Consider the following 121,896-nt stretch of genomic DNA (forward strand, 5'->3'; position numbering starts at 1 on the left):
GTTTGATTAAAATATATTCTAAAGATTATTCCAAAAAAAAAACTGCTGAAAAGAACACAAAGTTATTTAATTAACATGATTAAAAATATAAAATTTGCTCCCCAAAGGTCCAGCCAGTAAAGACACCATCTCATGGAATACTGAGCCAAATAGACCAGGCCACAAGGCCGCTGATTCACTGCCTGAGTTTTCTGATCTCAGACTTGCAGCACTTGGGCTGTCGAGACACACATGTGAAGAATGGGCAGTTCCGCACGGTGCCTGTAGAACTATACCACAGCACGTTTGCTTCTTCGGGATTGGAGGGGAGAAAAAAGGCAAAAAATAAATGACATCAAAGCTGAAAAACATCAATTGTCGCTGTGGGAATAAGAAAAAAGAAAAAAGCTTCCAGTGAGATAATTAGTCACGTGAATAAAAAATATTAAATCAGTAAACATTAACATGTTGTCTGTAGTACAGAAAATATAGAATAGTAGTGAACAATTGTTTTTTCAGACTGGAGGGAGGTGCACAGTGATGTTCCCTCAGAGCTCAGTATTAGGACCACTGCTCTTTTTGATATATATAATGACCTGGAGTTGGGTATACAGGGCACAATTTCAAAGTTTGCACAGAGCTTGGAAATGTAGTAAACAGTTAGGAGGTAATAACAGACTTCAGGAGGGCAGAGACAGACTGGAGAAATGGGCAGACACATGACAGATGAAATTTAATTCAGAGAAGTATGAAGTGATGCATTTTGGAAGGAAAAATAACCAGAGGCAGTATAAACTAAATAGTACAATTTTAAAGGGGCTGCAGGAGCAGAGAGATCTGGGGTATATGTGCACAAATCTTTGAATGTGCCAGGACAAGCTGAGAAGGCTATTAAAAACATATATGGGATCCTTTGCTTTATAAATAGAAGCATAGGGTACAAAAGCAAGGAAGTTATGCTAAACTTTTATTTAACACTGGTTAGCCCTCAGCTAGACACTGCACTTTACATAGAAACATAGAAAATAGGTGCAGGAGTAGGCCATTCGATCCTTCGAGCCTGCACCACCATTCAATAAGATCATGGCTGATCATTCACCTCAGTACCCTTTTCCTGCTTTCTCTCCATACTCCTTGATCCCTTTAGCCGTAACGGCCATATCTAAGTCCCTCTTGAATATATCCAATGAACTGGCATCAACAACTCTCTGCGGTAGGGAATTCCACAGCTTAACAATTCTCTGAGTGAAGAAGTTTCTCCTCATCTCAGTCCTAAATGGCTTACCCCTTATCCTTAGACTATGTCCCCTGGTTCTGGACTTCCCCAACATCGGGAACATTCTTCCTGCATCTAACCTGTCCAGTCCCGTCAGAATTTTATATGTTTCTATGAGATCCCTTCTCATCCTTCTAAACGCCAGTGAATACAGGCCCAGTCGATCCAGTCTCTCCTCATATGTCAGTCCTGCCATCCCGGGAATCAGTCTGGTGAACCTTCGCTGCACTCCCTCAATAGCAAGAATGTCCTTCCTCAGATTAGGAGACCAAAACTGAACACAATATTCCAGGTGAGGCCTCACTAAGGCCCTGTGCAACTGCAGTAAGACCTTCCTGCTCCTATACTCAAATCCTCTAGCTATGAAGGCTAACATACCATTTGCCTTCTTCACCGCCTGCTGTACCTGCATGCCAACTTTCAATGACTGATGTATCATGAACCGCAGGTCTCGTTGCACCTCCCCTTTTCCTAATCTGCCGCCATTCAGATAATATTCTGCCTTCGCGTTCTTGCCACCAAAGTGGATAACCTCACATTTATCCACATTATACTGCATCTGCCATGCATTTGCCCACTCACCTAACCTGTCCAAGTCACCCTGCAGCCTTTTAGCATCCTCCTCACAGCTCACACAGCCACCCAGCTTAGTGTCATCTGCAATCTTGGAGATATTGCACTCAATTCCCTCATCCAAATCATAATGTATCTTGTAAATAGCTGGGGTCCTAGCACTGAGCCCTGCGGCACCCCATTAGTCACTGCCTGCCATTCTGAAAAGGACCCGTTTATCGCGACTCTCTGCTTCCTGTCTGCCAACTAGTTCTCTATCCACATCAGTACATTACTCCCAATACCATGTACTTTAATTTTGCACAACAATCTCTTGTGTGGGACCTTGTCAAAAGCCTTTTAAAAGTCCAAATACACCACATCCACTGGTTCTCCCTTGTCCACTCTACCAGTTACATACTCAAAAAATTCTAGAAGATTTGTCAAGCAGGATTTCCCTTTCATAAATCCATGCTGACTTGGACCGATCCCATCACTGCTTTCTAAATGTGTTGCTATTTCATCTTTAATAATTGATTCCAACAATTTCCCCACTACTGATGTCAGGCTCACCGGTCTATAATTACCCATTTTCTCTCTCTCTCCTTTCTTAAAAAGTGGTGTTACATTAGCTACCCTCCAGTCCTTATGAACTGATCCAGAGCCGATAGACTGTTGGAAAATGATCACCAATGCATCCATTATTTCTCGGGCCACTTCTTTAAGTACTCTGGGATGCAGACTATCAGGCCCTAGGGATTTATTGGCCTTCAATCCCATCAATTTCCCGAACATAATTTCCTGACTAATAATGATTTCCTTCAGTTCCTCCTTCTCGCTCGACCCTCGGTCCCCTAGTATTTCCGGAAGGTTATTTGTGTCTTCCTTCGTGAAGACAGAACCAAAGTATTTGTTTAACTGGTCTGCCATTTCTTTGTTCCCCATTATAAATTCACCTGAATCTGACTGTAAGGGACCTACGTTTGTTTTCACTAATCTTTTTCTCTTCACATATCTATAGAAGCTTTTGCAGCAAGCTTCCTCTCATACTCTATTTTTCCCCTCCTAATTACATCCTTTGTCCTCCTCTGCTGTATTACAAAATTCTCCCAGTCCTCAGGTTTGCTGCTTTTTCTGGCTAATTTATATGCCCCTTCCTTGGATTTAACACTATCCTTAATTTCCCTTGTTAGCCACGGTTGAGCCACCTTCCCTATTTTATTTTTACTCCAGACAGAGATGTACAATTGTTGAAGTTCATCCATGTGAACTTTAAATGTTTGCCATTGCCTATCCACTGTCAACCCTTTAAGTATCACTCGCCAGTCTATTCTAGCCAATTCACGTCTCATACCATCGAAGTTACCTTTCCTTAAGTTCAGGACCCTAGTCTCTGAATTATCTGTGTCACTCTCCATCTTAATAAAGAATTCGACCATATTATGGTCACTCTTCCCCAAGGGGCCTCGCACAACAATATTGTTAATTAGTCCTTTCTCATTACAATCACCCAACCTAGGATGGCCAGCTCTCTAGTTGGTTCCTCGACATATTGGTCTAGGAAACCATCCCTAATACACTCCAGGAAATCCTCATCCACCGCATTGCTACCAGTTTGGTTAGCCCAATCAATTGTAGATTAAAGTCGCCCATGATAACTGCTGTACCTTTATTGCACGCATCCCTAATTTCTTGTTTGATGCTGTCCCCAACCTCACTACTACTGTTTGGTGGTCTGTACACAACTGCCCTTTGGTATTCCGTAGCTCCACCCATACCGATTCCACATCATCCAAGCTAATGTCCTTCCTTACTATTGCATTAATTTCCTCTTTAACCAGCAACGCCACCCCACCTCCTTTTTCTTTCTGTCTGTCCTTCCTAACTATTGAATACCCCTGTATGTTGAGTTTTCAGCCTTGGTCACCTTGGAGCCATGTCTCCGTGATGCCAATTACATCATATCCGTTAATTCATCTACCTTATTCCGAAAACTCCTCGCATCGAGGCACAGAGCCTTCAGCCTTGTCTTATTAACACCCTTTGCTCCTTTAAAATTTTGCTATAATGTGGCTCTTTTTGCTTTTTTCCTTGGGTTTCTCTACCCTCCACTTTTACTTTTCTTCTTTCTATCTTTTGCTTCTGCCCCCATTCTACTTCCCTCTGTCTTCCTGCATAGGTTCCCATCCCCCTGCCACTTTAGGAAGGATGTTGAGATTTACCAGCATGGTAGCAGGGATAAAGGGGCCAATTTTCCACATAGCGGATTTTTGGCAGTTGTAGAGGTACGTCTAATTTTTTAGTGGCCAACTGCGGCAAAAAAAGTTGCAAGTTTTGCATAATAAATTTTGAATTTGACGCTGCGCTGATTGTCCTTAAGCTCTGTGGGTGGAGCTTAAGGGCTGCGCCAAAAACTGAGGTTACCAGGGTAACAAGGGACACACTAAAGGGCTGAGGCTGGAAAGTGAAATAAATGGCCCCCCCCTATCCCAGGCCGAATGGGCCCCGGTGCCGCTCCTATCCCGGGCCGAATGGGCCCCGGTGCCGCTCCTATCCCGGGTCGAATGGTCCTGGTGCCGCTCCTATCCCAGGCCGAATGGGTCCCGGTGCCGCTCCTATCCCGGGTCGAATGGTCCTGGTGCCGCTCCTATTCCGGGCCGAATGGGCCCCGGTGCCGCTCCTATCCTGGGCCGAATGGGCCCCGGTGCCGCTCCTATCCCGGGTCGAATGGTCCTGGTGCCGCTCCTATTCCGGGCCGAATGGGCCCCGGTGCCGCTCCTATCCCAGGCCGAATGGGTCCCGGTGCCGCTCCTATCCCGGGTCGAATGGTCCTGGTGCCGCTCCTATTCCGGGTCAAATGGGCCCCGGTGCCGCTCCTATTCCGGGCCGAATGGGTCCCGGTGCTGCTCCTATTCCGGGCCGAATGGGCCCCGGTGCCGCTCCTATTCCGGGCCGAATGGTCCTGGTGCTGCTCCTATTCCGGGCCGAATGGGTCCCGGTGCTGCTCCTATTCCGGGCCGAATGGGCCCCGGTGCCGCTCCTATTCTGGGCCGAATGGTCCTGGTGCTGCTCCTATTCCGGGCCGAATGGGTCCCGGTGCTGCTCCTATTCCGGGCCGAATGGGCCCCGGTGCCGCTCCTATTCCGGGCCGAATGGTCCTGGTGCCGCTATTATTCCGGGCCGAATGGGCCCCGGTGCCGCTCCTATCCCGGGTCGAATGGTCCTGGTGCCGCTCCTATTCCGGGCCGAATGGGCCCCGGTGCCGCTCCTATTCCGGGCCGAATGGGTCCCGGTGCCGCTCCTATTCCGGGCCGAATGGGCCCCGGTGCCGCTCCTATCCCGGGCCGAATGGGCCCCGGTGCCGCTCCTATTCCGGGCCGAATGGGTCCCGGTGCCGCTCCTATCCCAGGCCGAATGGTCCTGGTGCCAGTCCTATCCCGGGCCGAATGGCACCTCACCCCCACCGGTGCCGCTGCTGTGGGCCGAGAGTGGAGAGCACCAGTTCCCACTGTCACAGGACAGAGAGTGGAGAGCACCAGTTCCCACTGTCACAGGACAGAGAGTGGAGAGCACCAGTTCCCACTGTCACAGGACAGAGAGTGGAGAGCACCAGTTCCCACTGTCACAGGACAGAGAGTGGAGAGCACCAGTTCCCACTGTCACAGGACAGAGAGTGGAGAGCACCAGTTCCCACTGTCACAGGACAGAGAGTGGAGAGCACCAGTTCCCACTGTCACAGGACAGAGAGTGGAGAGCACCAGTTCCCACTGTCACAGGACAGAGAGTGGAGAGCACCAGTTCCCACTGTCACAGGACAGAGAGTGGAGAGCACCAGTTCCCACTGTCACAGGACAGAGAGTGGAGAGCACCAGTTCCCACTGTCACAGGACAGAGAGTGGAGAGCACCAGTTCCCACTGTCACAGGACAGAGAGTGGAGAGCACCAGTTCCCACTGTCACAGGACAGAGAGTGGAGAGCACCAGTTCCCACTGTCACAGGACAGCGAGTGGAGAGCACCAGTTCCCACTGTCACAGGACGGGAGAGTGGAGAGCACCAGTTCCCACTGTCACAGGACAGAGAGTGGAGAGCACCAGTTCCAACTGTCACAGGACAGAGAGTGGAGAGCACCAGTTCCAACTGTCACAGGACAGAGAGTGGAGAGCACCAGTTCCCACTGTCACAGGACAGAGAGTGGAGAGCACCAGTTCCCACTGTCACAGGACAGAGAGTGGAGAGCACCAGTTCCAACTGTCACAGGACAGAGAGTGGAGAGCACCAGTTCCCACTGTCACAGGACAGAGAGTGGAGAGCACCAGTTCCAACTGTCACAGGACAGAGAGTGGAGAGCACCAGTTCCCACTATCACAGGACAGAGAGTGGAAAGCACCAGTTCCAACTGTCACAGGACAAAGAGAGGAGAGCACCAGTTCCCACTGTCACAGGACAGAGAGTGGAGAGCACCAGTTCCCACTGTCACAGGACAGAGAGTGGAGAGCACCAGTTCCGACTGTCACAGGACAGAGAGTGGAGAGCACCAGTTCCAACTGTCACAGGACAGAGAGTGGAGAGCACCAGTTCCCACTGTCACAGGACAGAGAGTGGAGAGCACCAGTTCCCACTGTCACAGGACAGAGAGTGGAGAGCACCAGTTCAAACTGTCACAGGACAGAGAGTGGAGAGCACCAGTTCCCACTGTCACAGGACAGAGAGTGGAGAGCACCAGTTCCCACTGTCACAGGACAGAGAGTGGAGAGCACCAGTTCCAACTGTCACAGGACAGAGAGTGGAGAGCACCAGTTCCCACTGTCACAGGACAGAGAGTGGAGAGCACCAGTTCCCACTGTCACAGGACAGAGAGTGGAGAGCACCAGTTCCAACTGTCACAGGACAAAGAGAGGAGAGCACCAGTTCCCACTGTCACAGGACAGAGAGTGGAGAGCACCAGTTCCCACTGTCACAGGACAGAGAGTGGAGAGCACCAGTTCCCACTGTCACAGGACAGAGAGTGGAGAGCACCAGTTCCCACTGTCACAGGACAGAGAGTAGAGAGCACCAGTTCCAACTGTCACAGGACAGAGAGTGGAGAGCACCAGTTCCCACTGTCACAGGACAGAGAGTGGAGAGCACCAGTTCCAACTGTCACAGGACAGAGAGTGGAGAGCACCAGTTCCCACTGTCACAGGACAGAGAGTGGAGAGCACCAGTTCAAACTGTCACAGGACAGAGAGTGGAGAGCACCAGTTCCCACTGTCACAGGACAGAGAGTGGAGAGCACCAGTTCCAACTGTCACAGGACAGAGAGTGGAGAGCACCAGTTCCCACTGTCACAGGACAGAGAGTGGAGAGCACCAGTTCAAACTGTCACAGGACAGAGAGTGGAGAGCACCAGTTCCAACTGTCACAGGACAGAGAGTGGAGAGCACCAGTTCCCACTGTCACAGGACAGAGAGTGGAGAGCACCAGTTCCAACTGTCACAGGACAAGAGAGTGGAGAGCACCAGTTCCCACTGTCACAGGACAGAGAGTGGAGAGCACCAGTTCCAACTGTCACAGGACAGAGAGTGGAGAGCACCAGTTCCCACTGTCACAGGACAGAGAGTGGAGAGCACCAGTTCCCACTGTCACAGGACAGAAAGTGGAGAGCACCAGTTCCCACTGTCACAGGATGGGAGAGTGGAGAGCACCAGTTCCCACTGTCACAGGACAGAAAGTGGAGAGCACCAGTTCCAACTGTCACAGGACAGAGAGTGGAGAGCACCAGTTCCCACTGTCACAGGACAGAGAGTGGAGAGCACCAGTTCCCACTGCCACAGGACAGAGAGTGGAGAGCACCAGTTCCCACTGTCACAGGACAGAGAGTGGAGAGCACCAGTTCCCACTGTCACAGGACAGAGAGTGGAGAGCACCAGTTCCCACTGTCACAGGACAGAGAGTAGAGAGCACCAGTTCCAACTGTCACAGGACAGAGAGTGGAGAGCACCAGTTCCCACTGTCACAGGACAGAGAGTGGAGAGCACCAGTTCAAACTGTCACAGGACAGAGAGTGGAGAGCACCAATTCCAACTGTCACAGGACAGAGAGTGGAGAGCACCAGTTCCCACTGTCACAGGACAGAGAGTGGAGAGCACCAGTTCCAACTGTCACAGGACAAGAGAGTGGAGAGCACCAGTTCCCACTGTCACAGGACAGAGAGTGGAGAGCACCAGTTCCAACTGTCACAGGACAGAGAGTGGAGAGCACCAGTTCCCACTGTCACAGGACAGAAAGTGGAGAGCACCAGTTCCCACTGTCACAGGATGGGAGAGTGGAGAGCACCAGTTCCCACTGTCACAGGACAGAAAGTGGAGAGCACCAGTTCCAACTGTCACAGGACAGAGAGTGGAGAGCACCAGTTCCCACTGTCACAGGACAGAGAGTGGAGAGCACCAGTTCCAACTGTCACAGTAGCATCCAGTCGTGCCCCGGTAACTGCCCCCAAAGGAAGTGGAGTGTGGGAAATTGCACTCCGCTTCCATTGAGGGGTGGTAAGGCCAATTCTGCGGCAGGAGCAGGACTTCCACGCTGGGGGCTAAAATTCCCTGCTCCAGAAGGTTGCCGCCTCCAAGATGGGAGCCTGTGCGGGGAGGCAGAGGGAAGTGGAGGGGAGACGGGGGCGGGGGATGGAGGGGAGAGTGGTGGAGGTGGTGGGCGGAGAAACCCGGGGCGGGGGACAGGAGGGGCCACATTGCAGCGGAGGTCTGGTGGGGGGCGAAGTGTGTTGGAGGGGCGGGCCTGGGGGCTCTGTGCCTCGGTGCGGGGAGTGTTCAGAGTGGGGTGGACGGGTTGACTGCACAGATGGCGGTTGGTGGATGTGGTGTGGTTGGCGTCGCGGGGGCGTGGCTCCGGGGCTGGGGGCTCGACATCCGGGGGTGTTCGGCATTTGGGAAGGATTCTGACAGGACGGGGGCGGGGGGAGTGTTCCCGGTGTTGGGTGGGTCCGGAGCTGGAGAGGGGGGGGGGTGGGGCACGCTGTTGGGATGGGGGGTGGGCTGTTTGGACTGGGATTGGGAGAGACTTCTTCACTCGGGGAGTTGTTGGCCTGTGGGGTTCCCTGCCACGGGGGGTTGTTGATGCCAGCTCGTTGGATGTGTTCGGGAGTTGGATGTGGTCCTTGCGGCTGGGGGGGTCGGGGGGTGTGGGGGGGAGGTGCTGGGGTGGGTGATCAGCCACGAACTCATTGAATGGCGGTGCAGGCTCGAAGGGCCGAGTGGCCTACTCCTGCACCTATTTTCTATGTTTCTATGTTTTTTATTTCAGAAAAAAGGAAAGTCAGGCATGCCCTCCTGAGATCAAACTAGCACCACGTTCATCATCAAAGACTAATTACATTCTGATTAACCTCGCTCTGTGTTTAGACTAGTAATTAGATTTTGGGGCTTTCAAAGAACACAGCTTTACCTTAGCAGCACAATACATTGTGCATCACAAAGCATAACAGGCTATGTTACAAAAACTGGCTGTGTGGTTGATAGTGAGGATGAAAGCTGTAGACTGCAGGAAGATATCAATGGACTGGTCAGGTAGGCAAAAAAGAGGCAAATGGAAGTCAATCCGGAAAAGTGTGAGGTAATGCATTTGGGGAGGGCTAACAGGGCAAGGGAATACACATTAAATGGTAGGATACTGAGAAGTCAAGAGGAACAGAGGAATCTTGGAGTGCACGTCCACAGATCCCTGAAGGTAGCAGGCAGATAAGGTGGTTAAGAAGACATGCAGGGTACTTTCTTTATCAGCCGAGGCATAAAATATGTGAACAGGGAGGTTATGCTTCAACTGTATAAAACAGTATTTAGGCCACAGCTAGAGTACTGCATTCAATTCTGGTCATCATATTACAGGAAAGATGTGATTGCACGAGAGAGGATACAGAGGAGATTTACGAGGCTATTGCTTGGACTGTAGAATTTTAGTTATGTGGAAAGATTGGTTAGGGCCTATTCCCCTTAGCAGAGGGTTCAATAATCAGGGAGTATAGATTTAAATTAATTGGTAGAAGGATTAGAGGGAAGTTGAGGAGAACATTACTCACCCAAAGGGTGGTAAGGGTTGTTTAAGGCTCAGAAATGCCCTGCGCTTGCGATCTATTAGCTCTTGGATCTCCTGATCATTCTCCTCAAACCAGTCCTGGCGTTTCCTGGTTGAGTAACCGAGCGTCTCTTTGCAGGCACTGGTTATGGAGGCCTGGAGGGCAGACCAAACACTGTGAGCATTCTGCATCTCGGGGCCATCAAAGTACGCCGGGTTAGCTGTGAGGCGCTGGCTGTATAGAACTCTCTTAGCTGGGTCCTTAAGTGCTCCAGCATTGACTTTTTTGTGGCACTGCTTCTGCTGCCCCCTCCGCTTTGGGGCTATGTTGATGTCGATGATGGGTCGGATTAGGCGGTGGTCCGTCCAGCAGTCATCGGCTCCTGTCATGGTGCAGGTGATGCACACGTCCTTGCGATCCCTGGCTTGGATGATGACATAGTCGAGCAGGTGCCAGCGTTTGGAGCGAGGGTGTTGCTACAACGCCTTGTATTTATCCTTCTGGTGGAACAAGGTGTTGGTGATGACAAGTTCATGTTCTAGACATTTTGTCAGGAGTAGGGTACCACTGGAGTTGGCTTTCCCTACCCCCTCTCTGCCAATCACGCCCTCCCCTCCCCCCCAGAGGTCTGTGTCCTTGCCAACCCTGGCGTTGAAGTCACCGAGGAGGATCAGTTTGTCACCTGCGAGGACGCAGGACAGGGATTTTTCGAGGTTGGAGTAAAAACCCTCTTTGGTCTCATCAGTTGCATCGAGTGTTGGGGTGTACACACTGAAGACTGTGATGCACTGGTTCCGGGATAGGGTGAGTCGAAGAGTCATGAGGCGTTCGTTAGCTCCGCAGGGGGAGTCTTTGAGGCGTTCAACCAGCTCGTTTTTGATGGCAAAGTCAACTCCGTGGAGGCGGCGTTCTGCCTCCGGTTTCCCTTTCCAGAAGAAGGTGTAACCTCCACCTTGTTCTTGAGCTGGCCTTCCCCTGCCCGCCGGGTCTCGCTTAGGGCGCGGGAGCGGCAAAGCAGCATTACAGACGGCTCAAGGCTGAGATCCAACAAAAAGCCCAGGACCTAAAGAACAGATGGTGGATGGAGAAAGCACAGGAGATACAGCAGCTGGCCGACAACCATGATGTGCGAGGATTCTTCATCGCAATCAAACATAGAAACATAGAAAATAGGTGCAGGAGTAGGCCATTCGGCCCTTCTAGCCTGCACCGCCATTCAATGAGTTCATGGCTGAACATTCAACTTCAGTACCCCATTCCTGCTTTCTCGCCATACCCCTTGATCCCCCTAGCAGTAAGGACCTCATCTAACTCCTTTTTGAATATATTTAGTGAATTGGCCTCAACAACTTTCTGTGGTAGAGAATTCCACAGGTTCACCACTCTCTGGGTGAAGAAGTTCCTCCGCATCTCGGTCCTAAATGGCTTACCCCTTATCCTTAGACTGTGACCCCTGGTTCTGGACTTCCCCAACATTGGGAACATTCTTCCTGCATCTAACCTGTCTAACCCCGTCAGAATTTTATATGTTTCTATGAGGTCCCCTCTCATTCTTCTGAACTCCAGTGAATACAAGCCCAGTTGATCCAGTCTTTCTTGATAGGTCAGTCCCGCCATCCCGGGAATCAGTCTGGTGAACCTTCGCTGCACTCCCTCAATAGCAAGAATGTCCTTCCTCAGGTTAGGAGACCAAAACTGTACACAATACTCCAGGTGTGGCCTCACCAATGCCCTGTACAACTGTAGCAACACCTCCCTGCCCCTGTACTCAAATCCCCTTGCTATGAAGGCCAACATGCCATTTGCTTTCTTAACCGCCTGCTGCACCTGCATGCCAACCTTCAATGACTGATGTACCATGACACCCAGGTCTCTTTGCACCTCCCCTTTTCCTAATCTGTCACCATTCAGATAATAGTCTGTCTCTCTGTTTTTACCACCAAAGTGGATAACCTCACATTTATCCACATTATACTTCATCTGCCATGCATTTGCCCACTCACCTAACCTATCCAAGTCGCTCTGCAGCCTCACAGCATCCTCCTCGCAGCTCACACTGCCACCCAACTTAGTGTCATCCGCAAATTTGGAGATACTACATTTAATCCCCTCATCTAAATCATTAATGTACAGTGTAAACAGCTGGGGCCCCAGCACAGAACCTTGCGGTACCCCACTAGTCACTGCCTGCCATTCTGAAAAGTACCCATTTACTCCTACTCTTTGCTTCCTGTCTGACAACCAGTTCTCAATCCATGTCAGTACACTACCCCCAATCCCATGTGCTCTAACTTTGCACATCAATCTCTTGTGTGGGACCTTGTCGAACGCCTTCTGAAAGTCCAAATATACCACATCAACTGGTTCTCCCTTATCCACTCTACTGGAAACATCCTCAAAAAATTCCAGAAGATTTGTCAAGCATGATTTCCCTTTCACAAATCCATGCTGACTTGGACCTATCATGTCACCTCTTTCCAAATGCACTGCTATGACATCCTTAATAATTGATTCCATCATTTTACCCACTACCGATGTCAGGCTGACCGGTCTATAATTCCCTGTTTTCTCTCTCCCTCCTTTTTTAAAAAGTGGGGTTACATTGGCTACCCTCCACTCCATAGGAACTGATCCAGAGTCAATGGAATGTTGGAAAATGACTGTCAACGCATCCACTATTTCCAAGGCCACCTCCTTAAGTACTCTGGGATGCAGTCCATCAGGCCCTGGGGATTTATCGGCCTTCAATCCCATCAATTTCCCCAACACAATTTCCCGGCTAATAAGGATTTCCCTCAGTTCCTCCTCCTTACTAGACCCCCCGACCCCTTTTATAACCGGAAGGTTGTTCGTGTCCTCCTTCGTGAATACCGAACCAAAGTACTTGTTCAATTGGTCCGCCATTTCTTTGTTCCCCGTTATGACTTCCCCTGATTCTGACTGCAGGGGACCTACATTTGTCTTTACTAACCTTTTTCTCTTTACATATCTATAGAAACTTTTGCAATCCGTCTTAATGTTCCCTGCAAGCTTCTTCTCATACTCCATTTTCCCTGCCCTAATCAAACCCTTTGTCCTCCTCTGCTGAGTTCTAAATTTCTCCCAGTCCCCAGGTTCGCTGCTATTTCTGGCCAATTTGTATGCCACTTCCTTGGCTTTAATACTATCCCTGATTTCCCTTGATAGCCACGGTTGAGCCACCTTCCCTTTTTTATTTCTATGCCAGACAGGAATGTACAATTGTTGTAGTTCATCCATGCGGTCTCTAAATGTCTGCCATTGCCCATCCACAGTCAACCCCTTAAGTATCATTCGCCAATCCATCTCAGCCAATTCACGCCTCATACCTTCAAAGTTAGCCTTCTTTAAGTTCTGGACCATGGTCTCTGAATTAACTGTTTCATTCTCCATCCTCATGCAGAATTCCACCATATTATGGTCACTCTTCCCCAAGGGGCCTCGCACAACGAGATTGCTAATTAATCCTTTCTCATTACATAACACCCAGTCTAAGATGGCCTCCCCCCTAGTTGGTTCCTCGACATATTGGTCTAAAAAACCATCCCTTATGCACTCCAGAAAATCCTCCTCCACCGTATTGCTTCCAGTTTGGTTAGCCCAATCTATGTGCATATTAAAGTCACCCATTATAACTGCTGCACCTTTATTGCACGCACCCCTAATTTCCTGTTTGATGCCCTCCCCAACATCACTACTACTGTTTGGAGGTCTGTACACAACTCCCACTAACGTTTTTTGCCCTTTGGTGTTCTGCAGCTCTACCCATATAGATTCCACATCATCCAAGCTAATGTCCTTCCTAACTATTGCCTTAATCTCCTCCTTAACCAGCAATGCTACCCCACCTCCTTTTCCTTTTATTCTATCCTTCCTGAATGTTGAATACCCCTGGATGTTGAGTTCCCAGCCCTGCTCATCCTGGAGCCACGTCTCCGTAATCCCAATCACATCATATTTGTTAACATCTATTTGCACAGTTAATTCATCCACCTTATTGCGGATACTCCTTGCATTAAGACACAAAGCCTTTAGGCTTGTTTTTTTAACACCCTCTGTCCTTTTAGAATTTTGCTGTACAATGGCCCTTTTTGTTCTTTGCCTTGGGTTTCTCTGCCCTCCACTTTTCCTCATCTCCTTTCTGTCTTTTGTTTTTGCCTCCTTTTTGTTTCCCTCTATCTCCCTGCATTGGTTCCCATCCCCCTGCCATATTAGTTTAACTCCTCCCCAACAGCACTAGCAAACACTCCCCCGAGGACATTGGTTCCGATTCTGCCCAGGTGCAGACCGTCCGGATTGTACTGGTCCCACCTCCCCCAGAACCGGTTCCAATGCCCCAGGAATTTGAATCCCTCCCTGCTGCACCATTGCTCAAGCCACGTATTCATCTGAGCTATCCTGCGATTCCTACTCTGACTAGCACGTGGCACTGGTAGCAATCCCGAGATTACTACTTTTGAGGTCCTACTTTTTAATTTAGCTCCTAGCTCCTTAAATTCATTTCGTAGGAACTCATCCCTTTTTTTACCTATGTCATTGGTACCAACGTGCACCACGACAACTGGCTGTTCTCCCTCCCTTTTTAGAATGTCCTGCACCCGCTCCGAGACATCCTTGACCCTTGCACCAGGGAGGCAACATACCATCCTGGAGTCTCGGTTGCGGCCGCAGAAACGCCTATCTATTCCCCTTACAATTGAATCCCCTATCACTATCGCTCGCCCACTCTTTTTCCTGCCCTCCTGTGCAACAGAGCCAGCCACGGTGCCATGAACTTGGCTGCTGCTGCCCACTCCTGATGAGTCATCCCCCTCAACAGCACTCAAAGCAGTGTATCTGTTTTGCAGTGGGATGACCACAGGGGACCCCTGCACTACCTTCCTTGCACTACTCTTCCTGCTGGTCTTCCATTCCCTCGCTGGCTGTGGACCCTTCTCCTGCGGTAAGACCAACTCGCTACACGTGATACTCACGTCATTCTCAGCATCGTGGATGCTCCAGAGTGAATCCACCTTCAGCTCCAACTCCGCAACGCCTATGGGCCAAACACCCAAGGCCCCACCCCACTGCTGGCCAAGAACGGGGAAACACTCATCAAGGACACCGAGGCAGTCAGGGCCCGCTGGAAAGACTACTTCGAAGATCTCCTCAATCGAGACTCTGCCTTTGACTCGAGTGTTCTCGACTCCATCCCGCAGCATGCTACCCGCCACCACCTCAGTGAGACCCCAATGCTGCACGAGGTAGAAAAAGCCATAAGACAGCTTAAAAACAACAAGTCTACGGGTGCGGACAGAATCCCTGCTGAGGCACTGAAGTATGGCGAGAGGCACTGCTGGCGTGAATACACGACCTCATCTCTCTCATCTGGAGGGAGGAGAGCATGCCGGGGGATCCCAGAGATGCAGTGATTGTGACCATCTTTAAAAAAGGGGACAAGTCTGACTGCGGCAACTACAGGGGAATCTCCCTGCTATCAGCCACTGGGAAAGTCGTCGCAAAAGTCCTCCTCGACCATCTTCTTCCCGTGGCCGAGGAGCTCCTCCCGGAGTCACAGTGTGGATTTCGTCCCCTACGGGACACAATGGACATGATTTTTGCAGTGCAACAGCTACAGGAAAAATGCAGGGAACAGCGCTAGCCCTTATACATGGCCTTCTTTGACCTCACAAAGGCCTTTGACACTGTCAACTGCGAGGATCTATGGAGTGTTCTCCTCCGTTTCAGATGCCCCGAAAAGTTCATCACCATCCTCCACCTGCTCCACAACGACATGCAGGCCATGATCCTTACCAACAGATCCACCACAGACCCAATCAATGTCCGGACCAGGGTCAAACGGGGTCCCAACTCTCTTCTCAATCTTCCTCGCCGCCATGCTCCACCTCACAGTCAACAAGCTCCCCGCTGGAGTGGAACTAAACTACAGAAGCAGTGGGAACCTGTTCACCCTGCGGTGTCTCCAGGCGAGATCCAAGACCACACCAACCTCTGTCGTCGAGCTACAGTGCGTGGACGACGCCTGCGTCTGCACACATACAGAGGTTGAACTCCAGGACATGATCGACCTATTTACTGAGACGTACGAAAACATGGGCCTTACGCTAAACATCTGTAAGACAAAGGTCCTCCACCAACCCGTCCTCACCGCACAGCACTGCCCTCCAGTCATCAAGATCCATGGAGGCGCTGGACACCGTGGACCACTTCCCATATCTTGGGAGTCTCCAAGAGCAGGCATCGACGATGAGATCCAACACCGTCTCCAGTGCGCCAGTGCAGTCTTCAGCTGCCTGAGGAAAAGAGTGTTTGAAGACAGGCCCTCAAAACCAAGCTCATGGTCTACAGGGCTGTAGTAATATCCACCCTCCTGTATGGCTCAGAGACATGGACCATGTACAGTAGACACCTCAAGTTGTTGCAAGATCCTACAAATCTCCTGGGAGGATAGGCGCATCAACATCAGCGTCCTCATTCAGCCTAACATCCCCAGCATTGAAGCACTGACCACGCTCGATCAGCTCCGCTGACCAGGCCACATAGTCCACATGCCAGACACGAGACACCCAAAGCAAGTGCTCTACTTGCAGCTCCTTCACGGCAAACGAGCCAAAGGTGGGCAGCGGAAATGCTACAAGGACACCCTCAAAGCCTTCCTGATAAAGTGCAACATCCCCACTGACACCTGGGAGTCCCTGGCCAAAGACCAGCCTAAGTGGAGGAAGTGCATCCGAGATGGCGCTGAGCACCTCGAGTCTCATCGCTGAGATCATGCAGAAATCAAGCGCAGGCAGCGGAAAGAGCATGCGGCAAACCAGTCCCAACCATCCCTTCCCTCAACGACTATCTGTCCCACCTGTGACAGAGTCTGTGGCTCTCGTATTGGACTGTTCAGCCACCAAAGAACTCACTTCAGGAATCGAAGCAAGTCTTCCTCGATTCTGAAGGACTGCCTATGATGATGATATGGTAAGGGTGGTAGCGACAGTTAGTAAATTTCTGTGCCCTAAATTTCTATGATTCTAACATTCCTAAGAATATCAGCCGAATTACTGTGACCAACGCCTCGGGTGGTTGCTAGGATTAAAAAACAAAACCATTAATACATCCAAAAACTGTTTACAAATACACAAAGGATGTGGCAGTGAGTTAAGTGAAGGCAATTTTTCAGAATGATACAATCACACTCTCCTGCAGTTTGAACTCAGCTTCAATTCTTCCGCCACTGTGGCTCTCAATGTGTCTCCACTTTGGAGTTCAGTCTGATATGTTGCATTCAATCACTGCTGGCTCCTGCACTCAAATTTAGCTAAATTCTAATCCTCTGAACACAGCAGAGTCGAAAGAAATAGGATCAGCTTTCACTGGTGTAAAGTCCTGACCCTGCAGTACAGACTTACACGAGGCACATGCTGAAGTCTAGGTCACTCTGGACCTGCACCTTTATTTCACAGCTCGCGAATGCCACACTTGCCTGAGACCTGCCTTTATATACCTGTGTGGAACAGGTATGCAGTGTCTCCTGGTGGTAAAGTATGCTTGTGGTTACAGGTCATATCTAGTTACAGTCATGTATAGCATGGTAAGATACAGTTATATACAGTAGTGTGAGATACATGACAACTGGATTACAGGATGTTACATAGATTTACAGAGTACAGCACAAAAACAGGTCGTTCAGCTCAACTGGTCCACGCCGGTGTTTATGCTCCACTCGAGCCTCCTCCCATCCTTCATCTAATTCTATCAGCATAACCTCTATTCTCTTCTCCCTCATATGCTTATCTAACCACCCCTTAAATGCATTTAGAATATTTGCCTCAACCACTCCCTGTGGTAGCGAGTTCCACATTCTCACCTCTCTTTGTGTAAAGAAGTTTATTTTATTTTTTGATGACTGTCTTATATTGATGGCCTCTAGCTTTGTTCTTCCCCACAAGTGGAAACAACATCTCTGTATCTACTCTATCAAAACCTTTCTTAATTTTAAAGACCTCTATTAGATCACTCCTCAGTCTTCCCTTTTCAAGAGAAATTCCTGATAGCTATAACCTCATATTTCTGGTAAAACTGTTTTTGCGCCCTCTCCAGTGCTTCTATATCCTTTTAATAATATGGTGACCAGAACTGCACACAGCCCTCCAAGTGTGGCCTAACCAAGGTTTGATACAAATTTAGCATAATTCTCTACTTCTCAATTCTATCCCTGCAGAAATAAACCCTAGTTCTTGGTTTGCTTTTTTATGGCCTTATTAACCTGCAGTGATTTAGTGATTTGTACTCCCGGATCCCTTTGCTCCTCTACCCCATTTAGATTCTTCAGGTCAGAACTTGGTCAAAGCTAAGGCCCGCCCATTTCTCGGTGGTCCCTGGGCGGAACGTACCTTTCTGCCGCCCGTTGCCGCTGGGGCCAGTCGGGAGCAAGTTTCGCCACAGGGTTGTGTCGGCGGCAGCGGGAGTCGGCAGACGGGAGCGGGCAGCGGCAGCAGTGGGTGCTAGGTGCAGGCCTCTCGACTCAGCAAACGTCGGAGGCTGTGCACCGCACATACGTGAGATTTGTTTTTTTTTGTCGTTTCCTCTGGGCGATGACATCACTTTTGCCACGACTGGGGCTGATGGCACCGCTGCACATGCTCATAAAAGCTGTACACTGACTTGCACCTGCCATTTGGAGAGAGGTCAGTTTTGGAGAGAGAGAGATAAAAATTCATCATCAGCCATCCATCAAGAAAAGTGATAATGAGTGCAAAAAAAGCTTCCAAGAAGTGTGATGGAGCCAAGCCCAGAGCTCCCTGGTTTAATGATGACGAGCTGGAGGAGCTTGTATCTGAGGTGGAGCACCAGTATAAAGACCTCACCTGGGATGATCGTGGCAAGCCTCCACCACCCCAATATAGATGCATTTGGAGGGAGATTGGTGAGGCCGTGTCAGTGGGCAACACTGTGCGGAATGGAGACCAATGTTGGAAACGATGGAATGATGTGGTGGCGTCAGCAAGAGTGAGTAAATATTTATTGGACCATTCTCATGCATCTCCAAAAGGTTCTGTGCCAATTGTGTCTGTGTGTGTGAGTGCTGCATGTGCAAAAGGGGCAAAGGCTGCAACGTTTCCTTCTGCAGAAGAAAAGAGCATCCAAGGCATCAAACCTGAGTGCCATGGGAGGGGGCCCAGCAGATGTCATCGAGTTGAGCAGCCTAGAGGAGCATGCCTTGGTATTAGTGGGTGACCACCACCATGCCACCACAAAGGGTGATGCAGATCACATGCTAGAGCATGGTAAGCTTATACTAAGCTCCGATCTGCATCACGCTCATGTCATGAAAGGTCATGCAATGTTAAGTAAAATGCCTTTTAACGCACAATGTGTCAGCCATTAATGGTGTGCTCATGTAGCAATGGAACTCCTTGAGGTAAGAATGTGAAATGTTACGGTTCACATGTCAGCTTGACCAACCCCACTCCCCAGCTATACACTGAAATGTTGTCCTCTACTTGCAGATGTTGATTCAAACAGCACCGACCAATGCACCCCATCCACATCTGGCACACAAAGGCCCAGTGTGACACCAACGTCTCCCACGCCGACATTGTCACCAGCCCAACACAACAGCTCCTTCATAGATAGAAACATAGAAAATAGGAGCAGTAGTAGGCCATTCGGCCCTTCGAGTCTGCACCGCCATTCAACATGATCATGGCTGATCCTCTATCTCAACACCATATTCCTGCTTTTTCCCCATACCCCTTGATGCCTTTTGTTTCTAGAAATCTATCTATCTCCCTCTTAAGTATATTCAGTGACTTGGCCTCCACAGCCTTCTGTGGTAGAGAATTCCACAGGTTCACCACTCTCTGAGTGAAAAAGTTTCTCCTCATCTTGGTCCTAAATTTCCTACCCTGTATCCTGAGATTGTGACCCTTTGTTCTAGACTTCCCAGCGAGGGGAAACATAGAAACATAGAAACATAGAAAATAGGTGCAGGAGTAGGCCATTCGGCCCTTCTAGCCTGCACCGCCATTCAATGAGTTCATGGCTGAACATGCAACTTCAGTACCCCATTCCTGTTTTCTCGTCATACTCCTTGATCCCCCTAGTAGTAAGGACTTCATCTAACTCCTTTTTGAATATATTTAGTGAATTGGCCTCAACAACTTTCTGTGGTAGAGAATTCCACAGGTTCACCACTCTCTGGGTGAAGAAATTCCTCCTCATCTCAGTCCTAAATGGCTTCCCCCTTATCCTTAGACTGTGTCCCCTGGTTCTGGACTTCCCCAACATTGGGAACATTCTTCCTGCATCTAACCTGTCTAACCCCGTCAGAATTTTAAACGTTTCTATGAGGTCCCCTCTCATTCTTCTGAACTCCAGTGAATACAAGCCCAGTTGATCCAGTCTTTCTTGATAGGTCAGTCCCGCCATCCCGGGAATCAGTCTGGTGAACCTTCGCTGCACTCCCTCAATAGCAAGAATGTCCTTCCTCAGGTTAGGAGACCAAAACTGTACACAATACTCCAGGTGTGGCCTCACCAAGGCCCTGTACAATTGTAGCAACACCTCCCTGCCCTTGTACTCAAATCCCCTCGCTATGAAGGCCAACATGCCATTTGCTTTCTTAACCGCCTGCTGTACCTGCATGCCAACCTTCAATGACTGATGTACCATGACACCCAGGTCTCGTTGCACCTCTCCTTTTCCTAATCTGTCACCATTCAGATAATAGTCTGTCTCTCTGTTTTTACCACCAAAGTGGATAACCTCACATTTATCCACATTATACTTCATCTGCCATGCATTTGCCCACTCACCTAACCTATCCAAGTCGCTCTGCAGCCTCATAGAATCCTCCTTGCAGCTCACACTGCCACCCAACTTAGTGTCATCCGCAAATTTGGAGATACTACATTTAATCCCCTCGTCTAAATCATTAATGTACAGTGTAAACAGCTGGGGCCCCAGCACAGAACCTTGCGGTACCCCACTAGTCACTGCCTGCCATTCTGAAAAGTCCCCATTTACTCCTACTCTTTGCTTCCTGTCTGACAACCAGTTCTCAATCCATGTCAGCACACTACCCCCAATCCCATGTGCTTTAACTTTGCACATTAATCTCTTGTGTGGGACCTTGTCGAAAGCCTTCTGAAAGTCCAAATATACCACATCGACTGGTTCTCCCTTGTCCACTCTACTGGAAACATCCTCAAAAAATTCCAGAAGATTTGTCAAGCATGATTTTCCTTTCACAAATCCATGCTGACTTGGACCTATCATATTACCTCTTTCCAAATGCACTGCGATGACATCCTTAATAATTGATTCCATCATTTTACCCACTACCGATGTCAGGCTGACCGGTCTGTAATTCCCTGTTTTCTCTCTCCCTCCTTTTTTAAAAAGTGGGGTTACATTGGCTACCCTCCACTCCATAGGAACTGATCCAGAGTCAATGGAATGTTGGAAAATGACTGTCAATGCATCCACTATTTCCAAGGCCACCTCCTTAAGTACTCTGGGATGCAGTCCATCAGGCCCTGGGGATTTATCGGCCTTCAATCCCATCAATTTCCCCAACACAATTTCCCGACTAATAAGGATTTCCCTCAGTTCCTCCTCCTTATTAGACCCTCCGACCCCTTTTATATCCGGAAGGTTGTTTGTGTCCTCCTCAGTGAATACCGAACCAAAGTACTTGTTCAATTGGTCCGCCATTTCTTTGTTCCCCGTTATGACTTCCCCTGATTCTGACTGCAGGGGACCTACGTTTGTCTTTACTAACCTTTTTCTCTTTACATATCTATAGAAACTTTTGCAATCCGTCTTAATGTTCCCTGCAAGCTTCTTCTCGTACTCCATTTTCCCTGCCCTAATCAAACCCTTTGTCCTCCTCTGCTGAGTTCTAAATTTCTCCCAGTCCCCGGGTTCTCTGCTATTTCTGGCCAATTTGTATGCCACTTCCTTGGCTTTAATGCTATCCCTGATTTCCCTTGATAGCCACGGTTGAGCCACCTTCCCTTTTTTATTTTTGCGACAGACAGGAATGTACAATTGTTGTAGTTCATCCATGCGGTCTCTAAATGTCTGCCATTGCCCATCCACAGTCAACCCCTTCAGTATCATTCGCCAATCTATCCTAGCCAATTCACGCCTCATACCTTCAAAGTTACCCTTCTTTAAGTTCTGGACCATGGTCTCTGAATTAACTGTTTCATTCTCCATCCTAATGCAGAATTCCACCATATTATGGTCACTCTTCCCCAAGGGGCCTCGCACAACGAGATTGCTAATTAATCCTCTCTCATTACACAACACCCAGTCTAAGATGGCCTCCCCCCTAGTTGGTTCCTCGACATATTGGTCTAAAAAACTATCCCTTATACACTCCAGGAAATCCTCCTCTACCGTATTGCTTCCAGTTTGGTTAACCCAATCTATGTGCATATTAAAGTCACCCATTATAACTGCTGCACCTTTATTGCACGCACCCCTAATTTCATATTTGATGCCCTCCCCAACATCACTACTACTGTTTGGAGGTCTGTACACAACTCCCACTAACGTTTTTTGTCCTTTGGTATTCTGCAGCTCTACCCATATAGATTCCACATCATCCAAGCTAATGTCCTTCCGAACTATTGCCTTAATTTGCTCCTTAACCAGCAATGCTACCCCACCTCCTTTTCCTTTTATTCTATCTTTCCTGAATGTTGAATACCCCTGGATGTTGAGTTCCCAGCCCTGATCATCCTGGAGCCACGTCTCCGTAATCCCAATCACATCATATTTGTTAACATCTATTTGCACAGTTAATTCATCCACTTTATTGCGGATACTCCTTGCATTAAGACACAAAGCCTTCAGGCTTGTTCTTTTAACACCCTTTGTCCTTTTAGAATTTTGCTGTACAGTGGCCCTTTTTGTTCTTTGCCTTGGGTTTCTCTGCCCTCCACTTTTCCTCATCTCCTTTCTGTCTTTTGCTTTTGCCTCCTTTTTGTTTCCCTCTGTCTCCCTGCATTGGTTCCCATCCCCCTGCCATATCAGTTTAAATCCTCCCCAACAGCACTAGCAAACACTCCCCCTAGGACATTGGTTCCGGTCCTGCCCAGGTGCAGACCGTCCGGTTTGTACTGGTCCCACCTCCCCCAGAACCGGTTCCAATGCCCCAGGAATTTGAATCCCTCCCTGTTGCACCACTGCTCAAGCCACGTATTCATCTGCGCTATTCTGCGATTCCGACTCTGACTATCACGTGGCACTGGCAGCAATCCCGAGATTACTACTTTTGAGGTCCTACTTTTTAATTTAGCTCCTCCTCGCATCCAGTCTATCCAACCCCATCAGAATTTTATATGTTTCAATGAGATCCCCTCTCATTCTTCTAAACTCTCGTGAATATAGGCCTAGTCGACCCAATCTCTCCTCATACGACAGTCCTGCCATCCCAGGAATCAGTCTGGTGAAGCTTCGCTGCACTCCCTCTATGGCAAGTATATTCTTTCTTAGGTAAAGAGACCAAAACTGCACACAATACTCCAGGTGCAGTCTCACCAAGGCCCTGTATAACTGTAGTAAGGCATCCTTGCTCCTGTACTCAAATCCTCTTGCAATGAAGGCCAACATACCATTTGCCTTCCTAACTGCTTGCTGTACCTACATGCTAGCTTTTTGTGTTTCATGTACAAGGACCACCAGATCCCGCTGTATCGCAGCATTTTGTAGTCTCTCTCCACTTAAATAATAATTTGCTTTTTTATTCCTCCTACCAAAGTGGATAGCCTCACATTTTCCCACATTATACTCCATCTGCCAAATTTTTGCCCTCTCACTTAACCTATCTATATCCCTTTACAGATTCTTTGTGTCCTCTTCACAATTTGCTTTCACAGCTATCTTTGTATCATTAGCAAATTTGGTTACATTACGCTCGGTCCCTTCATCCAAATCATTAATATAAATTGTAAATAGTTGATTCCTCTGGCATCCCGCTAGTTAAAGTTTGCCAACCTGAAAATGACCCATTTATCCCGACTCTCTGTTTTCTGTTAGTTAACCAATCCTCTATCTGTGCTAATGTATTACTCACAACCCTGTGAACTCTTCTCTTGTGCAGTAACCTTTTATGTGGCACCTTATCGAATGCCATCTGGAAGTCTAAAGAAACTACATCAATTGGTTCCTCTTTATCCACCCTGCTCGTTACATCCTCAAAGAATTTGTCAAACATGATTGCCCTTTCATAAAACCAAGCTGACTCTGCTTGATTGTATTTTGATTTTCTAAATATCCAGCGACTACTTCCTTTTAATAATGGGCTCCAGCATTGTCCCAATGACAGATGTTAGGCTAACTGATCTATAGTCTCTTGCTTTCTGTCTCCCTTCTTTCTTGAATAGGGAGGGGCATTTCATTTGCGGTTTTCCAATCTGCTGGGACCACTCCAGAATCCATGGAATTTTGGTAGATTACAACCAATGTATCCACTATCTTTGCAGCCACCTCTTTTAAGACCATTGGATGCAAGCCAACAGATCCAGGGGACTTGTCCACCTTTAGTCCCATTAGCTTGCCTGGTACATTTTCTCTAGTAATAGTGATTGTTTTAAGTTCCCCCCTTGCTATAGCCCCTTGATTATCTATTATTAATGGGATGCTTTTAGTGTCTTCTACCGTGAAGACTAATACAAAATATTTGTTCAAAGTCTCTGCCATTTCCCTGTATCTCATTATTAATTCCCCAATCTCATCCTCTGAGGGATCAATGTTTACTTTAGCTACTCTCTTCCTTTGTATACTGTCTGTTTTTATATTTTTTGCTAGTTTACTCTCATAATCTATCTTCTCTCTCTTTATTATTTTTTTAGTTATCCTTTGCTGGTTTCTAAAAATTTCCCAATCCTCTGGCCTACTACTAATCTTTGCAACATTGCATGTCTTTTCTTTCAATTTGATACCATCCTTAACTTCCTTAGTTAACCTTGGTTCATCCTTCTCTTAGTGTCTTTCGTTCTCACTGGAATATAGCTTTGCTGAGAATTATGAACTATCTCCTTAAATGTCTGCCACTGCTTTTTACCGTCTTACCCATTAACTTCTTTTCCCAGTCCACTTTAGCCAACTCTGTCTTCATACCTTATTTAAGTTCAGGATACTAGTTGAGACCCCAGTTTCTCACCCTCAAACTGAATTTGAAATTCCAATATACTATGATCACTCTTTCCTAGAGGATGCTTTACTATAAGATCATTAATTAATCCTATCTCATTATACATTACCAGATCTAAAATAGCCTACTTCCTGGGTGGTTCCACACTGTATTGTTCTAAGAAACAATCACGAATACACTCTATGAATTCGTCCTCAAGGCTACCTTTACCAATTTGATTTGTTCAATCTATATGAGGATTAAAATCGCCCCTGATTATTGCTGTACCTTCCTTACAAGCCTCCATTATTTCTTGATTTATACAGTGTAGCTACTGTTAGGGGGCCTATGGATTGCTCCCACCAGTGACTTCTTTCCTTTATTATTTCTTATTCCACCCAAACTGATTCTACATCTTAATCTTCTGAGCCAATATAATTTCTCATTACGGCACTGATTTCATTCTTTATTAACAGAACTACCCACCTCCTTTTCCTTTCTGCCTATTCTTCCCAAATGTCAAATACCCCTGAATATTCAGTTCCCAGCCTTGGTCACCTTGCAACCATGTCTCTGTAATGGCTTTCAGATCATACCCATGTATTTCTATTTGTGGCGTCGACTCATCTATCTTGATACAAATGCTGCATGCACTCAGATAAAGAGCTTTTAATTTTGTCTTTTTACCATTTTTCCCTACTCTAACTCTATTTTCTGGTGCACACGTGTATATATATATGCTCTGTCCCTTCCTGTCTCACTCTGGTTATCATTGCCCCTATCACTACTGTTATATATGTGGACTTGTATTTACTCTGTACAGCCACCAGAGGGCTCATCCCCTGGAGTCCCAAGGGATCCCATAATCCCTTGGGAGCACAGGTATTTAAGGAGGCTTCACAGGTTGGAGAGGCACTCTGGAGACCTGCAATAAAAGACTAAGGTCACACTTTACTTTGAGCTCAGTGTTCAGTCTGACTCTTTCTCCATACACAACAGCTTCCCTGCACTATTGCCTTCTCCTTTCTATTTGACCGTCGAATTTACCTTCACCTGAATCCTTCCCCCCACTATTTAGGACGGGCTAATCGAATAGCCCCAGTTATTCGATTAGCCTGGACACTGGTCCCCGCATGGTTCAAGTGAAGCCCGTCCCAATGGAACAGCTCCCTCTTTCCCCAGTACTGGTGCCAGTGCCCCATGAATCGAAACCCAAACCAATCTGAGCCACGCATTCATCTCTCTGACCTTATTTGCCCTATGACCTGTTGAGATGATGCAGTGGAGCAGGGCGAGAGTGCTGCAATGTTCTTGTAACCATCTCATGCAGTGCCATCTCCACTTCTACACCCATCAACCTGGGAGTCGGGTGCTGGGCTGCTCCGTGCTTTCCTGCAAACTTATGCCTGCATCTTGGGTTTATTTTGCTAGCATTTTTTGCCTGTCACATGTCTTTGCCCCTTTCCCCTTCAGACATGGGAAAGGCTGCCAGTGGGCTGAAGTGCCTTCTGAGCCTTTCCCATGTCAGTAAGGATTTTGTCACCTTATTCTATCCTTTCCCTTTAACTGTCTGTATTGCTTTCAATTTCACCACCCTGCAATGTTCCATTCCCATCTTCTGATGCACTCTCTGTACATGTCCAAAACTGTATCTGAAGCTGTGTATAATTATGATAATGAAGTAACTTCCTCCACACCCCACCTCCATGATCACCCATATCCACCACACCCACCTCCGCCACCCAGAGTCACGAACACCAGGAGGGAGAAGTGCCAGTCTTTGAACCACTTGAGGTCGAGGAGGACTCCAACCTCCTGACATGTGTGCCACCTGTCCGGCCAACATTGGTGTCAGGGTCCGACTTCTTAGAATTCGAGTCAGACAAAGCAGGAACAAGTGCTGGGAGGCGCAGAGGCCGTGCCAGAAAATCCACCAAGCCGCAAGCACCCAGGATGATGCAACAATCCGATGAGGATGGAGGATGGCTCGCAGCAATTCAGGAAATAGTCCAGTTGTCGAGGACGAGCGTCGAACTAGGTCGAGATGTGCTGCAGACCATGGCTGGGATAGCTGCCAGCATCGCCACCTTTGCTCAGCAGCACACTGCCAGTATGGAGCGGTTCATTACTGCGGTGGAGCGTAACACCGACTCTGTTGAGGCGATGAGGCAAGTGATGGCTTCTGGCCATGTCATAAAACACTCCGAGCCCACACCATGCCCCCTACGTTCTCTCCAAAACGAACACGTCAGCAGCAATCCAGTTGCCCTCCTACACGTGATGGAGCAGAGGCGGTGAGGGGCAGGGGTGCGGCTCACAGTGGTGAAGGCAGACCCATGAAGAGGATGATAGGCCTCACATCGAGGGGGTGAAAGAGAGGTGGCGGTAGTGGGTAGAGGGTTGGGTGTTGCTGGTGGATATGTTCTCATTAAGTTGTGGCTGTTGTTTCACATGGGTCGTTGTTAATGTCACTTGACTGGTCTCGGAGTAACTGTATATATGTTGGATTCAATTGTTTGCATGTTCTGTCACTTTGGCATGCTGCACTATTCAATAGTCACATTGTTCAACCACTCTTGGTCAGTGTCTAATTTTTACATTATCTGGGATACGTTCAGAGAAAAAGACAAATCTCCTTCAGGTGAACTGCTGTATGAGGAATATCTTGCCCTCCACATATGATGCGACTGTTTAATGAGTTCTGTCATCAGGTGATTGTGATAAGACAAGGGTCACAAATGCAGGAAGGCTGCCGTTTAAATGAGAGATAGTTGCACTATTTGCAAGGCACACATTAAGGCTTGAGCTTCAGTCCACTTTTTCTTAGGTCCACCATCGCGGTATCCCACCCCTGATATGACATGTTCCTCAGTGACCTTGCAGTCCATTATATATCTTTTTCTGTCTTCTATACTTGAGGTCATGCTGTTCTCACTATCACATGCTGCGACCTGCCAGAGCAATACATGTTCTCATTTTCACCTATTTACTCTGACAGAAGCTCATACCATCTGTGTACTCACATTCTCTCAATAATTCTGTTCTGCCTGCAATGGTCCAAAAACTCTTGTAGGGCATCTCCATTAAGCCTTTACCATCTTTCGAAACTCATTGCCACTTCCTCTACCACACCTTTCCTTCAATGGAGTACTTTTCATTTACATGTCTGAACTTATTGGCCCAGAAATTCCTCTGGGGGTCTTCCCGTGGGCAATTGCATCCTCGCTGGATATTTTTTACGAATTTACCTGGTGGTCTAGGAGACGCTCTGATTTCCGATGGGGAGGCCTTCTCCTCCCGCGCTGCGAAGCGCGCTCCCGTACAGAGGGTCCCAACGCAGAAGATGATGTCATGTTTGTAACTACAATGTAACACCACTGTTTTACTGTATACACTCAACTCAGATGCACACCTTGACCACAGGGGGTGAACTTGTGGGAGACTCTCCTGACCTGATCACACAGGTATATAAAGGGAGGTCCCACGTAGGGTCATATAGGCTGAAGTGAGGTCCAACTTGGTGAACAGCTTGCCGCCTGCCAGTGTGACGAAGAGGTCCTCTGCTCTTGGGAGCAGGTATTGGTCTCGTAGGGACACCCGATTGATGGTGGCCTTGTAGTCGCCACAGATCCTGACAGAGCCATCCGCTTTTAGAACGGGAACGATGGGGCTCGCCCAGTCGCTGAATTCAACAGGCGAGATGATGCCCTCTCGCAACAGCCGGTCCAATTCGCTCTCAATTTTTTCCCACATTACATACGGCACCGCTCTGGCTTTGTGGTGCACTGGCCTGGCGTCCGGGGTGATGTGTATCACTACGTTGGTGCCTTTGAAAGTCCCGACGCCCGGTTGGAATAGTGACTCGAATTGTTGTAGGACTTGTGAGCACGAACTTCGCTCCACCGAGGACATTGCATGAACAGCCCCCCATTTCCAGTTCATCTCAGCTAACCAGCTCCTCCTCAACAGTGCGGGACCATTGCCCGGGACAATCCAGCCGGTTCGCTGACCCATTGTGTGTGACAGCCATCATTGCACCGGAATGATTTCTTTGGTGTAAGTCCGTAATTGTGTCTCAATACGTTCTAATTTGGGTCTACTGGCTTTAAGTGGCCATAGCTTCTCGAATTGCTGAACGTCCTTGAGTGACTGGCTGTGCCCAGTGTCCAGTTCCATGCGCACTGGGATACCGTTCAACAAAACCCTCATCATAATTGGTGGCGTTTTGGTGAATATTCGCCGCATGGACCCGCTGAACCTTGGCGTCCATCGATTTGCCCCAAAAGTCATCCTGCCTCACAGAACCCTCTTCTGGTCCATCTGCCTCACATATTAGTCTGGTTGCAGATTTTCTGCACATTCGAGCTAATTGGCCACTGAGATTGCAGTTTCTGCAGACAAACTGTTGGAATCTGCAAGATCTGGCTGAGTGTTTTCCCCCACACCTCCAGCATGAGTTAAAGTTTCCATTGTTGAGGACAAAGGGACTATGGCCAGGAATTCCACGCTGACTGTCCCTTTGACTGCTCTTAAGTACCCTATTAGTGGGTGTCAATGGCCCCATCCTGGGCCGCATTGTCCACTGTGATGGCGTGAACGTCCGTTCAGCCTGCCATTGTCTCTGTTGAGGTCCTGCTCTGGGTCCTATTGCTGCCTGGTAAATGTCGGACTGCCCCTGCCTGCCTGCCAGGCTCTGAGTAGCATTGATGGTGTTGACTCCCAGATCCATCGCCATGTTAGAGGTAGAATTGCACGCGTAAATCATTCTCGTCTCTTCCTCCCCCGCCATGAAAGTTTGAGCTAACAACGCTGCCGCCTCCTTGGTCTCAATTAATTTGCGAAAAATTCCCGCATGACCGATACCCTCGATAAAGAAGTCCCTTAGCATCTCCCCCCTGCAGGCGTCTGTGAACTTACAGAGGCTGGCCAAACGCCGGAGGTCCGCTACAAAGTCCGGTATGCTCTGTCCTTCACGACGTCAGTGGGTGCAGAATCGTGCCGAGCCATGTGTATGCTGCTCGCCGGTTTGAGGTGCTCCCCGATTAATTTGCTAAGCTCTTCAAAGGTTTCGTCCGATGGCTTTTCGGGTGCCAGTAAGTCCTTCATGAGCACATAAGTCTTTGGCCCGCAGCTGGTGAGGAGATGAGCCCGTCGCTTGTCGGCCGCTGCATCCCCCAGCCAGTCTTTAGTAACGAAGCTTTGCTGAAGCCTCTCGACAAAATCGTCCCAGTCTTCCCCAACACAATACCGTTCCTCTGTGCTACCGGTGGCCATTCTCGTGGATCGTGAATTCCTGTTTTCCGTCGCCAATGTAAAGTCCTTACTCTGCAGCATGAAACCACACGAGGCACATTCCAGGGACAAGGCCACTCTGTGACCTTAACTCTTTATTTACAGGACTCCAAAGACGATGACCCTGTGTGGGATCTCCCTTTATATACCTGTGTGATCAGGTAAGGAGTGTCTCCCACAAGTTCACCCACTGTGGTCAAGGTGTGCATTTGAGTTGAGTGTATACAGTAATACAGTGGTGTTACATTGTAGTTACAAACACTGGGAGTTTATGTCGGACAGTGGCATCAGCCACGTCAGGACTGCGCCGTTCAAGCCGGCCTCCAATGGCCAGGCGGAACGAGCAGTCCAAATCATTAAGCAAGGTATGCTCAGGATTCAAGGACTCTCCCTACAATGCTGCCTATCGCGCCTCCTGCTGGCCTATAGATCCTGCCCGCACTCGCTCACGGGAGTCCTGCCCGTAGAGCTACTCATGAAACGGACACTCAAAACCTGGTTGTCCCTCATCCACCCAGTCCTGACCGACATAGTTGAGGGCAAGCGCAAGTCACAAAATGAGTACCATGACCGTAATTCAAGGGGGAGATGTATAGAAATAAATGATCCTGTATTCGTCCTCAATCACGCCATGGGGCCCAAATGGCTTGAGGGTACTGTAATTGGCAAAGAGGGGAATAGGGTCATTGTGGTAAAACTCAACAATGGCCAGATATGCCGCAAGCATCTGGACCAAGTAAAAAAAAGTTCAGATGGACACGGAGGAACCTAAAGAAGACCATGAGATGGAGCTCACACTACCACCAGCGAACGTGCAACAAGAGCAATCAGAAGAATGCACAGTCCCTGAGGTCAGCCCGGAATCACCACAGGTGACAGACACTCACGTCAGTGTCCAACAACCAGAGTCCCAACTGCGGCGCTCCACGAGGGAGCGTAGACCATCTGAAAGACTAAACCTATGATCCCAGTAAGAGTTTGGGAGGGGAAAGGTGATGTCATGTTTGTAACTACAATGTAACACCACTGTATTACTGTATACACTCAACTCAGATGCACACCTTGACCACAGGGGGTGAACTTGTGGGAGATACTCTTTACCTGATCACACAGGTATATAAGGGGAGGTCTCACGCAGGGGCATCACTTCTGGAGTCATGTAAATAAAGAGTTAAGGTCACAGAGTGGCCTTGTTCCTGGAATGTGCCTCGTATGGTTTCATGCTGCAGAGTAAGGACTTTACATTTTAATTTACATGTCTGAACTTATTGGCCCAGAAATTCCTCTGGGGGTCTTCCGCGGGCACTTGCCTCCTCGCTGGATATTTTTTATGAATTTACCTGGTGGTCTAGGAGATGCTCTGATTTCCGATGGGGAGGCCTTCTCCTCCCGCGCTGCGAAGTGCGCTCCCGTATGCAGAAGATGCAGTCATGTGTGTCTGCTCAGCCAATCAAGTAAGTACTTCACAGGTTCCCATTAATTGCACTGAGACACGAGTAACTACAAGTTCTCAGTGCTATTAATGGGAACAAAAGCAATCACATAAAATAATAAAAAATAAAAAACAGACCACACATATTTAAAATGAATTGAAATTAAAGTTATTATGTCTTATAAAAATAAAATATTTTCCTGATTTTTAAAATTTTTTTTTAAATTATGGTTAAAAATAAACTTACCGTAGTGGGGTGGGTTTTTAACAATAGACTATGTGTTTATAATTTTATTTTACAATTGTTTTAGTGTGTTTCAAAACACTTGTACCTGTAAAAGTAAGCTATGCGCCTGCTTTTTCAGGCGCAAGATTTTTGAGGACATTTGCTGGGAAAGATATGGGTAAATAGCCCAATCTTGCCCGTACAAATGTCCTCGCTCCTGATCTGGCATCCTCGCTCCCGATCTGGCTACGATCTGTTAAGCTCCAGCTTGACAGATTGGAAAAGCCGGTTTTTAGCGCATTGCAGGCCTGGGGCGTTGGAAATTCTGCCCCATTCTGTGCAGGCTAAGGTCGATCAGATAACTATTTCTGAGCCTCTGATAATGTTGCAGCATATGGACGCTACCCGGGATGTGCAGTACTACAGCAGTCTGAGCTATTCTCTCTGCTGCCCGATTCACAGCAAGCTCAGACCACCTTTTTATCAGTGGTCCTTCTGGCAGGCGGGAGCACGATCTTAGAGGATCGTGCACGAGGAAAATCCCTGCTTTTGAGGCATTGGCATGGGCGGGCGGCAGGAAGTTGCGCCGGCGGTACGTCACCAAGAAATCTCCTGCCGGACGGGACCTGGGTGCCAGATGGGCGGTATGTGAGGAATCTGTGAAAAAAAAAATTTAGAGGGCGGAACCTTGGCGGCTGTGGGCAGAACTCTGGCCAAGTTGGGGCCCTTATTTCCCTCCTGATTTTTCTTACCAAAATGCAATACCTCAAATTTATCTGCATTGAAATTAATTTGCCAGTTTTACAATTGCCGCTTTTAAAATAGAATGGCTAGTTTTTAATGAAGCTGTAACAGCTGGGAAATCTGCACAACTGTACAGTTTTCAAGTCCTCACCTAATGTTTAGGGAGTCAATACTGGGAAAGAGTGGGATTGGAGACCGGGAAGCCAAACTTCAAGGCCTGTATTCAGATGGTTTCTGCAGTGTAGGAGTGGAAATGCCTTTCTTTAATACTGTCATAGTTTTTCAACTACTTAATGACAACACTTTAATATCTTTCAATAAACACGTGGAAGGAAATCTCGATATGCGCTGACGACTTGGTATCACAGTCAGGATCGGTGATGGAAAGAGTTCATCCCTAGCAAGTGAACCATACACATCACAGGTTCCGGCTTCAATCACTGAACTGTACACTCAGTGGGTAGCACTTTCGCCTCTGAGTCAAGTCCCACCCGAGACTTGAGCACAAGAAATCTAAGCTGACACTCCAGTGCAGTACTAAGGGCGTGCCATCTTTGGATGGGATGTTAAACCAAGGCCCCCCTCTCAGGTGGACGTTAATAATCGCACGCCACTATTTTAAAAAAGAGCAGGGGAGTTATCTTCGGTGTCCTGCCCAATATTTATCCCTCAATCAACATAACAAAAACAGATTATCTGATCGTTATTGTCATGTATCTTACATTATTATATATAACTGTATCCTAACATGCTATACATGACTGTAATAAGATATGACCTGTAACCACCAGCATACCTTACCACCAGGGGTGCACTTGCAAGAGACAGGTATATAAGGACAGGTCTCAGGCAAGTGCAGCATTCCAGAGCTGTGAAATAAAGGTGCAGGTCCAGAGTGACCTTGACTTCACTACATGCCTCGTGTGAATCTGTACTGAGGGGACAGGACTTTACAGTGGCGACGAGTTACGGGATTACAGAATCCACAGAATGGCGAACAACGGATCAGATGAAAAGTACAATGCGGGAGACAATTGGGAGGACTTCATAGAAAGGCTCCAGCAAAGCTTTGTAACCAAAGACTGGTTAGGTGACGATAAGGCAGACAAGAGAAGAGCCCATCTCTTGACCAGCTGTGGCTCGAAAACATACGTTTTAATGAAGGATCTGTTGACACCCGAGAAACCAACAAGCAAGTCGTTTGAAGAATTGAGCACACTGGTAAGAGACCACCTGAAGCCAGCGAGCAGCCTACACATGGCCAGACACAGGTTCTACAACTACAGACACTGTGTGGGCCAGAGCATACCCGACTTCGTGGCGGAACTTCGGAGGTTGCCTAGTTTATGTGAGTTCTCCGATGAACTGAGGAGAGAAATGCTGAGAGACTTTTTCATTGAAGGAATAGACCACGCAGGCATATTCCGAAAGTTGATAGAGACCAAGAACCTGACCTTAGAGGCAGCAGCACTGGTTGCTTGGTAGGGGAAGAAGAAACGAGGTTGATTTACAATGCAGGTACGACAACTAACGAAATATCGGAACAAGAAGTTCACAGCATTAAACAAGCTGCTACCCCCACACACAGACAAAACCGGGAGAACAGGCTCTCCACAGCAGGCAGAAGCCATCAAGGGCCACAGGAATGGCCGTTCACACCTCATCAACCCACAATGCGAGCAATCAACTACAAACTGAGAGAAGCTCAAGAGAGATCAGCCAGACGCAGCTCATTTTTTGGGAACACTTTGAACAATGGAACAGGTCTGTGCTGGAGGTGTGGCGGTGGGCACTCGTCAAGGGGATGTCGATTTCAGCAGGCTGTTTGCAGAAATTGTGAATATACAGGGCATTTGGCCCGCAAGTGAAAAAAAATGGCAGCTCGGCTTGTATACGAATCAGATGGGTCGAAAAGCGGACCAGAAGATGGTGGGGACAGTACCCGGGACACCGATGTACAGCGGGTCAACACGATCAATGGTCACTGCTCCTACAACAGGACGCCTCCTATAATGATGAGGGTCCTACTCAACGGGATATCTGTCAACATGGAGCTGGATACGGGAGCGAGTCAATCTCTCATGGACGCTCAACAATTTGAACAACTGTGGCCGCATAAAAGAGACAGACCAAAACTCACAAGGGTCAACACCAAACTAAGGACCTATACCAAAGAAATCGTACCAGTCCTCGGCAGCGCCATGCTCTCTGTCACACACAAAGGGATAGTGAACCGATTTCCCCTGTGGATTGTCCCCAGAGACCTCCCAGCACTGCTGGGGAGAAGCTGGCTGGCAAAACTAAACTGGAAATGGGATGATGTCCATGCCATGTCATTAGAGTAACGGACCTCCTGCTCAACAGTTATAAAGCCATTTGAACATCTCTTTCAGCTAGGTGTGGGCACTTTCAAAGGGGCCAAAGTCAAAATCTACATCACACAGGATGCTAGACCGGTCCATCACAAGGCCAGAGCTGTACCCTATGTGATGAGGGAAAAGATTGAACACAAACTAGACAGGCTTCTGCGGGAAGGCATTATATCACCTGTGGAATTTAGCGACTGGGCAAGTCCCATCGTCCCAGTCATGAAGCCTGATGGATCCGTACAAATCTGTGGGGACTACAAATCTACCATAAACAGAGTCTCCCTACAGGACCAGTACCCGCTGCCCAGAGCGGAGGACTTATTTGCCACATTGGCTGGAGGTAAGCTTTTCTCAAAATTAGACCTCACATCTGCGTATATGATGCAAGAATTGACCGAGGAATCCAAGCTACTCACCACCATCAACACACATCGAGGCCTTTTCATGTACAATCGATGCCCATTCGGCATCATGTCGGCAGCTGCCATATTCCAGAGCAACATGGAGAGTCTGCCAAGTTCATCCCGGGAACAGTTGTATTTCAAGACGACATACTTATCACGGGCAGGGACACCGACTCCCATCTCCGTAATTTGGAGGAAGTACTAAAGCAGTTGGATCGGGTAGGCCTACGAGTCAAGAAATCCAAGTGCCTGTTTCTCGTACCCGAGGTTGAATTTTTGGGCAGAAGGATTGCCGCTGATGGAATCCGCCCAACAGAGTCCAAAACAGAAGCAATTCGCCTGGCACCCAGGCCCCGGAATGTCTCAGAACTGCGCGCCTTTCTCGGGCTACTCAATTACTTTGGGAACTTTATGCAGAACTTAAGCACGTGCTACTGGAGCCTCTCCACGTGCTACTCAGGAAGGGGTGCGATTGGTTTTGGGGGGACGCCCAGGAACGCGCCTTCAATAAGGCATGCAACCTTCTGTGTTCCAACAGTGTTTTGACTTTTTTTGACCCAGATAAAAAGATAGTTCTCACATGCAATTCGTCAGCGTGTGGGGTCGGGTGCGTTTTGCAACATGTCAATAGTGCGGGCAAATTACAACCCATAGCTTATGCCTCCAGGTCACTTTCGTGGGCGGAGCGCGGGTACGGAATGGTAGAGAAGGAGGCGCTCGCATGCGTGTACGATGTCAAAAAGATGCACCAATACCTTTTCGGGGCCAAGTTCGCGTTAGAAACCGACCACAAGCCCCTCACGTCCCTCCTATCCGAGAGCAAGGCAATAAACGCCAATGCCTTGGCGTGAATTTAACGGTGGGCACTCATGCTGGCGTCCTACGACTATACCATAAGGCACAGACAATTGTGCCGATGCTCAGCAGGCTAGCCCTGGCGACCACGGAAGGGTCTGACGAACAGGACTGTGAGATAGTCATGGCAATCAATGCCTTTGAGTCCACAGGTTCGCCCATGACGGCTCGCCAAATTAGAGCCTGGACGGCCAGCGACCCCACGTTATCCATAGTAAAAAGATGTGTCCTAACCGGTGACTGGGCAGAGGCTCGCGATGCCTGCCCCGAGGAATTAAAACCCTTTCACAGGCGCATGCATGAGCTATCACAACAAGCAGACTGCCTGATGTGGGGCAGCCGAGTAGTCATGCCTCTGCGAGGCAGAGAAACATTTGTCCGGGAGCTCCACCGCGAGCACCCGGGGATCATTCTCATGAAGGCCATAGCCAGATCCCACGTCTGGTGGCCTGGTATTGACGCGGACTTGGAGCTCTGCGTCCGAAGGTGCATCATTTGTGCCCAACTCAGCAATTCCCCTAGGGAGGCTCCACTGAGCTCCCTTGCCTACCAAACCGTGGGCGCGGGTGCACGTAGACTATGCGGGCCCATTCATGGGCAAAATGTTCTTCGTAGTTGTAGATGCATTTTCAAAGTGGATCGAATGCACCATTTTAAACTCGAGCACAACCTCCACCACTGTGGAGAGCCTCGCAACCATGTTTGCAACGCACGGAATCCCTGACATATTGGTCAGTGACAATGGTCTGTGCTTCACCAGCGCAGAATTCCAACACTTTATAATTGACCACGGCATAAATAACGTCAAGACGGCACCATTCAAGCCGGCCTCCAACGGCCAGGCGGAGAGAGCAGTGCAAATCATTAAACAAGGCATGCTTAAAATCCTAGGTCCCACACTGCAGGGTCGCCTGTCGTGACTGCTGCTGGCGTACAGATCTCGTCCGCACTCACTGACTGTGATCCCCCCCCGCGCAACTGTTGATAAAAAGGACATTAAAAACAAGGCTCTCATTAATCCTCCCAGACATGCACAAAATCGTTGAGGCAAAGCGCCGTAAGCTGACTGAGTACCAGACAGTGACTAGTGGGGTACCGCAAGGTTCTGTGCTGGGGCCCCAGCTGTTTACATTGTACATTAATGATTTAGACGAGGGGATTAAATGTAGTATCTCCAAATTTGCGGATGACACTAAGTTGGGTGGCAGTGTGAGCTGCGAGGAGGATGCTATGAGGCTGCAGAGTGACTTGGATAGGTTCGGTGAGTGGGCAAATGCATGGCAGATGAAGTATAATGTGGATAAATGTGAGGTTATCCACTTTGGTGGTAAAAACAGAGAGACAGATTATTATCTGAATGGTGACAGATTAGGAAAAGGGGAGGTGCAATGAGACCTGGGTGTCATGGTACATCAGTCATTGAAGGTTGGCATGCAGGTACAGCAGGCGGTTAAGAAAGCAAATGGCATGTTGGCCTTCATAGCGAGGGGATTTGAGTACAGGGGCAGGGAGGTGTTGCTACAGTTGTACAGGGCCTTGGTGAGGCCACATCTGGAGTATTGTGTACAATTTTGGTCTCCTAACTTGAGGAAGGACATTCTTGCTATTGAGGGAGTGCAGCGAAGATTCACCAGACTGATTCCCGGGATGGTGGGACTGATCTATCAAGAAAGACTGGATCAACTGGGCTTGTATTCACTGGAGTTCAGAAGAATGAGAGGGGACTTCATAGAAACGTTTAAAATTCTGACGGGTTTAGACAGGTTAGATGCAGGAAGAATGTTCCCAATGTTGGGGAAGTCCAGAACCAGGGGTCACAGTCTAAGGATAAGGGGTAAGCCATTTAGGACCGAGATGAGGAGAAACTTCTTCACCCAGAGAGTGGTGAACCTGTGGAATTCTCTACCACAGAAAGTAGTTGAGGCCAATTCACTAAATGTATTCAAAAGGGAGTTAGATGAAGTCCTTACTACTCGGGGGATCAAGGGGTATGGCGAGAAAGCAGGAAGGGGGTACTGAAGTTGCATGTTCAGCCATGAACTCATTGAATGGCGGTGCAGGCTAGAAGGGCTGAATGGCCTACTCCTGCACCTATTTTCTATGTCTATGACATAAATTCGAGGGGGAGATGGAATGAGATAGGGGACAAAGTGTTTGTACTAAACTATGGCAGGGGTCCCAAATGGCTTGCAGGGACAGTAACGGGCAAGAAAGGAAACAGGCTACTGGTAGTACAAATGGACAATGGCAAAACCTGCCGGAGGCATGTAGACCATGTCAAAAGCAGATTTACCAACAACACTGCGGAACCAGAGGCAGACTACAATGTGGAACTCGCACCACACCTGGTGGACAGACAGAGGGAACAACCTGAGGAAAGGGCAATCCCAACAGACAGCCCAGGTGAGTCAACAACAATCACACCAATTGAAACAGACAGCCCAGGCGAGATACCAGCAATCACACCCAAAGAAAAACAAACACCAAGGCAAACAACTGAACCACAACTCAGACACTCCACGCGAGAGCGTAGACCACCTGAGAGACTGAACCTATAAAGACAATAAGACCTTGGGGGAGGGTGATGTCATGTATCTTACATTATTATATATAACTGTATCCTAACATGCTATACATGACTGTAATAAGATATGACCTGTAACCACCAGCATACCTTACCACCAGGGGTGCACTTGCAAGAGACAGGTATATAAGGACAGGTCTTAGGCAAGTGCAGCATTCCAGAGCTGTGAAATAAAGGTGCAGGTCCAGAGTGACCTTGACTTCACTACATGCCTCGTGTGAATCTGTACTGAGGGGACAGGACTTTACAGTTATTACATTGCTGTTTGTGAGAGCTTGATGTGCACAACTTAGCTGCTGTGTTTCCTACATTACAACAGTGACTACACTTCAAAAAGTACTTAATTGGTTGTATAGCACTTTGAGACGTCCGGTGAAAGGCGCTATATAAATGCAAGTCTTTCTTTTTATATATGAAAAGGACGAGAAAAGCCCATCAGGCCTGACCCACCCAATAGATGGTGGAACCTCACAGACCACCTTCCCAACCCTAATAGTCCCTCTCCTAGAAGAGGTTAAATAATCTATGGCCAATTCAGAAAAAAACTTTGGGAAATTAGAATAATCCTCAAAGGGGAAGGAATTGAAGATATTTTTGACAGTTAAAAGTACATTACCTTTACTTTGAACAGAGAGTGCTCCCTCAATGTCCGTATCCAAAGAAAATATGGTAATTGGGGGGACAATTGCGGTTGGAGGCTTCCTTCAGACGAATGCCTCCGACCCGAACATATTTTGTGAAAATACCTGGTGTCCCGGAGGTGCCTTCGATTCTGGTTGGAGGCCTTCATTCGATGCACAGTGTACGGGGAAATGACTTCCCTGTATGTACGCAAATGCTGGAGTCATGTGGGCCAGACCACCAATCACTAGGCAGCATTCTCATTGATAAAAATGGAACTATGTTCTTACAAGTTCCCATTACTATCAATGAGAATAACCCCCAAAACAAGAAACACAACATAATATTTAAAAAATATTTAAAATGAATTGAAATTCAAGTGAATTAAAAGTTTTAGAAAAAATATTTATTTTTGGCATTGTTTTAATGTGTTTTAATAGGGTTTAAAATAAACTTACCTTAATGGACAGGGTTTTTAATGATTAAAATTATGATTACATTTAATTTTTATATGTTTTAAAACTCTTACGCTGGCAAAAGAGCGTTCTTAAAGGGAGTGGACTTAAATAGAGTGGTTTATTTTGGAATTTGGAAAGAGTGGGAATTCGGAGAAGAGGGGGAAGGAGTTACAGTTTTTTGTCCACACTATTTGTTGTGTTTTGTTTTACAACAGAGGCAAAAATCGAAAGTGTGACGTCGGCTCAAGGGAAGCAGCACAGGCAGTCCCTTGAAATCGAGGAAGACTTGCTCCCACTCTAAAAGTGAGTTCTCAGGTGGCTGTACAGTCCAATGCGGGAATCTTGTCAGATCGGAAAAGCTGGTTTTCGGCGCATGCACATCACGCCCAGAAAACCGGCTTTTGCGAGGCCTCGCCAGATCCGTATGCACTTCGTACAGACCCGGCGAGGCTGGAATTTCAAGCCAATGGTAATATGTTTTACTATCTAAAAATATCTTCAAATTGCTTACCTTAAGGAGACCTGCCTTTGTGGGATGTATTATGGAGAAGGAAGTCTTTGTAATAGAGCGGATATGGGGTCAGAATCTCATCTCAAGGTCAAATAGGACGCCGAGATTACAAACAGACTGGTTCAGCCTCAGTCAGTGGCCAGGGAGGGGGATGGAATTGGTACCCGGAGCTGAGTTTGTGGCGGGGACCGAAGATAATGGCTTCAGTCTTCACAATGTTTAATTGGAGGAAATTGTAGCTCATCCAGGACTGGATGTCAGACAAATAGCCTGACAACATGGAGGCAGTCGAGGGATGGTGCGGTAGACCTGGGTGTCGTCAGCATACACGCAGATGAGAAAAGGAGGAAGCCAAAGATAGATCTTAGGGCGACTCGTGAGTTAACAGTACAGGGGCGGAAAGTGAAGCCATTGCAGGAGATTCTCTGGCTTTGATTGGCTAGATAATAGTGGAACCAGGCAAGGACATTCCACTCAGCTGAAACAAAATGAAATATTTAAAAAATGATGTAACAATTTATACTGCACTTTTTTTGACAGACAGGCATATGTCAAGCCCCGCCCCTGTCAGGCCCCATACCCTGTCAATCTCCACCCACCCCCCACCCCCCCTCCCGGCCCGAATCATTCCATCCATGTGGCCCCGGGAGCGGCGGTCCTGGGGGCCAAGAGCGGCAGGTCTGGGGCTGAGAGCGGCCAGCATGAGGCCAAGAGCAGCAGGTCTGGGGCTGAGAGAGGCCACATGAGGCCAAGAGCGGCAGCGGAGAGCAGAGAAGTGTCGGAGGGCCAAGTGGAAAAGAGAGGCTGGGGGAGAGTGAGTGAGGCTGGGGGGAGAGTGAGACTGGCTGGGGGGAGAGTGAGTGAGGCTGGGGGGAGATTGAGAGAGGCTGGGGGAAGAGAGAGTGAGGCTGGGGGGAGAGTGAGAGAGGCTGGGGGGAGAGTGAGAGAGGCTGGGGTAGAGTGAGTGAGGCTGGGGGGAGAAAGAGTGAGGCTGGGGGGAGTATGAGAAAGAAGCTGTGAGGAGAGAGAGTGAGGCTGGAGGGAGAGTGAGCCTGGGGTTGAGAGTGAGAGAGGCTGGGGGGAGAGAGTGAGGCTGGGGGGAGAGTGAGAGAGGCTGGGGGGAGAGTGAGAGAGGCTGGGGGGAGAGAGTGAGGCTGGGGGGAGAGTGAGAGAGGCTGGGGGGAGAGGGGCTGGGGGAAAGAGAGGCTGGGGGAAAGAGAGACATGGATGGGAGGAGGGGTAGAGACACGGGTGGGTGGGTGGATGGATTGGAGAGGAGGGAATTCACGGAAGACGGATCACGTTCTTACAACCCCCTACAAGGGACATCGTTGGAGTGGATGATATCCAGAAGTCACAACACTGTCACTATTCACTTCATACCCAATACATCTGTTAACAATCCGTACACAATGCCTGCCCCATCTATAGTGGGGTGGTTGGGAGGGGGAGGGGGGTAGGGGAGGGGAAGGATGCACTTGCGCTGGGGTAAGGCACTTTGGCTGGGGAAGGGATGGACTTGGACTGGGGTAAGGCACTTTGGCAGGGGGAGGCATGCACTTGGACTGGGGTAAGGCACTTTGGCTGGCCTTTGCTGTCTTCTGGGGAGCTCTGTCCTGTTGCTTCAGGAAGTCAAAGTGGATCGAGTTACAATTTGCAGTCAGTGAGACCTTGAGATGGGCGGATCCAGTTACACATTCCAGTGAAATTTCAGGGTGTGGCTTATCCTCCAAGGGGACCAATCATAGACAAAGGGTGGAGCATGGTGGCCATTTTGGCAGTACAAATAAGTACGTCCTTAAAAAAATTGAGTGCAGTATTTTTTCCTGTTTCTCCGTATAACTAGTGTACTTTGTGAATAGATTCAAGTGTGTTAACTTCTGGTAAGGCATCTAGAACCAATGTCCTCGGGGGAGTGTTTGCTAGTGCTGTTGGGGAGGAGTTAAACTAATATGGCAGGGGGATGGGAACCAATGCAGGGAGATAGAGGGAAACAAAAAGGAGGCAAAAACAAAAGACAGAAAGGAGATGAGGAAAAGTGGAGGGCAGAGAAACCCAAGGCAAAGAACAAAAAGGGCCATTGTACAGCAAAATTCTAAAAGGACAGAGGGTGTTAAAAAAACAAGCCTAAAGGCTTTGTGTCTTAATACAAGGAGTATCCGCAATAAGGTGGATGAATTAACTGTGCAAATAGATGTTAACAAATATGATGTGATTGGGATTACGGAGACGTGGCTCCAGGATGAGCAGGGCTGGGAACTCAACATCCAGGGGTATTCAACATTCAGGAAGGATAGAATAAAAGGAAAAGGAGGTGGGGTAGCATTGCTGGTTAAGGAGGAGATTAATGCAATAGTTAGGAAGGACATTAGCTTGGATGATGTGGAATCTATATGGGTAGAGCTACAGAACACCAAAGGGCAAAAAACGTTAGTGGGAGTTGTGTACAGACCTCCAAACAGTAGTAGTGATGTTGGGGAGGGCATCAAACAGGAAATTAGGGGTGCGTGCAATAAAGGTGCAGCAGTTATAATGGGTGACTTTAATATGCACATAGATTGGGCTAACCAAACTGGAAGCAATACGGTGGAGGAGGATTTTCTGGAGTGCATAAGGGATGGTTTTTTAGACCAATATGTCGAGGAACCAACTAGGGGGGAGGCCATCTTAGACTGGGTGTTATGTAATGAGAGAGGATTAATTAGCAATCTCGTTGTGCGAGGCCCCTTGGGGAAGAGTGACCATAATATGGTGGAATTCTGCATTGGGATGGAGAATGAAACAGTTAATTCAGAGACCATGGTCCAGAACTTAAAGAAGGCTAACTTTGAAGGTATGAGGCGTGAATTGGCTAGGATAGATTGGCGAATGATACTGAAGGGGTTGACTGTGGATGGGCAATGGCAGACATTTAGAGACCGCATGGATGAACTACAACAATTGTACATTCCTGTCTGGCATAGAAATAAAAAAGGAAAGGTGGCTCAACCGTGGCTATCAAGGGAAATCAGGGATAGTATTAAAGCCAAGGAAGTGGCATACAAATTGGCCAGAAATAGCAGCGAACCTGGGGACTGGGAGAAATTTAGAACTCAGCAGAGGAGGACAAAGGGTTTGATTAGGGCAGGGAAAATGGAGTATGAGAAGAAGCTTGCAGGGAACATTAAGACGGATTGCAAAAGTTTCTATAGATATGTAAAGAGAAAAAGGTTAGTAAAGACAAACGTAGGTCCCCTGCAGTCAGAATCAGGGGAAGTCATAACGGGGAACAAAGGAATGGCGGACCAATTGAACAAGTACTTTGGTTCGGTATTCACGAAGGAGGACACGAACAACCTTCCGGTTATAAAAGGGGTCGGGGGGTCTAGTAAGGAGGAGGAACTGAGGGAAATCCTTATTAGCCGGGAAATTGTGTTGGGGAAATTGATGGGATTGAAGGCCGATAAATCCCCAGGGCCTGATGGACTGCATCCCAGAGTACTTAAGGAGGTGGCCTTGGAAATAGTGGATGCGTTGACAGTCATTTTCCAACATTCCATTGACTCTGGATCAGTTCCTATGGAGTGGAGGGTAGCCAATGTAACCCCACTTTTTAAAAAAGGAGGGAGAGAGAAAACAGGGAATTATAGACCGGTCAGCCTGACATCGGTAGTGGGTAAAATGATGGAATCAATTATTAAGGATGTCATAGCAGTGCATTTGGAAAGAGGTGACATGATAGGTCCAAGTCAGCATGGATTTGTGAAAGGGAAATCATGCTTGACAAATCTTCTGGAATTTTTTGAGGATGTTTCCAGTAGAGTGGATAAGGGAGAACCAGTTGATGTGGTATATTTGGACTTTCAGAAGGCGTTCGACAAGGTCCCACACAAGAGATTGATGTGCAAAGTTAGAGCACATGGGATTGGGGGTAGTGTACTGACATGGATTGAGAACTGGTTGTCAGACAGGAAGCAAAGAGTAGGAGTAAATGGGGACTTTTCGGAATGGCAGGCAGTGACTAGTGGGGTACCGCAAGGTTCTGTGCTGGGGCCCCAGCTGTTTACACTGTACATTAATGATTTAGATGAGGGGATTAAATGTAGTATCTCCAAATTTGCGGATGACACTAAGTTGGGTGGCAGTGTGAGCTGCGAGGAGGATGCTGTGAGGCTGCAGAGCGACTTGGATAGGTTAGGTGAGTGGGCAAATGCATGGCAGATGAAGTATAATGTGGATAAATGTGAGGTTATCCACTTTGGTGGTAAAAACAGAGAGACAGACTATTATCTGAATGGTGACAGATTAGGAAAAGGGGAGGTGCAAAGAGACCTGGGTGTCATGGTACATCAGTCATTGAAGGTTGGCATGCAGGTGCAGCAGGCGGTTAAGAAAGCAAATGGCATGTTGGCCTTCATAGCAAGGGGATTTGAGTACAGGGGCAGGGAGGTGTTGCTACAGTTGTACAGGGCATTGGTGAGGCCACACCTGGAGTATTGTGTACAGTTTTGGTCTCCTAACCTGAGGAAGGACATTCTTGCTATTGAGGGAGTGCAGCGAAGGTTCACCAGACTGATTCCCGGGATGGCGGGACTGACCTATCAAGAAAGACTGGATCAACTGGGCTTGTATTCACTGGAGTTCAGAAGAATGAGAGGGGACCTCATAGAAACATTTAAAATTCTGACGGGGTTAGACAGGTTAGATGCAGGAAGAATGTTCCCAATGTTGGGGAAGTCCAGAACCAGAGGTCACAGTGTAAGGATAAGGGGTAAGCCATTTATGACCGAGATGCGGAGGAACTTCTTCACCCAGAGAGTGGTGAACCTGTGGAATTCTCTACCACAGAAAGTTGTTGAGGCCAATTCACTAAATATATTCAAAAAGGAGTTAGATGAGGTCCTTACTACTAGGGGGATCAAGGGGTATGGCGAGAAAGCAGGAATGGGGTACTGAAGTTGAATGTTCAGCCATGAACTCATTGAATGGCGGTGCAGGCTAGAAGGGCCGAATGGCCTACTCCTGCACCTATTTTCTATGTTTCTATTCCAACGCACTCCTGGCTGGCCTCCCACATTCTACCCTCCATAAACTTGAAGTCATCTAAAAATCTTTTGCCCGTGTCCTAACTCGCACCCAGTCCCACTCGCCCATCATCCCTGCGCTCGCGTTCGATTTTAAAGTCATCATCCTAGTTTGCAAATCCCTCCATTGCCTCGCCCCATCCCATCCCTGTAGTTTCCTCCAGCCCACAACCCTCCGAGATATTTGAGCTCCTCAAATTCTGGCCTCTTGATAATCCCTGATATTAATCGTTCAACCATTGGTGGCCGTGCCTTCAGCTGCCAAAGCCCTAAGTTCAGGAATTTCCTCCCGAAACCTCTGCCTCTCTTTCCTCCATTAAGACTTCCTTATCTGCCCTAATATCTCATGTGGCTTGGTGTCAACTTTTATTTGAAAATGCTGAGAAGCACCATGGTATACTTTACGTTAAAGGTGCTATATAAATACAACTTGTTGTTGTAGTAGTAGTTCACAGCATTAGGGGCTACCTTTGTCAGGAGATTCAGGTCACACCGGGTGAGATAAGGAAAGTGAAGGGGGTCTTGGTCATTGGGTTTGGATTGGTCCAAGTTCCTGTTAAAGGTAAGGGGTCAACAAGGGTAAGGAATTTGTCCTATTTTTAACCTATCTTTGCCATTTGTGGAGAACCTCAAATGCATTGCTTTGCTTGTTATTAACAATGTCCTGCTTTGTTTACTTGCTTTTTCTGTATTCTCCAAATAGATCTTTCCTTTGTTCATTTTGTTTGCTTTAATCTCTTGTGCTCTTCCTACTATGATTCCCGTGTTCTTCCTTTTGATCTGACACTGACAATCATTGCTATTGTAAGAATAAAAGTGCACATTAATGATAAAATTGATTCAGAGTGTATGTATAAATGTTAAAAGTGCAGATTACACTCAGTTTGTGGTTTGAAGAGACAAAATGGATACCTCCAAGTTCATGCCTTCTCTGGCTGGGCGGAGCTGAAAAGGAGCATGGCTTCGAAACTCACTAAACTAGAAAAGGTGTTAATTGGAAAACAATTAACCTAATCAAGAAATGGCTCCAATTCTTCCAGTCACATGTGTGAGGAAAGCCAATAAAGAACTGCCCTGGAACCAAGACCCAATCCTGGGGCTCTCTAAGAAACAATGGACTTAAGAATATAAAAACGCAAGTCTGTTCATTCTCTTTTTAATGACTATGCAGCAAAGCAGGAAACCTCCCTCTACAGAACAAGAAAGAAGACCGCGTGCTTTGCCTTGACTCAGAGGGATGTATATGTCTCTGTAAATCATTACCTTACCTGTTGTAATTAAGTAGAGTCCATAGGATACTAGTCGACTGTTGTTTGTCCGATCGGCTATGTGCATGTGTGTGTGCTTAATAAACTTATTCCAAATTGTTTTAAAAGAATTGGTCTTGCTGTCAATTTAATGCCAGGGAGATTTAGAAATCTTAGTGTTTATTTTCTCTCGCTTCCTTTTCCTTTGATTCATTTGCTTTTCATTTATCTTGCACATCTCTCACATTGCTTTCTCTTTAGAATCACCTATGCTTTCATTCCCTCTCATCAATAATCATGGTTACTAGTTTAATGGAAAAGAGGCAGAATTGCAGAATAATCTCCTCCAAAAAATTCCTTGAAATAAAATGGAATTTGACTTATTCCACCACCATAAACCAATGGCACTGAGCATGACCTGAAAACAGTGAAGAGTCTCCACTATATCTCCATATAACAAAAGTAAAATCGGCCACATCTGATGAAAGATCATTGATGTGAAATGTTATCTCTGTTCCTCTCCTGACTGGAGTAATTCCCGTTTTTATTTGAAGTGTGCCTTTCTGGGTCACTGAAAACCATTAGCGCGGGAATAATCTCGCCTTTCTGTTACACTAGTCATCTTGGGAGGGTGGGCCTTTTATCCTGTTCTTGCTTAAAAGCTGTTCATCTCTAACATCTTCCAGTACTGATGAAAGGGTGTGGAACTGAAAAATGTATTGTTTCTCTCTCTCTCTCTCTCCCCCCGCAGATGCTGTCTGACCTTGAATGTAGAGTTAAGAGGCAGAGCGGCCATAATCTCACGAAAGGGCTGAATGGCCGGCTCCTGTGCTCTGCGGGTGTCTCCCCTCACATTCCCGTGAGACCGGAAGAGTCCTCCCACTGAGTCCTCCCAGGGTGGAGCTGCCGAGCCGCACCTCACGGGGACGCCGCTCTTGACCCTTCCTCCGGCTCCTTTGTAGGAGCGAAGCTCCCCATCGCCAATGGTCACCAGAAAGCGTCGCGGGGAGCGTCACCTAAACAGGGGGATAACGGCAAGGCCACAACATCATCTGGCATCAGCGGCCGCATCGGATGCTTCCCCCATTTCCTTTCTATATTTATTTATGGTTTTTCTTTTGGCAGCGGCGACTGACGCTGACAGTTGCGACCGTTTGTTTTTGACAGGCGCGAGACCGCGGCGGCGCGCGGTTGATTTTATGATTTAATTTCCAGACTTTTATTTATATACATCTTCTTCTTCTTCGTTTTTCGGTTGTTCTTTGCGGATTGCCGCTCTGCTGAAGGTGTCGGCGATGCAGGCCGTGCCCGAGCCCGAGCCACCGCCGCCGCCGCTCCCCCGCCCGCCGAGGCCTCACCTCCACCTGTACAACTTCGAGTGCCCGGAGGCCGCGCTCAGCAGCCGTTACGTGCTGACCAGCCCGCGCTCGCTCGAGGCGTGCGCGCGCCGCCGCCTGCAGCCCGTGCAGCTGCTGCACCGGCCGCTCGAGGACTGGGCGCGCGAGCGGCCGCGCCAACCGCTGCGCCGCCTCAAGCGCTGCTACCAGGAGCACGAGAGGGAGCGCAGGAGCAGGCTGCGAGGTGAGAGCTGGGGGCGGGGCTGAGGGAAGGTAGGGGAGGGGCTGGGCTGGCAATCGGGGGGGGGGGGGGAAGGTAGAGGAGGGGGGCTGGAAGAGGGGAAGGGAGATGAAGGGAAGGAGGAGGTGCTGGCCGAGAAAGGGGTGGGACAGGGAGCAATGAGACAGAAAAGGGGACAACATAACAAGAACTAGGAACAGGAGTAGCCCATCCGGCTCCTCGAGCCTGCTCTGCCATTCACTTCTCATCTACCTCAACATTTTCCTGCAATATCCCTTGATTCCCTTAATATCCAGGGGGGGGGGGTGGGGAGGAGGAGGGAGTGGAGAAGGATAGGGTAGATTATAGTAGTTTATCTCTGCCTTCATATGAAACGGGGTGAGAGGAGAGGAGCAGGATGAGAGTGAGGAGGAGGAAGAGGCGAGATGGAGTAGGAATAATACCTACCCATCAATAGGGCAGATTATAATAGTTTATCTCTGCTTTAATATGGAGCGAGGAGGAAGAGAAGTAGAGTGCCTATTCATTAATGGGAATAGATTATAGGAGATTATCTTTAATATGCTACAGGATGTTCTATTTGTCTTTCTTGTCACGTGGAAAATACTTATCTTTAACAGGGTGTATATTCATTTATCTGTGCTTTTTAATATGCTAAAAATATTGGCAAAAGAACCAGAGGCGACGTGAGGAAAAACATTTTTACGCCGCCAGTTGTTGTGATCTGGAACGCACTGCCTGAGGGCGGTGGAAGCAGATTTAACAGTAACTTTTTTGAAAGAGAATTGGATAACTGCTTGAAATGGGAAACATTTGCAGGGCTGTAGGGAACGAGCAGGGGAGTGGGGCTATTGGCTTAGCTCTTTCAAAGATCTGGCACAGGCTCGATGGACCAAATGTCCTCCTGAGCTGTATCATTCTATGGGGTAATTTGAGTTAGGTGGGTGTTAAAATGAAAAAAATCTCAAACCCGCCTCCAACCCGTCTACTACCAATGTATGACCAGGAGGTAGGTTGCCCAGTTAAATATTATAATTAGGCTGCATGCCTCCTATTTAACCTTCCTTCCAAGTTTAACCCTGGCCGGCTGGGCTTCCCAGGCCTTGGGGAAACCCGGCAGCTGAAGCTTCCTAGAAAGGGAAGTGCCTTTACAGCACTGCTTGTAGGCCAGGAGGAGCAGGAGTGCTTCCACCCAGCCCATCAAGCTTACCTTCTTTCCCCACCCCCTCCCGATCGGAACCTGGGAGATCGGGTATCCGACCCCCACCAGGTATTGGGGATCATTCCCCAAGATCCAGATCCCCCCTCCCCATGTTCCCACTTGCACAGCTGCGGGCTCTTTACCTGCTTCTGCTGTCTCCTCCAGAGCATTCCCCGTCCGACAGGAAGCCAAGTCTGTTAATTAGGCTGGCTTCCAGGCTGGGAAAAAAAAACATGTGCTGTCTAATTAAAATATCCGAGTTTCCCAAACAAAACACGCCCCTCCCGCTCACGGAACACGCCACAGTCAATATCCGTGCCTATGATTCTATTTGTCTTGCTTTGTAGCATGGAAACTGCTTTAATGGAATACAATTTATATTTAGTTGAATTCAGTAGGGTATAATATTCCTTGCTTATATTTACTATAAGGGCTATAATGTATTTCACTTATTTCTGCTTTAATAACTTAATACAGTAAATTTTACATCCACGTCAAATTTTCTGATGTGCTCTAGGGTCTGACTAGGAGCTCCACAGTCGCATGATGGGGATGCGGATAATTTTACTGCAAACTTTCTTCTTTGTCTGTCTGCCCCTGGACAAATCTCTTTCTCCTTCTTCTCTTCCCCCACCCCGCCCTCCCAAGTCACTTACAATGGCACTTTCAGATTCCCAACCGTCGATACTTTGGCCCTTCATTCACCATGACATTTCTGCAGCTACCGATCTGCTCAGTCATACCCTCAACTCCACCTTTTGATGCCCTTGTCTCACTAAAATCATTATTCTCCCTCACCCTGTTACGGCACTTATCTCCGCTCCCTTATGTCCAAGGGATCAGTCTTGAACGTTTATGGCAGACAACTGGCTTGGCCATCATCGCCAGATCTGGCTCTCCTTGGTCAAAACTGCTCACTATTCCAGGATCATTGGGAATGCAGTGATAACACCTAGCTTCTCCTTGCCACTACAAACTGATTGATTCTGAAACCTGTCTCTGCAGCTTCCTCTACCCTCGCCTCCAACAACAAGTGCGAGGAGCTCATGGACTTCTTTGTCACTAAGATTGAAACCGTCCATTCAGCTGCCTCCCTTTCTCTCGTCCACGTAGCCAAACTTCCCCTAAGGTATCTCTCCTATCTCCTTTCATGTGCTCTCCAAGCTTGTCTTGTCTAGGAGACCCACCGCCTGCTCCCTTGACCCTATTTGCCCCCCAAACTGCTGACTATCCAACTTCCCTTCCTATCCCTCATGTTAGCTGATATTAGTGGTTCCCTCTCCTCGGGTACTGACTCCGCCCTCTTCAAATCTGCCCTCATCACCCTCTCCTCAAAAAGAAACACCCTTGACCTTGCAAACTACTGCTCCATTTCCAACCTTTCTTTTCTCTCCAAAGACCTTGAACGTGTTGTCACCTCCCAAATCCATGCCCATCTTTCCCACGACTTCGTGTTTGAACATCTCCAATCAGATTTCTGCCTCTGCCACAGTGCTGAAATAGCTCTCATCAAAGTCATAGAGGACATCCTATATGACTGTGACCATGGTAAGCTATCCCTCCTCATCCTTCTCGACATGTCTGCAGCCTTTGATACGATTGACCACACCACCCTCCTCCATCGTCCAGCTGGGTGGGATGGCCTCGCCTGGTTCCAATCTTGTATATATCCAGTGGTAGCGAGAGAATCACCTGCAATGGCTTCTCTTCCCATTCCCGCATCGTTACCTCGAGTCCCCCAAGGATCTATCCTTGGTCCCCTCCTATTTCTCATCTACATGCTGCCGTTTGGCGACATCATCTGGAAACGTGTCCAGTTCCAGATATATGCTGATGACACCGAACTCTACCTCGCCACTGTAGTGTATGGAGAAAGAATCAGACTGAACACTGAGCTTAAAGTAATGTGCGACCTTAGTCTTTATTGCAGGTCTCCAGAGTGCCTCCAACCTGTGAAGCACTCTTAAATACCTGTGCTCCCAAGGGATTATGAGACTCTGGGGAATGAGCCCTCTGGTGGCTGTACAGAGTATATAAAAGTCCAGCTACATAACAACATTCCCCCCTAAAATCAATAGTGTAACTATTTACAATGTGAGTCGATCTGGGGCCCTTCTTGCCTTGGTTGATCGTCTCGGTGTGAAGGCTGGTGTTGTTGGGTCCTCGCTGGGCTGCTGTGGATGATGGGTTCTGCTTTGTGGTCAGCCGTGGTGTCAGTTGCCACTGGTGTGTGTATTGGGGGATCAGAAAAGGTAGGGTCCAAGGTGGGTTGCTCAGGGTAGCCTGTGAATCTGAGTTTGATTTGGTCAAAGTGTTTCCGGTGAATTAGTCCATTTGAAAGTTTGACCCGAAACACCCTGCTTCCCTCTTTGGCCACGACAGTGCCGGGAAGCCACTTGGGACCTTGCCCATAATTTAATACAAATACAGGATCATTGACTTCAATCTCGCGTTGACACATTTGCGCTATCATGGTATGCACTTTGTTGAAGCCGCCTGCTCTCTACCTGTTCATGTAGATCAGGGTGAACTAACAAGAGCCTTGTCTTAAGTGCTCGTTCATGAGCAGTTCAGCAGGTGGGATCCCAGTGAGCAAGTGTGGTCTCGTGCGGTAGCTAAGCAGGACTCTGGATAGGCGAGTCTGCAGTGAGCCTTCAGTTACCCTCTTCAAGCCTTGCTTGATGGTTTGCACTGCTCTCTCTGCCTGACCATTGGATGCTGGTTTAAATGGGGCAGATGTGACCTATTTGATCCCGTTACGGTCATAAATTCTTTGAACTCTGCACTGGTAAAACATGGCGCGTTGTCGCTCACCAGGACATTGGGTAAGCCATATGTGGCAAACATAGCCCGCAGGCTTTCAGTGGTGGCAGCGGACGTGCTAGCCATTATCTCACGTTCAATCCACTTGGAGTACGTGTGTTCAACCACAAGGAACATTTTACCCAAGAACAGGCCTGCATAGTCGACATGTACCCTAGACCACGGTTTGGAGGGCCAAGACCATAAACTTAGCGGCGCCTCCCTGGGTACATTGCTTAACTGCGAGCATGTATTACATCTGTGAACGCAGGACTTTCAGTCCGCATCGATGCCGGGCCTCCACGCATGGGATCTGGCTATCGCTTTCATCATTACAATGCCTGGTGGATACTGTGGAGGTCATTGATGAAGGTGTGTCTGCCCTTCTTGGGGACCACTACTCGATTGCCCCACAGAAGGCAGTTTAGTCATTTCATTCTTGCGCCGTTGGAACGGCTTTATCTCTTCCTGCATGTCCACTGAGACACTGGACCAGCTCCTGTGAAGCACACGGCTTTTGACTAGAGATAATATGGGGTCCTGGCTTGTCCAAGTTTGATCTGCCAGGCAGTGACGGGTGATTGCTCACTCTCAAATACTTCCATAACCATGGCTAGATCTGCGAGCTGCGCCATTTCCACCCCCCTGGTGGGCAATGGTAACCTACTGAGAGCATCGACGCAGTTTTCTGTGCCTGGCCTGTGGCGGATGGCGTAGTTGTATGTGGACAATGTGAGCGCCCATCTCTGGATGCAGATCGATGCGTTGGCATTTATCCCTTTGCTCTCGGAAAACAGGGATATAAGTGGCTTATGGTCAGTTTCCAGTTCAAATTTTAGCCCAAACAGGTATTGATGCATTTTCTTTACCCCATAGACACACGCTAATGCTTCCTATTCAATCATGCTGTAGGCTCTCTCGGCCTTAGACAGACTCCTGGATGCATAAGCAACTGGTTGCAGTTTCCCGAAATCATTGGCTTGTTGCAATACACGCCCAACGCCATATGACGACGCATCACATGCTAGTACCAAACGCTTACATGGATAGTACAACACAAGCAATTTGTTTGAGCATGACAATTTTCTCGCTTTTACAAAGGCATTTTCTTGGCTTTTGCCCCAAACCCATTTGCCCCCTTTTCGTAGTAAGACATGTGGTTCGAGCAGGGTGCTGAGACCCGGTAAGAAGTTACCAAAGTAGTTAGAGTCCCAGGAACGACCGCAGCTCCGTCACGTTCTGTGGCCTTGGTGTGTTCTCGATTGCCTCTGTCTTTGCGTTGGTGGGCCTGATGCCGTCCGCCGCAATCCTCCTTCCCAAGAACTCCATTTCAGGTGCCAGGAAAACGCACTTTTGAGCGTTTTAACCTGAGCCCCACGCGGTTGAGCCGACTTAAGAACTCCTCCAGGTTCTGCAGATGCTTGATTGTGTTCTGACCTGTGACCAAGATGTCGTCCTGGAAGACCAGGGTGTGCGGGACCGACTTCAGTAAACTTTCCATGTTTCTCTGGAATATCGCCGCCGCTGATCGGATTCCAAATGGGCATCTGTTATAAACAAAAAGACCTTTGTGTTGTTGATGCAGGTGAGGGCCTTCGATGATTCCTCCAGTTCCTGTGTCATGTAGGCTGAAGTCAGATCCAGCTTCGTGAACGTCTTTCCTCCCGCCAGCGTTGCAAAGAGGTCGTCTGCTTTTGGAAGTGGGTATTGGTCTTGCAGGGAGAAATGATTGATAGTTACTTTGTAATCGCCACAGATTCTGATGGTGCCGTCTCCCTTGAGGACTGGGACAATAGGACTGTTCCACTCGCTGAACTCGATCAGTGAGATTATGCCCTCTCTTTGTAGCCGGTCAAGCTCGATTTCTACCGTTTCTCTCGTCGTGTACGGTACTGCTCTCACCTTGTGATGGATGGGTCGCGCCCCCGGAATTAGGTGGATCTGCACTTTTGCTCTTTGGAATTTCCCGATGCCTGGTTCGAACAGCGAAGGAAATTTGTTTAAGACTTGGGCACACGAAGTGTCGTCAGCAGGCGATAGCGCTCAGATGTCATCCCAGTTCCAGCCTATCTTTCCCAGCCAGCTCCTGCTGAGCAGCGTGGGACCATCGCCCAGTACCACCCAGAGTGGTAGATTGTGCACCGCTCCATCGTAGGAGACCTTTACATAACGCGATTATAGGAATCAGTTCTTTCGTGTAAGTTCTTAGTTTCGTGCGAATTGGAGTTAAGACTTGCCTTGAGGCCTTGTTGCACCACAACCTTTTGAAAGTCTTTTTGTCCATGATGGACTGGCTCGCACCCGTGTCCAGCTCCATTGACACCGGGAGTCCATTTAGTTCAACTTCAGCATTATTGGGGGACAATTCGTGGTAAATGTGTGCACCCCATGTATCTCTGCCTCCTCTATCACAGGTTCTGTTTCGTTGTGATCCTCCGTGGATCTGTCCTCCCCTGCAACGTGATGGTTTGCAGGTTTAGCAGGCCTAGCAGCTCGCCTGCACACTCGTTGGAGGTGTCCTTGCAAATGTATCCTTTGAATCGGCATGAATGGAAACGATGATCACCCCCGCAACGCCAACAAGGTGTTAATGGCCTTGCATTCATCACCCTTGATGGTAGACTCTGAGACATCTGTGGACGTGTAGCTGCAGGTATGTGTGACCTGCCCTGTACGTTACGATTTGAAAACATCACTTTGTTCACAGTACTTGTAGCAGCACTTGTGTGCTGAGAGGTTTGCTTAGTATTGTCACTAGTGGCAATGAACGCCTGGGCTATCGCTATGGCCTTACTCAAGGTTGGGGTCTCTACAGTCAAAAGTTTGGAAAGTATGGTTTCGTGGCCAATGCCAAGTACGAAAAAGTCTGAGCATGTGCTCCAAATGTCCTTCAAATTCGCAATGTCCTGCAAAGCGTCTCAGCTCAGCGACATAACTCGCCACTTCCTGGCCTTCAGATCTTTTGTAGGAGTAGAATCGATGCCTCGCCATCAGAACGCTTTCCTTCAGGTTCAAATGCCCTCGGACCAGTGTACACAAATTGTCGTGTGATTTCTCCGTGGATTTCGCTGGAGTGAGCAGATTCTTCATGAGGCCATACGTTGGTGCCCCATTGACGGTGAGGAGAATCGCTCTATGTTTGGCAGCGCTCTCTTCCCCATCGAGCTCGTTGGCCACGAAGTATTGGTCGAATCGCTCCACAAAAGTTTGCCAATCATCTCCCTCCGAAAATTTCGCCAGGATGCCCACTGTTCTCTGCATCTTTGGGTTCGCTATCTGTATGTCGACGCCAGTTGTTGTGTATGGAGAAAGAGTCAGACTGAACATTGTGAGCTCAAAGTAAGGTGTGACCTTAGTCTTTTATTGCAGGTCTCCAGAGTGCCTCACCAGCCTGTGAAGCGCTCTTAAATACCTGTGTTCACAAGGGATTATGAGATCCCTTGGGACTCTGGGGAATGAGCTCTCTGGTGGCTGTACAGAGTATATACAAGTCCAGCTACATAACAACCACCACTTCTTTCAACACCGCCTCTGTCTCTGATTTGTCATGCTGCTTGTCTGACAACCAGTGCTGGATGAGCAGAAATTGCCTCCAACTAAAAATTGAGATGATCAAAGCCATTGCCTTTGGTGCTCGCCACCAACTTTGTTGTCTCGCCATTGACTCCATCCCTCTCCCTGGTCACTGTCTGAGGCTGAACCAGACCGTTCATAACCTTGGTATCCTATTTGACCCCGAGATGAGTTTCCGACCATGTCACCAAGACCGACTCCCTTCCACCTCCATAACGTCTGCTGTTGAAACTCTCATCCATGCCTTTGTTATCTCTAGACCTGAATATTCCAATGCTTTCCTGGCTGGCCTGCCATCTTCCACCCGCTAAAATTGAACTCATCCAAAACACTGCTGCCAGTATCCTAACTCTCTCAAGTCCCATTCACCCATAACACCTGTGCTCACTGAGGTATTTACATTGGTAATGCCTCATTTTTTAAAAATTCTCATCCCCATTTTCAAATCCCTATGTGGCCTCATCCCTCCTTATCTTTAGCCTCGTTCAGCTCTACAACCCTCTGAGACCTCTGTGCTCTTCCAATTCTGGCCTCTTGCACATGCCCAATTTTAATCACTCCACCATTGACACTGTGCCTTCAGCTGCCTAGGCCCTAAGCTCTGGAATTCCCACCCGAAGCCTCTCTGCATCTCTACTCCTCTTTCCTCCTTAAGGTGCTCCTTAAAACCTACCACCAGTTGTCCTGATATCTCCTAATGTGACTTGGTGTCAAATTTTGTTTGATAACACTCCTGTGAAGTGCCTTGGGATGTTTTTCCATGTTAAAGGTGCCATATAAATGCAAGTTGTTGTATGTAAACCGATCAACTGTAATTACACTCTCCTGCCAGTGGTGGCATTGCAGTACCATCACTGACAGGAGAGAGTAATTACAGTGTCAAATACATTTTGATTTATTTTTGAATAATTTACTTGTCTAGCATTTCCAGGGAATTCTGCATTCTTGGGGCTAGACATATCTTAAACATGTTGCCTAAATTGAGGTTCAAAAAAGATTTATATAGTTTTAATAATGTTACTTTTTTGCTCTCTACAGAAAACTTTTTTGCTCTCTACAGAAAATTTATAAAAAATTTCCCACATCTCTCTCCTTGTTTGTCCCTATTTTGTTGTTCTTCCCGATCCTGTTTGTAATTTTCTGTTATTTCTATTCTAAGCTAAGTTGGTAGCAGCACTCTTGAGTCAAAAGGTTGTGGGTTCATGCATTATTGCAGACTTGAGTACATAATCTAGGTTGACACTTCAGAGTAGAGTGAATGCTGCTTTGTCTGAGGTACTGTATTATGAATGAGATGTTAATGTAAGGCCCTGTCTGCTTGCACAGGTGGACATTAAAGAAACATGGCACTATTTGAAGAAGAGCACGGTATTCTCCCAGTGTCCTGGCCAGCATTCCTTCCTTGACCAATCACACTAAAACTATTATCTTGTCATTCATTTACTATTTGTGAAATCTTGCTATGTGTATTTTGGCTGCTGTATAATCACACTGATTACCCTTCAACAGTAATTCATTGCCTGACAAATACTTTATAGAAATGTCCTGAGGGCATAACAAGGTACTATACAAACACAAATTCCTTCTTATAATTATCTTTAATATAAACTAGTCTGTTGTCAGCTATCTCTGGAGCTATGACCATACTAATTAAAATCTAACTGTAACTGACTGACTAAAAGCTGATTCAAAATATTTTTATTTACTTGTTTGGGAATGGATTAGTGATGCTTGGTAATGAGTAATAGGCAACACTTCATTGTCTCATTTGACTCTAATAAGTGGAAACAGGTGGTGTGAGAGCTCACTGGCTCAGCCAGAAAGTTACAGGGATTATTTATTGGGCTTTGAGTGCTCTAGCTAGGTGCTAGCACTGACATAATAGTGTGAATGACCACCTCCTGTGATGTAAACTATGGTTGTATGACTTTAATCTTTGCTTAAGAGTGAGCAAGTCTCATATCCACATATAAACAAACTGCGAGAGCCACAGGCGAGATACTTGTCCAGCAGTGGATTTCTGTTTGATATCAGAAAATTGCATCAATGATTCATCTGATTAAGCTTTATGATGTGACCATGTCAATAGTTATGCTGCTTGGCCTTGATTGGTAGAAAAGTGGTCTGTCGGGCTGGTTTTTAGCTAATCAAATGCTGTTATTTTTCACTGTTGCTCACACCTATATAATGGTAGTCTAAGGATTAACAGGGTATAACACATTTGTGTCATTACTTTTAATAACCGTTATAGACAAGCACATGAGTGTATTATCAGTTTATTTACATCAGTGGTAGATTTTTAAATAATTGAAGCAATTGTGTTTGGTTTTTTTAAAAGCCAGAAATTCTTAACCAGTGTCATCTTTATTTTACTGTCCTTATTGTGGGATGGAGGGACAGAAAGGGATAGATTTTTAACTTGTCTGCCCGGTTGTAAATTTGGCATTGTGGATTGGCCGCCTGTTACTGAAATTGCCTGATTGTAATTTCTGTTGAAGTCAATAAAAATGGAAAATTGGGTGGTTTCTTTAATGGATGGACAACCCACAGCACCATTTTTATACCTGGACAGCAAGTTGAAAATGTACCCCAAGAAGATAAATACATTTTTAAACAACTTTATTACTTTGCATGATGTTAGTGTGCATCAATTGGTAACATCTTGCCAAATCTGTGGCATTAAGTTGGTGGAAATGATGGGGAATAAAACAAAATTAATGCTGTTTTTGATGAACCAATAATCTATGTTTGTATAAATAGAATAGATGTCAGAGATTATTGGTTTACAGATAATTGGCCCAGAAATCCTGGTCGGCTGCTTCCCACGGGCGATCTGGCTTTTTAAAAAAAAAAAAAGTTTCAAGAGATGCGCACCTGCTGCGCCCACGTGAGTTCCCGGTCCTGAGGCCTCCATTGACTGTGCGTCGCAGCGCGTGCACGGCAGGACGTGTGCAGGGCTGGAGCTCCCAATCCAGGTAAAGTAAGTTCTCATTCATAATAATGGGAACTCCGTAAGTTGGAGTTCCCATTATTATGAATGAACCCCCCCCCCCCCATACAAAACTCTAATTAATAAAAATGTGGCATTTTAAAAAAAAATTTAATTAGTTATTCTAAAAATATATATATTGATTTTAAAATTAATTATGGTTTAAAATAAACTTACCATAGTGGGGAGGGTTTTAACAACAAAATATGTTTTTAAAATGTTATGTTTTGGTGCATTTTAAAACTTTTGCGCCTGTAAAAGTAGGCTATGCGCCTGCTTTTATCAGGCGCAAGAGTTTTCAGGACATCCGCTGGGCAAGATATGGGTAAATACCGCAATCTTGCCCATGCAAATGTTCTTGCTCCAGGGATGCGGAGGATCTATCAAGCTGGAGCTTGACCGATCGGGAAAAATCGGTTTCCAGCGCCTGCGCATTGTGCGCTGAAAACTGGCTTATGGGATGCCTTCCCGGGTCCATACGGACCTGCGAGGCCGGAATTTCTAAGCCCATAAACATTCCTGATGTGACCGATAAAACCATTTGAGTCTTAGTTTATTTTCTGTATGCCACTGATCCTGGTGTGTATCTGCAATGCAATATAATGACTGCGTTATCTCCCAGAGCTCAGCTGTTGGCTGAACTCTGACAAGCATGTCGTGTTTACAGCAAAGTCAGTAATTGCATAGGATATACGGTACAGAAACAGGCCGTTCGGCTCAACCAGTCCATGTCAGTGATTACGCTCCACTCGAGCCGCCTCCCGTCGTTGCTCATCTAAATCTATCAGCATAACCCTCTATTCCCTTCTCCCTCATTTGCTTGTCTAGCCTCCCCGTAAATGCATCTGTACTATTTGCTCCAACCACTCCCTGTGGTCGTGAGTTCCACATTCTCACCACTCTTTGGGTTAAGAGTTTTCTTCTGAATACCCTATTGGATTTCTTGGTGACTATCTTTATATTGATGGCATCTAGGTATGCTCTTCCCCCACAAGTGGAAACATTCTCTCTGTATCCACTCCTATCAAAACCTTTCATAATTTTAACAACCTCTATTAGATAACCCCACCGCCTTTTTTTCAAGAGAAAAGAGACTCAGCCTATTCTTCCTTTCCTGATATGTATACCCTCGCATTTCTGGTATCGTCCTTGTAAATCTTCTCTGCACCCTCTTCAGAGCCTCTATATATTCATTTTTTTTATAATATGGCGACCAGAGCTGTATGCAGTACTCCTTTTTTTTTTTAAGTGTGATCTAACCAAGGTTCGATACAGGTTTAGCATAACTTCCCTACTTTTCAATTCTGTACCTCCAGAAATAAACCCTAGTGCTTGGTTTGCTTTTTTTTAATGGCCTTGCTAAACTGTCACAACATTTAAAGATTTGTGTATTTGTACTCCGAGATCCCTTTGTTCCTCTACCCCACCTAGACTCTCCACCTCCAAGTAATAAGTGACCTCCCAATTCTTCCTACCAAAATGTAATCCAGGTTGAATCTCCCTCGTCCAGAACTATTTCCGGGTGGCGCATACGCACAACTCTGACATGAACAAATGGAAGCCTTCCTCGCTGCCGACTCCCGCAATCGCTGGCATGACCTTGCCATCCACCGGCCCCCCCATGATCTCTCTGCCGCATTCCCAGCCCCAAGCCAGCCAGCCCTGATATCCCCTTACTCAGTACCTGTACCTGGACCACCCCTCGTCTGGAAAAATCCCTTATCCTGAACAGGCCAGGTCACGAGGGTTACGGATAAGGGATAAACCTCATATTTCTGTGTTGAACTTCATTTGCCAATTATATGCCCGTTCTGCAAGTTTATTAATGTCCTGTAATTTGTTGCAGTCCTCCTCAGTATTGACTATCTCCCCTAATTTGGTGTAATCTGCAAATTTAGAAATTGTGTTTTTGATTCCAAAGTCTAAATCATTACTATAAATTGTGAACAGTGGTCCCAGCACTGATCCTTGTGGAAATCACTACCCACCTTCTGTCACTGTGAATAGCTACCCTTTACCCCTACTCTCTGCTTTCTGTCTTGAAGCCAGCTGGCTATCCATTCTGTTACTTGTCCCCTGACTCCACATTCTCTGACCTTGTTCATCAGTCTATTATGTGGTACCTTATCGAAGGCCTTTTTGGAAAATCTAGATAAATTACATCTATTGCATTACCCTTGTCTACTCTCTGTTACCTCTTCAAAAAATTCAATTAGTTTGGTCAAGCATGACTTTCCCTTTTGAAATCCATACTGACTATTTGTTATATTTCTGGTTTCTAGGGGCCCAAGTTTCCACACATGCCTAGAACGGCGCAGTCCCGACCTGGACGCCCGTTTTTCGTGCCACAAAGTGCGCCTAAAAAAATCCTCCACCTCCCTGCAGGTCCTCTGGCCCTCGGCGCAGCGCAGCACGAGCTGTGGGGGGGCGGAGCCAGGTCCCTGCGCTGAAAACAGTGCCGGGAACTCTGCACATGCGCGCTACAGTGGGCATGCAAGTGCAGTAGCTCCAGGCGCCCAAAACTGTGTGGGAGGGGCCCGAAGCACGCAGCCCCTAGCCCTGGCCGAATGGCCTCACTGGGGCTGCGTGAATAAGGCTTTTCCCACAGCCAGCTCCTGCTTCCTCCCGACCCGACCAGACTCCCGCTCCCCCCCCCCCGCCTCCGGACCCAACCCGATTCCCGCTCCCGCTCCCCCCACCCCCCCCCCCCACCGATTGGACCCGACCCGACTCCCGCTTCCCCCCCCGGACCGGACCCGACTCCCGCTCCTCCCCCGACTGGACCCGACCCGACTCCCGCTCCCCCCCCCCCCCCCCAGACTGGACCCGACCCGCGCTCCTGCTCCCGCTCCCCCCCCCCCCTGACTGGACCCGACCCGACCCCCGCCCCCGGACTGGATCCGACCTGACCTCCCCCTCCCCGACCTGACCCCTCCCTCCCTCCCTCCCTCCCTCCCCCTCCCCCCCTCTCTCTCCCTCCCTCCCTCCCCCCCTCTCTCTCCCTCCCTCCCCCCGAACCGAACCGAACCTCCCCGACCCGACCCAACACCACCTACCTGTAAATCTCCCTTCTTAAATATAGGTATTATGTTAGCTATCCGCCAGTTCTCTGGCACTACACCTTTTTCTAACGAATTATTAAATATGTAGTAATGCCTCTGCTATCTCTTCTCTGGATTCTTTTAAAATGCGTGGATGCAATCCATCTGGACTAAGGGTTTTATCCTCTTTGTTTGATGATTAGTTTATTTAATATATCCCCTCTTCATTTTAAATGTAATTATTTCATCACTAATCTCATCATCCGATGTCATCACCTGTTATGACTCCCTGGTAAATATTATCATTATTAATTTAATTATTTAATATTTCTGCCATCTCTCTATTGTTATCTGGTATTATCCTGTCTATACCTTGATGGCCCTATTCCCATCCCAACCTCCCTTTTTTAATGATGTGCTTGCAAAATAATAACATAAGAACTAGAAGCAGGAGTAGGCCATAAGACCCCTCGAGCCTGCTCTGCCATTTAATACAATCATGGCTGATCTGATCATGGATTCAGCTCCACTTCCCTGCCCACTCCCCATAAACCCCTTATCCCCTTATTGTTTAAGAAACTGTCTATTTCTGTCTTAAACTTATTTAATGTCCCAGCTTCCACAGCTCTCTTGAGGCAGCAAATTCCACAGATTAAAACCCTCAGAAGAAATTTCTCCTCATCTCAGTTCTAAATGGGCGGCCCCTTATTCTAAGATCATGCTCTCTAGTACTAGTCTCCCCCACTAGTGGAAATATCCTCTCTGCATCCTCATAATATACGTTTCGATAAGATCACATCTCATTTTTAACCAATAAGGGAATTAAGGGTTATGGGGAGCGGGCGGGTAAGTGGAGCTGAGTCCACGGCCAGATCAGCCATGATCTTGTTGAATGGCGGAGCCGGCTTGAGGGGCTAGATGGCCTACTCCTGTTCCTAATTCTTATGTTCTTATTCTTCTGAATTCCAATGAGTAGAGGCCCAACCTACTCAACCTTTCCTCAAGTCAACCCACTCATCCCTGAAATCAACCTAATGAACTTCTCTGAATTGCCTCCACAGAAAGTATATCCTTTCGTAAATATGGAAACCAAAACTGCACACAGTATTCCAGGTGTGGCCTCAACAATACCCTGTACAGCTGTAACAAGACTTCCCTGCTTTTATACTCCATCCCTTTTGCAATAAAGGCCAAGATTCCATTGGCCTTCCTGATCACTTGCTGTACCTGCATACTACCCTTTTGTGTTTCATGCACAAGTACCCCCAGGTCCTGCTGTACTGTGGCACTTTGCAATCTTTCTCCATTTAAATAATAACTTGCTCTTTTCTTTTTCTATTTTTCTTTTACTATTTTATTGTTTTATGTTCCTTAATAATTTAATTTTATAGTTCCTCTTTGCCTTCCTAATTGTTTTTTTGACTTCTAATCTTTTCATATTCTCCCATATCATGCACTCCCCTGCTGTCTATGTACTTAATGTTTGCCTCTTTCCTTACCCTCATTTGTTCCCTTATGGCTTTATTCATCCATGGAGTCTCAGTTAATGTTTAGTTTGTTCTTTCCTTTTAGCGGAATATATTGTTCCTGCACTCTGTTGAACATCGTTTTAAATGTTTCCCATTTTTTTTTGCCAATATTGTTGCCCATTTTATTTTTTCCAAGTTCTATTCTCAGCCCCTCAATCAGCTTTTCTCCAATCTATTACCCTGGTTTTCATCATACTGTACTTGTATCCTTCTGGGTATCATCAGGCAATAACCAGATACACTGCACTACCCCTCAGCATCTGTTAGCAACAACATTAAAAAAAGAATAAAACCAGCTCCTTGGAACTTCGCAGTTCGATATTAAATAAGAAGGGAAATCGAGCACTATTTTTGGAATTTAAAAAAAAGTATTAATGCTGGAAATCTGAGATGAAAATGCTGAATTTGTATAATATTTCAGTTCGTATCGGATTGAGATGGGTCAATATTTTAAACACATAAGAATTAGGAGCAGGAGTAGGCCATACTGCTCCGCAAGTGAAGAAATTCCTCCTCATCTCAGCCTTAAATGTTTTCTGTCCGTTAACCAATCCTCTATCCATGCCCATTTATTACCCCCAAAACCATGAGCCCTTATCTTGCGTAGCAATCTTTTATGTGGCACTTTAGCGAATGGCTTTTGGAAATCAAAATATACCACATCCACTGGTTTCCCATTATCTACCCTGTTAATTGCGTCCTCAAAAAAAAAACCTCACAAAATAAATTTGTTGAACACGATTTCCCTTTCATAAAACCATGCTGACTCTGCCTAATCATATTATGATTTTCTAAATGCCCTGATACCACTTCCTTAATAATGGAATCCAACATTTTCCTGACGTGTTTTGTGTCTCCCTCTTTTCTTGAATAGCAGGGTTACATTTACTACCTTCCAATCTGCTAGAATCTAGGGAATTTTGGAAGATCACAACCAATGCATTCATTATTTCTGCAGCCACCTTTTTTTTTTTAGAAACATACCACAAGAAATAGGAGCAGGAGTAGGCCATTTGGCCCCTTGAGCCTGCTCCGCCATTCAATAAAATCATGGCTGATCTGATTCTGGCCTCAACTCCACTTCCTCACCTGCTCCCTATAATCCTTGACTCCCTTTTTAATCATTCAAAAATCTGTCTATCTCCACCTTTTAAATATATTCAAAGACCCAGCCTCCACAGCTCTCTGGGGTAGAGAATTCCAAAGATTCACGACCGTCTGAGAGAAGAAATTCCTCCTCATTTCTCTTTTTAAATGGGCAACCCCTTATTTTGAAACTATGCCCCCTAGTTCTAGATTCCCCCATGAAGGGAAACATTCTCTCTGAATCTACCCTGTCAAGTCCCCTCAGAATCTTATGTTTCAATAAGATCACCTCTCATTCTTCTAAACGCCAATGAGTATAGGCTCAACCTTTCTTCATAAGTCAACCTCTTCATCTCCGGAATCAACCTAGTGAACCTTCTCTGAACAGCTTCCAATGCAAGTGTATCCTTCCTTTTTAAATAAGGAGACCAAAACTGTGCGCAGTATTCCAGGTGTGGTCTTGCCAACGCCCTGTACAGTTGGAGCAGGACTTCCCTACTTTTATACTCTATCCCCCTTACAATAAAGGCCAACATTCCATTTGCCTTCCTGATTACTTGCTGTACCTGCATATTAACTTTTTACGTTTCATGTACAAGACCCCCCAGATCCCTCTGTACTGCAGCATTTTGTAATTGTTTCCCATTTAAATAATAATTTGCTGTTTTTATTTTTCCTGCCAAAGTGGATAACCTCACATTTTCCCACATTGTACTCCATCTGCCAAATTTTTGCCCACTCACTTAGCCTGTCTTATATCCCTTTGCAGATTCTTTGTCCTCCTCACAACTTGCTTTCCCATGTATCTTTGTATCCTAGGATGTAGGCCAGGGTCCAGAGGATTTGTTGGCTTTTAGTGCCATTTGTTTCTAAAGTACTTTTCTCTAGTGATATTAATTACTTTAAGCTCCTCACTCTTATTAGACCCTTGGTTTCCCCTTTTTTTTTTGTATGCTTTTTGTGTCTTCTACTGTGAAGACAGATACAAAATAAGTCTCTTCCATTTTTTTTATTCCCCATTATAATTTTTGATGTCTCAGCCTCTATGAGACCAACACTTACTTTTGCTGCTCTCTTCCTTTTTACAGTTTGGGTGGCAATCTTCTTCAGAAGAGGTGCACCAGAAATGCCAACTTTATCAGATGTTGACTGATTTGTGCATTTCCAGCTTATGCTCTGCTTATGGGAGTAGCTGTAATCTTAGTTTGTGGTTAAGAAATTGCGTTGGCTTTTCTTTTGTGGTTTCATACATGCCCTTCAATAAGATTACAACTTTGTGGAGATACATTACAGTAGTTGAGGCTATGATTTATAGGCACTTTAGGAAGGTTTACAGTAGTAAGAGTTATAATAATGAAGGACTTTAATTACCTAAAACTTTCTAGTTGGGGGGGGGGGGGGAAATAGGGCCCTTGTGGTGGGTAAATGCTGGTATGGACTGGTTAGGTTGATTGGCTTGTTTTTGTGTAATAAATTCTTTGTATTTATATGAATGCATCTAGGGCTGTTCCCTTAATCTTGTGTGTCCAACAAGAAAAGATACAGTGCTACATCTGATTCTGCATAAAGAAATAGGACAAGTAAACAAGCTAAAGACAGGTGAATATTTGAGAACTAGTGACCATAATCCAATTAGGTTAACATTGAAATAGGACAAAGAAAAGGAGGAATCCAACTTAAAGATGTTGGACTGGAAATCAGTTCATTTCAATTAACTGAAAGGGAACCTGGACCAGATTCATAGATTGGGGAAAAGTGGCAGAGCGAACCCCAGCAGTGGATGATATTTAAGTATTAGACGAATAAGGTACATGTTAAATAATAAAACAGAAAGCAAAATATTACAGATGCTGCAAGTCTGAAATAAAAACAGAAAATGCTGGAAACACTCATCAAATCAGGCAGCACCTATGGAGAGAGAGAAAAAAAGGATTAATGTTTCAGGTCGATGACCTGTCATCAGAACCAGGTTAAGTACTTGCCCACTGAGCTTGAAGGGGGTAACATTAAAGGTTAGGATAAAAATGAGGTTTGAAAAAGAGCCATAAAATAAATATAGATGGCATAATACAGGGGAAACCTGAAATATTTTTAAAAAGCAGAAAATAGATTTAAAAAGGTTAAGAGGAATTATGAAAGAAGACAGGCAGTCAACATAAAGGGAACTGAAGAGCAGTTAGCTTAATATCAAGGAAAGATACTAGAATATTTATGTGAAGGTCAAATAACAAAACATCTAGAGATGAAGAACATAATTTAAAATTTCTGAAAGGTCATGTTCAACCTTATTGAATTTTTTGAAGAAGTATCAGAGTTAATGGCCCTGAAATTCCGGCCTCGCCGGGTCTGTACGGAATACATATGGACCCGGCAAGGCCTCGCAAAAGACTTTTTTTGGCGCGCAATGCGCATGCGCCAAAAAACGTTTTTTCCGATCTATCAAGCTATCTCTTGGGGTGTGTGGAGTCAGGGACCAAGTAGCAGAATGGATTGAAAGATGTCTACAAATCATAGAATAGACAATAGGAGTTAAGGAAAGTCTCTCAGTGGCAGAAAGTATGAAGTGGTGTGCCACAAGGATCTGCGATGGGACCGCTGTTGTTGACCATATAAATTATTTAAACTCAGAAATTGCAGTTACGGCATCAACATTTTCAGATCATACCAATTTTGGGCGTATAGCTAATAATTTGGACTGGAGGACTGCACCAAAAATACACGAAGACATAAACAGGCTTGCAGACTGGGTGCATAAATTGTAAATGGAATTCAATATAACAAAGTGTGAAGTGGAATAAGGGAGCCAATTATTCCTTGCAAGAAACTAAATAAGGTAGAGGAGCAAGGGGACATAAATATAAAATAGCCACTAACAGATCAAATAAAGACTTTAGGAGGAATTTTAGTGGTCAGGATATGGAACTTGTTGCCACAGTGGTTGAAGCAGATAGTATTGATATATTTAAGGCTTGATATGTATGTGAGGGGAAGTGTTATGTATTACTGCTTTGGGGTTACGAGACATGAGAGGGCACCGAGGCCGGAGGTCATTGGGCTGTACGCATGTGGCATGTGTGCTTGGTTACCTGTATATAAGCTGGGTGTCTTTGTCATGCAGGCACTCTCGGGCTGGAATAAAGATGGATCAGGTTGCACCTGAGTGAGTTTACAGTAACCAGACTCTTAAATCATTACAGGAAGGAAAGACGGGTAAGGTGGGAAGAAGTATTCGAGTGGGAGAAGGAATGTGGAATATAAACACTGGAATAGACCAGTCTGGCTGAATGGCCTATTTCACACATAAGAACATAAGAATTAGGAACTGGAGTAGGCCATCTAGCTCGAGTCTGCTCCGCCATTCATCAAGATCAAGGCTGATCTGGCCGTGGACTCAGCTCCACTTACCCGCCCGCTCCCCATAACCCTTAATTCCCTTATTGGTTAAAAATCTATCTATCTGTGATTTGAATACATTCAATGAGCTAGCCTCAACTGCTTCCCTGGGCAGAGAATTCCACAGATTCGCAACCCTCTGGGAGAAGAAATTCCTTCTCAACTCGGTTTTAAATTGACTCCCCCATATTTTGAGGCTGTGCCCCCTAGTTCTAGTCTCCCCGACCAGTGGAAACAACCTCTCTGCCTCTATCTTGTCTATCCCTTTCATTATTTTAAATGTTTCTATAAGATCACCCCTCATCCTTCTGAACTCCAACGAGTAAAGACCCAGTCTACTCAATCTATCATCATAAGGTAACCCCCTCATCTCCGGTATCAGCCTAGTGAATCGTCTCTGTACCCCCTCCAAAGCTAGTATATCCTTCCTTAAGTAAGGTGACCAAAACTGCACACAGTACTCCAGGTGCGGCCTCACCAATACCCTGTACAGTTGCAGCACGACCTCCCTGCTTTTGTACTCCATCCCTCTCGCAATGAAGGCCAACATTCCATTTGCCTTCCTGATTACCTGCTGCACCTGCAAACTAACTTTTTGGGGATTTATGTACAAGGGCCCCCAGGTCCCTCTGCACCGCAGCATGTTGTAATTTCTCCCCATTCAAATAATATTCCATTTTTACGGTTTATTTTCCAAGGTGGATGACCTCACATTTTCCGACACTGTATTCCATCTGCCAAACCTGAGCCCATTCGCTTAACCTATCTAAATCTCTTTGCAGCCTCTCTGTGTCCTCGACACAACCCGCTTTCCCACTAATCTCTGTGTCATCTGCAAATTTTGTTACACTACACTCTGTCCCCTCTTCCAGGTCATCTATGTATATTGTAAACAGTTGTAGTCCCAGCACCGATCCCTGTGGCACACCACTAATCACTGATTTCCAACCCGAAAAGGACCCATTTATCCCGAGACTCTGCTTTCTGTTAGCCAGCCAATTCTCTATCCATGCGAATACATATCCTCTGACTCCGCATATCCTCTAACACAGCGACCAGAAGAAATCTTCAACACAGATTTGTTTCCGGGATACTGGTTTTCAAATTCCTGCTCTGCCATCCACTATCTGGGGCAATATTTTGCAACCCATATCAGAATGACTCCAATTAAATTAGTATCATAGAATCATTGAATGGTTGCAGCACAGAAGAAGGCTGTCGAGCCTGTGCTGGTTCTCTGCAAAAGCACTTCAGCTAGTCCCTTTCCCCACAGCCCTGCAATTTTGTTCCTTCAGGTACTTATCCAACTCCCTTTTGCAAGCCACAATTGAGTCTGCCTCCACTACCTTTTCAGGCTGTGAATTCCAGATCCTAACCACTTGCTGCGTAAAAAAGATTTTCGTCCTGTTACTTTTGGTTCTTTTGTCAATCACCTTAAATCTGTGTCCTCTGGTTCTCGACCCTTCTGCCAATGGGAACAGTTTCTCTCTCTCTACTCTGTCTAGACCCATCATGATTTTTGAACACCTATCAAATCTGCTCTCCACCTTCTCTGCTCCCAGGAGAACAACCCCAGCCTCTCCAGTCTATCAATGCAACTGAAGTCCCTCATCCCTGGAACAATTCTCAAATATTTTCTGCACCCTCTCTAAGGCCTTCACATTCTTCCTAAAGTGCGGTGCCCAGAATTGGACACAATACTCCAATTGAGGCTGAACTAGTGGTTTTATAAAAGTTCACCATAGCTTCCTTACTCTTGTACTCCATGCCTCTATTTGTGAATCCCAGGATCCTGTAAGCCTTTTTTTAACCGCTTTCTCAACCTGCTCTGCCACCTGCAATGATTTGTGCATATATACCTCCAGGTCTCTCTGTTCATGCACCCCCTTTATAATTGTACCCTTTAGTTTATATTGTCTCTCCTTATTCTTCCTACCAAAATGTATCACTTTGCACTTTTGAGTTAAATTTCATCTGCCACATTCCGCCAACCTGTCTATGTCCTCTTAAGATCTATCCCTATTCTCCTCACTGTTTTGTGTCATCTGCAAATTTTGAAATTATGCCCTGTACACCCAAGTCCAAGTCATTAACATATATCAAGAAAAGCAGTGGTCCTAGAACCGACCCCTGGGAAACACCTGTATGCCTTCCTCCAGTCTGAAAAACAACTGTTCCTACTAGTCTCTGTTTCCTGTCACTTAGCCAATTTCCTATCCATGGGACCACTGTCTCTTTTATTCCATGGGTTTCAACTTTGCTGGCAAGCCTATTTTGTGGCACTTTTGGAGGTCCATGTACACCACATCAACTGCATTGCCCTCATCAACCCTCTCTGTTGCCTCATCAAAAAAACTCAATGAAGTTAGTTAATCTCTATTTGCCTTTAACAAATCCATGCTGGCTTTCTTTAATTAATCCATACTTGTCCAAGTGACTGTTAACTTTCTCCCTGATTATCGTTTCTAAAAGCTTCACTGCTGGGTTTATCCTTGCACCCTTTTTGGAACAAGGGTGTAACATTTGCAATTTTCTCATCTCTGGCACCAGCCTCTTATCTAAGGAGGATTGGAAGATTATGGCCAGTACCTCTGCAATTTCCATTTTTACTTCTCTCAGCATCCTAGGATGCATCTCATTTGGTCCTGGTGACTTATCTGCTTTTAGTACACCCAGCCTTTCTAGAACCTCCTCTTTATCCATTTTTAACCCATCAGTATCTCCATTACCTCCTCTTTCACTATGACTTTGGCAGCATCTTCTTTCTTGGTAAAGACAGATGCAAAGTACTCATTTAGTACCCCCGTGTAAGGGCGTAAAAAGTGTACTTAAGACCGAAATAAGGGTATGGCATGAAATCCGGTTAAAGGGCGCAGCTTGTGCTTGTGTGCTTATCTTTACAAACTGCAGACCAAGCTGGAAAAGCCAGAGCAAGGTTAAAACTGTAGAACAACACATTCCAATAGACTGAGGTCGGCTCCACATGGAGAAGGAGATGCTGTGAAACCACTCAGCAGCCAGTCTGATAAGGGTTAAGGAATCAATGTAGCTCCACTGATTGATTGATTAGTTGTAGGCCAACCAGTGGTCGTAGATGAGTGTGCACGAGGACCTCACGCCTCGGAAACTGTATAACTGTGTGAAACCATCACTCGGTGAAGGTCCTGTCTTAGCCGCCTAAGACTGATGCTTCCCCTGCATATGCTTGAATAAAGATCGTAAAGTGAATCCAAGGTTTCGTCTGATTGATTCCGTGGTTGTTATAAGGGCTGGTGTTGATTCCTTATTTCAGGGAACCCACCTTGAAGAGAAGTCTCTTTACCCCAACACTCAGTTATTCCCTCTGCCTCCAAGTGAAGCTTTTCATTTTGGTTCCTAATCGGCCCAGCCCTCCTCTTACTACCCATTTATTACTTACATCTGGATCTTCCTTGCTGCAGTGCTTCATCTTTTCCCTCAGTAAGCTCCCCGCTGGAGTGGAGCTAATCTACTGAACAAACTGGAAACTGTTCAACCTCCGCCGCCTCCAGGCCAGATCCCAGGTCGTCCCATACTCTGTCATTGAATTACAGTTGCAGACGACACCTGTGTCTGCGCACACTCGGAGACCGAACACCTAGCCATCGTCTGCACCTTCACCGAAGCGTACAAGAGCGCAGGCCTTACACTAAACACCCGTAAGACAAAGGTTCTCTACCAACCTGCCCCCGCCATGCAGCACTGCTCCCCGATTATCAAAATCCATGACGAGGTCTTGGACAACGTAGACCATTTTCCATACCTTGGGAGCCGACTGCCAACAAGGGCAGATGTCGATGACTAAGTCCAATATCGCCTTCAGTGTGCCTTCGGTTACCTGAGGAAGAGTGTGTTTGAAGACCAGGACCTCAAACCCGGCACCAAGCTCATGGTCTGCAGAGCAGTAGTGATATCCGCCCTCCTATATGTTTCCGAGACATGGACTATGTACAGCAGGCACCTCAAAGCACTGGAGAAGCACTATCAATGCTCACCGCATCATCCTGCAAATCCATTGGCAGGATAGGCGCACCAACATTCTTGCTCAGGGCAACATAAGAACCTAATAGGAGCAGAAGTAGGCCATACGGCCCCTCGAGCCCTCATGGCTGATCCGATCATGGACTTGGGTCCACTTCCCTGTCCGCTCCCCATAATCCCTTCGTCCCTTATCGGTTAAGGAACTGTCTATCTCTGTCTTAAATTTATTCAATGACCCAATTTCCACAGCGATCTTAGGCAGCGAATTCCACAGATCTGCAACCCCCTGAGAAGAAATTCCTCATTTCAGTTTTAAATGGACGGCCCCCTTATTCTAAGATTATGCCCTCTAGTTCTCCTCTCACCTATCAGTGGGATCCCCAGCATCGAAGCACTGACCACGCTCGATCAACTCCGTTGGGCGGGCCACGTCGTCCGCATGCCAGACACGAGACTCCCAAAACAAGCACTCTACTCGGAGCTCCAACACGGCAAGCGAATCGCAGTGGGCAAAAGAAACACTTCAAGGACACCCTCAAAGCCTCCTTTTTTAAAAAAAAAAAGTGCAACATCCCCACCAACATCTGGGAATCCCTGGCCCAAGACCACTCAAAGTGGAGGAAAAAACATCCAGTAAGGTGACGAACACCTAGAGTCTCTACACCAAGAGCAAGCTGAAGCTAAGTGGAAGGAGCACACGGCAACCCAAGCACCCCACCCACTCGTTCCTTCCCACCTGTGACAGACTGTAGGTTCCGCATAGGATTCATCAGCCACATCAGAACTCATTTTTAGTGTGGAAACAAGTCATCCTCGACTCCGAGGGACTGCCTAACAAGAAGACTTGCACGGCTATAGAAGACTTTTGGATTCCCTTTTACGTTAGCTGCAAATCTACTCTTCTACTCTTTCTTTGCCCTTTATTTTTTTTTCACTTCCCCTCTGAAGTTTTTGTCTCTACCACCCTTTCAGGCAGAGAGTTTCAGACCCTCACCACATTGGGTGAAGAAATTTCCCCTCAAATCCCCTCTAAACCTTCTACCAATTACTTTAAATCTATGCTCCCTTGTTGTTGACTCCTCTGCTAAGGGAAATAGGTACGTCCTATCCATTCTATCTATGCCCCTCAATGGTCTCCTCTCAGCCGCCTCTTTTCCAAAGAAAACAAACATAAGAACTAGGAGCAAGGAGCAGGCCATTTGATCCCTCGAGCCTGCTCTGCCATTCAATATCATGGCTGATTTGATCATGGACTCCGCTCCAAACACAACCTATCAATCTTTCATCACAGCTAATATTCTCCAGTCCAGGTAACATCCTCATAAATCTCCTCTACCCTATAATCAGCTTGTATTCTCAACCTGACATCTGTCATACGTCCCTTTTTCTGCTTCATCTTTCTCGCTATTTCTTTGGTCATCCAATGTGCTCTGATTGTGGTTGCCCCAGCTTTCCCCCTTGTGGGACTGTACCTTGACCATTTCTTTAAAGGCAGGTCATTGTTCGATTGCAGTTATGCCTGCTAGAATAGACTGGCGAATGATACTTAGAGTTGACGGTGGATAGGTAATGGCAAACATTTAAAGATCACGTGGATGAACGTCAACAATTTTACATCCCTATCTGGAGTAAAAATAAAACTGGGAAGGTTGCTCAACCGTGGCTAGCAAAAAAAATTAGGGATAGTGTTAAATCCAAGGAAGAGGCATATAAATTGGCCAGAAAAAGCAGCAAACCTGAGGACTAGGAGAAATTTAGAATTCAGCAGAGGAGGACAAAGGGTTTAATTAGGAGGGGAAAACAAAAAAGAGTATGAGGGTAAACTTGCTGGGAACATAAAAACTGACTGCAAAAGCTTCTATGGATATGTGAAGAGGAAAAGATTAGTGAAGACAAACTTAGGTCTCTTGCAGTCAGAATCAGGTGAATTCATAATGGGGAACAAAAAACTGGCAGACCAATTGAACAAATACTTTGGTTCTGTCTTCACGAAGGAAGACACAAATAACATTCCGGAAATACTAGGGGACTGAGGGTCTAGCGAAAAGGAGGAACTAAAGGAAATCCTTATTAGCCAGGAAATTGTGTTGGGGAAATTGATGGGATTGAAGGCCGATTAAATCCCCAGGGCCTGATAGTCTGTATCCCAGAGAACTTATGGAAGTGGCCCTAGAAATAGTGACTGCATTAGTGATCATTTTCCAACAGTCTATCAACTCTGGATCAGTTCCTATGCACTGGAGGGTAGCTAATGTAACACCACTGTTTAAAAAAGGAGGGAGAGAGAAAATGGGGAATTTAGCCTGACATCAGTAGTGGGGAAAATGTCGGAATCAATTATTAAAGATGAAATAGCAGCACATTTGGAAAGCAGTGACAGGATCGGTCCAAGTCAGCATAGATTTATGAAAGGGAAATCATGCTTGACAAATCTTCTGGAATTTTTTAAGGATGTAACTGGTAGAGTGGACAAGGGAGAACCAGTGGATATGGTGTAGTTGGACTTTGTAGTTGACAAGGTCCCACATAAGAGATTAGTGTGCAAAATTAAAGCACATGGTATTGAGATACTGTATTGACGTGGATAGAGAACTGGTTGGCAGACAGGAAGCAGAGAGTCGGGATAAAGGGATCCTTTTCAGAATGGCAGGCAGTGACTAGTGGGGTGCCGCAGGGCTCAGTGCTGGGACCCCAGCTCTTTACAATATACATCAATGATTTAGATGAAGGAATTGAATGTAATATCCCCAAGTTTGCAGATGACACTAAGCTGGGTTGCGTGTGAGCTGTGAGGAGGGTGCTAAGAGGCTGCAGGGTGACTTTGACATGTTAGGTGAATGGGCAAATGCATGGCAGATGCAGTATAATGTAGATAAATATGAGGTTATCCACTTTGGTGGCAAAAACACGTAGGCAGAATATTATCTGAATTGTGACAGATTAGGAAAAGGGGAGGTGCAACAAAACGTGGTTGTCATGGTATATCAGTCATTAAAGATTGGCATGCAGGTGCAGCAAGCTGTGAAGAAGGCAATGGCATGTTGGCCTTCATAGCTAGGGGATTTGAGTATAGGAGCAGGGAGGTCTTACTGCATTTGTACAGGGCCTTTTGTGAGTCCTCACCTGGAATATTGTGATCCGTTTTGGTCTCCTAATCTGAAGAAAGACATTGTTGCTATTGAGGGAGTGCAGCGAAGGATCACCAGACTGATTCCCGGGATGGCAGGACTGACCTATGAGGAGAGACTGGATCGACTGGGCCTGTATTAATTGGAATTTAGAAGAATGAGAGGGGATCTCATAGAAGCATATAAAATTCTGACGGGACTGGACAGGTTAGATGCAGGAAGAATGTTCCCGATATTGGGGAAGTCCAGAACCTGGGGTCACAGTCTAAGGATAAGGGGTAAGCCATTGAGGACCGAGATGAGGAGAAACTTCTTCACTCAGGGAGTTGTTAACCTGTGGAATTCTCTTCCGCAGAGTTGTTGCTAGTTCGTTAGATATATTCAAAGATATATTCAAGAGAGAGTTAGATATGGCCCTTACGGCTAAAAGGATCAAGGGGTATGGAGAGAAAGCAGGAAAGGGATACTGAGGTGAATGATCACCATGATCATATTGAATGGTGATGCAGGCTCGAAGGGCCGAATGGCCTACTCCTGCACCTATGCACCTTCTTGCTCCTTTTACAATACTACATCCTGGTGCCCATTGCCCTACCAAATTAGTTTAAACCCTCCCCAACAGCTCTAGCAACGCCCCGCCCCACCCCTGTGAGGATATTAATCCCGGCTCTGTTGAGGTGCAACCCATCCGGCCTGTACAGGTCCCATCTACCCCCAAATTCCCAAGAATCTGAAGCCCTCCCTCCTACACCATCTCTCCAGCCATGCATTAATCTGCTCTATCCTCCAATTTATATAGTCTAGCTCGTGGCACCGTGAGCAATCTGGAGATTATAACCTTTGCAGGTCCTGCATTTTAATGTCTTTCCTAGCTCTCTCAAATCTGCATGCAGGACCTCATCCCTCTTTTTACTTATGTCGTTGATACAGATATAGACCACGACCTCTGGCTGATCGCCAACCCCCCCCCCCCCCCCCCCCCGCAGAATGTTCTGCAGACGCTCAGTGACATTGACCCCGGCACCAGGGAGGCAACATACCATCCTGGAATCAGGTCTGCAGCTGCAGAAATGTCTATCTGTTTCCCTAACTATCGAATTTCCTATCACTATTGTTGTCCTGATCTTCGTCCTCTACACCCCCGTCCTCAACCTACCCTGTACAGCTGAGCCACCGTGGTGCTGTGGACTTGGCTCTGGCTGTACTCCCCAGAGGAACCATCGCCCTCGCCACTATTCAGTACTGACGTTAGAGAGTGAAATGCACTTGGGGCACTCCTGAAGTAGCTGCCTGGTCCTCCTTGTCTGTCTGACAGTCACTCATTCCCACTCTGCCTGCACACTCTTGCGAAGCGGGGTGACCACTTCCTGGAATGTGCTATCCACATAGCTCTCAGCCTCATGGATACACTGCAGTGACACCAGCTGCTGCTCAAGCTCTCAAACCTGGAGCTTGAGCTCCTCCAGCTGATGACTGAACAACAACAACTTTTATTTATATAGTGCCTTAATGTAGTGAAACATCCCAATGCTTCACATGAGTATTATGAGATCAAAACTTTGACACTGAGCCATATAAGTAGAAATTAGCACACAGAAGTAGGTTTTAAGAAGTGTCTTGAAGGAAGAAAGAGAGGTGGAGAGGTTCAGGCAGGGAGTTCCAGAGCTTGTGGCCTAGGCTAGAAAAGACACGGTCACCAATGGTTGAGTGATTTATAATCATAAACATAGAAAATAGGTGCAGGAGTAGGCCATTTAGCCCTTCGAGCCTGCACCACCATTCAATAAGATCATGGCTGATCATTCACCTCAGTACTCCTTTCCTGCTTTTTCTCCATACCCCTTGATCTCTTTAGCCGTAAGGGCCATATCTAACTCCCTCTTGAATATATCCAATGAACTGGCAACAACAACTCTCTGCAGTAGAGAATTCCAGAGGTTAACAACTCTGAGTGAAGAAGTTTCTCATCATCTCGGTCCTAAATGGCTTACCCCTTATCCTTAGACTGTGACCCCTGGTTCTGGACTTCCCCAACATCGGGAACATTCTTCCTGCATCTAACCTGTCCAGTCCCGTCAGAATTTTATATGCTTCTATGAGATCCCCTCTCATTCTTCTAAATTCCAATGAATACAGGCCCAGTTGATCCAGTCTCTCCTCATATGTCAATCCTGCCATCCCAGGAATCAGTCTGGTGAACCTTCGCTGCACTCCCTCAATAGCAAGAACGTCCTTCCTCAGATTAGGAGACCAAAACTGAACACACTATTCCAGCTGAGGCCTCGCCAAGACCCTGCGCAGCTGCAGTAAGACCTCCCTGCTCCTATACTCAAATCCTCTCGGTATGAAGGACAACATGCCATTTGCCTTCTTCACGGCCTGCTGTACCTGCATGCCAACTTTCAATGACTGATGAACCATGACACCCAGATCTCATTGCACCTCCCTTTTTCTTAATCAGTCACCATTCAGATAATAATCTGCCTTCCTGTTCTTGCCAACAAAGTGGATAACCTCACATTTATCCACATTATACTGCATCTGCCATGCATTTGCCCACTCACCTAACCTATCCAAGTCACCCTGCAGCCTCTTAGCATCCTCATCACAGCTCACACCGCCACCCAGCTTAGTGTCATCTGCAAACTTGGAGATATTGCACTCAATTCCTTCATCTAAATCATTGATGTATATTGTAAAGAGCTGGGGTCCCAGCACTGAGCCCTGTGGCACCCCACTAGTCACTGCCTGCCATTTGGAAAAGGACCCGTTTATCGCGACTCTCTGCTTCCTATCTGCCAACCAGTTCTCTATCCACGTCAATACATTACCCCCAATACCATTTGCTTTAATTTTGCACACCAATCTCTTGTGTGGGACCTTGTCAAAAGCCTTTTGAAAATCCAAATACACCACATCCACTGGTTCTCCCTTGTCCACTCTACTAGTTACATCCTCAAAAAATTCCAGAAGATTTGTCAAGCATGATTTCCCTTTCATAAATCCATGCTGACTTGGACCGATCCTGTCACTGCTTTCCAAATGTGCTGCTATTTCATCTTTAATAATTGACTCCAACATTTTCCCCACTACTGATGTCAGGCTAACCGGCCTATAATTCCCTATTTTCGCTCTCCCTCCTTTTTTTAAAAAGTGGTGTTATATTAGCTACCCTCCAGTCCATAGAAACTGATCCAGAGGCGATAGACTGTTGGAAAATGATCACCAATGCATCCACTATTTCTAGGGCCACTTCTTTAAGTGCTCTGGGATGCAGACGATCAGGCCCTAGGGATTTATCGGCCTTCCATCCCATCAATTTCCCTAACATAATTTCCTGACTAATAATGATTTCCTTCAGTTCCTCCTTCTCACTCGACCCTCGGTATCCTAGTATTTCCGGAAGGTTATTTGTGTCTTCCTCCATGAAGACAGAACCAAAGTAATTGTTCAATTGGTCTGCCATTTCTTTGTTCCCCATTATAAAGTCACCTGATTCTGACTGCAAGGAACCTACGTTTGTCTTCACTAATCTATTTCTCTTCATATATCTTTAGAAGCTTTTGCAGTCAGTTTTTATGTTCCCTGCAAGCTTCTTCTCATACTACATTTTCCCCTCCTAATTAAACTCTTTGTACTCCTCTGCTGAATTCTAAATTTCTCCCAGTCCTCTGGTTTGCTGTTTTTTCTGGCCAATTTATATGCCTCTTCCTTGGATTTAACATTATCCTTAATTTCCCTTAGTGCCGCACAGCACTGCCCTTCAATCATCAAGATCCACGGCGCAGCCCTGGACAACGTGGACCATTTCCCATATACCGGGGGCCTTTTATCAATAAAGGCAGAATTAATGCGGAGATTTAGTATCGCCTCCAGTGTGCCAGCGCAGCCTTCGGCCATCTGAGGAAAAGAGTGTTTGATGACCAGGCCCTCAAATCTACCACCAAACTCATGGTCTACAGGGCTGTAGTAATACCCGCCCTCCTGTATGGATCTGAGGCATGGAAGATGTATAAAAGGCTCCTCAAGTCGCTGGAGATATATCGCCAACGATGTCTCTGCAAGATCCTGCTAATGCCCTGGGAGGACAGGCGCACCAACATCAGTGTCCTCGACCAGGCTAACATCCCCAGTATTGAAGCACTGACCACACTCGATCAGCTTCGCTGTGCAGGCCACATAGTACACATGACAGATACGAGACTTCCTAAGAAAATGCTTTATGCGGAGCTCCTTCATGGTCAACGAACCAAAGGAGGACAGCGGAAACGTTATAAGGACACCCTCAAAGCCTCCCTGGTAAAGTGCAACATCACCACTGACACCTGGGAGACCCTGGCCGCAGATCGCCCGAGGTGGAGAAAGTCCATCTCTGAGAGCCTTGAGCTCTTCGAGTCTCAACGCAAAGAGCATGAAGAGGCCAAGCGCAGGCAGCGGAAGGAGCGCGCGGCAAACCAGCCCCACCGAACCCTTCCCTCAACGAATGTCGGTACCACCTGTAACAGGGTTTGTGGCTCTCGTATCAGACTGTTCAGCCATCAAAGATCTCACTTTGGGAGTGGAAGCAAGGCCTCCTTGATTCCGAGGGACTGCCTATGATATGAATTTCCCTTGTTAGCCACGGTTGAGCCACCTTCCCCGTCTTATTATTACTCCAGACAGGGATGTACAATTGTTGAAGTTCATCCATGTGATCTTTAAATGTAAGTCATTGGCTATCTGCCGTCAACCCTTTGCAGTCTATTCTAGCCAATTCATGTCTCGAGGGCAGAATTAGAGGAGCGCAGACATCTCGGGGGTTGTGGGGCTGGAGGAGATTACAGAGATAGGGAGAGGCGATGCCATGGAGGGAATTAAAAACAAGGATGAGAATTTTGAATTCGAGGCGTTGCTTAACCAGAAGCCAATGCAGGTCAGAGAGCACAGGGGGGCGATGTGTGAGCGGGACTTGGTGCGAGTTAGAACACGGGCAGGCGAGTTTTGGATCACCTCGAGTTTATATAGGGTAGAATGTGGGAGGCCAGCCAGGAGTGCGTTGGAATAGTCAAGTTTAGTGGTAACAAAGGCTTGGATGAGGGCTTCAGCAGCGGATGAGCTGAGGCAAGGACGGAGATGGAAATAAGTGGTCTTAGTTATGCTGTGGATATGTGTTCGAAAGCTCATTTCCAGGGCAAATGTGACACCAAGGTTGCAAACAGTGGTTTAGCCTCAGACAGAAGTTGCGGAGAGGGATGGAGTCAGTGACTAGGGAACGGAGTTTGTGGCGGGGACCAAAAACAATGGCTTCAGTCTTCAATGGGAGAAATTTTCTGCTCGTCCAGAACTGGATGTTCGACAAGCAGCCTGATAATTTAGAGACTGTGGAGAGGTTGAAAGAAGTGGTAGTGAGGTAGAGTAGGATGTCATCAGCATATGTATGGAAACTGACGCTGTGTTTCCGGATGATGTCGCCAAAGGGCAACATGTAGATGAGAAATAGAAGAGAACCAAGGATAGATCCTTGGGGGATACCAGAGGTAACAATGCGGGGGCAGGAAGATAAACCGTTGCAGATGATTCTCTGGCTACGATTAGATAGATAAGAATGGAACCAGGCAAGTCCAGTCCCACCCAGCTTGATCGGTGGAGAGGTGTTGGAGAATGGAGTGGTCAACTGTATTAAAGGCTGCAGGCCAGTCAAGAAGGATGGGGAGGGATAGTTTGCCTTTGTCACAGTCACAAAGGATGTCATTTGTGACTTTGAGAGCCATTTCGGTACTGTGGCAGGTGCGGAAACCGGATTGAAGGGATTCAAACATGGAGTTACAGGAAAGATGGGCATGGATTTGGGAGGCGTCAACACGTTCAAGGACTTTGGACACTTCCTGCACATATGGTTGTCCTGGACTTGGGAAGCATCCTGGGGTTCCCACATGCCCCAAGATGTGCCTTCCATGGGACTGTGGTGTCCTACCATGCCTCTAAATAAACTATTAACTAACTTAACAGAAATAAACTCATGACTTAAAAAAAAACCTGTCATGAGCTACTCGCCAATCGGCTTCTTCCCTTGTGCTGATGTCACTTTAGATTTTTTACCTTGCTCCCTGACACAATACGAGACATAAATTGAATTGGAGTAGATAGCTTCAGTTGAAAAGTTGGCACTGCACAAAAATCAGTGGACTGAGTGGCATCCTCCTGTGCTGTAATTTGTCGGATATCCAATATTTTTTATTTGTGCTGTATCCCCAGCAGGGCATAATGTCAATTATTTGTGTTGTACCCTTTTAATAGGATGTAATATAATTTGTGCATCATATGCCTTTATTAAGATACAATATGCTATTTGTGGAGCAGAATATGCAGTAAAACTTGTATATAGCAATTACTTAAGATTACATTTTGGATGTACTAAAGTTATGATGTATTTATTTTTGTGATGCAGTCTAGATCACAAAGTGCTGTTGAAGTGGTTCAAAATGAAAATACAGTAGACACAGCTGTCACCATGTTGATGTGTCCGGAGTCAGTCCATATTTACAGCTTGTCTTGTAAAACAGTATGGTCTGAATAGCAGTTTAACAAATGTGTATATATAGATGGAAAGATTGATTCCTCCATCTTGCATTAACCTATATATTCATCCTTTCATATTCCATCTTTCTGCTTTATCAATCATGGTGGTACTAGAATAAGATTCAAATATCAGGACTCATTCCTCCGTCTTGATCGCCTACCGTTGGTTTGTTTTTCATTTTCTCTTTTGTCGTGCTGCTTTCTGTGTATTTGTTGTTTCTTTTCACATGGCTTTCCTTGTCATACCTTTCTTTTTCTTTTTCACTTTCTTGATAGTGACAGCAAGGCCAGGAAAGTTTGGAGGTTGCAAGTCACTGTATGCAGCCAGGAAGAGAAATATCAGAAAGCAGGTGATCATCACAGCCTGGCTGGTAAGGAGCACAAGTACTTCTAGCTAATGATGCATCACTATAAAGCAGGATGATAAAAATCAAGCTGTTAACGACCAAGGAGCATTGGTCATTAATATCCGGTTGGAAACGAGTGTAATGCCAGAGATGGTTACATCCAGGTTATAAGGATTAGAGTAGTTGGGGGACCTTTGCAGCCAGGCTGTGAAGATTTCAAATAATAGATTTGTATAGGTTAGCTGGAACGAAGTGGGAAGGAAACTTTAGATTTAATTGGCTACAGCTGATATTGTGAAAGTGCTCTATTGAATATATTGAACTGCCTGACTGCTGCATATTGATGTGTACACAGGAATTTTGTCATGGCAGTACCATCCAAAGTTGCTGTAACTTTAAAAAAAAATCCTTTTTTTAAAATGTATTGATTCACAGAGTGTGTATGTCACTGGCAAGGCCAGCATTTATTGCCCATTCCTTATTGCTCTTGAGAAGGTAGTGGTGAATTGCCACTTTGAACCACTGCAGACAGTGTGCTGAAGGTAATCCCACAGTGCTGTGAGGTAGGGAGTCCTTCCAGGTTGCAGATTTGGGAGATTCTGTCGAAGAAACCTTGGTGAATTACAGTAGTACATCTTGTAGATGGTACCCACTGCAGCCACTGTATGCCTGTGATGGAGGGAGTGTGGATGGGGCAGGCTGCTTTATCCTGGATGGTGTCGAACTTCTTGAATGTTTTTGGAGTTGCACTCATCCAAGAAAATGGACAGTATTTCATCACACTCTTTACTTGTGCCTTGTAGGTGGTGGAAAGCCTTTGGGGAGTTAGCTGAGTAACTCACTGCAGAATACTCAGCCTTTGACCTGCTCTTGTAGTCACAGTATTTATGTGGCTGGTCCAGTAAGTGTCTGGTCAATGATGACTGCCCCCAGGATGTTGATGGTGATGGATATGGTGATGGTAATGCCATTAACTGTCAAAAGGAGATGGTTAGACTCTCTTGTTGGAGATGGTCATTGCCTGGTACTTGTCAGCCAAAGGCCTGGATGTTGGCTTGGTCTTGCTGCAGCTGACGAGGACCGTTTCATTATCTGAGAAATTGTGAATGGGACTGAACACAATGCAAACATCACCACTTCTGACCTTATGATGAAGAGATGGTCATTGATGAAACAGCTGAAGATAGTTTGGCCTAGGACACTTCCCTGAGGAACTTCTGCAGCGATGTCCTGCGGCTGAATTCATTGGCTTCCAACAACCACATTCCTTTACATAGAAACATAGGAGCAGTAGTAGGCCATTCGGCCCTTCGTGTCTGCACCGCCATTCAATATGATCATAGCTGATCCTCTATATCAACACCATGTTCCCGCTTTTTCCCCATACCCCTTGATGCCTTTTGTTTCTAGAAATCTATCTATCTCCCTCTTAAATATATTCAGTGACTTGGCCTCCACAGCCTTCTGTGGTAGAGAATTCCACAGGTTCACCACCCTCTGAGTGAAAAAATTTCTCTTCATCTCGGTCCTAAATTTTCTACCCCTTATCCTGAGACTGTGACCCCTTGTTCTAGACTTCCCAGCCAGGGGAAACATCCTCCCCGCATCCAGTCCATCAACCCAGTCACAATTTTATACATTTCAATGAGATCCCCTATCATTCTAGTGAATACAGGCCTAGTCAACCCAATGTCTCCACGTAGGACAGTCCTGCCGTCCCAGGAATCAGTCTGGTGAATCTTTGCTGCACTCCCTCTATGGCAAGTATATCCTTTCTTGGGTAAGGAGACCAAAACTGCACATAATACTCCCAGGTGCGGTCTCAACAAGGCTCTGTATAACTGTAGTAAGACATCTTTGCTCCTGTACTCAAATTCTCTTGCAATGAAGGCCAACATACCATTTGCCTTCCTAACTGCTTGCTGCACCTGCATGTTTGCTTTCAATGACTGGTGTACAAGGACACCCAGGTCCCTTTACATCGACACTTCCCAAGCCATCACCATTTAAGTAATACTTTGTCCTTTTGTTTTTCCTACCAAAGTGGATAACTTCACATTTATCCACATTATACTGCATCTGCCATGTGTTTGCCTACTCACTCAACCGATCTAAATCGCCTTGGACGGCAAACTTGGAGATATAACATTCTCTCTCTCTCTCTCTCTCTCTCTCTCTCTCTCTCTCTCTCTCTCTCGCTCTCTTTCCCCCCGCCCCCCAATCCTATGTGCTTTAATTTTGAACACTAACCTCTTCTGTGGAACTTTATCAAAGGCCTTCTGAAAATCCAAATACACTACATCCACTGGTTCTCTCTGATCTACTTTATCAGTTACAACTTCAAAAAACTCCAGTATGTTTGTCAAACATGATTTTCCTTTCATAAATCCATGTTGACTTTGTTTAATCCCGTTGATATTATCTAAGTGTGACGTTATCCTATCCTTTATAATAGACTCCAACATTTTCCCTACTACTGATGTCAGGCTAACTGGTCTAGGTATGACTCCAGCCAGTGAAAAGTTTTCCCCCGATCCTCATTGACTTCAATTTTACTAAGGCTCCTTGATGCCACATTCGGTCAAATGTTGCCTTGATTTCAAGGGCAGTCACTCTCTCATCACCTTTAGAATTCAGCTCTTGTGTCCATTTTTGGACAAAGGCTGTAATGAGGTCTGGAGCTGAGTGGTCCTGGTGGAACCCAAACTGAGTATCGGTGAGAAGGTTATTGGTGAGTAACTGCAGAGGACTGTCGAGGACACCTTCAATCACTTTGCTGCTGATTGAGAGTAGACTGATGGGGCCAGATTGGATTTGTCCTGCTTTTTGTGGACAGAACATGCCTGGGCAATTTTCTACTTTATCAGAGAGGGGCCAGTGTTGTAGCTGTCCTGGAACAGCTTGGCTAGAAGTGTGTTTAGTTCTGGAGCACAAGTCTTCAGCACTACAGTTGGGATTTTGTCGGGTCGATAACCTTTGCTGTATCCAGCGCACTCAGCTGGTTCTTGATATCACATGGAGTGAATTGAATTGGCTGAAGACTGGTATCTGTGATGGTGGGGACCTCAGGATGAAGCCGAGATGGATCTTCCACTTGCCACTTCTGGCTGACGATGGTTGTAAATGCTTCATCCTTGTCTTTTCCACTCGCGTGCTGGGCGATTGTTGAAGATGGAGATGTTCATGGATCCTCCTCCTCTGATTAGTTGTTTAATTCTCCACCACCATTTATGACTGGAAGGGAGCGGACTGCAGAGCTTTGATCTGATCCGTTGGTTGTGGGATCACTTAGCTCTGTCTATAGCATGCTGCTTCTACTGCATAGCGTGCATGTAGTCCTGTGTTCTAGCTTCACCAGGTTGGCACCTCATTTTTAGGTATGCTTGTTGCTGCTCCTGGCAAGTTCTTGTACACTTATTGAACTAGGCTTGGTCCCCTAGTTTGATAGTAATGGTAGGGTGAGGGATGTGCCAGGCATGAGGTTATAGATTGTGGTGGAATACAATTCTGCTGCTGATGGCCCACAATACCTCATGGATGCCTAATTTTGAGCTGCTAGATCTGTTCTGAATCTATCCCGTTTAGCATAATGGTAGTGCCACACAACATGATGGATTGTCCTCAGTGTGAAGATGGGACTTCATTGCCACACTGTGTGGTGGTCCTTCCTACCAATACTGACATGGACAGATGCATCTGCAATAGGTATATTGGTGAGGACTAGGTCAAGTACGTTTTTCCCTCATTGGTTATCTCACAGCCTGCTGCAGGATCAGTCTGGCAGCAATGTCGTTTAGGACTCCGCCAGCTTGGTCAGTAGTGGTGGTACTGAACTAGTCTTGGTGATGGACATTTAAGTTCCCCACCCAGAGTGCGTTCTGTGTCCTTGCTACCGTCAGTGCTTCTTCCAAGTGGTGTTCAACATGGAGAAGTTCTTATTTCTAAGCTGCGGGAGGGCAATAGATGGTAATCAGCAGGAGGTTTCCTTGCCCATGTTTAACCTGATGCCATGAGACTTCATGGGGTCCAGAGTCAATGTTGAGGACGCCTAGGACCATTCCCTCCCAACTGTATACAACTGTGCCGCCACCTCTGGTGGGTCTGTCCTGCCGGTGGAACAGGACATACCCAGAGATGGTGATGAAGCTGAAAGGTATGATTCTGTGGCTATGTCAGGCTGTTGCTTGACTCGTCTGTGGGAAGCGCTCCAATTTTGGCACACGTCCCCAGATGTTCGTGACTAGGACATTGCAGGGTCGTTTGGGCTGGGTCTGCTTAGATCGAGGGTCCGTCCAGTTTTATTCTTAATATACTTCTTTGTAGCGCTTTGGTACAACTAAGTGGCTTGCGAGACCATTTCAGAGGGCAGTTAAGAGTCAACCACATTGTTGTAGGTCTGCAGTCACATTTAGGCCAGGTCAGGATGGCAGATTTCCTCCCTAAAGGACATTAATAAAACAGATTGGCTTTTACAATAATCCAGTAGTTTCACGCTCACCCTTTCTGATATTAGCTTTTTTATTCCAGTTATTCCCATGATCTGAATTTAAATTCCCCAACTGCCTTGGTGGGATCTGAACTTGTGTCTCCAGATCATTAGTCTAGGCCTCTGGATTACTAGTCGTAACATAACCAGCTATCATACCATACCATACTGGAGCTCATCCAAAACTGCGCCACCCATATCCTAACTCTCACCAAGTCCCATTCATCCATCACCTCGTGCTTGCTGACCTACATTGGCTCCCTGTCTGGCAATGCCTCAATTTTAAAATGCTCATCCTTGGTTTTCAAATCCCTCCATGGCCTCGCCCCTCCCTACGTTCTCCGAGATCTCTGTGCTCCTCCAATTTTAATCGTTCCACCATTGGTGGCCGTGCCTTCAGCTGTCAATCTCTGGAATTCCCTCCCAGGAGATTTGATAGAGGTTTTCAAAATCATGACTGGTTTTGATAGAGTAAAAGGGGAGAAACTGTTTCCACTGGCAGAAGGGTCAGTAAACAGAGGACACAGATTTAAAGTCATTAGCAAAAGAAACAGAAGTGACATGAGGGAACATTTTTTTCCACAGCAGTTGTGATGTGGAATGCACTGCGTGAAAGGGTGGTGGAAGTGCATTCAATAGTAACGTTCAAAGGGAACTGGATAAATACATTAAGGAGAAAACACTTACAGGGCTATGAGCGCTGGGACTAATTGGATAACTCTACCAAAGGGCCGGCCGGCACAGACACGATAGGTCGAATTGCCTCCTTCTGTGCTATGCTTCCTCCAGTCAGTGAACTTACATATATTATTATTTTAAAAAATTGTTCAGCCACTAAGCATACTTTCATCTAATCCATTTAGGAGTACAGATAGAAGAGCCAACTACAATGGCTAGCTGTCTCTTATTTGGCAACTTCCCGAATGGAGATAAAGGGAACTTTCTCAGTTACAAGACTATTTTGTAAAATCCTATTTAAGTTATCATATGAAATTTAATACAAAAATCTTCCCTGCTTGGTAGAAGAATCAGACCTGACTAGAAAAAAAACTAGTTTTTCCTGCTTTGTTTTGTACTTTAAAGTGTCAGCCTTGGCTCAGTTGGTAACATTCTCTCCTCTGAGTCAGAAAGTCGTAAGTTCCAATCCCACTCCACATAATCTAGGCTGACACTTCAGTGCAGTTCTGAGGAGGGTGATGCAGTGTAGGAGGTGCCGTCTTTCAGCTGCAGGGTTAAATCATAGTCTCATCTGCCCTCACTGGTGGATGTAAACAATAGCATGGCACTATTCAAAGAAGACAGAGATGTTCTCCCTGGTGTCCTGGCCAATATCATTAAAACAGATGGATCTGATCATTTATTTCATTACTGTTCATGGGACCTTGCTATACATAAATTGACTGCTGCATTTTCCTATATAACAATAGTGACTACACTTCAAAAGTACTTCATTGGCTATAAAGCGATTTGGGACACCCTAAGGTTGTGAAAGGTGTTATTGTGAAAGTTCTTTTTTGCTCTCCCCAGGATCAATTAAGTGAGAGATTATTTTTCCCATGGATGGGACAAGAATTGTTTTGATCATGAGCCCTGGGTTACATGTTTTTGACATGCTCAACTATTGTTGCAGTAGGTGGCTGCTGGCTGATTTTTGTATATCTGCTCCTAGTTGATGCTAACTTAATTTACCGTTAAATTTACAGAGTGCAGAGAAGAGAGACAGCGCATCATAGAGGAAGAAAAGGCCAGAAGAACACCCAAACCAACCTTTGTGAAATTTGCTAATCCGAAATCTACAAATGAATCTGGTTTTCCCAACAGTCATGTTCTGGATGCTCTCCATGAAGGCCAAAGTTCTTCAAAAGCTCCTCTATCAGACGACAAGAACACGCCATCTCGTTGGGCTATTTCAAGAGAAGAAAGTAAAAGACCAGTGGGCTTGCGGGCATCTGCACAGCAGCAGAGGAACGATTCAAAGACCACCAGTGTGAGTGGGTATTTTCGGAAGAACACCAGTCTTGGTGATCTAAGGCAGTCTCCTGCCACAGCAAGGAAACTGGACAAGCTGGTCAGTGAGATCCGAAGGGAAACCAATGTGATCATTCCTGAACGTGATCGGAAGATTGCAGCATTAATGCTGGTCAAACATCAGGAAGAACAGGAGAGGCTGGAACAACGCCTCAAAGCCCAGCAGTTCTGGGATAAACTGAAGAGGACAGAAAGATTAGCACAAATGAAGAATGAGACTGAAAGGCAGCAAGGCTTAATCAAGAGTATTGGCAGGTGACCACATTAAACATGATTTTCTTTTTAGAATTTAGTGATGGAGTCAGAAGGGATTGTGCTTTTATCATGAGGCCAGTTTAGCCTACAGGTACCAATGCAGTGTAGGAAAAATACATAAGCTGCTTCAGTGTATGCCAGTGAGATTCTTCTGGGATGCTCTTAATTAGGTCATTTATTACCACTGACCTACTCAGAAACTCTAATTTGCATAAGGATTCCTTATGCAAAATTCTGTTTCTTGGGCAACAAGTTCCACACACAGCGAATGTAGAAAATCATGAGACATTACACCATGTCAAATAATTTGCCCTATTTTCAATTCATCACCTCGCATTACTCCACCCTTCCCCATTTACCATCCCCAGTGAGAGACTTGTAACCAATAGTACTTGACCTTGGTGGTATATAGCTTAAAATACACTCTCCAGGCACAACCCAAGTTTTGAAGGACAGTTCATAGACACTATGACACAATTTTGCACGCTACCGAAATTCTATTGAAAACAAAATTCCAAGGTACCTGAAAATTTCAGACAATCATCGTTACACTTTACTCGTATCTTAGTGACAATGCAACTGTCCTGTATCAGTTCAATGCCGACCAGTTTTGGTTTCAAAGTGCTGACCAGTTGAATGGAATTATGAAAGTTTTCTTTTTAATATCTGTTAAAGTTTTTAAGTGAAATGAATTCAGACAGTCTTGGCTTCCAGACTGCACTGGAAAACTATCCTCAAATTCAGCACCAATTGGGAAATCTGAAGATCTGATTTTTTTTTTTCCCCAATCATCTTCAATCCAGGAGATGCCAATTTACATTCGGGTCGCCTTGCTTGACATTGCCCAGATCAGGAACTGAGTGGGGTGGTGCCCAAATCAGAAACGGAGTGGGGTGGTGAATCATTCAGACAAAGGCCTGAGTTATGAGAAAAGACTTGGAAAAACTCAGACTCATCAGCCTTGAAAGGACAAAAATGAGTGGTGTTAGATCTCTTAATTTCCAATGAAATGCGAACTCCGATTGTCGTTTTAATGTAACTTTATTTTGGCAGCAGCAACAAGCTCTTGGCTTTAAGCCAGGCCTTTGTCCTTCTGAGACCACATGGCCAAAATGGCTGTACTTATACCTGGTTCAATTTACAGAAAAGAACTCGCCTTCTTTGACCTTATTGGCTCAATTGATAGTCTTTTAACCTTTAATTGGCTCGCTACCCAAGGTCCTAAAATGTCAAGTTGATTGATGACTTAATGCAATGTGGTCTGTGTTCTTTCAAAACTGCAGCCAGGCTGCAGAGCTTGAATTCTCTATTAATCCCCCCATTGATTCTTTCACAAACTGAATCATAAAACATCAGCTATCACTGGTTAAACAGTCTACAAAATAATTTCATACATGTTAATAGAGTTTCCTTCTAAAATTTGTTGATGTGTTTTGCCACATGTCCGGACTAGTAACTTCCACACAAATTTACACCAACCCGAGTTCCATCGTGGCCGCAATGGAAGTCTGGTTTTAATAGGTTAATTAACCTTATTCCAATTTAATCCAAATCAATATCTTAATTCAACCAGTAAACAACCTTCCCTTAAGCATAACATACTCCTGTGCCACGCACAGACAATCCGCTGGGACCTGCAAGGTGTCTCACCTGCGGTACAGCAGCTGCAGCCGCCTGGTTGCAACAACATTTAATCAACATAAACAAACAATAATATAAAAGTAAAACAATTACAACAAATAGAATTAAACCTTCCACCAATGAAGTTCCTATTGAACCTAGCCATTCAGTGGCTCCTCCACAAAGTGAATGATGGGGGTTGCTTAAGTTTTTCTACCTCCTTTTGGATATGCTCCGCTAAGTGGATAATTTCTTCGGAGCTATCTGGGATATGTGTGCAACACTAAGTTCCGAGTAGGGCGCAAGTACCTCCCTTTTCAACCAGGGTGTAATCAAGGGCCAGTCTATTCTGTAGGGCTACTGTGCGGATTGCTACCATTTCTGCATTGATTTTAACTAGGGCCTCTGAGGTATCATTGGCTACCCGTTCCACAACGGATGCCATGTTAATGGATTCCCTTGCCAGTCTGGCGTTCCCATACCTGGGGATCAGAATGGCAAAGAACCTCTCTGTTTCTGTGATAGCTCTCTTAGGATGGTGTAAATGTTCCGACTTTATATGATACATATATGGCACAATTTAGGCTAAAAAGCAGGATCCCGTCCAATTCTGGGGCAGCCAAGGGTAGGCCTTGTGGCCACACACCCAATAAGTGCCATTATATGCAATGAATGTTAGCTGTTTCTTTGTCAGCAACACCCCGGGGCCTGATAAGGCTTTTCCATCTTTTTTATTCAGAATCCCCGTTACGTTAAAAATTCCCACATCGGCCCAGTTTGGACGGTTCCGTGGCTTGATTATATTATAATTCCGGGAGCAGTTACTATACCCATATTTTGGCCTCCTTTGATGTTTCTAATCAGACAGACCGATTTCCCCCAGTCTTCCTATTCCCGTTGTATTAGTGATAACAAAAAATGGGGGCCGTTTGGAATTATTGTAGCACGGTTGGTATCCCCCTTCAAAGGTAGTCAGATTGTAACCTGCTGACTTCCATTTACGTGCCCAGTTTTCCGTATCCTGAAACGCATTGCCTGTTTTGCTTTGATTCATTATCCACTCAGCCATTTCTGAGATATTCAAGGAAACTGGCCTCAAGGGAATCCCTCCCTTTGAGTGAATAGGAATATGCGCACACACCCAACAACTAGAAATGTTACCTTGTTTGGCATAAATGTATGACCTATATAAAAAGGTATTTACATGTAATTCCCTTGGTACCCTACTATTTCCCTTTGGTGCAGAGGGTCGGCAAGTAAGAAGTAGTCAAATGCCTAGAAGACCTACAATCAGTAATACAGTAAATTTATACATTTTGGCAAAAAGTAATTGTAAGATCCCTCCCACTTGGCACCCAAAGGTTCTTTATGCAACTTTTTCACATACACCCAGACTCCCGGGATGATTTCGTGTCTTCCTTCGGGTAGATTACCCTAAGCTGCCGATACCTGTCGGGAAACAGAACTAATAGCATTGGTTAGGTTCTGACAGTATGATAACAAAGTGTCACTCATTAAGTGAACATCAGCTTTCCGTAAATCGATAGTTCCTGGCAGCGACATGCGTCTTCCTGTTATAATTTCAAATGGGCATAGACTTGTAGTTCTGTTTGGGGTTGCCCTAATGCTACATAGCACTATTGGTAGTGCCTGGGGCCATGGTGTTCCTTCTTGGTGATATTTGGCAAGCCGTTGTTTCAGAGTTCGATTCATTCGCTCTATTTGTCCTGATGATTGTGGATGATAAGGACAGTGTAAATCCCACGTAATGTTCAGTAACCTACAGACTTCTTAGCAGACAGCACCTGTGAAGTGTGTTCCCTGATCTGAGTCAATGCTACTCGGGACTCCCCATCGGGGAATATAATCCTTACACAAGACCTTTGCAGTATGATTGGCTGTGGCTCTTTTAGTTGGGACAGCTTCTACCCATCTAGAGAATCTGTCGACCATGACAAGAATGTTAGTGTATCCTTGGCATGAAGGAAGAGATATATAATCAACCTGCAGATGCTGGAATGGTCCGACAGGGGCAGGGGTCCTCAGTTGGGACATTACCGTGATGGGTCCAGAATTATTTTTCTGGCAGACCACACAGCGGTCTGCTACCAGCTGGGCATGTTATTTTTTAAATCCCTGACCCCACCAGCTTTTCTGGAACCGTGCCGTCATCTGTTTTGAGGCCAAGTGTCCCCACGCATGGATCTGTTGGGCTAAAAAAGGCATAAGCGCTTGTGGCACGACTGGCTTGTTGGTAACTCTTTGTCTCCAGACACCATCTTCACATAGCTTAATTCCTGCCTCAATCCATGTCCATTTTCCCTCTCGGGAGCACTCGCCTTGCATTGTTTGAAGGTCTCGTGTCAGAGTCCTGAGTGCTTTCAATCTGCACATCTGTGATGGTTCTTCTGGGCGAACGTCCTGTGAGGCGGCATCTTTAGCTGCCTGGTCGACTAGGACATTTCCCTGTGCTTCTGTGATATTTTCCTTGGTATGGCCCTTACACTTCAGGATGGACATTTCCTGAGGTAATTGTATGGCCTCTAGTAAGTCTCGGACTTCTTTTCCATTTCGGATAGGTGTACCAGCAGCAGTGAGGAATCCCCTTTTCCGCCATAACAGACCAAAGTCGTGAGCGACTCCAAAAGCATAACACGAATCTGTGTAGACATTAGCTGCCTGGTCTTCTGCTATTCGACATGCTTCTGACAGGGCCCGTAACTCGGCCTGTTGTGCTGACGTTCCTGAGGGTAAACAGCCTTTTGCCACTACCTCATATAAGGTTGTAACTGCCCATCCTGCTTTTCTGGTACCATTGTCAACAAAGGAGGAACCATCCGTAAACAGGATGAGGTCTGGGTTGTGCAGAGGCTCCTCTGCTGCTAAGGCTGCTTCTTCTGTTTCTTTTAAAATCTCCATGCAGTCATGCTCTTCACATTCTCCCCCCTCTTGCTCCCTCGATTCTGACATCGGGAGCATAGTTGTGGGATTAACCGGGCTGGCCCGGACGATATGGAGATTAGGAGCTTCCAAAACTGCTGTCCAGCGGGTCCATCTAACTGCCGTCACCTGAGACATTCTATTCATAATGCGCAACAAAAATATATTCCAGTGAAAAAGAAGGGCGGCAAGAGAAGAGATAACCAGCCGTGGATAACCAAGGAAATAAAGGAAAGTATCAAATCAAAGACCAATGCGTATAAGGTGGCCAAGGTTAGTGGGAAACTAGAGGATTGGGAAGATTTTAAGCAACAGCAAAGAATGACTAAAAAAGCAATAAAGAAAGGGAAGATAGATTACGAAGGTAAACTTGCGCAAAACATAAAAACAGATAGTAAAAGCTTTTACAGATATATAAAACGGAAAAGAGTGACTAAAGTAAATGTTGGTCCCTTAGAAGATGAAAAGGGGGATTTAATAATGGGAAATGTGGAAATGGCTGAGACCTTAAACAATTATTTTGCTTCCGTCTTCACAGTGGAAGACACAAAAACCATGCCAAAAATTGCTGGTCATAGGAATGTGGGAAGGGAGGACCTTGAGATGATCACTATCACTAGGGAGGTAGTGCTGGACAGACTAATGGGACTGAAGGTAGACAAGTCCCCTGGTCCTGATGAAATGCATCCCACGGTATTAAAAGAGATGGCGGAAGTTATAGCAGATGCATTTGTTATAATCTACCAAAATTCTCTGGACTCTGGGGAGGTACCAGCGGATTGGAGAGCAGCTAATGTAACGCCTCTATTTAAAAAAGGGGGCAGGCAAAAGGCAGGTAACTATAGGCCGGTTAGTTTAATATCTGTAGTGGGGAAAATGCTTGAAACTATCATTAAGGAAGAAATAGCGGGACATCTGGATAGGAATAGTGCAATCAAGCAGACACAGCATGGATTCATGAAAGGGAAATCATGTTTAACTAACCTACTGGAATTCTTTGAGGATATAACGAGCATGGTGGATAGAGGTGTACCAATGGATGTGGTGTATTTAGATTTCCAAAAGGCATTCGATAAAGTGCCACACAAAAGGTTACTGCAGAAGATAAAGGTACGCGGAGTCAGAGGAAATGTATTAGCATGGATAGAGAATTGGCTGGCTAACAGAAAGCAGAGAGTTGGGATAAATGGGTCCTTTTCCGGTTGGAAATCAGTGGTTAGTGGTGTGCCACAGGGATCAGTGCTGGGACCACAACTGTTTACAATATACATAGATGACCTGGAGGAGGGGACAGAGTGTAGTGCAACAAAATTTGCAGATGACACTCAGATTAGTGGGAAAGCGGGTTGTGTAGAGGACTCAGAGAGGCTGCAAGGAGATTTGGATAGGTTAAGCGAATGGGCTAATGTTTGGCAGATGGAATACAATGTCGGAAAGTGTGAGGTCATCCACCTTGGGGGAAAAAAAAACAGTAAAAGGGAATATTATTTGAATGGGGAGAAATTACAACATGCTGTGGTGCAGAGGGACCTGGGGGTTCTTGTGCATGAATCCCAAAAGGTTAGTTTGCAGGTGCAGCAGGTAATCAGGAAGGCAAATGGAATGTTGGCCTTCATTGCGAAAGGGATGGAGTACAAAAGCAGGGAGGTGTTGCTGCAACTGTATAAGGTATTGGTAAGGCCGCACCTGGAGTACTGCGTGCAGTTTTGGTCACCTTACTTAAGGAAGGATATACTAGCTTTGGAAGGGGTACAGAGACGATTCACTAGGCTGATTCAAGAAATGAGGGGTTACCTTATGATGATAGATTGAGTAGACTGGGTCTTTACTCCTTGGAGTTCAGAAGGATGAGGGGTGATCTTATTGAAACATTTAAAATCATGAAAGGGATAGACAAGATAGAGGCAGAGAGGTTGTTTCCATTGGTGGGGGAGACTAGAACTAGGGGGCACAGCCTCAAAATACGGAGGAGCCAATTTAAAACCGAGTTGAGAAAGAATTTCTTCTCCCAGAGGATTGTGAATCTGTGGAATTGTCTGCCCAAGGAAGCAGTTGAGGCTGGCTCATTGAATGTTTTCAAGTCAAAGATAGATAGATTTTTAACCAATAAGGGAATTAAGGGTTACGGGGAGTGGGCGGGTAAGTGGAGCTGAGTCCACGACCAGATCAGCCATGATCTTATTGAATGGCGGAGCAGGCTCGAGGGGCTAGATGGCCTACTCCTGTTCCTAATTCTTATGTTCTTATGTTCTTATTCATAGACAGCAAAGTATGTATGATGTGGGTCACTTGACAATCAGCTTTTGGTCGAGGACTAGACCCGCAGTGATCATTACCGCTCGACATGTAGCTTCCATGGCCCTTAGGCAACTTCCCCATCCGAGGACTACCGCATCCAGTTTTGCCGAATAATAGCCAATAGGTCTTTGCCGATCCCCATGTTCTTGTGTCAGTATAGCTGTCATATATCCTTCTTTCTCATGGACAAACAGGGTAAATGGCTTACCACTGTCAGGGATTCCCAGACCGAACACAAAGCCTTTTTCAAACTCAGGAAGGCCTCTTGCTGTTCCTTAGTGAGGGTGATGGCTTCTTTAGAGGCACGTTTCCCCTTTAAGATATCATTCAGTGGCTGAGCAAGCTGTGTGAAGGAGTCAATCCAATTTCTGTTAGTTACACAATCCCAAAAAAGACCTTAGTTCCTGAATAGTGGTGGGTTTTTTAGCAGCCCGAATGGCTGCAGTTCTATCCTGGGTAAGTTCTCTCTTTCCTTGTGAAATCTTTTGTCCCAGGTATACAACCTCTCTTGGGATATTTGTGCTTTGTCGATGCTGGCTTTATGTCCTTTCAGCCAAAGGTGGTCCAGCAAAGCTCATAAATCTTGTTTATGCTGTTCTTCCGTGTTTGAAGCTAGCAGGATATCGTCTACATATTGGATGACTGTGGATGACAGGGGAGGTAATTCTCGCAAATAGCTTTGTAAAGCCATTTGGAATACCGTAGGGCTGTTGTGGAAACCCTGCGGTGACCAGGTCCAAGTATACTGTTGTCCTTGGACAGTGAAAGCAAACCACTGTCAAACCTCTGGTGCCAGAGGCACCGACCAAAATCCGTTGGCCATATCTATAACCGAGAAATATTTATGTTCCGGTTTGAGGGCATTAAAAATGGTGGAGGGATCTGCGACTAAGGGAGCTTTTTGATCAATACACTGGTTAGCTTTCCTATAATCGACAGTCAAACGCCAAGTCTCATTAGATTTCTGTACACGGGGCTATTGGAGGAGCGATGCGTTTTAATAAGCACCCCTTGTTTCTCCAATTGCTGAATAACCGGTAAGATTCCCGCGATGGCAGTTGGACTGATGGGATACTGTTTAGTGCATGGAGGCTTGGTCCCGGTAAATGACGCAGGCTCCATCTGGAGTAGGCCACAATCGTTCTTATCTTTAGCCCATATCGGGTGTTCCTTCAATTCTTCTTTCTTCAAAGTTTTAATTGACCATGTCACCCGACCATCCTCGAAATGCAACGATGAATCTACTTGGATTAGAACGTCCATTCCCAAAAGGGGTTGATGTACTGGGCCTATCCAGACCGGCGTGGTTAGTTCATGTGGACCCAGCCCTATAAGTACCGGTGTTGACCTTTTAATTTCCATTTTATGGCCCCCAACTCCATAGGCTGTACGTGCCCTACCATCCAACGGCAAAAAGTCTCCATATTGTAGGGGTAAGCATGTTAATTCAGCCCCTGTGTCTAAAAGACAGTCCACATCCTTATTGCCCACCCTCACAGTTATATATAGCCCACCTCCCCTTTGTTGTATTAGTGCGAGGAGGGGGGCCAGGCTGGACTCTAATCGTTTATTGCTATCCCAAGTAACTCCTTCTGTTGTTGTATTGTCAGTCACTTAAATGCTTCTATGAGGTCGTTATCTTGTGAGAAGCCTGGTTTGTTGGCTGAATTGTATCCCTGGCTGCGTCCTCTTCCCTGGCCATGACCTTGCTGTTTTGCCCTGCACGTCTTGGCCCAGTGACCTTCTTTCCCACAATAATGACATTTTCCGGGTAATTTTCCTAATAACTGTTTATCGGAATCCTGGGATTTCCATCCCATAGTCTGTACAACTCGGACTTTAGCTCCCATGTCCCGATCTAATTGGTTGCATCGATCCACCAATGCTGTAAAGGTAGTTCCTCTACCTTCCCAGTCCGGTAACACTACCTTAAGCATTTTGGACAGTTCTGGCTTTAGACCTGCCACGAAAGCTGCTTTCAGGGGTCCAAACACTTGTTCATCCATTTCCTCATCCGTATTATTCATACCCGAATGTTCTAGCCACGTGCATCTAAACCGCTCGTCATACTCCAGGATCTCCTCTGTTCCTTTCTGTTGGCAGGCTGCAATTTTTCCCCAGTTTGTCTTAGCTGGACTGAAGGCTTGCAGCCAGTGTTTAATCGCCTCCCATCCTGCGTTTAATTCTTGCTCATCCTGCCCCAAAGCTGCTTCTACCTTGTCGTGCAATTTTCTTCCCTGTGTTTTTGGCACCATTATGGTCAAAATTTGCACTCCGTCCCAGGGATGAAGTTGATATATATTTCTTAAGCGGTCCAATTGGTCCCACGTTTTCACTCCCCCTTTCTTTGAATTGGACAATTCCTTGGATCATTTATCAATTTTCTCTGGGTCTGCCGGATCATGAACTAAGTATTCTGCATAACCCTTTTCCTCGTTTTTTTGGTTCCGCCCTCATCCGCAGTCTCTTCTGATTAGACTACAACTCGTCTTTTTTTAAACGGGGCAAAGCGCACTCCTAATTCGTCAACCTCCGACTCTGTATCGTCAGAGGATTCAGAATCCGTATCTATTCCTCGGTCGTGTCTTCGGGTTTGCACTTTTAATTTATCCAAACATGGGTGCCCTGGGAATTGACCGATACATTTTCCTTTTCCTATTACTGTCTCTTGACCTAATGATTTTTTCCATTCTTTAATTTTACCTTTAAGATCTTTAACTTCCGCTTCCGACTGTTCAAGTTCAAATCTTTTCTGTTGCAGCTGTGCACAAACAGCTTGCAATTGATCCTTTGTACTGGTCAGTTATCGATCATGTTGGGAACGCATTATAATTTCATTCCGCTTTCGGATCTGTCCCATAACGGCTAGGGACCATCTAGTTCTTTATTTTTCATACGGGTCGTTTTTCCCCAGACCCTTTTAATCTCGTCCAAGGACCAATGTCGTTTGGAGTTTCCGTACTTTTGTTCGATCTTAATACTGGTTTTAGATAAGTTGAATTGTTGCTCTATGTATTCTTTCAACTGTTGGAGGATTTCATCTATCGAAACCTCAGATGGTGCCCGCCCGCCTTTAACAGTTGTAGGCAATTCTTTGCTCTTATCTCCTGCTGCCATAATACTGATTTCTTTACTGGGGTCTCGAGTCGTAGGCTTTCCCGCCGATCAGTGGGTCGGTGATTAATTAACTAACACTCCGCCGAAGTTAGACGTCTATGGGATCTCGAGCCGACTACCAACCGGAGGGTTCGCAAACCGGAGGCTTTCAGAATCGCGTAGAAGGAGAGACTTTTGACCGAGGACTTTTATAAAGAGGAGTCCTTACCTCAGTATGTAGGTCCGATGTCCAAAATTTAGTTTCTTTCCTCAGCGATCGTGTTCGTGACGCCAAAATTGTTAGATCTCTTAATTTCCAATGAAATACGAACTCCGATTGTAGTTTTAATGTAACTTTATTCTGGCAGCAGCAACAAGCTTCTGGCTTTAAGCCAGGCCTTTGTCCTTCTGAGACCACATGGCCAAAATAGCTGTACTTATACCTGGTTCAATTTACAGAAAAGAACTCGCCGCCTTTGACCTTATTGGCTCAATTGATAGTCTTTTAACCTTTAATTGGCTCGCTACCCAAGGTCCTAAAATGTCAAGTTGACTGATGACTTAATGCAATGTGGACTGTGTTCTTTCAAAACTGCAGCCAGGCTGCAGAGCTTGAATTCTCTATCAAGTGGGGTTCTGAGTCTGACCTTTCCCACTCCACAGATGCTGGCTGACGCGTTTTCTGTTTTATTTCAAATGATATAACTGGAATATTGTTTTTAATTGAAGTTAAAGCCTGGCTATGGGAAAAGGGAAGTTGGCTATGAACTTAGGAAAATGCAAGACCAGAAAGCATTTTACACAGGAATTATTACTTGGTATGGTCTTCTGGGTAGGGTAGTGGACACAAATTTAAAGAGGCTGCTGGATGCTGTTATTGGGGAGGGGAATTATAGGTTTCTGTGATAGGACGAGCTGGATGGGTTAAATGGCTTCCCTCATCTACATAACATAAGAACATAAGAAAGAGGAGCAGGAGTAGGCCATATGGCCCCTCGAAATAAGATCATGGCTGATCTGATCATGGACTTGGGTCCACTTCCCTACCCGCTCCCCATAACCCCTTATCCATTTATCGTTTAAGAAACTGTCTATTTCTGTCTTAAATTTCCATAGCTCTCTGAGGCAGCAAATTCCACAAATTTACAACCCTCAGAGAAGAAATTTCTCCTCATCTCTGTTTTAAATGAGCGGCCCCTTATTTGAAGATCGTGCCCTCTAGTTCTAATCTCCCCCATCAGTGGAAACCTCCTCTCTACATCCACCTTGTGAAGCCCCCTCATAATCTTATATGTTTCTATAAGATCACCTCTCATTTTATAATCTTATACGTTTCTATAAGATCACCTCTCATTCTTCTGAATTCCAATGAGTAGTTCCCAACCTACTCAACCTTTCCTCATAAGTCAACCCCCTCATCCCCGGAATCAATATAGTGAACCTTCTCTGAACTCCTTTTGTAAATATGGAAACCAAAACTGCATGCAGTATTCCAGGTGTGGCCTCACCAATACCTTATATAGCTGTAGTAAGACTTCCCTGCTTTTATACTCCATCCCCTTTGCATAAAGGCCAAGATACCATTGGCCTTCCTGATCACTTGCTGCAGCTGCATACTATCCATTTGTGTTTCATGCACAAGTACCCCCAGGTCCCGCTGTACTGCAGCACTTTGCAATCTTTCTCCATTTAAATAATAACTTATCTTTGATTTTTTTTCTGCCAAAGTGCATGACCTCACACTTTCCAACATTATACTCCATTTACCAAATCTTTGCCCACTCACTTAGTCTGTCTATGACCTTTTGCAGATTTTTTTGTGTCCTCCTCACACATTGCTTTTTCTCCCATCTTTGTATCGTCTTGGCTACATTACACTCGGTCTCTTCTTCCAAGTCGTTAATATAGATTGGAAATAGTTGGGGTCCCAGCACTGATCCCTACGACACCCCACTAGTTACTGGTTGATAACCAGAGAATGAACCATTTATCCTGACTCTCTGTTCTCTGTTAGTCAGCCAATCCTCTATCCATGCTAATATATTACCCCCAACTCTGTGAACTTTTATCTTAAGCAGTAACCTTTTATGTGGCACCTTGTCAAATGCCTAGACTTGTCTTGTAAACTTGTGTACTCTCACTTAATGGAACTAACAGTGACTGATGTATTCCGCTTCCAACTTCACAAACATGTGCTATTGGCTGGCACTGCACATGACTTGTGTTACACTTGGCCTGAAAATATTCACTATTATAAGTAAAAGAATATTCTTTTCCTCATTCTCTTTGCTTGTGTGTGGCCTCTGGGGCTTGTATACATGGCACTTAGTGCCAAGCACATACTCCAAAGTGCATAATCCGATTAAAAGATAAATCTGAGTTTTAATCATAGGTAATCTAATGAAGCATTTGATTGCAGCCCTGAGGGTTTTGAATTATTGTGTTTCAACATACCAGCTCTTATTGATTCAGCTTTTGGTGATTCTCAACCACACCACAAGATGGAGGACCATGCATCTAGGGGCAGTGGAAAATAGAATAACGCAGTCCTGCAAAAAGATGTGACATTAAATTAAATACTTCAATATTGAGAATCCTCTACAGATTTTTTTTTAGTTAAACTGGATTTTGAGAAAAATGTTTAATTAAAGTTTTGATTGTCCCTTTAAAGTTGTTGCAGTATGAACTTTAAAGAATTGTAATCTTGTGAAGGAACATCTGATCTCGGTAGTTGAAGTTATATTTAATTATTGATATGAAAAGATAATTGAATTTCTTATGGTTTCCAAGTATAATAAAAAATATGTCTGCTAATTGAAAAGGAGGGACCGATATTTTGCCTTCCTTTGGAGTTATGTTGATGTAGGATTGTTTAGAAGGCAGGTATTTTTTTTAAAAAAAAACAATAGTTATAGATATTTAGTCAGATGTCAGGGCAAGAGATTGGAATTTGTGTAGACTTCCCTATAGAAACATAGAAAATAGGTGCAGGAGTAGGCCCTTCGAGCCTGCACCACCATTTGATAAGATCATGGCTGATCATTCGACCTCAGTACCCCTTTTCTGCTTTCTCTCCATACCCCTTGATCCCCTTAGCCGTAAGGGCCATATCCAATGAACTGGCATCAACAACTCTCTGCGGCAGGGAACTCCACAGGTTAACAACTCTCTGAGTGAAGAAGTTTCTCCTCATATCAGTCCTAAATGGCCTACCCCTTATCCTAAGACTGTGTTCCCCTGGTTCTGGACTTCCCCAACATCGGGAACAATCTACCCGCATCTAACCTGTCCCATCCCATGAGAATCTTGTATGTTTCTATGAGATTCCCTCATCCTTTTAAACTCCAATGTATAAAGGCCTAGTTGATCCAGTCTCTCCTCATATGTCGGTCCACCCATCCCTGGAATCAGTCTGGTGAACCTTTGCTGCACTCCCTCAATAGCAAGAACGTCCTTCCTCAGATTAGGAGACCAAAACTGAACACAATATTCCAGGTGAGGCTTCACCAAGGTCCCGTACAACTGCAGTAAGACCTCCCTGCTCCTATACTAAAATTCACTAGCTATGAAGGCCAACATACCATTTGCCTTCTTTACCTGCTGTACCTGTATGCCAACTTTCAATGACTGATGAACCATGACACCCAGGCCTCGTTGCACCTCCCCTTTTCTTAATTTGCCACCATTCAGATAATATTCTGTCTTCGTGTTTTTGCCCCCAAAATGGATAACTTCACATTTATCCACATTATACTGCATCTGCCATGCATTTGCCCACTCACCTAACCTGTCTAAGTCACCCGGCAGCCTCTTAGCGTCCCCCTCACAGCTCACACTGCCACCCAGTTTAGTGTCATCTGCAAACTTGGAGATATTACACTCAATTCCTTCATCTAAATCATTGATGTATATTGTAAAGTGCTGGGGTCCCAGCACTGAACCCTGCGGCACTCCACTAGTCACTGCCTGCCATTCTGAAAAGGACCCGTTTATCCCGACTTCTGCTTCCTGTCTGCCAACCAGTTCTCTATCCATGTCAGTATATTACGTATATTACCCCCAGTACCATATGCTTTGATTTTGCACACCAATCTCTTGTGTGGGACCTTGTCAAAAGCCTTTTGAAAGTCCAAATACACTATATCGACTGGTTCTCCCTTGTCCACTCTACTAGTTACATCCTCAAAAAATTCTAGAAGATTTGTCAAGCATGATTTCCCCTTGATAAATCCATGCTGACTTGGACCGATCCTGTCACTGCTTTCCAAATGCGCTGCTATTTCATCCTTAATAATTGATTCCAACATTTTCCCCACTACTGATGTCAGGCTAACTGGTCTATAATTACCTGCTTTTCTCTTCCTTGCTTTTTAAAATGTGCTGTTACATTAACTACCCTCCAGTCCATAGGAACTGATCCAGAGTCAATAGACTGTTGGAAAATGACCACCACTGCATCCACTATTTCTAGGGCCACTCCCTTAAGTACTCTGGAATGCAGACTATCAGGCCCCGGGGATTTATCGGCCTTCAATCCCATCAATTTCCACAACACAATTTCCCGCCTAATAAGGATATCCTTCAGTTCCTCCATCTCACTAGAACCCCGGTCCCCTAGTACTTCCGGAAGGTTATTTGTGTCCTCCTTCATGAAGACAGAACCAAAGTATTTGTTCAATTGGTCTGCCATTTCTTTGTTCCCCATTACAAATTCACCTGAATCCAACTACAAGGGACCTACGTTTGTCTTCACTAATCTTTTTCTCTTCACATATCTAATAAAGCTTTTGCAGTCAGTTTTTATGTTCCCGGCAAGCTTCCTCTCGTACTCTATTTTCCCCCTCTTAATTAAACCCTTTGTCCTATAGCTGCCAGAAACTCTCTAATGTTCAGGATCATAAACCTATTAAACAATGGGTTTACGGAGGAATTCTTCAGCTGTCCAAAATGTTTTTAAATGTTGCTTTAGGTTAATTAAAATGACCATAAAAGCAGTGGTGTATTACAGTTGCAACATGTAATGGCACAGCAACAAGAAACTATTAAGATGGGATGATTTCCCAGCTATGTTTTTGGGGATTGCCTAGTTCTCGGGTGCAAATCAGAGGGGAAAGTATTGAAGGCCTGTGACACTGGGGCTCCATCCCCTGTTGTTTCCCAGGGATTCCTCGAGAGTGGTTGGAGCGGACTGCACCAATGTTAACAACGGAAATGAGGCGAGAGAGGGACTACCTGATGCTCTTGCCTTTTTAGGGGGAGCAGGATCAGAGACCTGGGGGTGTTTGTGCACACATCTTTGAAGGTGGCAGGATAGGTTATCAAAGCATTTAATAAAGCATATGGGTATCCTGGGCTTTATAAATAGAGGCATAGAGTACAAAAGCCACGAATTTATGCTAAACCTATATTTAAAAAAAACTAGTTCTGCTCCAACTCGAGTATTGTGTCCAATTCTGGGCACCAAATTTTAGGAAGGACGTGAAGGCTTTGGAGAAGGTACAGAAGAGATTTACTAGAATGATTCCAGGGATGAGGGCTTAGTGTTACTTGGATAGACTGGAAAATCAGTGAAAAGACTAAAAGAAGATTTGATCGTTTAAATATCAGGAAGGGTTTAGGTAGAATAAATAAAGAGAAACCTTCCAATCGCTGAAGGGTCAGTAACCAGAAGGCACAGATTTAAGGTGATTGGCAAAAGAACCAGAGGTGACATGAGGAGAACTTCTTGTACACAACAAGTGGTAAGAATTTGGAATGCACTGCCTGAAACAGATTCAAATATAGCCTTCAAAAAGGAATTTAAGGAGAAAAAAAATTGCAGGGTGATGGACGGGGCAAGAGCAGGGGAGCAGGACTAAGTAGATTGCTCTTCGAAAGAGTCGGCTCACAGTGGTTTTGAAAAATATTTATGTTTAGATTCACTTGAATTGTGGAAAACACAAAGCAGTGTAATTGTATATTGTTGTCCTTCCTAACTTGCTGTTTGTCTGCTGGGAACATTTTGAGCTATTTCGCTCTCTGGTGAATTGCTGGCGGTTATGGTTTGTTACTGGTGGTGGGTGTAATCTACATCGAATTGCATAAAATGACTTAGAATATACAGCTCAGAAACAGGGCATTTGGACCAACTGCTCCATGCCGGTGTTTATGCTCCACACAAGCCTCCACCCACCCCTCTTCATATCATTCTATCAACAAATCCCTCTGTTCCTTTCTCCTTCACGTACATATCTAGCTTCCCCTTAAATGCATCTATGCTATTCGCCACAATCGCTCCATGTGGTAGCGAGTTCCACATTCTCACACTCTGAGTAAGTTTCTCTCATTCTTTCTTCAATCTTGTATTTATGGCTCCTAGTTTTAGACACCCTCACAACTGGAAATACCTTCTCCTAGGTCTACCCTGTCGAACCCTTTCATAATTTTAAAGATGTTTGTCGTGTCACCTTTCAGACTCTCGAGAAAAGAACCCCAACCTGTTCAGTCTTTCCTGAAGGGCATGTTGAGGAAAGGATTGAGTTTGGCTCTGCCACACCTCATTCAAATAGTTTGCCAACATTCAGCATCTAGTCTAATGGCCACTTAGATAAGGTGCGTGAAAAAGTAGCAACCTCCACAAAGCCATGATTGACTTGCCTGCAAGTGAGATGGGGTAAAGGAAGGGAAAAAGAAACATAGGTAGGGCCGTGTGTCAGGGGAAAACCAACATCAAGCTCCTCAATGAGATTCCAGATGCTTATATTGCACTGCAGATAAAGAATTCCAAAGGAACTCTATATTCTGCTCAGTCTAGTGTTATAAGAACATAAGAAATAGGAGCAGGAGTAGGCCATACGGCCCCACGAGCCTGCTCTGCCATTTCATCAGATCATGGCTGATCTGATCATGGACTCAGCTCCACTTCCCCGCCCACTCCCCATAACCCCTTATCCCCTTATCGTTTAAGAAACGGAATAAATTTAAGACAGAAATAGACAATGTCCCAGCTTCCACAGCTCTCTGAGGCAGCGAATTCCACAGATTTACAACCCTCTGAGAGAAAAAATTCCTCCTCATCTCTGTTTTAAATCGGCGGCCCCTTATTCTAAGATCATGCCCTCTAGTTCTAGTCTCCCCCATCAGTGGAAACATCCTCTCTGCATCCACCTTGTCAAGCCCCCTCATAATCTTATACGTTTCGATAAGATCAACTCTCATTCTTCTAACTTCCAATGAGTAGAGACCCAACCTACTCAACCTTTCCTCATAAGTCAACCCCCTCATCTCTGGAATCAACCTAGTGAACCTTCTCTGAACTGCCTCCAAAGCAAGTATATTCTTTCGTAACATCAACAAACCAAAAAGATCAAAGTCACCATACATCATAATAGTAACAATTGGGGAAGACAATTAATACATAATCGATATTTTAAAAGTTATGCATATGCGCACATTTCTGCCCAATTTCCTATTATCAGATTTATAATTGAACAATGCAAACATTTATAATGGGAATTCACAATGTAAACACCGTTACAAGCCTCCCACCACTTGTGGTGTTCCTGCACCTCTCGCTTGCTCTTTGGCCTCCAGCCTCTGCTAGCTCTGTGGCCCACTCCTTGTCCCAACCCTGATTCCTATCTGGCTTCTGTGCCACCTCCACGTCAGTCCATGACCTGCTATCAAATGTTTGGGTCCACCTCACTCCTGTTCTGTCTTTTGTCCAATTCTAGAGCTGGCCACCCTTCGCTTCTCAGCTGGATAGCAACCAGACGCCTCAAAGCGGTTTGTAGGAACCACAGTTGAGATCAGTTAACATCGCACAGACAATAAATTAAACCTAGACCTCACAAAGCAGTAAATTCACCAACGGATGAAATAGAAACCTCCATCTCAATATGGCAATACTATAAATATTAGCTCTACAAGTCTGTTAGATCTCTTAATTTCCAATGAAATACGAACGCCAATTGTAGTTTTAATGTCACTTTATTTTGGCAGACAGCAACAAGCTCTTGGCTTTAAGCCAGGTCTTTGTCCTTCTGAGACCACATGATCAAAATGGCTGTACTTATACCTGGATCAAGAACTCGCCTTCTTTGACCTTATTGGCTCAATTAATATTCTTTTAACCATTTAATTGGCTCGCTATCCAAGGTCCTAAAATGTCAAGATGATTGATGACTTAATGCAACATGCTGAACTGCACGTAGACATGGGAGTCTGTGTTTTCTCAACCTGTCTAAATGCAGCCTGTTTGAATTTTCTATCAATCCCCCCTTTGATTCTTTCACAAACTGAATCATAAAACATCAGGTATCACTGGTTAAACATTCTACAAAATAATTTATACATGTTAATAGAGTTTTCTTCTAAAATTTGTTGATGTGTTTCGCCACATGTCCGGACTAGTAGCTTCCACACAAATTTACACCAACCCGAGTTCCATCGTGGCCACAATGGAAGTCTGGTTTTAGTAGGTTAATTAACCTTATTCCAATTTAATCCAAATCAATATCTTAATTCATCCAGTAAACAACCTTCCCTTAAGCATAACATACCCCTGTGCCACGTACAGACGGTCTGCTGGGACCTGCAAGGTGTCTCACATGCGGGACAGCAGCTACAGCCGCCTGGCCGCAACAACATTTAATCAACATAAACAAACAATATAAAAGTAAAATAATTACAACAAATAGAATTAAACCTTCCACCAATGAAGTTCCTATTGAACCTAGCCATTCAGTGGCTCCGCTCCACAAAGTGAATGATGGGGGTTGCTTAAGTTTTTCTACCTCCTTTTGGATATGGTCCGCTAAGTGGGTAATTTCTTCGGAGCTATCTGGGATATATGTGCAACACTCAGTTCCGAGTAGGGTAATCAAGGGCCAGTCTATTCTGTAGGGCTACTGTGTGGATTGCTACCATTTCTGCATTGATTTTAACTAGGGCCTCTGAGGTATCATTGGCTACCCGTTCCACAACGGATGCCATGTTAATGGATTCCCTTGCCAGTTTGGCGTTCCCATACCTGGGGATCAGAATGGCAAAGAACCTCTCTGTTTCTGTGATAGCTCTCTTAGGACGGTGTAAATGTTCCGACAGTGACTTTATATGATACATATAAGGCACAATGTAGGCTAAATAGCAGGATCCTGGGGCAGCCAAGGGTAGGCCTTGTGGCCACACACCCAATAGGTGCCATTATAGGCAATGAATCTTAGCTGTTTCTTTGTCAGCAACACCCCGGGGCCTGTCCAGGCTTTTCCATCTGTTTTATTCAGAATCCCCGTTACGTTAAAAATTCCCACATCGGCCCAGTTTGGACGGTTCCGTGGCTTGATTATATTATAATTCCGGGAGCAGTTACTATACCCCATATTTTGGCCTCCTTTGATGTTTCTAATTGGACAGACCGATTCCCCCGGTCTTCCTATTCCCGTTGTATTAGTGATAACAAAAAATGCGGGCCGTTTGTAATTATTGTAGCATGGTTGGTATCCCTCTTCAAAGGTAGTCAGATTGTAACCTGCTGACTTCCATTTACGTGCCCAGCTTTCCGTATCCTGAAACGCATTGCCTGTTTTGTTTTGATTAATTATCCATTCAACCATTTCCGAGATATTCAAGGGAACTGGCCTCAAGGGAATCCCTCCCTTTGAGTGAATAGAAATATGTGCACACACCCAACAACTAGAAATGTTACCTTGTTTGGCATAAATGTATGACATATATAAAAAGGTATTTACATGTAATTCCCTTGCTACCCTACTATTTCCCTTTGGTGCAGAGAGTCGGCAAGTAAGAAGTAGGCAAATGCCTAGAATACCTACAATCAATAATACAGTAAATTTATACATTTTCGCAAAAAGTAATTGTCCTCTTTAGATTTCAGCTTCAGTTAAGGGTGCTCGTTTAACGTGTGAAGCGTGGATCCAGGCTTTCTTTCCTTGGACTTTAACAGCCGTCTGAGTTATCAATAACACTTGATAAGGTCCCTCCCACTTGGCACCCAATGGTTATTTATGCAACTTTTTCACATACACCCAGACTCCCGAGATGATGATGTGTCCTCCTTCGGGTGGATTACCCCAAGCTGCCGATACCTGTCGGGAAACAGAACTAATAGCATTGGTTAAGTTCTGACAGTATGATAACAAAGTATCACTCATTAAGTGAACATCAGCTTTCCGTAAATCGATCGTTCCTGGCAGCGACATGGGTCTTCCTGTTATAATTTCAAATGGACTTAGACTTGTAGTTCTGTTTGGGGTTGCCCTAATGCTACATAGCACTATTGGTAGTGCCTGGGGCCATGGTGTTCCTTCTTGGTGATATTTGGCGATTCATTCGTTCTACTTTCCTGATGATTGTGGATGATAAGGACAGTGTAAATCCCACGTAATGTTCAGTAACCTACAGACTTCTTGGCAGACAGCACCTGTGAAGTGTGTTCCCTGATCTGAGTCAATGCTACTTGGAACTCCCCATCGAGGAATGTAATCCTTACACAAGACCTTTGCAGTGTGATTGGCTGTGGCTCTTTTAGTTGGGACAGCTTCTACCCATCTAGAGAATCTGTCGACCATGACAAGAATGTTAGTGTATCCTTGGCATGAAGGAAGAGATATATAATCAACCTGCAGATGCTGGAATGGTCCGACAGGGGCAGGGAGCCTCAGTTGGGGCATTACCGTGATGGGTCCAGAATTATTTTTCTCGCAGACCACACAGCGGTCTGTTACAGCTGGGCATGTTTTTTTAATCCCCGACCCCACCAGCTTTTCTGGAACCGTGCCGTCATCTGTTGTGAGGCCAAGTATCCCCACGAGTGGACCTGATGGGCTAAAAAAGGCATAAGCGCTTGTGGCGCGACTGGCTTGTCGGTAACTCTTTGTCTCCAGACACCGTCTTCACATAGCTTAATTCCTGTCTCAATCCCTGTCCATTTTTCCTCTCTGGAGCACTCGCCTTGCATTGTTTGAAGGTCTCGTGTCAGAGTCCTGAGTGCTTTCAATCTGCACATCTGTGTTGGTTCTTCTGGAGGAACGCCCTGTGAGGCGGCATCTTTAGCTGCCTGGTCGGCTAGGGCATTTCCCTGAGCTTCTGTGGTATTTTCCTTGGTATGGGCCTTACACTTCAGGATGGACACTTCCTGAGGTAATTGTATGGCCCCCAGTAAGTCTCGGACTTCTTTTCCATTTCGGATAGGTGTACCAGCAGCAGTGAGGAATCCTCTTTTCTGCCATAACAGACCAAAGTCATGAATGACTCCAAAAGCATAACGCGCAGACATTAGCTGCCTGTCCTTCTGCTATTCGACATGCTTCTGACAGGGCCCGTAACTCGGCCTGTTGTGCTGACGTTCCTGAGGGTAAACATCCTTTTGCCACTACCTCATGTAAGGTTGTAACTGCCCATCCTGCTTTTCTGGTACCATTGTCAACAAAGGAGGAACCATCTGTAAACAGGATGAGGTCTGGGTTGTGCAGAGGCTCCTCTGCTGCTAAGGCTGTTTCTTTTAAAATCTCCACCCAGTCATGCTCTTCACATTCTCCCCCCTCTTGCTCCCTCGATTCTGACATCGGGAGCATAGTTGTGGGATTAACCGGGCTGGCCCGGACGATATGGAGATTAGGAGCTTCCAAAACTGCTGTCCAGCGGGTCCATCTAGCTGCCGTCACCTGAGACATTCTAGTCATAGACAGCAAAGCATGTACGGTGTGGGGACACTTGACAATCAGCTTTTGGTCAAGGACTAGACCCGCAGTGATCATTACTGCTCGACATGTAGCTTCCATGGACCTTAGGCAACTTCCCCATCCAAGGGCTACCGCATCCAGTTTTGCCGAATAATAGCCAATAGGTCTTTGCCGATCCCCATGTTCTTGTGTCAGTATAGCTGTCATATATCCTTCTTTCTCATGGACAAACAGGGTAAATGACTTACCACTGTCGGGGATTCCCAGAGCCGGTGCCAAACACAAAGCCTTTTTCAAACTCAGGAAGGCCTCTTGATGTTCCTTCGTGAGGGTGATGGCTTCTTTAGAGGCACGTTTCCCCTTTAAAATATCATTCAGTGGCTGAGCAAGCGGTGTGAAGGAGTGAATCCAATTTCTGTTAAAATTACACAATCCCAAAAAAGACATTAGTTCCTGAATAATGATGGGTTTTTTTATCAGCCCAAATGGCTGCAGTTCTATCCTAGGTAAGTTCTCTCTTTCCTTGTGAAATTTTTTGTCCCAGGTATACAACCTCTTCTTGGGATATTTGTGCTTTGTCGATGCTAGCTTTATGTCCTTTCAGCCGAAGGTAGTCCAGCAAAGCTCGTAAATCTTGTTCATGCTGTTCTTCCGTGTTTGAAGCTAGCAAGATATCGTCTACATATTGGATGACTATGGATGACAGGGGAGGTAATTCTCATAAATGGCTTTGTAAAGCCATGTGGAATACCGTAGGGCTGTTGTGAAAACCCTGCGGTAACCAGGTCCAAGTATACTGTTGTCCTTGGACAGTGAAAGCAAACCACTGTCGAACCTCCGGTGCCAGAGGCACCGACCAAAATCCGTTGGCCATATCTATAACCGAGAAATATTTATGTTCCGGTTTGAGGGCATTAAAAATGGTGGAGGGATCTGCGACCAAGGGAGCTTTTTGATCAATACACTGGTTAGCTTTCCTATAATCGACAGTCAAACGCCAAGTCTCATTAGATTTTTGTACCTGCCACACAGGGCTATTGGAGGAGCTATGCGCCCCTTGTTTCTCCAATTGCTGAATAACCGGTAAGATTCCCGCGATGGCAGTTGGACTGATGGGATACTGTTTAGTGCATGGAGGCTTGGTCCCGGTAAATGACGCAGGCTCCATCTGGAGTAGGCCACAATCGTCCTTATCTTTAGCCCATATCGGGTGTTCCTTCAATTCTTCTTTCTTCAAAGTTCTAATTGATCATGTCACCCGACCATCCTCGAAATGCAACGATGAATCTACTTGGATTAGAACGTCCATTCCCAAAAGGGGTTGATGTACTGGGCCTATCCAGACCGGCGTGGTTAGTTCATGTGGACCCAGCCCTATAAGTACCGGTGTTGTTCTTTTAATTTCCATTTTATGGCCCCCAACTCCATAGGCTGTACGTGCCCTACCATCCAATGGCAAAAAGTCTCCATATTGTAGGGGTAAGAATGTTAATTCTGCCCCTGTGTCTAAAAGACAGTCCCCACCCTCACAGTTATATATAGCCCATCTCCCCTTTGTTGTATTAGTGCGAGGAGGGGGGCCAGGCTGGACTCTAATCGTTTTTTGCTATCCCAAGTAACTCCTTCTGTTGTTGTATTGTCAGTCACTTAAATGCTTCTATGAGGTCGTTATCTTGTGAGAAGCCTGGTTTGTTGGCTGAATTGTATCCCTGGCTGCGTCCTCTTCCCTGGCCATGACCTTGCTGTTTTGCCCTGCACGTCTTGGCCCAGTGACCTTCTTTCCCACAATAATGACATTTTCCGGGTAATTTTCCTAATAACTGTTTATCGGAATCCTGGGATTTCCATCCCATAGTCTGTACAACTCGGACTTTAGCTCCCATGTCCCGATCTAATTGGTTGCATCGATCCACCAATGCTGTAAAGGTAGTTCCTCTACCTTCCCAGTCCGGTAACACTACCTTAAGCATTTTGGACAGTTCTGGGTTTAGTACCTGCCACGAAAGCTGCTTTCAGGGGTCCAAACACTTGTTCATCCATTTCCTCATCTGTATTATTCATACCCGAATGTTCTAGACACGTGCATCTAAACCGCTCGTCATACTCCAGGACCTCCTCTGTTCCTTTCTGTTGGCAGGCTGCAATTTTTCCGCAGTCTGTCTTAGCTGAACTGAAGGCTTGCAGCCAGTGTTTAATCGCCTCCCATCCTGCGTCTAATTCTTGCTCATCCTGCCCCAAAGCTTTTTCTACCTTGTCGTGCAATTTTCTTCCCTGTGTTTTTGGCACCATTAAGGCCAAAATTTGCACTCCGTCCCAGGGATGAAGTTGATATATATTTCTTAAGCGGTCCAATTGGTCCCACGTTTTCACTCCCCCTTTCTTTGGATTGGGCAATTCCTTGGACCATTTATCAATTTTCTCTGGGTCTGCCGGATCATGAATTAAGTATTCTGCATACAGTCTTTTCCTCGTTTTTTTGGTTCCGCCCTCATCCGCAGTCTCTTCTGATTTGACTACAACTCGTCTTTTTTTAAACGGGGCAAAGCGCACCCCTAATTCTTCATCCTCCGACCTTGTATCGTCTGAGGATTCAGAATCCATATCTATTCCTCGGTCGTGTCTTCAGGTTTGCGCTTTTAATTTATCCAAACATGGGTGCCCTGGGAATTGACCGATACATTTTCCTTTTCCTATTACTGTCTCTTAACCTAATGATTTTTCCATTCTTTAATTTCACCTTTAAGATCTTTAACTTCCGCTTCCAGCTTTTCAAGTTCAAGTTTTTTCTGTTGCAGCTGCGCACAAACAGCTTGCAATTGATCCTTTGTACTGGTCAGTTCTTGATCATGTTGGAACGCATTATAATTTCATTCCGCTTTCGAATCTGTCCCATAAGTGCTAGGGACCATCTAGTTCGCTCTTTATTTTTCATACGGGTCGTTTTTCCCATGATCCTTTTAATCTCGTCCAAGGACCATTGTCCTTTGGAGGTTCTGTACTTTTGTTCGATCTTAATATAGTTTTTAGATAAATTGAATTGTTGCTCTATGTATTCTTTCAACTGTTCGAGAATTTCATCTAACGAAATGTCAGGTGGTGCTTGCCCACCTTTAACAGTTGTAGGCAATTCTTTGCTCTTATCTCCTGCTGCCATAATACTGATTTCTTTACTGGGGTCTCGAGTCGTAGGCTTTCTAGCCGATCAATAGGTCGGTGATTAATTAACTAACACACCGCCGAAGTTTAGACGTTTATGGGACCTCGAGCCGACTACCAACCGGAGGGTTCGCAAAGCGGAGGCTTTCGGAATCACGTAGAAGGAGAGGCGAATTTAGACTTTTGACCGAGGACTTTTATAAAGAGGAGTCCTTACCTCAGTAAGAAAGAATTCAGTTTCTTTCCTCAGCGATCCTGTTTGTGACGCCAAAATTGTTAGATCTCTTAATTTCCAATGAAATATGAACTCCAATTGTAGTTTTAATGTCACTTTATTTTGGCAGACAGCAACAAGCTCTTGGCTTTAAGCCAGGTCTTTGTCCTTCTGAGACCACATGGTCAAAACGGCTGTACTTATACCTGGATCAATTTACAGAAAAGAACTCGCCTTCTTTGACCTTATTGGCTCAATTTAACCTATTAATAGGTCTTTTAACTTATTAATTGGCTCGCTATCCAAGGTCCTAAAATGTCAAGTTGATTGATGACTTAATGCAACATGCTGAACTGCACGTAGACATGGGAGTCTGTGTTTTCTCAACCTGTCTAAATGCAGCCTGTTTGAATTCTCTATCAAAGTCTGAGTAGCAACTAAGATTGACATCCCATGCTTACCCACTCTCAATGTACATTCATTTACCATAAATAGTGTACTGGTTTACGGTTCATTGTTTTGTAGCTGATCGTAATACCGTAAAGTAACCTAGTGACAACACTGATATTATTGCCCCCATTTATTAAATAAAATGTTAGGATTGTTTTGTAGGACATTTTTCCTGTGATGCTACTTCTTTCTTTCACTGCATAAAAATGGCCCACCTTGGCTCAGTGGTAGCACTCTGGCCTCTGAGTCAGACGGTTGTAATGTCAAGCCCCACTCCAGAGTCTTGAATGCATAATTCGAGGCTGACACTTCAATGCAGTGCTGAGGGAGTGCTGCACTGTTGGAGGTGTCTTCTTTAGGATAAGCCGTTAAACCGAAGCACGGTCTGCCCTCTCAGGTTGGATGTTAAAGATCCCATAGCACTATTCGAAGAAGAGCTGGGAAGTTCTTCCGTTCTGGCCAACACTTGACCCTCAACCACCACCTAAACCAGACGATATGGTCTTTTGTTTTAATGGTGTTTGTGGGAGCTTTCTGTGTCCAAATTGGCTATCATGGTTCCTACATTACAACTGTTACTGTTACTGTAAAATAACAATTCATTATAAAGCCCTTTGGGAAGTCCCAACATTATGAAAGGTGCTATATAAATGCAAGTCTTTCTTTTCGTAAACTGGATTTTATGTATTCACAGGTGGAAAAAAGAACGGGAAATGAGACAGTCCAAAATACAGCAGGAAGTAAAACAGATGGCTGAGCTGCGGGAGAAAGACATGATTTCAAAAGAAAATAAGTGGAGAATGTTAGCTGAGAAACAGGAATTAAAGAAAAAGGAAAAATTAGAACAAGCAAAATATGAAGCAGAAATCCGTAAAGGTCACCAGAATCAATTATGGAAACAAACCGAAACCATCAAGCAAGTCAGCAAGGAGCAAGAGGTGCAGGTCTCAGAGGCAAAACTGTCGAATGCTGCCCAGAAACGGCTGCTGAAAGAAATGAGTGACCAGAACAGGATCAAGACGGAGAATGAGCATGAGAAACTGAAGCACGTGATCCTGAAAAAGGAGATTGACAATCTGACCAAGTCCGAGGAGTTAATGGTGAGGATGTCACTGGAGCGGAAGCTTTTAAAATTCAAGGAAAACCACAAACTTCTGGTGGAAGAAAGAAAGCGAGGGCTGAAAGAAAAAGCAATCCGGGAAGAAAACCAGATTCTCCAAGCCAAGGTAAGGGCTGAAAAACTAGAACAAGAGCAGAAGGAACGTAAGGAAGCTTTGGCCGAAATCTCTGACCTCAAAATCGAACAAGCGCAGAAAACTATGTTGAAGAGTGTCCAAAATAAAGCCCTTCAGACCCAGAAGACCAGATCGCAGAAAGAGAAGATCCACCAGCAGATAAAAAAGAAGGTGGAAGAGGAAGAAGAATGGCACCGAGAAGCAATGAAAGAAACTATTAAGAAGAAAGACAAGAGGAGCGAAGACATTTTAAAAGCAAAGGAAGCGACCATTGAGGAGTCCCGTCAAATGGCCAGGGCAGCCTTCCACATGAGGGAGCGAGTGAGGGCGCAGATCAACAGTCGCTCCTTTGATCAAATGGCCATGGAAGCTGAGCTTTGGGCCAGCTTGGTGAAAAAGATCGCTTATTAATATTCGAGAAAAGATACAATCACATAATTACCCAGAATGTCCTTTGTTTTATGATTGAATTCCTTATAAGTTGTGCCTCTAAAAAGGGGCCACTTGTGTTTTGTTTTTGTTTGCCACTGGGGCAATCCAGTGTCTCCTTATGGTTTTATTAAAAAAGGCATGAACATGGTGCTTGTACTTCAGTTAATAGGCTGTGGGGGTAATGAATTTTCTCAGAGAAGTTGAGTATTCTAGGAATCCATTGCAAGATGGGTTCATAGGATCTGATTATGTGTTGTAGAATTATAGAGCTAATTGTTATGTAAAAATAATTCCCAAAGCTTTTTCATGACCACATTTGTTCGACCAGTGTTGTGAAGCTGTGGAAAACAATGGTCCTTTTGTAACTTTGAAGAATATGCTTGTAAAGTGTTCTACTTGTGCATGTTTTCATACCTGGGTAAGTGCACAGTTAGCCTAACATCTGTCGTTGGGGAAAATGCTGGAGTCCATTATTAAGGAAGCAATAGCGGGACATTTAGCAAAGCATGATTCAATCAAGCAGAGTCAGCATGGTTTTATGAAAGGGAAATCATGTTTGACAAATTTGCTGGAGTTCTTTGAAGATGTAACGAGCAGGGTGGATAAGGGGGAACCAGTGGATGTGCATTTGGATTTCCAGAAGGCATTCGATAATGTACCACATAAGAGGTTACTGCACAAGATAAAAGCTCACGGGGTTGGGGATAACATATTAGCATGGATAGAGGATTGGCTAACTAACACAAAACAGAGAGTCGGGATAAATGGGTCATTTTCCTGTTGGCAAACAGTAACTAGTGGGGTGCCGCAAGGATCGTTGCTGGGGCCTCAACTATTTACAGTCTATATTAATGACTTGGATGAAGGGACCGAGTGTAATGTAGCCAAGTTTGCTGATGATACAAAGATGAGTGGGAGAGCAAATTGTGAGGTCACAAAAAATCTGCAATGGAATATAGACAGGCTAAGTGAGTGGGCAAAAATTTGGCACGTGGAGTATAATGTGGGAAGATGTGCGGTTATCCACTTTGGCAGAAAAAATAGAAAAGCAAATTATAATTTAAATGGAGAAAAATTGCAAAGTGCTGCAATACATAGGGGCCTGGGGGTCCTTATGCATGAAGCAGCAAAAAGTGAGTATGCAGGTACAGTCAGTAATTAGGAAGGTAAATGGAATATTGGCCTTTATTGCAAGGGAGATAGAATATAAAAGCAGAGAAGTCCTGCTACAACTGTGCAGGGTATTGGTGAAGCCACATCTGAAGTACTATATACAGTTTTGGTTTCCATATTTAAGGAAGCTGTTCAGAAGATTCACTAGGTTGATTCTGGAGAGCGGGTTGACTTATGAAGATGGGTTGAGTAGGTTGGGCCTATACTCATTGGAGTTCAGAAGAATGAGAGGTGATCTTATTCTGTCCATTTAAAACTGAGATTACGAGGAATTTCTTCTGAGGGTTGTAAATCTATGGAATTCTCTGCCCCAGAGAGCTGTGGAGGCTGAGTCAGTGTGTTGTGTATGGAGAAAGAGTCAAACTGAACACTGTGAGCTCAAAGTCTTTTATTGCAGGTCTCCAGAGTGCCTCTCCAACCTGTGAAGCCTTCTTAAATTCCTGTACTCCCAAGGGATTAACCCTCTGGTGGCTGTACAGAGTAAATACAAGTCCACATATATAACAATATTCCCCCCCATCGTCAATAGTGTAACTATTTACAATGTGAGTCAATCTGGGGCCCTTCTTGCCCTGGTTGATTGTCTCGGTGTGAAAGCTGGTGTTGTTGAATCATTTGTTGGGCCTGCACTGGGCTGGCCTTGCTGGGCTGCCTGGTGTGTTGGCCCGTGCAGGGCTGCTGTGGATGATGGGTTCTGCTTCGTGGTCAACTGTGGTGCCGGTTGCCACTGGTGTGGGTGTTGGGGGATCAAAAAAGATAGGGCCCAAGGTGGGTTGCTCAGGGTAGTTCGTAAATCTTGAGTTTGATTTGGTCCAAGTGTTTCCGATGAATGAGTCCATTTGAAAGTTTGACCCGAAACACCCTGTTCCCCTCTTTGGCCATGATAGTGCCGGGAAGCCACTTGGGACCTTGTCCATAATTTAATGCAAATATAGGATCATTGACTTCAATCTTGCGTGACACATTTGTGCTATCGTGATATGCACTTTGTTGAAGCCGTCTGCTCTCTACCTGTTCATGTAGATCAGGGTGAACTAACGAGAGCCTTGTCTTAAGTGCTCTTTTCATGAGCAGATGGGATCCCAGTGAGTGAGTGGGGTCTCGTGCGGTAGCTAAGCAGGACTTGGGATAGGCGAGTCTGCAGTGAGCCTTCAGTTACCCTCTTCAAGCCTTGCTTGATGGTTTGCACTGCTCTCTCTGCCTGACCATTGGATGCTGGTTTAAATGGGGCAGATGTGACATGTTTGATCCCGTTACGGGTCATGAATTCTTTGAACTCAGCACTGGTAAAACATGGCCTGTTGTCACTCACCAGGACATCGGGTAAGCCGTGTGTGGCAAACAGGGCCCGCAGGCTTTCAATGCTGGCAGCGGATGTGCTAGCCGACATTATCTCACATTCAACCCAATTGGAGTATGCGTCTACAACCACAAGGAACATTTTACCCAAGAACGGGCCTGCATAGTCGACGTGTATCCTAGACCACGGTTTGGAGGGCCATATCTAACTCCCTCTTGAATATATCCAATGAACTAGCATCAACAACTCTCTGCGGCAAGGAATTCCACAGGTTAGCAACTCTCTGAGTGAAGAAGTTTCTCCTCATCTCGGTTCTAGATGGCCTACCCGTTATCCTAAGACTGTGTCCCCTGGTTCTGGACTTCCCCAACATCGGGAACATTCTACCCACATCTAACCTGTCCCGTCCCGTCAGAATCTTATGTTTCTATGAGATCCCCTCTCATCCTTCTAAACTCCAATGTTTAAAGGCCCAGTTGATCCAGTCTCTCCTCATATGTCAGTCCTGCCATCCCGGGAATCAGTCTGGTGAACCTTCGCTCCCTCAATAGCAAGAATGTCCTTCCTCAGATTAGGAGACCAAAAACTGAAAATATTCCAGGTGAGGCCTCACCAAGGCCCTGTACAACTGCAATAAGACCTCCCTGCTCCTGTACTCAAATCCCCGAGCTATGAGGGCCAACATACTATTTGTCGCCTTCACCGCCTGCTGTACCTGTATGCAACTTTCAATGACTGATGAACCATGACACCCAGGTCTCGTTGCAACTCTCCTTTTCCTAATCTGCCGCCATTCAGATAATATTCTGTCTTCGCGTTTTTAACCCCAAAATGGATAACCTCACATTTATGCACAGTATACTGCATCTGCCATGCATTTGCCCACTCACCTAACCTGTCCAAGTCACCCTGCAGCCTCCTAGCGTCCCCCTCACAGCTCACACCGCCACCCAGTTTAGTGTCATCTGCAAACTTGGAGATATTACACTCAATTCCTTCATCCAAATTATTGATGTATATTGTAAAGAGCTGAACCCTGCAGCACGCCACTAGTCACTGCCTGCCATTCTGAAAAGGAACCGTTTATCCCAACTCTCTGCTTCCTGTCTGCCAACCAGTTCTCTATCCACGTCAGTATATTACCCCCAATACCATGTGCTTTGATTTTGCACACCAATCTCTTGTGTGGGACCTGGTCAAAAGCCTTTTGAAAGTCCAAATACACCATATCCACTGGTTCTCCCTTGTCCACTCTACTAGTTACATCCTCAAAAAATTCCAGAAGATTTGTCAAGCATGATTTCTCCTTCATAAATCCATGCTGACTTGGACCGATCCTGTCACTGCTTTCCAAATGCGCTGCTGTTTCATCCTTAATAATTGATTCCAACATTTTCCCCACTACTGATGTCGGGCTAGCTGGTCTATAATTACTCTCTCCCTCCCTTTTTAAAAAGTGGTGTTACATTAGCTACCTTCCAGTCCATAGAAACTGATCCAGAGTCGACAGACTGTTAGAAAATGATCACCAATGCATCCACTATTTCTAGGGCCACTTCATTAAGTACTCTGGGATGCAGACTATCAGGCCCTGGGGATTTATCGCCCTTCAATCCTATCAATTTCCCTAACATAATTTCCCGCCTAATTAGGATATCCTTCAGTTCTGCCTTCTCACTAGACCCTCGGTCCCCTAGTACTTCCGGAAGGTTATTTGTGTCCTCCTTCATGAAGACAGAACTAAAGTATTTGTTCAATTGGTCTGCCATTTCTTTGTTCCCCATTACAAATTCACCTGAATCCAACTGCAAGGGAACTACGTTTGTCTTCACTAATCTTTTTCTCTTCACATATCTATAGAAGCTTTTGCAGTCAGTTTTTATGTTCCCGACAAGCTTCTGCTCATACTCAATTTCCCCCCTCTTAATTAAACCCTTTGTACTCCTCTGCTGAATTCTAAATTTCTCCCAGTCCTCAGGATTATTGCTTTTTCTGGCCAATTTATATGTCTCTTCCTTGGATTTAACACTATCCTTAATTTCCTTTGTTAGCCACGGTTGAGCCACCTTCCCCGTTTTACTTTTACTCGAGACAGGAATTTACAATTGCTGAAGTTCATCCATGTGATCTTTAAATGTTTGCCATTGCCTATCCACCGTCAACCCTTTAAGTATAATTTGCCAATCTATTCTAGCCAATTCACGCCTCAAACCATCGAAGTTATCTTCTGTTAAGTTCAGGACCCTAGTTTCTGAATTAACTGTGTTGCTCTCCATCTTAATAAAGAATTCTACCATATTATGGCCACTCTTCCCCAAGGGGCCTCGCACAACAAGATTGCTAATTAGTCATTTCTCATTGCACATCACCCAGTCTAGGATGGCCAGCTCCCTATATTGGTCTAGAAAACCATCCCTAATACACTCCAGGAAATCCTCCTCCACTGCATTGCTACCAGTTTGGTTAGCCCAATCAATATGTAGATTAAAGTCACCCATGATAACTGCTGCACCTTTTATTGCATGCATCCCTAATTTCTTGTTTGATGCTGTCCCCAACCTTACTACTACTGTTTGGTGGTCTGTACACAACTCCCACTAGCGTTTTCTGCCCCTTGGTATTCCATAGCTCCACCCATACCGATTCCACATCATCCAAGCTAATGTACTTTCTTACTATTGCATTAATTTGCCCATGATGGACTGGGTCGTGCCCGTGTCTAGCTCCATTGACACCGGGAGTCCATTTAGTTCAGCATTCAGCATTATCGGGGGACAATTCGTGGTGAATGTGTGCACCCCATGTACCTCTGCCTCCTCTATCTGAGGCTCTGGTTCGTTGTGATCCTCCGTGCCTCTGTCCTCCTCTTAAAAGTGGTGGTTTGCAGGTTTATCAGGCTTAGCAGCTCGCCTGCACACTCGTTGGAACTGTCCCATTGTACCACAGCCCTTGCAAACATATTCTTTGAATCAGCATGAATGGAAATGATGATCACAGCCGCAGCACCAATAAGGTGTTAATAGCCTGGCATTCATCACCCTTGATGGTGGACTCTTGAGACATCTGCAGACGTGTAGCTGCAGGTATGTGTGATCTGCCACGTACGTTACGAATTGAAAACAACATCACTTTATTCACAGTACTTGTAGCAGCACTTGTGGGCTGAGAGATTTGCTTCGTATTGTCACTGGTGGCAGTGAACGCCTGGGCTATCGCTATGGCCTGACTCAAGGTTGGGGTCTCTACAGTCCAAAGTTTGCGAAGTATGGTTTCGTGGCCAATGCCAAGTACGAAAAAGTCTCTGAACATGTGCTCCAAATGTCCTTCAAATTCGCAATGTCCTGCAAGGCGTCTCAGCTCGGCGACATAACTTCCTGGCCTTCAGACCTTTTGTAGGTGTAGAACTGGTACCTCGCCATCAGAATGCTTTCCCTCAGGTTCAAATGCTTTCGGACCAGTGTGTACAAATCGT

The 121,896-nt window shown here is 45.8% G+C and overlaps 1 protein-coding gene across 1 annotated transcript; it reads left to right on the forward strand.

Moving 5' to 3' along the window:
* Positions 1-47,804: 47,804 nt before the first annotated feature.
* On the forward strand, positions 47,805-116,099 carry LOC139266938 (coiled-coil domain-containing protein 177-like). Its single transcript, XM_070884572.1, has 3 exons — positions 47,805-48,417; positions 88,250-88,829; positions 114,979-116,099. The coding sequence occupies exons 1-3, from the start codon at positions 48,132-48,134 to the stop codon at positions 115,928-115,930; spliced, it is 1,818 nt and encodes a 605-aa protein (XP_070740673.1). The 5' UTR covers positions 47,805-48,131; the 3' UTR covers positions 115,931-116,099.
* Positions 116,100-121,896: the final 5,797 nt, after the last annotated feature.

Source organism: Pristiophorus japonicus, chromosome 7 (assembly GCF_044704955.1).
Source record: "Pristiophorus japonicus isolate sPriJap1 chromosome 7, sPriJap1.hap1, whole genome shotgun sequence".
NCBI lineage: Eukaryota > Metazoa > Chordata > Chondrichthyes > Pristiophoridae > Pristiophorus > Pristiophorus japonicus.

Coding starts and splice junctions, on each gene's coding strand:
- LOC139266938 (XM_070884572.1), top strand. CDS start 48,132: ATGCAGGCCGTGCCCGAGCCCGAGCCACCGCCGCCGCCGCTCCCCCGC. Junction 48,418..88,249: donor GCGCAGGAGCAGGCTGCGAG/GTGAGAGCTGGG, acceptor TTAAATTTACAG/AGTGCAGAGAAGAGAGACAG. Junction 88,830..114,978: donor TTAATCAAGAGTATTGGCAG/GTGACCACATTA, acceptor ATGTATTCACAG/GTGGAAAAAAGAACGGGAAA.